At 31.7% G+C, this 144,179-nt stretch overlaps 2 protein-coding genes across 10 annotated transcripts in view; one reads left to right on the forward strand and one right to left on the reverse strand.

The window, feature by feature from the left end:
- Nucleotides 1-642: 642 nt before the first annotated feature.
- On the forward strand, nt 643-63,590 carry LOC124362338 (rho GTPase-activating protein 20). Of its 5 annotated transcripts, XM_046816757.1 has the most exons (11): nt 643-798; nt 12,858-12,992; nt 18,310-18,370; nt 21,440-21,711; nt 25,634-25,835; nt 36,436-36,595; nt 37,847-37,924; nt 42,359-42,522; nt 50,256-50,366; nt 56,641-56,788; nt 59,513-63,590. In XM_046816757.1, the coding sequence occupies exons 2-11, from the start codon at nt 12,889-12,891 to the stop codon at nt 59,734-59,736; spliced, it is 1,524 nt and encodes a 507-aa protein (XP_046672713.1). In that variant the 5' UTR covers nt 643-798; nt 12,858-12,888; the 3' UTR covers nt 59,737-63,590. The 5 variants fall into 5 exon arrangements, with proteins under 5 accessions (XP_046672713.1, XP_046672716.1, XP_046672715.1 ...); XM_046816760.1 differs by lacking the exon at nt 50,256-50,366; XM_046816759.1 differs by lacking the exon at nt 37,847-37,924.
- A 40,748-nt stretch (nt 63,591-104,338) lies between these two features.
- The window catches only part of LOC124362340 (MOB kinase activator-like 2), a 59,712-nt gene continuing 19,871 nt past the window's right edge, over nt 104,339-144,179 (reverse strand). For 3 of the 5 annotated variants that reach the window (XM_046816764.1, XM_046816763.1, XM_046816765.1), the window contains exons 2-6: nt 135,744-135,986; nt 123,028-123,191; nt 117,452-117,548; nt 113,422-113,546; nt 104,339-109,735 (exon numbers count right to left, since the gene is read on the reverse strand). In XM_046816764.1, coding sequence (XP_046672720.1) covers nt 109,374-109,735; nt 113,422-113,546; nt 117,452-117,548; nt 123,028-123,191; nt 135,744-135,850 — 855 coding nt within the window. In that variant the 5' untranslated portion in view covers nt 135,851-135,986 and the 3' untranslated portion in view covers nt 104,339-109,373. Of the gene's footprint in view, nt 109,736-113,421; nt 113,547-117,451; nt 117,549-123,027; nt 123,192-135,743; nt 135,987-139,591; nt 140,687-144,179 lie in introns of those variants that run through there. The other 2 variants (XM_046816766.1, XM_046816767.1) reach the window with 2 other exon arrangements.

Raw genomic sequence — 144,179 nt, forward strand, 5'->3', positions numbered from 1 at the left:
ATAATCTCAAGGGATGTTTTCGATCATCTCCATATCTTACGGAGGAACAGATTTGGTTCAACTAAATGTAACTGAATGGTTAACACACCTGAGAATTGTAATATAATAATTAAAAGTATAAATTCTTTTCGTTTTATGACGTTCATTCTACCTTATATTTAGGAGATGAAAATACAATAAGAAATACATTTCTTCGGAAAATACATGAGCATATGTCTTTTGAAAGTTGTCATTTGAGCTAACGCTATAATCTTAATTTACTAGTCGTGGTCTGCAATTTCAATGTTTACCGTAATAATTTGACATGGATTGTCGCAATATACTTAGCATCCGACCAAATTATTTGCTGTTCTCAGTTTAAAATTACCAAAAGTTAGGCCCCTTAGTAAGTATTCTAGTTTTTTTTATTTACCCAGTACTACTAGAGAATGGTAAAAAATTACGATATTCTCTAATTATGTTTTAAGGGATTGAAACATAGCAATAAAAGCTTTAACTAAGCTCTTTAATAATATTTTGTTTAGTATAGTTTAATAATTTATAGTTATATTACATTTATGATTATGGGAATTTAATATTATTAAAGACAACGAACTAAACTGAGGATCTAAAAGGTCTTGAATAAATGTCAAAAGTGGGAGCCATATTGATTTTTTGAAAGGATGAAAGGAAGGTGTGGTTATAATTAAAAATGATTGAAAGCAAAGTTATCACATTTCATACACAGTTACAAAATAGTGCATTTAGAAACTTGTGTTTTTTAAATTCAAACTAATTAAGGTTATGGACCAAAGAACGGTTCGTTCAATTTTTATCACTCTATTTCATGTAGGCTGTTGGATTCTAAGTTTGTTGTCATATTTGATGTATTGAGTGTAATCCTATTGGTATTATTTTAATTTTTGAACATACTTTTTTATCACAATGTAATAGTACATTGATCTGAAAATTGTGACAAAATTGCTTAATTATAGAATATGGGATAATTATTTCTGAAGGAGAAGTAATTTACATTTGTTAGTCAGATATATGTAGAGGTAGGCCTATCTTATATAAAAACAAATCAATATTAGGGTTATATTATGACCATTAACCGTTATGTATAATCCATAGTAGGCTATTAGTTTACATTAACACATCAAACATCTTTCAGTAAAATTGGCAGGAATCTAAATTGATCCATAGTTACATTGGAGAGGGTGCATAATTTGGGTAGAATTTAATAAGTGGCCTACACTCGTTATTCAGTTGTTTTAATCGAATAGTTTCATGTTTTTATCCGAAGGAATAATTTGATATTACAATGTATTTAATTTAGCTTATGATTTCAACTTATTTGTTATAGTAATGTTAATGTAAACAATAAACAGCAAGAAGTAACTAATATTTTAAGTCTTTGAAAGTGGTGATGAATATAAGGAAAATATGTGAGATATATCTCCCAAGTGATGAGATTTGTTTAAGTGGCTTCAACATGTTAGTTTGTCTCCTGATAATCCACAGGGAGAATTCTTTACTCAAAAGCTGTTTTGCTTTGCTTACTATTGATTGCTTATTGATATCAAGCTGGGCAAGTTATAAACGTTGTAAAGTTTCTTTGATATCTAAGTCTAGGCCATAGTTGGTTTTGTTGTTTTGTAATGTTAGTGTTAAATTTACGTTTTTAAAATTGTAATATACGAGTTTTTCTTGTTATGGTAATTTATTATAACTCTTATTGTGTACAATTCTTTACATATCGAATTTTTCCCTTAAAACAATCAAATAACAAGTGTAGGCCGCTTATTAAAGTCTCCCCCATAGTTGATGTATGTCAAAGTTATGAAGAATATAGTTCTTGTTTTGGAAAATTAAAGAAATTTGTAGACATTAAATAATTAAGAACTGCTTATTTTGGTCTTTTTCTGTCTCGTATTTCATATGGATTGATTTTATGGGGACATTCAGCACATATCAAATATTTCAAAGAACATTTTGTTCCATGCAATAAGGGTAGGCCTATTTCTTGATAATGAGATTAAGTGACATTTTAGCAGCTTAAATAATACTTAAATATGGGTTTCTGACAGGGTACAAATGCTTTTTCATTATTTAGTTATAAACCTTGTTTTGTATTTCAACAGACATTAGCCTGTTCAAATTTAACAAGTTGTCAATGGCAACAAAAGCTTTTGGCTCTTATATTAAGAAACCCTGTTTAATTAATGTAAATAAATTGCTTTAATCTTTATAAAATGCATGTGACCTGTATACCGAAGTATCACATGCAAGGTTGCAAGTCACACACTGATATATTTCACTAATTTAGGCCTCCATATAGGTGCAGTATTAATAAACAGCCATCACTACAATCAGATCATCATATTTGTGATTATCTAAACTAATGAAACCAAAGGGTTGAACCGAACTACTTTATAGATATTTCAAACTAGGCCTACACTAAGGTGTAGTTGAGCTGTTTTTGAATCTCAAGAAGAAATGACAGGGTTAACCCTGGAAGTGTCTATAGATAATAATTTCTGTACTTTTCATGCAATTTGCAGGCTCTCACAGTAAAATTCATAAAAAATTGTTATACATCAATGTTTTTGCTATAAAACAGAGAATAAAACAAAATAAGTTTTAATAGGAAATGTTAAAAAATTATGCCATGTATCGTGACTGTAATTTTATGTGTGAAAAAATTATGGGTACTTTGGGATTATACCGACCACACCCAGACATGAATCGTTATTTGATATTTTGCTTCTACTGATTACTAGATTAGCGTAGAACAATATTTCGTCAATATAAGTTAAAACAGGAATTGTCTTATCGCAAACCCCTCCCCATCCTCAGACAGAGGTCAAAGTCGAGCGGTCTAGTAGATAACGTGATTGCAGAGTCTCGCCGCCCGTTCAGCTGGTGCGTCGCTTTGTTGTGCTTTCTGTGTTTTACCCCTACATTTCTCCAAACACAAAAATTCAACAAAAACGAACATTACCAAACAAAAACTAAATTCTTTATTGAAAAAAAAACACTCAAAACTTGTTTTTATTCTTCACACTCCGCCACCCAAAATGCGAGTGCCTCCGGCCATCAGCGCGGGCTTCGGTGCTGCCCCGCGCTGATGTCAACGAAAGAAAAACATCCCTCGAGATAGTACCTATCAGTAAAATATCAAATTCTAGAGGGGCTGATCAGAAATATAAATTGAATTGTAATGGAAAGGCAATTATGAGGGGTGTAGATGCAAAACTCACATTCTCCAATTTTTTAAGATATTGAGTTTATGCGCATCATTTTGTTTGTAACGTAAAGGCGAAACGGATGGTAAAAATGGTTTGGGTCAAAAACTCACATTTCAAGCTTTAAATAATTAGCCGAAAACAGCGTTTTGATTCAAAACGTACATTATCCAACAGCTGTTTTGCAGCAAAGTTTACATTCTCCAATCTGACCAATCACGGAGCTTATAGTTCACCCAAAGCATCATGGGAATTGCTGAGGCCGGTGTGTCACTCTTGAACACTGTTACTCTAACCTCAAAGTTGCTACTGAGCGTTTTAACACTCTTGTTCCGTTAAATTTGATTAATACAGTAATATTATAATAGTTTTAATGGGTAAATGACAATGGATGAACTAGTGCAGCCATCAACAGGGTTAACAAGAAAGAAGTCGAAGACACCAGAGAAGTTGAAACGAAATAAAGCTAAAGAAGCAAGGTAAGTGTTCTCTAAAGTCAAAATTTTTGTTATGACAACCTGTTCAAACGTAGGATTTTAAGGTGAAACCCCTTATTAACCCATAGGCTTAGTAAAGTTAACACATTTGTTTACTTTGAACAAAACATACTACGAGTATTTCGACAAGGTTATAATGCCTACCTTGTGTTGCCCATCTTAACTTGTTGCTTGTAATAAGTTTTAAAGCATAGGTTATGTAAACAGTGAATAAAATCCTAAACAGTTAGAACAAGAGAAAAATATTATTAACATTTCAATACCAAAAAGCTAATAATATTTTTCTCTTTCAGGTATTCGTCTAAAGGTCTTCCCAGGTTTCCAACTTGTGGGCACAACACTAAAAAATTTCAGTGTTCAACAATCCCACTTCAAGATGTTAGACGATTTCACCATACTCTACAGAAAAACAACTTCTACTCTCAGAAAAACAAGGTTTATCAAGACAACTTTGTCCTTAAATTTACCTCCTCCGAGACAGTTAAAAGGAGACGTCCAACTAGTGGGGCCTACAATAGGCAGCTCTTCAGAACGAAATACTTTGTAGGTTCAAAAGACAATAACAAACCCATGATACCAGTTTGCCTCAAACACTTTCCTGCGAATTCTTGATATTTCACGATTTCGATTTAACGGAATTTTGACACGTTTCAGGAAAACGGGGGAGCTCTGTAAAGATAATAGAGGTGGTGATAAGGTTTCTATTAGAAATCAGCCAAAAAAGAAAAAGTAATGCAGTTCATAACTAAATTCAAAATGTTCTGAACCACATTATTGTGCTAAAAACACAGGAAAAAAGTATCTTCTTGCAGAATTAACAGTTAAAAAAATGTGGAAAATGTACAATAGTTCACTTACTGATGATAAAAGTAATCTAAAAGTCACACACTGGTACTTCAGAAACATTTTTAACACTAAGTATAATCTTGGTTTTTGGAACGCCTAGGGTTGATGTGTGTTCTACCTGCTTGCAATTAGATGAAAGACTAAAAAACACGCAACCTTTGGCCAGGAAAAACAACAGTTAATTACTGAAAATCGAGTTCACAAGTTGAGGGCCAATGCTTTTTATGAGGCACTGAAATGTACAGATCCTAATGTTTTAATCTTTAGTTATGATTGTCAAAAAAAACCTCCCTTTGCCTAAACTACCTGACCAGGCTACTTACTATAGCCGACAAAATTACCTCAACAATTTCACTGTTGTAAAAGGAAATTCAAAAAGTAAATTGACTTGTGAGAATGTTACAGCCTTTGTCTGGACAGAAAACTAATTCAAAAAAGGTTCAAACGAAATTGCTTCATTTGTCTTCCACAAATTATAAACAACACCAATGGAAAGACCTTTCAATAATTTACGATTAGTATGTGACGGATGTGGAGGCCAAAATAAAAAAAACTCAATTGTTCTGGCGATGGCAAGCTTTTGGCATTCAAAACAGCTCCAAAATATATTAAGAAAGTGGAGCTCTTCTTCCCAGGAACAGGCCATAGATTTCTTCCCCCGGACAGAGTGTTTGGATTCATTGAAAAAGCTATCAGAAAGAAAGAAATTATTTTCAAGCCATCGGAATACACTGACATTATTAGTGAACATGCTACAGTAGTGAGTGTTGGAAATGATTGCCAAATTTATGACTGGAAAAAGGAAAACGATAAATTTTTCAAGACACCAGCACAGTTTCACTTTCAGTTGGGAGCTTGTCGTAGATTAGTTTTGACAAGAACAGTTTCAGAAGAAGAAAATACTTGTTAGAGGAGAGTACACATATAAATCTGATTTTGGAGTGGCTAAGTCCTTAACAAAACGAGGCAAAATAATTTCATCTATGAATCCATCTGTACTATCACCATCAAACTCTTTAATACCAGCAAAGAAGGTAGACGTAAACAACTTGCTGAAGAAGCACTATGGCGGACGAATGGCGGGAGAATCAGGATTTGTTGTTTTATAAAAACATTATTGATGGGGATGACAACGATGAAGAAGATGAACAGGCCTGCGAGCCAATTCAAGATATCAATGCGACTAATGTTTTAAAATTGGTACTTTGCTATTGATTGTAAGTAGACATTGCAAGCCTATAATGTAAACAAAAAATTATCAAAGCTATAGCAGGTATTAATTATTTTTTTTGTGTAGGTTTTTCAAATAAACATACCTAAATGTGTGTATGCCTATTTTTATGACCTAACCTACCCCAAAGTATAGCCTTAAGGAACTCATAATAATTTTCTTGGTTCTTGTTGTTTAGGTATTTGATTAGCTTCAAAACTCACATTATCCACAAGGGTTTTTGATGCAAAACTCACATTTAACCAAATTTTGATGCAAAAAACTCACTTTTGTCCAAATTTTAAAATTGAAATATTTTTAGTAATTTTCTGTGGTTTAGGGTTTTATTTGTGTACAAATAACTAATAATGATAGAGAGGATATTATTAAAAAAATTTTGCAACAATATGACATGAATAATAATTATAAACAGTTCTTGGTGTTTTTCCTATAGTTTCAAAAAGTGGAGAATGTGAGTTTTGCATCTACACCCCTCTTATGTACCGTGCAAATCATGTGATGCTGCGTGGCCTGCTGTAATCGGGATTCTCGAGAAAGATAAGATAACAGCTACAACAATACCGATCACAATACCTGGAAATGCTTGTAATTTTGTAATTAAAGAGTTGTTTTTTTGTTCTATGTTTGTTTCTATAAATTTATATTTTTGTGTTCTTCATACTGGTGTGGTCGGTATAATCCCAAAGTACCAAATTATGTTACACAAAACTATCCTCATCTTACAAAAATTTAAGATGAATAGAACATGTAGGATAGCCAAATTGTAGCAAATTTAGTTGTTATAAACACAAAAATATATAGTTTTATTGGTTAAAAAATAAAAAAAGTGATAACAATTATGTTTATACAGAAAAGTGCAAATTTGCCATTTTTCAGTTGCTAGGCAACACAATGAAATAAGTACTATCAAACAAATATTCAATATGTTTCTTACCTCTTTTTATGTTTGATGATATAGAGCAATATATAAAACAATTTTTAACATTTTAAAATTGAAGAAAAAAACAAAATATATTTACACTAGGTTTTTGGTAACATTTTTGGCGACATTTTCCACTTCAGATTCATCGTAATCACTCACATCAGATTCCATGAGAATATTATATATATCACTAGATCCACATGGATCAGCCATTACTAGTTTTAAAATGAAACTAATTATATTAAAACTGGACACAAATCACGTATACGCACTCCTGAACAAACAAGAAATGATTTGTTTACAACCGGCAATCTCCGCTACACAGATACGATCGAGCACAATGACAGCTTATAAAGTTAAGCTGGTTGCCATCTAGATATAGCACAAAAGATAATCAAAGACCACTAAACATTAAAAGCAACTCATAAGCAATAGATTGATATATAATTTAAAGGTCTGTGACCGGTAATATGCATTTTATCGGTATATTACGAATCGACCCCATTAGTGTCGATTGCACTTTAGAAGTGACCTCATCGACACCAAATGGGTCGACCGACACTTCCAGAGTGTTAAATTAATTCAAAGACAAAAAGCTATATCTAGGCTGATAACTACTATATTACATTTATTTACCTCACAATATAGCATATAGTCTGTGTAATATTAAACCGTTGAAATAAATAAATAAAGCTAAATAGAAATTTAACATGCTTAAAAATACAACCAAACCTTTGTTAATAGACAAGTATACAAAACATTATTATTGCCATTAATTGTTGTATACTGCATTAGGCCATGTCATAGATAAACATTAAACTGAAATTAGGCTTATTTAGTTATATACTAAAAACATAAAACATATATAAAATTGTAAAACATACAATTGCTCAATTGCTTTACAAAAACTCCAAGTGGATTTATCTTTATTAAATTATTATTTTTTAAATATATCTTTGGCTAGTGAAGATACTTATTAATAATTTTTAAAATGAATATGTATAGATTAAGTGTTTTTGCCTAATAGATTTTACAATAGATTAAAAATAAATTAAAAGAATAGTTCGAAATAAATTATCAAATTTACAGGACATATCAATAGAGTACAAGACTTGGTTCTCCAGCTATTTGGAAAAATTAAAACTGCTGATAAAAATGGCTATTGACTGATTTTGCAAGTCTCACAGAGGTGGTATCAGATAGTTGTGTTGTCAAGACAATAGTTATGAATGGAACATTGACAGAAGAGGTCTTCACTATTTTCCTCAATATAATTTGGACTAATGCATATATTATACAAAGTGGGCACTACTATAACACCTTCACTGCAGCTCTCTATTGAGTGTACAGTACTAGTCTTGTGTCACAAGACTACTTTGTATTAGTGCGTCTGCTACAACCAACCTGTAAAACTACTGTACAATACTTGTCTTGTTTGATGAGACTATTTTGTACCAGTGCGTCTGCCACAATCAATGTGTTAAACAAGTGTACAATAGCGGTCCAGCTAAAATACATGTAGTTAACACCTTCACTGTGGCTCTATACTGAGTGTTCTTGTCTTGTGTGATGAGCAGGGGTGCCTACAAGGGGGAGGGGGAACATGACGTCAAATGATCCATAAACATTCTTAGGCAGGATTAAAAAAATTAACCTTGGACTCATGATCGTTATTAGTTGTTGCAAGTTAAACAAAAAAAACTTTATGTTTTAGTGCCTTCAGTTTTAATGAAATTACCCCACATTGCATTACACAATTGTCATGTACTTTGCATCGCCTAGCCTCAGGCACTTTGTTTTTTAGTTAAATTGTGTCTGTGATATACAAGGCAGTGGTCGCAGATAACTTGTGTTGGGTGGAGGGGAGCGAGGAAGCATTCACTAGTCCGCTTTGCCTTAGTAGATATGCCTCGAATATTAAAACAAACATGCAAGTACAAGTGCTTGGAATTTTTGTGCAACATAGTGCATAAGTGGGTTGAACACGGCAAGAAAAAACATACTTTTAAATTTAATAATCGCTTAAATATAAATTACAAAGTAACTTAGTCAAAGTAAAAGAAGGCAATGGACATGGAAGCAATTCATCGAGACTAGTGTAGTAGGTTTATTTCATAGTAAACAGTCGGGGCATTTGGAGAAGGAAATCAAGGACACAGAAGGGTAAATAATATTATTATTTATGTTTACAATCTTTCTCGTAAAATTACAGAACAAAGATTGCACATTTTTTAACCACATGCTGTAACGTGACCACGGGCAAAAGTATGTCTAGTCATGTAATTGACTCTCTGAACCACCTTAACATCAATCTACAGGATAAGATTGTCAAAGCATAGACAAAGATGCTAACATAAGTGGGAAAAACATTGGTATGAAATCAATTAATTATTCAAAGATAGTGCTCTATTGCTTTATACATGTGGTGTTATGCACATATGCTCTATATTCATCGAAAAATCTATAGATATTTTTCACAACTAAGGAATATGTTTTCAATTCTTTAAGAACCATACGTGTTCTTTTCTAGCCATTGAGGGCAATTAAAACTTACAGAAAACTTGGAGAATTTGGAAGATTGGTAAACAGAAAAGAAAGTGGATACGACTAAATGGACAAGTAATACAGATTCTCTAAAACAGTCCTGTCCTGTTTTGATGTGACAAACCCTTCATAAACTGAGCTTGGAAAATGATTGAAATAGTGATGCCGATACTGTAGCTGAATGAGTGGGTTTGATGAAACAGTTGATTGATTTTAAAGGTGTTGCTGCCATGCATATAGGCAATAAAATATTTAAAGTTCTTAACCCTGTGACAGTTTGACTTCAGAGCTCTACAGTTGATTACAGAATTGTTTATTTGGTGATGAATGAAATAAAAAAGAAGTTTACTTACAGATAGGTCATTAATAAATGACGCATAATGGAATAATGTATGTTTATAAATAATTGTATTCTTAAAAAAAATTAGCTTACCTCTCAAACATCAAAAAGATGACGGAAGAGGAAAAGATTTATGGATAAACTAGGAGTTGAAGTAACTTGCCCCTAACAAAAATTTTAAAGTTGACGTTTAAACAAGATCCTTGTTTTTTCACGGATTTCAAGATCCTTGCCACAATGATTGGACAGCTACAAGATCGATTTTAGGAACAATTATTGGCCATAATGACCCAAATGGGATTGTTTCCCATGATCAAAAAATGATCACATGACTTTTCAAAATGAATGATGATTTACAGTCAAGTATGATAGAATAATTGTATGACTTTTATAATTGTTATAGTAATGAAGCTGTAGGTGAACTGCAGCTACTATTTAGTAGTGCATCTGTCACAGCCAATCTGCTTAACCATTGTGCAATAATTGGGCAGCTATAATACAGAGTTTTGATTTAATACCTGTCTCAAAACTAGACTACAAAAAGTCTTCTAGATACATTTTCTTAAAGACCATTGCACAACGTATAAATTGGTAGCACTTAAACAAATTTTTCATTGAATTGTACAACTTATAAAACTATTTAAATATTCCAAAACAAAAAACATTAGTTGGGTTCCTATTCCAATTCATGGATCAACAATTTTTAATATGCTGTTTACTGTTCAGGCTAGTCTCCTTTGGAACGTTCTCTCTGATGATATTAGAAGTATTGAGAGTTGTGCGTGCTTCGGGCGAGGGTCGGGGACTTGATACTGGAGGGACTGTGGGGGTGACGGGCAGTGATGCTTGCAGCATGTGTGAAATCAGACATTGTGTTTGATCGGTTGAATTTGTTTTTGTTCTTTTTATCTCCTCTTTTAGATTGTTAAGCTTTTGTTTCTTTATCTTTCATTAAGAATTGTATTATTAAGTTCATGGGTTATTTTATTTAAATTTATTAAGTAATTTTGTTGACGTTTTACTATAAAGTATAATTATGTTAAAATTTTACAGTGTCTGTATTCAATTATTGTTAATTTACTATATATGATATGAGTTTGAGTGCTAGAGAGGGCTTGATAGCCCTAACTCTGTCTCTTTTTTGAACGGGATATTTCATTTAATTCCTTAGGGTAACACTATTATGGTGTGTGAGGATATAGTTTCCACACTTGTTTGTTTAAATTTTAGCTACAAAACAAAGAACTGAAAAAGAAAGTGGGTCAAGTACTTACATGCTTATGAGACGGAAATTCATGTATACTCTAAGGTTATGAAAACACTTTTGTACCGTGATTCTGATTATATAAAATACATTAATTTTTTAAAGGAAATGCTCAGACCATGTAGATGCCACCAAATCATAGATACAACACATTCGAACACTTCTAAATCTGCAAAGATTCTTTGTGAATTTGGCTATGTCCAACTGGGAGACATTGATGTAAAGGAGGCAAGTCTAAGAAAAATGTCATAAAACTCAGTCTAGATCTTTCAGAATAATGCCTATTATAAAAACATTGGTAAGGACGTGTAATATTCGTCTTGTGGGCATAGGAGTCTTTGGCCAACACATTTTTGCAATGTTCTCCTCCACAACCAATGTTCTTAGTAAAGCTGTAGTAGCTCCTAGCAGTCACCAAATTAACCCTTTGCACTCAAATTTCCTGTTTGCTGAATCAATAAAGTCACATCAATTTTTTTTAACTTTGTGTATGTACATAAGGTATTTTTTTAATTTTATGCGCATAGCACAGATATTACCATTGTAAAATACAAAGTGTTAAACTTTACGTTTTATGTATGTTTATAAAACAAATTAATAATATACTGTACCCCTCTTATTTCATAGATTTCTTGTTTATTTATAAGTCCCAAGAAAAATTACAATGTTATGTGGCTCATCCAGAAATAAAACTATTGGGCATAATTTATTTTAAAACTTCTTAAGACCCCTACAATCCTATTAAGGTATTGTGATGTCCTATTGAGTATGTAAAGCAATTTAAAGTGATAGGCTATTAATTATTCTGATGTTCGAGATTATTTATAGTAAAAAATACACAATAAATTTAATATCCTTATATACTTTCTTTAGATTAGACATGGAATAATAGTAGTAATTAATTTTTAAGTAGTACTTTTTAAACAATAATTAAAAAAAACTCAAAGTATCAAAAAGCAATAAAATATTTAACACAACAAAAAATACTGCGTAGGATTCATAATCCACAACAACAAACTAAGTCTGTGTCATCAGCTACTTACAGAGCTTATTTGCAAGAATTTCATTAAATGAACTGCTAAAATTTGTTTATACTTTGGTCTTTTTTTAATATTGAGGTTGAAATAGGTTTGACAAAGTTTGATAATGAGATCAACAATATACCAATCAAAACATCACTTTCTAATAAGTAAAATGTTAATATAATAGCCTTAGCTTTAAAATGATTAAATCTTGTTGATATTCAGTTTTCCTCCTTCTGTTTTGTTTAGTGTGTTCTACATATAAATTAGTATTATTATAATTTGGTATAAGTTTTCTTACTATTTATGATTTCGATTAATGTTTTGCAGAATTTCTGTAATTTTAGTAATAAGTATTGGTAAATAAAAATTAGAAAATATTTTTGTTATACGTTTTGTAAATTATTATATAATTTTCATTGGTGGGAAAATTAGTTTTCAACATTAGTTATAACTATTGTAAACATGTATTTCAACTCAGTACACCCATACAGATTATGGACTGATTTAGATTTTCATTGGTAAATTATATTTAAAAAGGACTTTAATTTATTTGTTATGTCCACATCTTTTTACACTTGGTTGTTTAGTATTCCATTTTGAATAATTTAGCCGGTCTTATTAGGAAATGATATAATACTACAATATAAAAGTTTAGAACAGCATTTATTTTTATATGTCAATGTTTAGTAGTGTAATTCTAACAATACAAAATTCTATATTACTTATATACATGGAACATTATTTCTATTTCCCAAAATAGTACATTGTTATTTATATTGTAAAATTGAAAAATTATTTTACAGAGCAAATAAAAATCAATAGTGTTTAGTAATTTATTTTAATTTATATTTATCAGAATACTAACTCACATAATGTCTCCAGGAAAACGTAACAGGAAAACATTGTTAGCATGTGTATTTGTGACTCATCAAATGTTACAGGAATAATAACACTGTTCCAGATGAGTTGTTAACTGTGTGGCGGAGCAGATAATGACCAGTTGGGCCGAAAGGATGCATCGAAGGGCTGCCACCTTTGGCAACGTTGTCACTTCTTGTGGCCATCCGTCCGTACCTTATCCACGACGTCTTGAAAAGTAAGCAGTCTTTGTTTGACATTTTTCGTCTTTCTTATGAGAAAACTCAAAGTTGGGTTATATTTCTAAACACCTCTATGTTATATTGTGTTAAAATTTGAATTTTAACACAATATTAATTAATACAATCACATGTGCAGTTGTGAAGTTCTCGAATTACAAGTATGATCTGTAGCTTTAAATTTAAGATTATACCCAATCTGGAGGGTATGGAATAGCTCCCAGGCAAAGAAACGTCCAAATGACATTTCCTGAAGAATTTTTGATAATTAAGATTCTAAAAATCCATTTTTAGATATCTTTTAAATAATATTTTATATAAAATCTGGTAGTCAACTAGATGTTAAGTTAAAATGGTGAAGTCCTTGTTCTTTATTTAAATTTTTATGGTGTACTAAAATTTTGCTTATTACTGTTTTGAATCCTCTATTTATATTGCAGTAAATACACTCCTGTTTTGGGTATGTTTTCGAAAAAAATAGTAGTTTGTAGCATTTTTAATGTTCTAACTCTTAATGAAATAGCTATTTTTCTTGGTCACTATTATCACCTTCACTAGAGTCATATAAATCCTAAAGATTATCTTTAGAAAGATACTCAGTTGTCTTCAACTATTACTTGCCTCCGATGTGAACGCCACAAAATATTTGTCCACAAACAACTATCAGCTTGTGTAAGCTTCAAATCATTGGATTAGTATGGAGTAGTGTTGAAGATAAAAAATACCAACTGCATTAAGAAAATGCCCATCTGTTCTCATGAAATTTTGCTATGCAAGTTAGGAAATATAGGTGTCAAGTAAAATGAATTAATGTGGTTTAAGAGCTATCGTACAAATTGAACCCAATCTGCTGACATAAAAACAACTTCGAATAACAAGACCCAAAATATCACATCTACACAAATGGTTGTGACCAGAGGTGTTACAAAAGGATCTATTCTGAGACCAATTTTTTTCAAATTACGTAAGGCATAACAGTACTGTGGTGCAAATGATCTGATTCTTAACAAAAGCAAGTCAGTATTTTCTTTAGAAGACAGATTGAGATAGCTGAAATACGTGAACTGACTAGAATGTACCAGGGAAAATATTTTGGAGACATGATAGATAACCAATTATCCTGGAACCCTCTTGTAGATCAGCTTTGTAAAAAACTAAGTTCCTCTCTCTATAAAAGCCATTCACTCTTACCAGCAATTGAGGAAGACCATCTATCTATCAATGGTTGCTGAACCAGCCCTACTACCCTCTGGATAAGTTTGTACATGGATAGTATAAATTTCAACACTTTAAATTAATTGTATGGATATGACATATTTTCAACACTGTGTTGCCTCCTGACTAGACAAAAAACATTTAGGTTAAGCTGACTCATCTCTGTTCTCAATGAATATATGAATAAAGATTTATGACTATGACTAATAAGATTACTAATAACAGAACTTTCCAGCAAAACTATATTGTGCCATTTTTCAGATGTTAAGAATACAAAATAAGCATCTGCCAATTGAAAAATACTCTGAAGAATTACAACTTATTTCAAGGGTAGTCAAATTTGTCTGCTAGGATAAACATTTATGTTAACGGTAGTTTATGTTCATTATGGACATGCACTGCACATTATCCCTAGCGTGGTTGGCAAACTCACTATACTGCTGTAGTTTCACGTAAACACCACACTACGTTATTGCATGGAAAATATTCATAGAATCTATTGATCGCAGTCTGAACTATTTCAAGCAGTTATTTGTCTCGGTAGATAATGACAAATAATTCTCTTATATTAGTATTAAAATGTTTTGTTCGTTTATTCAGCTGTTTTTAAAAACTAAACAGATGATTTATATCAGCTAATCATTTCAATTGTAGGACATGTAAACAGTTACAAAAATAGCTATGTAATAAGTGTTTACTGAGTGATTTTACTTCCAAGCCAGGTAGCGCAAGATCTACATTTCTGTGTTTTGTAGTAAAATTGTTTTTATTATTTAAAACTAAATCATTAGAGTAGCAATATTGTTTATTGATTTTTAATGTTGTATATGTGTTTCTATTGAGAAGGTCTATTAATTTATTTGCTAGAGTGAGGACTGTGTCATCTGCATACATAACCGTGTGGCAAGCATCTAGTCACCAGTTTGGTAGGTCATTGGTGAGGAACAAGAATAGTACTGGGTCCAACACTGATCCCTGTGGCACTCCCCTTTTAACGTCTGTGACCTCTGATTGGGCCTTTACCATGATGTTGTTCCTTGTGTACTAGATTTCTACAAGCAGCTTTCTATCGCTCAAGTAGCTCAGAAACCAGTTAATTCTGATTCCTCTATGCCCATGGTACTCAGCTTTTGGAGTAAGTGATTGAGACAGTCAAAAGGTTTCCTGAAATCAGGGAACAGGCTTGTTACTGGCAGCCCTCTTCTAATAATTTGTTTAGTAAGTTGTATTAAAACTGTAGGTGTTGATCTGCCTTTTAGAAATCTATGTTCTTGGCTTGTTAGAATGTTGTGTTGTTGAAGTTGATGCAGCAGATTTTCAAGCACTATCTTTTCTATAATTTTGGAGAATGTTTGTTTCTTGTTACTTGTGTTTCTGGCAGGAAAGGCTCTTGCAATTTTCCTGCGGTGTTTTTCCATTGTGTCGTCAAGGATCTTTTCACTAGTTTTTTTTTTTAGTTCTTTGTCTAGTACAAACATACAGAATCGGTGCAGGTAGGCTTAGATGGCATATTGGGCAAAGACTTGCGACAGTTTTCTAATGCTTAGCTGGCTCAAACCTATTTTTCATAGCATTTCCTTAGGTTTAATAGAAAAGAGGACAGGAAATTTCACACTGTCAATGGCTATTTCTAAGAACTGAAACAGTTTATTATTCCATTTATTTTTTGTAGAAAGAAAAAATTTGCACTTTACCTGTTATCAAAATTTTGTAAACTTCAGTCATTAAAACTATTTTGCTTTGCCTACTCATTTACATTTATATTTCAGATTAAGTATATATGGAGGAACCTTACAAACTAACATGGTAAAACTTTTAATACTGCCGAAACATGCAATCCGCATTACGTTGAAATTTAATTGCCAAGAATCATTAAAGAATCAATTTAAATGACTAGGCATAATGACTGTTATAGTAATTATATTTATAAATGTATTTTGTACACTATTCAAACTCCAAACTCTGTCTCACTGGTTGGGGATTTTCACCAATATTTCACAAGAAATAGAAATAACTATTCACTTTTGAAACTAACTTGTAACTATTCAGCACCGTCCCATAGGTTAATATTGGTTCATATAAACCAATATATATTGGTGTTAAATGTTATAATAGTGTTCTTCCAACTATTTTAAAAGATTTCAAAATATTACCAAATTCAAAAATAATTAAAATATGCTTTTTAACAACTTTAATATTTACTCCTCTTGTTAATGAAGTTGACAAACAACATGTAGGTTGTGATTTCTGACTTAGGCGTGCCACAACGCTTTGGTAAGGTTTGTTTATTTTAACCTAGTTTGTAATTATGTATTAGGTTAGTTCTTTACCTGAAGAAGAGATCAGATTGCAGATCTCGAAACGTAGTGTTACTGATTTCTTGTTTCACTGAACGATGGCAAATGTCCGGAAAAATCCTGTTTCCTTTTTAATATTTAATTGGCGAATTTTTCCACCAAGACTTTACCTAGAACAGTAACAATTTTTAATTTTAGTTGTAATTTTACGATAAGGATTACAATCTTTTAATAGAATATTTGTCCTATCAGTTGACCCCAATCATTGTAAAAATGTGTACAAATGATGAATAAAGATGATTTTTATTTTATTTCATAAAAATGGTTATACAAATGAACCAAGCAGCTACTGACCCATTTCACTATTATCTACCTGCTCTAAAATCTTAGATTGAGTCATCCTGAAAAGACTTCAAAACTATCTGAATCTGAAACTGGATGAAGGCTGCATAGCCACAATCATTCTCCTTGACTTCGGTAAGGCCTTAGACTACCTGGAACATGGCTTATTAACGCAAAAACTCAAATCACTACGAGTTGATGGTAAAGAGGAAAACTGGTTCAAGAGCTACTTGAACAACAGGCCACGAGACAGCTACAGGGAAGCCTGTACGGAGCTAAGAATTTTAACAGTAACAGCTCTTCTTATCTTCGAAACCATCCTGCGTGCTGTAACAACTGAACAGACTAGAATCGGAGACTGTTACTTCTACAACACAAGAAGCAGGCACAATTTAGCTTGTGAAACACACCACCTCAGTCTATACAAAAAGATACCATCATGCAAGGGAGTAGTCTACTTCAACACGGAATCTCTGAAGACAACATCTATAAAATACCTGAAGAATTATCTTGAAAATTTTCTCCAGCTACTCAAGAGTACATGGACAAGAAAACACATGCACCATAGCTGAGCAAACAACATATCCTTGTACCTTCTTGTAATTCACCTCTGCAATGATGACAATTCTAAATTTAGTGTTAATATATACAGAATATTGTCTAACTTGTGGTATTTGAATAAATATGAGTTTCATATTTTTGTACACTTAAGAATGAAATACAGAGTATACAGTATAGTGTATACAACTCCGGTAATTTTGTCCTATTGAAGATTTAAACAGGATAAACAAAATCAGTCAGTCAGTCTCTAAACCAGGTTTTATAGTATATTTTACAACACAGATGCTCTTAAGTTAATTTTAATTTTTCATGAAAACAGACTGAGAAACAAACAGTCTTGAAGTTGAGTTTTATGTGAAACTACCAGAGCCACTGATTACTCTTAATTAGTTCATTTATGATATAATGCTTCATTAAAACAGTCTGCCACTGTTGGCAATTATTTCCGTGGCCATTGTATGCTTATCATAGTTTTATCAGTGGGAAATGCAAATATTTCTTCGTTAAGAGATTACACAATGCAGTGAAACAATGGGAAAGTGTGTTGAACTAAACATACTGATAAACTTATGTAAAGCACAACTACTAACTAGTTATACAGGAGTTTAGACTTCAGTTGTTGATTTTAAATACAATATGTCGATTTTAATACAAATTATGTATGTGTGTGGATTTTAAATACAGTATGTCTGTACGTCTAAGGTACCAATGAACATTCAAGCTTAAAATGGTGAAGATTAAAAGATATTGCATAGCAAGGTAATTAATAGGATCTTGCTGTTTGTACTGTTCCTATGTCCTTAGAGCATTGTAATAAAATGTTTAAGTAGTAGTTATCATTTAGGAAAGTTCAATTGTGTTATTTATATTCCTCTAAAATCTCAATGGTCAATGTTTTCAGAGTAAAGTTTGGTGTTCCACTAGATGAAGTCTGCAAAAATGATATCCCCGGCCCACTATTGGTAAGCATAGACAAATTTTAAAAAATTGAATTTGCATTTTTCAAGTTCTAGTTAATAATGTTGGTAGTAAATTTAGTAAATATTCCAAGTACATTCAGCATACTTTCAATTATTACAGTTTGAAAGTTATAACAAATCAGATTTTATTCATATAATTTTCTAATGACACTTGAGTATTCACTTTAGAATTGAATGATTATCATATTATAGCTATGGAGAAAAAAATATGAATAATAATAATGAAGTACTTACATATTTTAAATTTCGTTACTTTATTCATTCTAGTACTACAATAATTATTGAATTGTATTAAAAGTCTAATTGTGAATAAGAGCTTATGAAAACTAAAAGAATTTTTATGTTTTAAAACTAAATTTTTTTGATTACATACAAAGGGTTTTTTTAGAACTACTGTAGGATATTTTAAAGTATTATTACTATGGCATTGTAAACTCATGTTTAACATTAGTTAGATATTTAAGTTTTTAGTATTCTGAAAAATCCCAACAAGGCATAAAATGCTGTATGATTTTATTTGTGACATTTTGCTATGTTATTCACACTCAAAAGTATTAAATCCCACTAATTTGTTAAGGAAGTAACATGTTCCATAATTACTGTGGGTTAATTTTATAATCCAACATTATTATTGTACAGCCTATTATGCCCTTGTATGTTTATATATGTGGACTATTCAGAAAATAGGGAATGTTTTGTAGTTAAAAAAAAAACCAAGTATAAGAAAAACATTTTATTATAAAAAAGAAAGAGGGACTAAAATACCACTGTTCTACATAATCACCACACAAATTCGGTCACTTATCATAGTGGTGGACAAGCTTTGAAATTTCTGTGTCATGAGATACCTGTGATCTCAGCCACTCAGTGACATGTATCTGGAGCTTCTCATCGTTATCAAAACGCTGTGTTACTAGCCAGGTCTTCATTTTCGGGAACAAGTGAAAATTACTTGGAGCAAGATCAGGACTGTAGGGGGTTGCGGAAAAACTTCCCAATTGAACAAGTTCAAGAGTTCTTATGTACTGTTTGCTGTGTGAGGCCATACAAAAACAAAAATTTTTAGTAGTCTAGCCTCCGTGAAACTTGTGGGAACTTAGAGAAAGCTCAGTTTGTGCGAAACAGCGGTTTTCACTAATCTTTTCATCAATTTTCACGGTCAGATCGTCAGTCATAACGCTCGGACTTCAATTCTTCTCTTGGTCGGGAACATTTGTTCTGTCATTTTAAAACTAAATGCATCACTTCCTGACAGAACTTTCAGTCATTACATTTGTTGTATACACTTCACACAGTTCCCGATGAATTTCTGTTGGCTTTAAGTTTTTTGACAACAAGAAACTAAACACAGACCGCACTTCACAACTTGTAGGATTTTCTATTGCAGCACATATTTCAAATTTGAATATAAAAATAACGGGGAGTGCGGAGATGTTCCTGCTGTCATGGCTGGATGCTGACTGAGGTGCCAATTATGAGTACACCAATATATATTGCCTAGCTGCGTCAGGTGGATAAGTTCCTTACTTTTTGAATAGCCCTTGTATTATAAAATTGAATCTGAAAGAAAAGAACATATTGTGCATTTTATCTGCAAATAAATTATGTCATATTAATATACGAGGGCCATCCGGAAAGTAGTACCCGTTTGTGAAATAAAAACACAGAAGTAAATATTAACAAATATAAACATTTTTATTGAAAAGAGCATACCTTAAACTACTTCTCCACATAATCTCCAAGCAAATTTAAGCATTTGTCATAACGTGTGACGAGTTTTTGTATTCCAGCGTCATATTCCTCCGCCGCCAGCCGATTGAAATACGTAGTCACGCCTTCTTTAAGTTCTTCATCGCTGTCAAATCTTTATCCCGCCAAAAACTCTTTAAGTTTTGTAAAGAGATGAAAATCTGAAGGGGCCAAGTCCGGGCTATACGGTGGATGGTCGAAAATTTCCCAATTGAATTGCTGCAGAAGTTGTTGTGTTATCCCCACTGCATGAGGCCTGGCATTGTCATGGAGGAGAATGACGCCATCAGACAATAGACCTGTCCGTCGATTTTGTATTGCCCGCCGTAATTTCTTTAATGTTTCACAATACGCATTAGCGTTAATAGTGTCTCCACGGGCCATAAATTCAATAAGCAGTACACCACGTCGATCCCAGAAAATGGTTGCCATGAGTTTCCTGGTGGACAGAACAGTCTTGAATTTTTTTGGTTTCTTTGGTGAATGAGTATGATGCCACTCCATTGATTGTCGTTTACTCTCAGGTGAAGCATAACGAACCCACGTTTCATCACCAGTAACTATGCGATTCAAGAACGTGTCTGCTTCATCAGAATAAAGTTCCAAAAATGTGAATGCAGCAGCCATACGCTTGGTTTTGTGCTCATCTGTAAGCATGCGAGGGACCCACCTTGCACAAATTTTTGAATAATGCAGATGGTCTTTGACAATTTCATGAACAATTGTTCGAGAAACATTAGGGAAATGTTCACAGATGTCATCAATTGTGACGCGCCGATCGTTCCTCACGAATTCGTCTACTGACCTCAACAGTTGATCTGTAATGACAGATGGTCTCCCTGAACGCTCATCGTCGTGTGTGTTCCCCCTCCCCAAGTTGAAATTACGACACCAGCGCCGAACAGATGACTCTTCCATCACATTGTCTCCATACACTTCCTTTAATTGGCGATGAATATCACAAGGTCGAACGTTTCTTGCGTTGAGAAATTTTATTACAGCCCTCACTTCACAACTGGCGGCGTTTTCAATTTTTTTAAACATTATGAACTGCCACAGAAACAACACAGGCAATGCTAGCGTCACGGAACTTGTAACAGAGAAGGCAGACAAGCCACTGAAGCGATCTGACCTTGACCGGCGGCTACTCGCGTCGTCAGCGCCTCACGCGGCGGAAACGGGTACTACTTTCCGGATGGCCCTCGTAGTTCTGAAAGTTTATCAGTTCATAAATCATAACATACACATAATTTAATATGAGACCAAAATTAGAATTCTAAAGGTTAGGACCATTTGTTTCAGGTATTAATTTTGAAATTGAACAAAGAAGCTCCCTTGAAGAAGGATGTGTTCCGAGCCCCAGGCCACCAGGGTAATATGAAGAAACTGATTCACTTCTTACAGACTGGCCGACTGGTCAATATAGACAACTTTTCAGTCTACACCATCGCTTCCGTCCTCAAGAAATTTCTGCGAAAACTTCCAGGTGGTATCTTTGGACGCACGAACGAACAGCAGCTATTCACCATCGTACAGATGAACAGCATCACGCAGCAGCGTGACGAAATTTACAAGTGAGCTTCATCACATTGTTCTAATTCTGAAAAACCATTTGTAGTATTTCAAGTAGTGCAAATCATTTAGTATAGTGACTTATTGAGTACATTTTGTGACATCAAATTATGATATTCAAATATTTGCGGGGAATTGGCAAACAGTGAAGTGAAAAAACATGTGTTGTCGGAGTTGTGCTTTATTTAATTAATTGTAGAAAAATAAATAACCTTACACAGGAACAAATTCAAATAATTAAATTGAGTCAAACACAAGTAAAGTTAATTTTTATTAAAAGTACTAAATATAATGAGGCAAACAAGCTAATTTGGGTGGTTGAGACAAATTGAGTGTTGAAGGGGCAATGACCTCATAAAGCACAAGTTGCAAAAATTTAAATAAAAAATTGTAAGATAAATAATTAGGGTAAATAGAAAAGACTCAAATTGATAAACTATAGTGAACATAATGGAGTTCCGTATTTATTAACAATGAATTAGATTAAATTAAAGCGTGAAGACACTGATTTGAACGAGAGTGGAGAGGGGCATTGTCCTAGACACTACGCCTCAATCTGGTATTCTTCCTTTTGGCGAGAAATCTCAAGTGAAGCAGACATAGGAGAGATGCTCCTGGCAGTGACGTGGACAAATTGTTTGTTTAAAGAAAAAATTTACTACAGGGTGGTAGGATATAGCGTTTATTAAATAAATTTACATAAAAAACAAAGCAAAATCAGTGAAATTAAGTTATAAATGGTTGTACCGAATGACGATAACACATGGGGGTGGTGACTTCTGAGGTCGTAGTAATAAATACTCGAATTGCAAAGTTTACTTATAAGTTCAATTTAATTAATGAAACTTATAAGTACCACTTTTAGTTGGTAAATTAAATGTATGCCTTGCCACGTTGCTGCCAATTAGAGTACAACAACTAAAAATCTATATCTGATAGGTGGGCCTAAAATATCCAACGTTCTATGGAATTATGCCTACGATATTTTACTTTATAAAACTTTAAGATTTTACGTCCCTTCGCAATATGTAGACTCACAACCCGGGCGTCGGCGTCTTGGCACGAGACATTGAAGCTGTATTCTAAGAAGGGTTATTTCTAGTCGGTAATTACTAGAAGAGGAGTAGAAGTTATGAAAGTGGTAGCCATCTACTCAAATAATACGTGAGCTCGCCTAAAACAAATTCTCGACGGTATTAGCCATTTAATGAGACAAAAAAACTTATCACGGCAACATGCTTGTCAGAAGGACGACGCCACAACTTGTATCCATTTCAATTAAGCAAATAAAAGATCTTCAAAGGGTAAGTTACTTTACTATTTACAACTTTACTTTACGTTACATTCATTTTTATATGTTTGGCATCAAAGGGCTAATTTAATAATACAAAAATATAAATTTTACTTACGGACATAGCGTGCGAGGTGAAATCGGTCACGTAGTTGGGCTGCTACGAAGGGTTACAATAAAATATTCATACGCGTGCCAATTAGGTAGTTAGTCCGTCGATAATTTTGTTCTGGAACATTGGATAAAAAATAATATTAAGTTGTACTGGCTAACTAGGTTGTGAAATGTTGCATTATATAAAATGGAACTAACTAACAGTACATGGTGTGCAAATAAATCTAAATAACGAATTGCGTTTCTTTTAGTTAATATCTATCCTATCTGCCGAGAAAATTGGTAAGTATTAATATAAGGTATAGCCAGGAAACATTAATAGACTCGCAAAATTGAAAACCTTTTAAATAAATTAGTCAATTTGGAGAAGTCTGAGATGTATTGAAAAAATTTCAGTTTAAAGACAAAGATGTACATTAAAATTCCAATTTTATACTATTTAAATTTTATTAAATCACTGACAATCCAGAAAGTACTGTGAACACTTGTAAACATACAATTAATCAATCACCTTTACCTTCAAAATTCAACACAGTAAGTTTTTGATCTACACAAGGATTTAGCCTACTATTGGACCCTGAGATTATTTCAAGTGAACCATAACATTTATTCCCACCTACATTGAATGACAGTAATTTAGATCACAAACCACGACACCAACCCTCTTACATTTGACCCACAGTGTAGTTACCAGCGTACCACACATCCTGTAATCAACGTGAGGCACTACACTTTAACCGAACCAGAGCGTATGCCACAACAAATTAAAAATCTGAGCAGCATCACATGGGGCAACTAACTACATATTATAAAAACCGAAACTGTTCAATTTTTACTTTATGCCACACAGTAAAGAAAATTATATTCTAATGTTCCAACACATAAAATCTTGGTTTTCATTAAAAGTATTTATTTTGGAAAAGTATTATTTAAAAAGTTATTTTAAAGAAAACTAATATGTTATGAGTGCATGTGTGTTTGTACATCACTACATGTATGTGCGCTTTACTTTTATGATATGTTGTTATAATATTCAAAGGAGTGATAGGCCAACCAATGTTAACACGAATAACATTTGATTTCCTAGATATTTGCTACTTTTTTAACATCACAAAAGCAGGTATTCTACATGAACATTTCTCACATACAAACACATAAAGGACTAGAACTATTTTTCCAGTGAAATACATTCATAATTTTAGGAAATAAGACACAAGTCAAAAACAGTTGATTGCTGAGTAATTTACACTGGAAATAATTTCAGTTTCAAAGTATTTTAAATTAAAAATACTACTAAAAATTCAACTGTTAATGCTTTAAATATTTCCTGTACATAGTCAACCTATACAAATAAAAAAGTACAAATTATGAGGATTTAAAGTAGTTTATTATTCAATTTGTTTAATATTAAAGACAACCATGTATTTATCATTTTATTACAATATGAACACTTTTAACAGTGTTAAAAGTACTACAAATAACAAACATTTAAAGAAGTATATAAATAATTTTAATTTATCTTCATTATTAATTCACTTTTCCCAAGAATTTAAGCCCATTCAATTTAGTGTTTTGCTATAACAGAGTCTTTATTTCTTCTGTATGATAAATGCTCCTTAATTTTTGTTGTTATTGTTTGTCCAATATAAAATTCATCACAGCATCTAATTTAATAAATTCCTGATTTATTTTCAGGTGAAATTTTATCTTTAGAGTTTTTATTGATGTAGTGTTTTCTGTATATTTGGTGTAAACAAATCTCTGGTGTGTCCTGCCCTGATGGTGTGCTGCTGTTGTTCAAATTTCATTCAGTCTTTACAAAGATGGAAGGTCAAAAGGCCACTTACCAGAGAACATTAAATGTGATAAACATGATGTCCTTTCATTACTGACAGACCCAAACCACTGGTTGATACGAGTGTTCAACTCACTTTTACAATCTCCATCTGGAGCACCCAATTTTCTAAATCTACATTACCTCAACATGTAGAAAAATTCAAATTTGAGATCTCTGGCTGGGAACTGAGTTGATTGCTCTAACAAGGTTACATAGGTGAGAGATTTCAGTTACCTCAGCTGTGGGGAGCGACAGTGCTTATCTGTTGCATCTATCGTTGAGTGTTGACATTCATCCACACATTGACTCAACAGACATGTGGCAGTACACAAACCTGACATACAATGCACAAACTTCTAGTTAAGTACTGTGTACTTCTTCAACCTTCCTCTGCCTTAACAATCGTTAGGTTTTTTTTTTTATTACATTCATTTTACAAATCTTCACACACCACTGCAAAGAGATACATCATTACTTGACCATTAATTTGGTGTAAGGAAATCATAATTTTTACTCATTCCAGATTTGTTTAACTAACATTCTTAAAAATCAAAGATGAACTTGTCTGACATTTAGTTAGCATTACTTACAAGATTATATTACTTATTTAATATAGTTAAATTATGTCAACCACTTGGTTATTGCAAGAAAATTTACTGTATTTTTTTTACAATGTTCCTAGATTGATCTCATCATTGCCCCCACACACTCAACGGCTGCTAGTCCTGTTGTTCGGAACGTTTAGAGTGATTGCGACGAACGCTGAGCGGGCCCACACCGGTATGACAGCTGAAGCACTTGGAGTGTCCGTGGCACCCAGCTTCTTCCAGAGCTGTGTCAGTGATGGAAAAACTGCCAAGATGGAGGATGTTCTGCGATATAAGGTGAGTTTAGTTTGTGTTTTAGGGAGACAGTTGATTCTCTTCACATTGTAAATTATTTGTTCATCATTCATATCTCATTTTACTAAATTATCATAATACCAGCGTAATTTTATAGATCTCAATCAGGCTTTAATTTAAAAGTAATTGTCACATCAGATGAATCAACTTTCAGTAAGTCCATTTTAAGAAAACAATTTTGGACTGAAACTTCTCTCTATTAATTTGAAAATTTTATGGACTCCTTAGTATGTAAATGTTTTAATAGTCCATTAGTGACTTTTGTTACAGTAATTTGTCATTGATTTTGTTCTGAAAAAATAATTTTGTTATGCTGATGATTTATTTTATTGTAAAGCATTGCTATTTCTTATTATATTCATTGATGAGTCTCGAATATAAATAATGGAGAAAGTTTGAGCTAAATATCAATTTATATTTCCTGGTTAATCCCTAGATGGTGTGATTTTGTTCAGCTTCTATTAAGTATTTGTGTTAATAGGAATTTAAAGTTTTTTTTGTTAAGAAAAGAACATTTTGATGACAGTTGTTTTACTTTAGCACAAGTGTGGTAATTTGTAAGCTAGGAATTGGATTTGTTTATATTTGTTTACATGGTTTTCTAAAGGAAGTAAATTTTTACATCATATTTTTTGCTTACTTATACTTTGATAATTTTGTATTTGTTGAAATTTTTTGTGATTATTATTTATTGTGATTTTTGGGTTTATCATAAACCCATAATGAATTTTGTGTTGTGATGATAACTATGTTTTTTAGTTTGTGATGATTTATTTGGCACTAACGATGATGTGCCAATGAGACAATGATGTACTGAACAGGAACTGTACTAAATTATAAAAAGCGATGGGAGGGTTACGTTTATACATTCCTAAAAATTTACTTGAAAAGTTCTATGCTATTTTTCCTCATTATACTGTATAAAGGAATAATAACATTCCATTTTATTAGAAAATGAAAGATTAGGAATTGGTGGCGGATCCTAATAGTTGGTGGGGAAGAGTCTCTGTAAGAAACATTGCCATAGTAATATCTAGTTGAATTTAAAATCCCTTACTTTGTTAACAGTTCCTTATTGATTAAGGATAATTTTAATACTTGTAGACATTTGTCATCATTATGTGTTCAGGAACAGATACATGATGTTTCGAGATCTGGTATCTATCTGAGCCCTTCTTTAGGTTTTAGATCTCATCTAATCCTTAAAAAATATGGTTAAATATGCAAAGAAATAAACAGTTTAAACAAAGGTGATGAACATAACAAAATGAAATAGACAAACAAAACTGTTCATCAAAGTTATAAACATATACCTGACATACTTGAATCATCAGCATAATATATCATAGTTGTGGCTAACTCATACAAGTATTTGGGTAGATCGATACTAAATAAAGTGAAGAGTACAGACCCAGGACTGACCCTTGAGAGACACCCTTCAGAACTGGAATTGGACTTTACTTGGTTTGTGTGATTTTATTGTTTTGAATGCCAGATTTCAACTACCTGTTCTCTCTATTGATGAAGTAACTCTTAAAACATTCAGCTTCTCTGCCGAGTAACCCCATAGTGTTCAATTTGATCAACAGTGGTTCATGGTAATGGGTGTCAAAGGCGTTGCTAAATTCCAAAAGTATTGCTGTTGTTGTAATTTTGGCTTCCACTTGGCCTATTACATATTAAATAAAACTAATTAAAACTGTTGATGTTAATTTCTTTTTGGTAAAACTGTGCTGTTGGTTAGTGAGCAGGTTATTATGTTAATTTAATTTGGATAACAAGTTAGCACAATATTTTCAACAAGTTTGGAGGATATTGAAGATTATGAGATTGGTTGGTCTCTGAATGCTTCAGATTGATCACATTGTTTTAAAATGAAGTCTACTTCAAAATAGTTTTAAGTTTTTGTGGAAATTTACCCAACTGAAAAAACTTTTTTATATGAGTAGTTGAAGGATGTGCTATTTTGTGTTTGCTGGACTTCAACAACTTTGGTGAGACTTCATTGAGTCCTACAGAGACATTAAGTGGAAGTGAGTTTGTCATTTTTGATAACTTCTTCAATTTTTGGTTGAGATATAAGTAGGGAAGGGTAAGCTAATGAAGATTACTTCAAGTATTTTTCTAGGATTGTTGCTTAAAATAATAGAGCCAGTCATGGTTGTAAAAACAGTGATGAAATACTCAACTACTTGCTGATATCTATAATGCTCAAAATGGCTTGAGTTTTATTTTCTGAGTGTGCTATGTGGTTGGCTGCTTACTGATGTCTAAATCCTTTTATCTTTGCCATAGTTCTTCTTATAACAGTAACACCTACTTGTGTTCTAATAAGTTCATTGGGAGATAACACTTATTAGCAGATGTTAATGAAATGTATAAGCACTGCATAGGCAAAAATCGAAGACCCTGCGTTCATTTTGAGGGAAGAATTATAAAAATTAGGTCAAACTACAAAAAACTGAACTAGAGGGAACATTGTGTATAAGATTTTTAATTTCATTTCATTGTGCAAATTAATATTATAAGACAATAATATTATAAGCAGCTTATTTGATTTAACTGCTTTAATATATCATTATTTATAACAAAATCACAAAATTAGTCTTATCATAATTAAATAATACAAAATATATAACATAAATTCGAAGTATATTTATGTCCATTTTTTCTTGGAATTTTATTGAAAACTTCACAAGCCTATGTATTTAGATTTTGTTGTATTTCGTTATGATTATTGTACTAATTAGTTTTCGAAGTTCCTTATTTTTTAATATCTAAAGGAGGACTCCAAACCCTGAGTATTCTAAATATTTTAATGTAGTGTTAGGTCCTCCTTCCCTAAACCTTCACTTCTGGATCCGCCACAGCAAGTAACCTGTACAATGAAAACGTTTGTTGGCAGTTTAGCAAGGGTTGCTCCTAAGTTTATATCAAATACTTTTCTACCTTTTGTGATGTAACATGTTTTAGTTTTATAAATCAGTGTAATAACCTTCCAGGTAAAGGTGTATAAATGTTTTAGTCAATAGAGAATTAGTGGGTTGGACTATGTGTCGTTTAGTTATAGTGTTGTTATAGTTGTGAATGGTTTTGTGTGTAAAATTCATTGTGTAATTGTCGATTAAAAAGAAGAAAAGGTTTAAAAATATACTTTGATCTAATAATAATAATCTTGAAAGATAAGAATTGTATACTCTTGATTTTGCTCTATAAATACTAAACTAAATATGAGGTTTTTAATGTTTTTATTGTGAATATTGGTCAAATTGCTATTGATTTGATTACTCAACTTTTTAATGTTTATTGTGGTATAAATATTAGTGTTATTTGACAGATAAAAGTGTAAATCACAGATTCGACTAGCACTTGGCTTCTTGTGGCTTGAGCTCTGTTTCATTACGATGTTGTTGCTAAGTCAATGTGGGCCTTGGGTAGGCAGCTAATTCCTATAACAACTGCATGCAAATAGGCGCAGAGGAGAGTCATATTATTTGATTGCTTAAGTTGAAACTAGATTGACATGATTTTAAATCAGTATTAACTTTTCTGATGAAACAGAACCTTCTTGCTGTCATTTGGCTGAAATCATCCAAAATCTACTAAATGGTAGGACTAGTTGGTAAATTGTCTGTACAATCTCTAAGAGGTTTCAAACATTTTTATTGATTGTAACTGAACTTAACGATTCAACACAGTGTCATATACCAAAATTACAATAAGATTTTTAGTTTTTAAATTTAATATTGCACTGCTTTATTCAATTAGACAGTGTATCAAAAAGCTTGTTAATATAAAAGTGGCTCCTATTGCATGTGATCTGGTGCTAACGGCTAGTCACCACTTGTATTGTTTTTTTTCTTTTAAAGAGGTTTAACATCAAATTGAAACTAATACTATATAGAATTACTAAATAGTGTTCCCATATCAAAAATTATGGAAATTACGCTTGTATATTTTACTTCAAAAAAGATCTGGAATATGGCCAAGTAGGAAGATTTTAAATTCATAAGGGTGGATCCGGTTTCATCTTCAAGATCGCTGGTTCATAATAATCCTGAAAATAAGCTCTAATAATGTTATTTTGTAAAATCTATGTTTCCATATAACAAATATATTCTCTTAACATTTTTCTATTTTGGTAACATATTTTTATAAGTTATTGATGTTGTGGATTTCAATTTTTGGGTCGGTCCTATTAATACTTGTTTGGTTAAAGTATTTAAATTAAAAAATTAAGTCAGATCACATTTAGCTACAACAAGAACAGTTGTAGTGACAGACATATATGCCATGCGCAACATTCAATAAATTACAGCAGAGCAAACTTAAAACCATTGATAAATAATTACTAGATAGCTAACTTGTAGATTGAGCTGGGCAGGATCTCTGTACTGTCTCATTTAGATGATGAGATAATGGTAGTACAGTGTACTGAGTTTGAGTATTTGGTAATACTACCGAACCTCTAAGGCAGCTGTTACATAGATCATATCTTCATTTTATAATGAACAGAGTATAGATACAAGTCACTTACACCACCCCTGCACACTTTACTTTGTTGCGTGTAGGCCCTGCTACTTGCTGTACTGTTTTAGCTCTGACAATCAGAGGTTGGTTAAGATCAGAGTTGCGGGCCTAGTCCACTGGCCTTATTAGAAATATGGCACTATTGTCAGTATCTTCTGAATTGTTACTGTCTATAAGCCTGTCAATTTCATTGTCACTAATATAAAATCAAAATCTTTTAACTTGTTCCAACCATAACTGTAGCACAACTTGAAATAATAATGTTTAGCGTATTTCAAATAAATGATAAACAAACGTAAGACGAATGCCTGTGTTGGCTTAACACTATTTAGTCATGGTTCTTTACTTACGTGCCCAAAACTCTGCACATCTAAATATGTAATCACCACATAATTATTATAATTGTAATACCTTGAAAGGATTTCAGAACAAACTAAAATAAATGCAAAGATTACGTAAATATGACTGACACAATTCAATAATCGGTCAGTTGACTTGTAACGGCCAATTAAATATATTAATTTTAGTCCAGTATCATTTCATTGCTAAAAATTTATTTCTTATTTATTTGATTCTGTACAACATAGGATGTCATTCAAATGATTAAAACTAAAAATTACTTAGAAAATGTACTTGTTTCAATCAATTGTCACAAATCATATCGAGTACATCTAAACGCATTCAAAGCAGAAAGCAATGGACTTGCTGGGTTTTCAAAATTCGTCAAAGGTTAAAGTGCTAATATTTTCCATGAATTATGTTGGATCATTATGTATACAGGATTAAATTTACAACCACGATACGAATTATTATGCCTTAACAAAGACAACACGATAGACAAATACATATGTTGACTGCGGCGCATTAGTACGTTCTGTTCTTTGTGATTAATCAAGATCACTTATTTATATTCCGGCAGTAAAGGACATGATTATTAAGATCTATTGAAATCTTTATTTCAAGGTATTCAAGCCTTGTAAATTTTGTAATTTTGACAGAAAATATTTTATGATTTGGCAGAAATTTGTTTTCAAGTATTATGAACCAATAAAAAGATCAAAGTTAAAAACAAGGTCCTGTAATAGAAACCTTCTAGAGAGGTAAAAACTATTTTAATTCAATTTTGAGACACTATATATATTTGTGATTACTTTACTGTAAAATGTGTTTTGCAGTTTAAGTAAACAATTTAAGTAACCTCTTCTTTCTTCAAGAGAATTAATAAACATGTAATTTTATCTGCTAATTCCATTAATTATTTAGAACTTTTCAAACATTAGAGAGATGCTCACTCATTGTGTAAATAGTTCTAGGGTGAGGAAATTAGTGTATTAGGTGTACACAACTAAAGTAATTATTGAAAAGTTAATTGAATTGTTGGTTTAGTTTGTTTTTTAAAACTTTGTAAAGTGATCCAAAACAAACAAAATAAGGGATGACTACATTACTTAATTTTCTGAAAAGATCAACATTGTACTCTTTTGCTATTTAATTGATTCTTAATTGATTCAATATATTATGCTGCAGTTTGTTTGCGGAATGAGTTGAGTACCTCTTGCTCCTTTTATATGTAATGGTATCAGAGTGTTTACTTGATTGTACATAACTTCTGTTTGTGTGCCTGCTTGGCTATTAGGCTGAAGTACATGTAAGTAAAGCACTTGTATATACTGTGTAGACTGCTTATATGTTTGCTTTGTCTTTTTATATTTTGCCTTTCATATACGCTAAACTTGTGCTTTTTTGTTGTGAATTGATGTTGGTGTTGTATTACATTGGGTAGTTTGTATTTTTCTACTCTATGTATTTGTATCATTTTCAGGATATTGTTGTACGTATCTTGTATTTTTAACTTCAAAAGTCTTTGGTTTTAGTGTTAAGAGGGTGTACATAAAAATGAATTTCTATTCATTCCTCTATATAAAAAAGACAGCGATTTCAAGTATGTGCTGTACATTACAAGTCTCTATTTTATATTTATTCGTAAAGAGAGTTTAGTCTTATTACTCCTTCCCAAAAATAATATTCTAAAATTTTACTTTTTGTGTGAAAAAAACAAAAACCTGTTTATATGGACTGCACTGCATAGCATTTTTTAACATTTTTACTTTCTAACATATAATGGGAAGTGTATGAGGTGTTCTAAGCAGCAATATTATGTGATTTCCATTATATTGCTTTCATATACAAGCAATTGAGACATTCAATTATTTAGTGTAACCATCACAAAGCTATCACAATATAAAGTATAAATACATTGCTTTTTGTTGGGTAACTGCTTTAACAGGTTCACGACAACATGTTCCACTGGTGGGTCAAGGGCCTATTTTTAAATGAATGGAGTGACCCACAGATGGTTCATGCTGTCTCTTAGAAATGTGTGTTGTGCCCAACTGGTGGGTCATGCAACAATGGTTTTCTAATACTCTCTGAATGTTATCTGGCTGCATTTTAGATGTTTAAAATTTGTTCACAGACATAAATGTTTAAAAATACACAAATGTGTTATTTTTAATATTCCATTAAGTTTTAGACTCTGATACTTTTAACTTTTCTAAAACTTCAAGCATTTTTACATCCTACAAGAAAATACCTTTGTTTTAATATGATATCCAATTTAAGTGTGTTCTAAAATGTTACAATTTAAAAATATTTTTGACCACAATATTTAATTTTAGGGTCCTGACATTTTTTAATAATAATTTTTTTTAACAATTTATATTTTAAAATTTAATTAGAAATCTTGAATATTTATTTTTTAATTTTTTGACAAATTTTTTATAATGTGGTACCCACATCAACTATAAAGGATGAATATTGTACTTTTTATTTTCTCAAATTTATCTGATTTTTTCCTAGAAAGGTATTAAAGGTTTGAATTAATATTCCAAAATTATTTTGTATGTATTTATAAAGTCATCACATTCAAGTTTAATTTGAGTGAAAACAATCTGTAAAGAACAAACTAGAAATCTTTCAACTAAAAAAATTACCTGAAAATCAAAAAGTGGACACAATTTGAGTTATCTCTTGAATTTAATTACTATGCATGTTTTAAATTCTATTTTTCAAATGGGAAATGTCCAATAATTTGTATTTTTCACTCAGATCTTTCAGCTGCATATATATAAAGGATCACACTCGAGGATAACCCTAGTCTGACAAACATTGACATATACCTGTATGTATGCTAGGGGATTAACACAAAACCTTACGTTACATTACGTGTCATTAAGACTATTCATTATTGTATTATTTATGTCATCTATGTCAGCTGGTCTCCAGGAATTTGTCATTTGTTCGACTTGCTTGATCCTTTAGTCTAGTTGTCAACCCTATTAATAATAAGGTTTCCATTCTCTGTAAGCAAAATGAAGTTAAATGTTTTTATCTGAAAGAATCTTTGAACTAAGAAATGATAATAATTTATTAAAGCAATTGAAAATGAATTTCTTTGTAAATCCCATTTGTGTAACAGTGGCGTAACTAGGAATTATGTTTGGGAGTGATGGATTTGGCGGAAGAACACCGGGGGGTTCTAAATTTTAATACATTTAAGAAGCCTAACTCATAGTAAAATATTTAACTGCTGTTTAGATTGCGGTAGAGAGGGCTTGATAGCCCTAACTCCGCCTCTTTAATAAAGGTATTTTTCATTTCATTCATAATCCAAACAAGGCAATTTGCTGTTGTATAAATTTTTATGAGGTTCTTGGGAGGAGGGTTCTATCCCATTCATACCACCGTTGTTACACCACTGGTATGACATTTTGCAGATATTTTATCTGTAGCTGAACTTCTTTGTAGGCAGATCTCATACATGTGCGATGAACAAGTAAATTTCATTTAAAAGTTCAGAATATTGATAAAGTATCAAAGCCTTTGTTTTTAGGTTTGACTCAAGCATAATAACAATGTAAAAAGAAATATTTGTTCTGTGGTTAAGGCAATTAATTACAGACTAATACGAAGTATGAGCTTAAAAGGATGTCAGTGTAGACTTACTTAAAACCCAATGAGGACATATGATATTGGAGCAATGTATGCTGCAATCCTAATTTGTTTGTTTACAGTTAACACTATTTATCACGTCCCAAATAAAAGAGAGTAATAAGTCAAATATACAAAAGTATGAGAGAATTCAATTATTAGTGACACATTGGTGATAAGTGTGGCACTTTTAGGGCTTAAAGTTGGTATCACTATAATAAGCCTTGATCACGTACCTGATTATTTAATTGCATTTATAACTTCAAAAGTAAATTTAACAATGGCTAAATCACTTCTATTTGCTAGTTTTACTTGCTGAATCTGGAAATATCTATTCTAGAATGATAAAAGTGTATTGTGAAATCTGTGTGAATCACAACCATTTCTATAAAGTGTGTATTACACAGTTGTTTCATTAAACCAGTTTGTCTCTCCAATCATTGAATGTGCCTAATAATATTTAATTTAAAGTCAGTCGCATTACTTCAAAATATTGATTACCAGTACGATAATAATTTCATGCTCTGGTTTATGGTAATATTAAGGGGTGCCCCAAATTTTCTTTTTTATACTTAAAAGTACTGTATGTGTTCTGTGGATTGGTTTGCTTAATTTTCAGAAGAAGGATGTGTTTTACATTATTTTAACTAAACAAAGTACATTAAAATCTGTGTTTGGAAGGCAATAGTTGTTATCGCTGTTACCTGTACTAGTGAAGAAACTATTCAGAGAACGTCCATTCCTTAGTTATGAACTGTAACAATACGAAAAAGATGAATTCTGTATCTTAACTGTTAGATTTTTGTAAATAAAACAACAAGCTTTAGATGATCTTCATTAGAAAAATTTATGTTTAGTTCAATCTGTTTTTAGAAAGTTTTTCTTTTACGAAATGGATGTCTGGGGAACAACTTAATTTTTTTAATAGAAAGGCCTATTTTGTAACCCTTTAAGAGGAAGAGAAATAAAAGCTTAATCTAAAGCCACTAACCAGTAGGGTTTATACTGTTTAAATAAAAATCACTGATGATTAAAACTTTTATAGGTTTTAGGAGAATGAAAACGCCTTTTAATTCAAAGAAATTAATCTACCTTTAAGGTATAGTTTAAGTTTTTATTTATAGGTATTAAAAAGGATAATAGTATTTCGGACATGTTCCATTCACACAACACATGGGTGTAAATTTTGTAACATGTAGCGATAGCAAATTTCCAAAATTCTATTATCCTTTCAAAGCTTCCATCATCAATAGCAAACTTTAAACAAAAAATTATGTCTATTGATTACAAAGTTACTAATCAAATTTCTTCAGTTATAGTTTGGAGAGGGTTGTTTATATTTCAAAGCAAATATAAAATTCAAAGTTTTGAACATTCATGGTTTTTTTCTAGGAACAAGATAAACTAACTTTCTAAATGGTTTTTAATTTAGTTTTTTGTATTCTTTTTCATATACCTGAAGGTCTTTTATCATTTTAATACTTTTTAGATTTCTCTAACACTCCTTATTACTTTCTTATTTTATAAAAAGAGGTATAATATGTAAATACTGTAGAAAACTTAAAATACTCTAATAAATATCACCTGATTTGATTTTTTTTACCATTAATAAAACAATGAAGGCAAGATACAGTCACATTTAAAAGTAATGTTGTACATATTAAATAATGTTTTATTTTAATTACTGATGCTAAAGTATGTATTTGTATGGTCCTATTATTGTTTTTTGGAATATAATACTTTTATGTTGCTGTATATAACCCTATATTCATTTATTTTTTATTTATATTAATTAAAATCTCTACTTCCGGATAAATTTAACAAAGAGATAAAAAAGTTGAAATTTTTATAGTGTTATAGATTTATCCTGTATATTTGTATATTATTATAATAATATAACTATTTACAATTTTAAACAATAGGTTTGATCTTTCTTTGTAATTTTGTTCCAAGATCATAGTAAATAAAGTGAACAGCATAGAAACTTAATGTAGTATAATTTTAAATGGTTCATTTTAAATATTGATTTATTATAATTAAATACAATTTTGTATGGTTTTAGGTTGCAACAAGGATAATGAAATTTCTCATAGATAACTTTGGCACATGTAATTTATTCGGGCGGCCAAATTATGAGTTCTACGCAAGGATCACAGGGAGAATTCTCAAGGTCGAAGATGAATGGATATTTAGCTTCAGATTCCCTCCTGATAATGTTGGGCGTAAGTAGTGAAGTATTTCAGACCTTTTTGTTGACGTTTTAAAATTTCATGTTGCTATCTAAACTTGATACAAAACTTTTATTGTTTGTGTCCGGGTGTATTTTAACAAAAGATGTTCATCAAGACACATCTCCACTAATACTGTTGGGGGACACAGTACCGTATTTTACTGGTTTTTACTAAAATATGATTTTTACTGAGTTGCATTATTTTTTCCTATAAAAATGTCCTATTTGGATATTATACTCATTGTAAATAACATTTCATGTGTAACAACTCGAGTAAATTATGAGATATGACATCCAAGTGTTCTATAAGTCTCATATTGGTCAGTATTTCATAAATGGTAGTATGAAGTGGGAGGGAATTTCAATAATTTTGTATAGGTAATCTTTGCAATGTTTTGAAATTTCAAATGATTTCATAAAAATTTGATTTTGAATGGGTTACATTCAAGTCAGAGTATGTAATATTTTATTCTAAGTTATTTAAATGATGAGTTAATATATGTAAGGTCAATAGAGCCCCCATTAGTCCAAATCCGGAAATATGGCCAATCAAAAAACCCTAATTTATAAAATTTATCTCAAAATATGTGTTAGTAGTAATAACAACAAAACTAATAATCTTTTCTTTTTTAAATATCACTTTTGATTGTTGCAGACAATTTGGTACACACATGAATTGGCCAATCCACCCATAGAATCTAACAGCTTATGTGTATAATTTATGTTAATTTGAATTCAATTCAAATGGAGTACTGTGTTTCCGTTTAGGGGAAAGATGTTATATCTTGTAGCAGTAACAAGAGACTTGTGTTGGTGTCATTACTGTTAGTTAATATCTTACATGATAAAACATGTATACTAACTGGTTAACAAAGACCATTCTATTAAATACTTATGGTTTTATACAAATTATATTAACCATTCTGGGACTTTTGGTACACTCTTATAACAGTAGACACTTTCCAGACAAGCTAACCTTAAATAGTGTAAAAAATTATTTTTACAAAATGTAAAATAAACAATTGTGTAAAATGATTTCAAAATTTTAAAGAAACTTTCTTTTTATAATAAAGACGCTTTTTCCTTTTTTTTACCAAGCCTGTGTAATATAACCTTGATGTCTGGAAACTGATACAAAAATTGTACACAATTTCATGTTTGTTAGTTGTATATCTTAACTAGGTGTGTGTTGTAACTTCCCCAATCCTATCCTAACCTAATTTGTTAACATGGTCACTTTTAGGTCAAGTGTCTCTTGAAACAGAGAAAACGTGGCTTCAGTACGAGTGCGAGAGATGGGGGTTGAAGTTCAATTTGGAGAGTGAGTTTTCTTTCATGTTATCAGTTTAAATTTTCCATCTTTCAGTATGTTAATCTTTATTTGCTTATAAATGGCATAGTGGTACAATGAAGCAGGAGAAATGAAAATACAATCGTATGCTTATAGCTAAATATATTTATTATTGTACATTAAAGTATAATGTTTACAGATTGGTGTGCTCTGAGAAAATATCAAACCTCTTTATTGTTATAACAAAATCGTGTTATAGAGGTTAAGTGGAAGAGAGGGTTTCCACTTAACCTAACTTCAGTCCTAAGTCCTAACTTCACCTTTATAATAAAAACATTTTTCATTTAAATCGTGGCTTGAAATGGGTTCCCGTGTGTTTTATTCTGATACACAGTTGGCTCAGTCCATATGTAGAGGCCGGGCTATTTGTGTACAATAATAATAGAGACTTGTCTATTTGGTTAATAATAGAGTTGAGTTTAGGTGTTATTCTCTCTGTCCCATGGAACACTGGAGTGTGTGATGATTTTATTTAAAAGGGAAGAATTACTACAGCGTGAAGGAGGTGGCACTAATAAAAATGCTTAGGTCACAGGCAGGACTGGAATCTATATTTAATTTTGCCCCGACCTTATGTAACGAATATCATTAATTAATGTCAAGTAATAACAATCATGGCTTCTCCATTGATGGGTGAATGTTGAGCAATCTTGTCCCTGCAAACATTTAATCTCCTGTCTGTTCAAAGTCACCTTTTCACTGTTGGGAGCAAAGAGTTGTTGGCTCTAATCGTAGTGATGACTGTCTCCGGTTTAATCTCAAAGTCTAATACCCTAACCAGTATTAACATTTATAGCTCTAAACGTTGATAAATAATTGTTTATCAGTGTTTAAAATCATGTAGCAGCATTAAAAACTAACTTTAGATAGTTGGGATTTGTTTACAAGGGTGGAAACTTAAAATATTTTTAAAGGCTATTGTAAATTTTTTTGCTATCACTAAAAATAGTAAAAGTATTGGGTAGCAGCAGCATGATTCAACATTGTTATAAACATATAGCTTTAGCTGTGCCCATACTTCAATGAATGCGTTATACTCAGTTCTAGTACAGTAGATACCGTGTATTCATCTCTTCATTTGGCTATCAAGTTATACTGAATAACATCTGTGATCACAAATTAGAACTGCTCAAACAACAATTATAGCATTCTGCATAATACATTAGTTTGGTTTTTACACATTTTTTCATAGAGTAAATATTGTTCTGAAACTCATACAAATTGTTTTTAAATATTTGAAAAAGTAGCTCTTAATTATTTTTTTTCTGCAGTTTTGGTGAGTTTGGAAGCGTAAAGTGAAATGTAACATTTAACATCTGAGCATTCCATACAATCAAAGTTTGAGCTTTGAAGTTTGTTACTGGTTCTAAGTTACAGGTCAGGGTCACAAACTTATTTAGATTTTGAATTTTTTCCATTCAGCTAAATTTAATTTTTGTATTGAATTAAATATTTCATTTTCATATAAAACTAGCTGTAACCCGCGGCTTCGCACGCAATCTTTAGAACTGAAGTCCTTATATTATTTAGTAAAAGCACTTATGATGTAAAATGATGGAGTTCTATGAAAATTTTAAAACGTAAGTAGGCATACATCAAGTAGATATTATTTAAGTTCACAGTAAATATTATCAGAGTTTAATTTAATTAATATATCATGTTTTTCACGTGGAAGAGCATTTCTGGTTAAAAATAATTCATTATATTTGCAATGTCACAACTGAGCCTGCATTATTATTCTGATCAATAAAATACAAATGCACAGGTCTTAGAAACCTATTTCGGTCAAAAATCGTCTTATTTCTAGCCTTTATCACATAATTCAGGTCTAAGATTTTTACAGTACCATAGTAGAGTTTGTTTTGTCCTGATAAAGAAAAAATATATACTTACGTAGGACCGAGAAGCCTACTTCGGTTAAAAAGTGCCTACTTCAGATTGTTTAAATTCACTTTCTATGTCACATTTCAGCTTGCAATATTTCCTCGATCAAATTCTAGATACATTCGATTATGCAGTTCTCGGAAATCTACTTTGGTCAAAATCAGAATCAGAATCCTCTACTATCGGCTTCTGTAATCTTTTTTCAATTTAAAATATTTCCAGGGACATGGTTGTTTGGTTGTTGCCAGATGAAGAAAATATACACATACGTAGGAACTATTACGGCCAAGGGGAAGTAATATCTACTTCCTATGTACTTTCGGTATAAGGGGAAATCCTTATTAAGGTTATGCAACATTCCAAAATAATCGTTATTAAAGTTTGTGTTACACTTGTTTTTTGGACTGTAGCCAGGGAAATGATGAATCGTAGAGGTATTTTAGTGTTCATTTCTCTGTTTTTCCAAAAGCTACTGTTAAAATGCCATATCACAATGTCAAGGAAGCCCACCAGTTTAAAGTAACTTATGTGAAAACATTCATAACTTTGTTCATTAAGGTTGGTTACATAACAGTGTTTAAATAATATTTAAAATGCATTAGATGATTTAAATTCGTCACTGGCGCGATCTGGAGTAAAATTTTGATATTAACTTTTTATTCACTATCTGCATTGCACTACTGATCAAGCACTGTTTACTTAAAATTTGATCAAATTTAGATGTAAACAGATGTTTCAGCCAGTTAGTCAACATAAAACTGAAGGTGTGATCAGCTAAGATCATATACTATACATATAAATATGTATTAACCCCAGAAAAAGAATGTGAATCAAGGTATAAAACTTTACCCTTATGCTTTTTCTTGTTTGCTTGGATTTGTGTAAGAACACAAATGTCGCATTTTACAAAAATCTACGTAAAATCTTGAAAAAGTTAAGATAAATCAATGAAATACAATTTTCCACTTAACCCTCCATCAGGCGCTTAAAATTAGAAACACCATCAGGCGCTCACGGAGGTTTCCTCCAGGTTAGCGAATAATGGATATGATAGTCGTTTAAACTGTTTTTATTTGTTTAAATATTCATACTGATTTAATTACAATGTAATATATTCATTTTTAGAAATTCTATAAAAATTACTCTCTTATGTAATGAATTTTCCAAATAAGAAATTCAAAATCTTAAAAAATGTTATTGTATAATAAATAACAACGTGATTAATTTTAAGGAATAATGCAATTAATTGTAAAAATGTTTAACGTACTGTAATAATAAATGGAAATTAACTTAGTTTTTAACTTCTTACAAAAACAACTTACTTCAATTTTTGAGATAATAACAATTGTAATGTCAATTATTACTCTGAAATCAAAATTTATTCTTTACTAAAATTTTTTTTACACACTACATAAAGTTTCAAAACATTTTCCTTCTGGTTCTTATAACGACAATGTTCACTCCATAAAGAGTACTGAAATTTTTCCTAGCACCCTGGTACTGTACTGAAGTCTCTCGTCTTCATTCTCCATTTCACAAAATTCAAATAAAATATATTGTAAAACTTAAAAAGAAACCATCACAGGTCACACAATAAGGCGTTCACGGAGATTTCGTCCAAGAACTACAAACACACCATCGGGCGCTCACTGAGGAATCGTCCAGTCTCGCACGGAAGTAAACCTCACACTGTTACCTTATGACAAAGATAAGCGGGAGGCTATTGTTTCGATTCCTCGAAAGATGCTCGTGAAGTACACTGCGGGAAACGACTGCCAACATCAGAAAAATAGTACTATTTTTAATAATAAAAAATACACGGAGGAAAACTCCGTTTAGCGCCCGATGTAGGGTTAAAGAATTAAATTTCCTATAAAATTACACCAAACATCATAGATTATAATTGTGTTTTGTACTAAAAAAATTAGTAGTTAGTGCTTATAAATTATAGTATATTATAGCCTGTTTCATTAGCTAAGAAACAATGGCTCAGTCAACCAAATAGCAATGAAAGTGAATGTTTTGTGAGAGTTTTACTGAACCCTTGTATTTTTTTAATATTTACTTGGATTTATACAAGGAGGTTGGGCGCAAGAATATTGAGTGGCTAATGGGTTAATATGAATATAACCCTGCAAAGTTAAAATTAATGCCATTTTGAACTAAGCAGAACGTTTAACTAATAACATATTGTTTTAACTTTTGTAGTATGAAAAATTATATGTTTTACTTAATATGCTTTAGATAATGCATTTTACTCATATGTTTTTAATCTTTTCTATAGCGCATTTTGGTGTACAGTATTATTATGTTCATATCATCAGCTATAAACATAAAACAGTACCGCATTAAAGATTAACGACTTTGTATTAATATAACATATTAGAAATATGATCCTAATGATCCCTGAATAACAGACCACTTTATTTCATTCGATTTAGATATGGTGGTCCTTCGACCTGTTTTTTTAAATGGTTTTTAGCAAAGGTTGTATCCTGTACCAAGTAATAAATTGTGCAGCAATGTCACACCAAGAGGAGAGTCAGTCTACACCAGCCCTGATTCATGTTCCTGAGTCATTGGACGAAGCGATGGGGACATCCCTGGGGATGATACCAGAGAACAACCTCCTGGAGAGCTGCACCCGACTGTCCATCAGTCTGGAGGAGAATGGATTGTTTAAGGTGAGGACTGAATTTCTTTCTACATGAATCATGTGCAATAATTTAAAGGTGACAATTTCACAAAAACACAACACATCTTGATTCAATTCAATTAAAATAATTTTTATTCATGAACTGTACATATATGTACAAATAAAATCACCTGTGTTCTATATTTTAAGTATTTAAACCTAATTCACAGAATTTTAAATTATTAATTAGTATTAACATCGAGTAAGAAAAAAGAAAAAAAGAACTCCAGGTTAGAAAACCATACACTGTGACACACAGTACCATAGAACAGGCAATGCCTTAACTTGTGTATTGACCAAAGTGAGGCCAGTTTCTCTGTTAGGTTGTGGGAGTAGACAAGAAATGGACCGCCGAAACAGACAAGTTTTAAAGTGTCATGTTTTATAACTTAATACTTTTAGAGTTGTGGTAAAATATTCAAATTCTGTAGAACTGTCATTAATATTCTACTCCAGGTAACAATGACTTACATACATTTTATTTTACTGTTTTGCTTGAAAAATAAAACATTACAAACCTTTTTTAGGAACCCAATTTCAAACATTAAACAAATTACACTGCGAGGGTTTGTTATATTTCTTTTAATCAGAAACATTTTGTAAGTGAAAAAGTTTCAGATGATCCAAATTAAATTTTTTATCTAAAGATTTTTTAAGGACTTGTATTTTGCGAGATGGGCCCTAAAAAGAGTCGGGTTATTTTGTCTTGCCACAGTCCTGTCTGTTGCTCTATGCCACACAATCATATCTCCTGTATAGTAGCCAGCATATAATTATTATATGCCTATTTGATACTTAAAACATGTTTTAATAAATTATGTGAATATTGTATATCAATCTCAAATATATTCAATGTTTAAACAACATATCTTTATATTTTGGCTTGATATACCTTTGGATAATCCTTTGAGTTACAATAAAATAACAAAGGTCCCAACATTCATTTTTGGTAAACTCTAAAGTTAACCAATTTCAAAGGGGAATTATTATTTTTTAAATAATATATCATTTGTTAAATGATATAGAATTCTTGTAAATTGTTTTCTATTATAGAAAAAAAGCTATAGAAGTAATGACTAAGTAGTGCTCTAGTGAGACATCCTTGATTGTTACCTTATAAGAACAATATGAAACCTCACTTTTACTTATGGCTTTATTTTGTGTCGTAGAACTATAAGAGATTCTTATGTTACACGTTTGCTGCAGGAAGTAGGACAGTGAGCGACTGTAAAATGTGTTTCTCTCTCAAATATGAAGTCGGGATGTCCAAAATGTTAATTTTGTCAAAGAAACGTCATGGCCTCGAATTGCTGATGTAATATCCAGGGCTGGAATGGAAGCCCAGCTATCAGTCCTCCTCTAGTCTGTGCTCAACACTTTGCTGATTTTCAGCCTCTACCACCCCCATTGACACCTGTGAATCAGTTTGTTTTTTTCTTTGTATTTACTAAAAAAAATTAGATTCCACAACATCCATTCCCACACAATGTTCAAAAAATGTCAACATCAGAACTGTCTGAACTTAAATCGAATTCTTCTCCATCAGAAAACAGGTGTTTATGAGTTCAGTATCCTCCTCCATTGGATATATTCGTCCACAGTTCTTACAGGGCGAAAAGTTCTGCAAGGTGGTCACCAGTACAGTCAGCTCATATAATTAAGTGATATTGTAATCATTTTAATAAGTAACAAAACAAATTTTTTGCTAGCTCAGCACATTATGTACATGACTGGGAAATGTGTAATACATTCAAAGGTTTAACTAAACAACTACATTGCTAATTAAATAAATAGTGCTAAAATTTGGTACAAATATTTTCTACTCATACATGGATATTGTATTACATGTAACTTAAACGTAATTTAAATTATCTTAAGCTATTGAATTTAAGTCACAAGCATAAGTCCCATTTGCATACAATCTTCTCATGAAAAAAGATTTAATTTCCATTTCATATGAAAATGCAACTGAAAACACATGTGAAGTTGATACTTGACTGTTTAGGGGGAAATATATACGAGGACAGAATCAATTAATTCAGAGTAAAAAGTGTGGGGTGCTTGATATATTAAATATTACAATCATTCTATCATTAATTATCTTTGAGAGGAGACTTATGAAATGTAGTAAAATGCACCCCACACTTTTTACTCTGAATTTATTTATTCTGTTAATAACTTAAATTTTATTATAATTTTATTTTGAGGTGATTGACTATGAATGATTGTTTTGCCTTCTACTGCCATAATATAAACTCTTTGTAATTAAAAATTATTTTATATTTTTTAGTTTGGTTAGCTATAAAAGCGTGTTTTTTTTAGTTTTTAAACTATTATTTATTTTTCATTTTTTAGTTCGATGTATCAATTAGTTTCTTGTGGAAATGTGGTATTTCTTACGAATCATTCCGCAATCTCATAACTTTATTTAAAGCTTCACTATTGCATGGGGTATTTCCTGTTAACTTAGAGCAATCAAGTTCTTCAATCCGAATACCGTCTAAAGATCTTACACGACTAAGTGCTACATAGGCTTGTCCAGCAGCAAACAATCGCGAGCCTAGATCAAGGATGTCGGGTCGGACAGGTTTTGCCCGCTTGGTGCGTTTCTGTCATCGGTGCCCCATTAAAGGTTCTGTCCTATTAATAGCTACCAACGGGGAAATAGCAACCTGCATCGCCTCAATATGACTCCTCGAGCTTGCACTTAAGATGTCGGCTCTGATCCCAGGAGACTGAGCTTCGCAGTTCTCTTTAGATTAATTATTGTCGTAAAAATCGAAGGCTGGCATCTAAGCTACCAAGGAAATGTGGCTGTTTGAAACACCTTTGCCGGACTTGAGGGTTAGGTATGTGAAGTATTTAATAAACGTAATGTTGGCTAGTACGAGTATATATCATTTATCATTCTTACTGAGCTGTATTAAAGCTATTACTTATTTGAGATATACTATTATAAAATGTTACACCCTTAACTAAGTTGAATTTTTCATATCGTAAATCATTTTATATTTTTATCATATAATTGCTATATTCTGAAAATACATATATACGATATATATATATATATATATATATATATATATATGTATTTTCTGATATATATATCAGAAAAAACATACACATACATAATAAAACTAAAGGTTATTGTAGTTCAGACTTGAATATTTTGGTACATTTATTATTTAATTTATTAGCTTTACATCTTCGGTAATGTGTAAAATAACTAAACTGTATTTGTTCAACTTTATTTTATAGTAAATAAAATTGAAAATGCAAGAAAAATTTGGAATATTGTTGAAATGGAATTAGTTAAAAAACACTAAAGGTTTTGTCTGATAAAAATACTATGTATGTTTCTGTAAAGCAACAACTCAAATTAGTATTATGTAATGTATACTAAACAAAGAACATGCATGAATCGTGTACTTAGAGATCTGTTTGTCAAGGAAACCACTGGAAATGGCAGAGACTGGATGACTACTATAATATTACTATATTAAGAGAGTCAAGCACATCCGAGAATACCGAGACGAATGGAGACTTGAATGCTGGGTTAGCGCAGATCGCGCGCTAGCTCTATCTTTTTTACTCCACTACAGAGGATCTATAAAAGAATTTATTAATCCTGGTGGTCCTTATAAGGATAATGGAAAACTATGATCAAATTATTGCATTGTCATCAGTCCTTGATATGTAAGCAAAGTTTCAAATTAATCAGACTTCTGGAAATTGGTGAAAATTATGCTCAAGGAATCCGTTACATACATAGATACAACCGAAGCTTATAAAAGTGTGTTAAAAATGGCTTTACTAATGGAGTCCATGCAATAGCGGCATAAGGGATCTCCATCACCGAGGAAGCTCAGAAATCAGTTAGAAAAGTGATAGCCACAGTTTTATGGGATTCTAAGGATATATTGATGATTGATTACCACCCTCTCTACAGTCCAGATCTAACACCTAGTTATTATTTCCCATTTTCCAACTTGAAAAAAAGCTTAACCCTTTCCGCTCGTATGTCGGACGTCGTCCGACATTGCTATTTTGCCGTTCCGCTCGTATGTCGGACGCCATCCGACATTGCAGTGACGTCAGCTTTTCTTTATTTTTAGGCGGCCTACGATGTTTCCGATTGGTGCTGCGATCGCACGGCATTCTCAGGAACTAATAAATGACAGCTGAACTACGATTGGTCGGCTGCTGATTTATTTTGCTTTGTCATTGTAGTCACGTTTCCTAACCAATTTTCAGACGCGTTCGCATTAGTGACTCGATATGTCGTTACCAAGTACCTCTTTTCTTTCTGATTCAGAAGTTATTGCTGAATTACTTAATTAAGGCAAGGATAATCAAATAAACATACAAAAGCCAACAGTTATCTGTCAGTATAACAAATATATGGGTGGCTTGGACCAAACAGACCACTATATTGCTTCCTAGAAATTTCCCCGTAAATCTCTGAAGTAGTGGAGAAAGCTATTTTTCTGGATGTTGGAAGTGGGAATAGTAAATAGCTTTCTCTTGTTCAACACGAATAAACAAAACCATGGAGAAAAAACAATTCAACACAGGAATTTCAGAGAAATCCTTATCACTGAACTTGTAGGCCATGTCCGTAACCCTATGAGTTTGAAGCGGGGTCGTCCTTCATCAGTAGAAAAAGAAGAAAGGCTAAACAAACAACCTCACTTTCTTGCAGCTCATCCAACAAAAAAAACTAAAGACTGTGCTGTTTGTAGCAATAGAAAGGTGCCAGGAGGAAGAAAGGAAACACTTTACTATTGTAAAACCTGTTCAAAAAAATCCTGGTCCTCATCCTGCAGAGTGTTCTGAACGATACATACCATGCTAAAAACTTATTATATCTTTTTTACTCCACTACAGAGGATCTATAAAAGAATTTATTAATCCTGGCGGTCCTTATAAGGATAATGGAAAACTATGATCAAATTATTGCATTGTCATCAGTCCTTGATATGTAAGCAAAGTTTCAAATTAATCAGACTTCTGGAAATTGGTGAAAATTATGCTCAAGGAATCCGTTACATACATAGATACAACCGAAGCTTATAAAAGTGTGTGTTAAAAATGGCTTTACTAATGGAGTCCATGCAATAGCGGCATAAGGGATCTCCATCACCGAGGAAGCTCAGAAATCAGTTAGAAAAGTGATAGCCACAGTTTTATGGGATTCTAAGGATATATTGATGATTGATTACCACCCTCTCTACAGTCCAGATCTAACACCTAGTTATTATTTCCCATTTTCCAACTTGAAAAAAAGCTTAAAGAAAGAAGATATCAGGACTTGGAGTCCATGAAAGCTGCTAAACAACAGTGGTTTGGAGACCAGGAAGAAACATTTTTTTACAAATGCATAAATAGTCTTCTGAACAGGTTGACCCAAGTGTATTCTATTAAGGGGTGATTTTATAGAAAAGTAAATTAGTTTAAAAAACTAACGCCTTTCTTTATATCTTAGTTGCAAAACAATTTTTTGGTTCTGCCTTGTGCATGCGTGTGTGTGTGTGTTTTTTTTTCTTTTTTTAATCTGTTACACTTCGTTTGTTAGCAGTTTATTCCAAATACTGTTTTATTTAATTTACAGGGTTAAGAATTTTATATTTAATTTTTATTATTTATTTATATTATTCAATCCATATAATTGTATTATATACATTTTTAATGGAATTTATATTTATTTAAAAATAAAATTAATGGAATAGGTTTCAGTTTTCTGTTAAAAGCAATAAATGGCTGCCATTTTATTTTGGGTTGTCTATATTTCAGTGTTTTATCTTTATTCATATTAATAAGGCCTTTATAATTATAAGTGACTTTGCCTATGCTTACATTGCAGATGTTTCACCAACTATGTATGGACTCTCCCTCTGAGTATGTCATGTATTATTAAGGGCATTAAAATTTTGTTTTTGGGCTATATGCTGGTATAGAAAGATTTATTTTTGGGAGTTGATGGAGTGAATAATTATATTATTTAATTATGTATATAAGACTATGCTCTAGCTTTTCCTTCCCTTGTATTTATATATTTACATTATCCTAAAACAGTACGGCTTTACGGTACTAGTCACATATATGGTTTTCAGTAGTTTAGAGTATGGCACTTTGAGTGGTTTTCCCAGAAACTCAGAACAAGTATATCTTGTCACTTTTCAGGTATTTGTCTGTGCCATAGCACACATTTTCAATCATTCTTCTTGTCTCATTTTGCACCATTTTTGGATTGAGTTGTGTTGCACTGACAGGAGTTGCTAGATGCTTTGAGTAGGCTCTCTAGTTGTTAACTTGCTCTGAAGTTGTCTAAAGATAACTTTTAGTCAATAATTTGGGTGTTGTAGAACTGTTTCTAGATGACTATAATCGCTTAAAGCACGTGAGTTAATATTTTTTGTATCAAAGCTAAGACTTGTAATCTTAGAGATTTGTGTCTTACTCATAAGTCCCATTAATGCTTTTAATTTGCACATTAAACTGCACTGTAGGAATAGGTTTCTCTTTTATTTGTGATTGTAACAATTTAACTCTCATATCCAATGCATCTACAGAACAGTGTGTGTATCACTAATAATCATACATACTGAAATGTGGTTTTGTATTTTTTAAATCAGGCCTTTTCATTAATGCCGGATTGTGTTTCCTATCCCTTTTCAAAGTTCCAAAGTAGTAGGTGTTCTTTGTTAATAGTTGATTCTGGAAAGTTTCTGTTACAGAAATCGTTCATAAATATGACAAATCCTTTCCTAAGTTTTTTGTCCAACCTTGGCTGAATAATCTTTTTCAGTAAAAATCTAAATCATGAATCTCAGTCGAGTCAGATTTAATTAGTGAGTACAGTTTTATGTCATATTTTAAAGTGTTTGCCCTTGACATACTAGTAAAACACTACTATTACTCACTACAAAACCATATGAGGTAAGAAGACGTTCCTGCACTGCCTGATATGTCAATGGAAAATCAGACCAGATTCCTTAATGACTACAATTTTATTTATCATGGAACACACCTTGACATACTATCCAAAAAGGTAAATTAATTTATATTTTAAAAAGTAATGGTGCAACATAAAAAATGGCCTATTATGCATTGTTAAAATCACACCTTAAATATGGCCTCGCAGTTTGGTGAATCATCTGCAGGAAACTTAAATATAATCCACGTCTTTGATCAGGAACAACAGTAGTACACAAAATAATTTGTATCTACTGGTGCCATCTACACCACATCAAATGGATCTCCAAAGGGTTGTTGACCCTTTACCTGACAAAATAATACCAAGCGCTCACACTGACTCTGTTAAAGCGTATAATATGAGGTGCAAGCTGCTTTGAGAATACACGCTCCTTTTATTATTATTGATACACATGTTACAAGTGTGTGTAAAAATACACTTTTAATAATCATCTTACTTGATTATTGATGATGTGAGAGTGGAGTACACATAATCTGCAACATCATACTGGGCTACCTGTAGTGCAGTTGAAGTTTTATTGTTATTTGACTCACCGCCACTCTGACTTCCACTGTTTAAAACTATAAGAGGGTCAGCTGATGTCCCAACTTTTCAAAACCTTGCACTCATGTGCAAATTTAATGTCTGCTAAGTAAAGGTAGAAAGTGACATATCAGACACTATTTATTTGGTATTGGATTGAAATCGTGTGTGTGGCAGAATAGTTGTTATGATATTGTCAGCAGGGCTCGAGTCGGTCGAGTTCTAGCAGTGCCAGCCACCACATGACCTTGGATGAGTTGCGTGCTGTCAACAGATATGCAGAATCCACCAAAAGCCTCTCTTACCTCCCCCAGGTACTTGTAACTCTCCTTAGAGCATGCGAGTTTGTGTGCTAACTGGTAGTAGTGGGCTAACATCGTTGTGTTGCTGTCAAGTTAGTATGTTGTGCTATGTATTTGATTTAACATAGCATGTGATTATTAGACAACATATTCTGATTAAAAATTTTAAGTTTTATTGCACAATCTAGTATCTTACGTTTATAGTCTTTTGTTCATTCAAATTAGTCATTTATTTTCGCTCTTATTAAAACATTTCTTGTTTATTGGCGGCTCAAAACACACTTTTCTAGTAAACTCCAAAGCATTAGATATAGATATACTGTATACAGGGTTTATCTGTAATGCGTGGAGACACTTCAGAAGGTAATTCCACGGACCAAAATAAATAAAAAATGTCTATAAAGGTATGTTCTGAAAATGCTTCTTTTCCCAGATATCTGATATTTTTCTGAATAATCTGTAGAACTGCTTTACCAATTGAGTTCAAATTTTACATATTACTCATCTATACAAATATCATGTTTGCAAAAATTAATCATTTAGTTCCTATATTCAGTTTCAATATTAATTTTTTTTAGCTTAGTAACTCAAAAACTGTATAAAATTTTTCACAAGCAATTTTTTGTACCCTATTTAATTTTATTTTCGTTTGTATAATTTTTTAAACTATCAGACTTTTTTAAACAGTGCCCATAATTGTGATGCATTTAAAAAAATGGTGTGCATATTTCACCTGTTCATTATGGACAATTTGGCAATTTCAACTGCATTGATTAAACATTTAAATTAAATTTTGAAAATGACCACTATTGGATGCAGTGTATTAACTCGCCTGACAAAAGTCTGTCACACTCTTTCAAAAATTCGTGGCTGATTTCTGATAGTTGCAGTGGCATCTTGAATATGCTGGTGAACCATTTCATGGTTTACAGTTGGTGTTGAATAGACTAGAGATTTCATATGACCACAGACATAGATATCTATGGGATTCATATCTGGATAACGTGGAGGCCATGCTAAAGGACCACCTTTACCAATCCACTTCATTTAAATGTTCCCTCACCAGCAAAGCGCAATGTGCAGGTGCACCACAGTGCATTTTGCCTTCTTGTAAGTGGTAAATCTTCTAAAATGCCTTGAAAGTCATTGATTAAAAAATTTATGTATGCATTGCCATTTAGTTGTGGAGGTAAAACATGTGGCCCCAGCAAACAATCACCAATAATACCTACTCAAATTTTTAATTTAAATTGTTGTTGGTGTCTACCTTGTTAGCAGGACTAAGAACTTGTACACACTGTAAATGATAGGGATAAAGTTGCTGTTCTTTCAATATTTTCCATAGTGTAGAATGAGAAACCTGTAATGTCCTAGCCAATAGACTTGCACTTACATTAGGTTCTTCATAAACACGTAAAACATTCTCTTATAACTCAGAGTCTGAATTTCCCTTTGCTTTCCTCTACAATCTAAGTTTGATAGTAAACTTCCATTTTCTGCGTCTTCTCAATACAGCAGCATAAGATTTAGGATTTGGTTGTTGCCTGTTCGGAAATTTTTCTTGATACTGAGCAGTTTCATAACAGTTTCCATCAGCCCCATTATAGACAAAATCATATCTGCTTGATGTGACTAAAGATAATTTGACATATTGTTCAGGTCTAGTTGTTTTAAATAGAAAATAAACAAAAAGTTTCTATTCAATTAAAATAAAAAATTAACAAAACAGTTCAATACCAAATATATAACCTTTATCTCACACTTTGAATGTTATTACAATAATGCTTCTGTTTATCAAACATTTACTAACAATGTATAACTACCACCTGATTCTTGTTCACTTTAAATAAGGTATTTTGATTAATATGATAGAGAAATAAAATATTATCTTATGCAAGGTTATCTTAGTAGTAACATTGCTTCAACAATTTTTACATCTAAGAAACAAATTGTTTCAAAAGTCATGTCACTAGATAGAAAATTAAATGGGCTACAAAAAATTGCTCTTTCAAATTTTTATAACAATTTACGTTTTTTTAGTGTAGTGTAAAAAATTAATATGGCTACCATTTTTAAACGGAATGTAGGAACTAAATGATTAATTTTTGCAAACATGATATTTGTATGGATGAGCAATATGCAAATTTTGAACTCAATCGGTTAAGCCATTCTAGAGAAATAAATTATTTGGTAAAAAAAGAAACAAATTGGTCGGATATCTGAGAAAAAAAGCATTTTAGGATATACCTTTATTGGACATTTTTTCTTTATTTTGGTCTATGAAATCACCTCCTGAAATATCCCTGCGCATTTCGGACAGACCCATATAATTATTATTTTGAACCTACACAGATTTGACATTTAAAAACTGTTATATTTCAAAAATATATGGAAACTGTTTTGAAAAGATTGTATAAGGCTCTTAGTATTAAAAAGGTGGAGTTTTTGAAAAAATAATTTAAATTTAGCATATTTGCATCTATCTATATATATATATATATATATATATATATATATATATATATATATATATATATATATATATATATATATATATATATATATATATAGTCTGCTAATTCCCACATAAAATTGCATAAACTAAAACCAAGGCATTTAATAACACCCCAGCCGACCTAGTCTCACCAGAAGTCTGGTAATGTTAAAACAGCAAAATACAATGTATAGTACATTCAAAGAAAACATTTGTACCAAATTTGGCACTAAATGTTTTATCTATACTAATGGAAAACCTTGTTATCAATCATTGTTATCAAATCAATATACAACTATTATTCTGCAATCATTATAATAATCACTGTATAGTTAAATTAATATGAAAAAAACTATTATTTAACAACTTTTTACTTATTGTTAAAACACGTTAGTAAAGCAACAGTCTCTGATTAGACTTAGTTGTTTGAATGGTTTAACAAACTACGTTATCATCTCTAAGACCTTCCTAAAACTATAATGATCATGTACTGAATTTAATTCATCTTGCAACACCTCAAAGTAAATTTTAAATATTTTATAACGTATGCAATGATATTAGTCAGTTGGTTATCTTATGTGACAGACAGAAATTGATTCATAGTTTGTTCTGTTTGCCGGAAATAATTGATATAAAAAAAATCATAAGTTAAAAAAATACTTATTTTTGTAAAATAGTATTAATTTTTTAAGCAATTTAAATTGTTTGAAATAGAGGAGTATGTTAGTGTTTCGTTTGACTAATTGTATATCTTTTGTTTTGTTTTAAGTTGTGGAAAGTTTGTTACTCACAAGGTTTTCTTTTTCAGATAGACATTAAAATTGTGCATTTGTGGTTTGGCTTATGCACTTGATTGTGGTGAAATGTTTCTATTTTGAATGAAATTTATGTTGGATGTGTATTTTATGATGATTTGTTGTCACTGATATTTTTTCTTTTATATCTAATTTCCTTAAAAGTGCGCAAGTTTGTGTATGGGTGTCATTCTACTTGATAGTTTTTAATTTTTCGTAAATTAAGGTATATTTTTAATCCATACAAGCCAAATATCTGCTACGCATTAGTCAGTAGCAAATTTGGGGGAAGAGTTTCTGTCGCATAAGTGGGTTGGTGAGCACATATGAATCAATGAAGGTGAATATGAGTAATAGAAACTGCCAAAATTATAAGTCTGAATAGAAATTGCTCTGTCTCAAGTTGAATTGAAATGCAGTGGGCACCAATAATTATGTACTTGTATAATCAGTAATTCTGTTACATAGCAAATGATTTCCTTGGTCCAGTTAATACTATGGACATCTTAATGGTTTTGCTTATTTTGGCCTAACCAAACAAAATTAGGTTATTATATTTCTTGGTGTTTTTTACTAAAAATTCATTATATAAACCACTTCCAAATAAAATAATTACAGCATTTTACATTTTTTGGATTTTTTTCCTACTATTAATATTTAAAAACATCACTTTTTTGTGATTCCAATAAAGCAAATAACAGCTTCTCAGCTCTTTGTTCTCAAGTTATTCCATTAATTATTATGTATTAACTCAAACTGCATTACACTTAAATGAGAAAGCAACAACGTTACTGTAACTACACCGCTAGCGTCTCTCCTAAAGAACTATTTGATAATAATAGCTGATAGTAAAAATAACAGTATTAAAATAAGTTCGTTATTCAGGCATTGCTGTTGTGGTCTGAAATGCAAATAATTGTTACCCAGCAGCAATAGATTGACTATGTCGACTGAAACTATAGCAAAACCAGATAAAATACATTGAGACTAGTGATAGCAAAGACAATAGCTGTGTTCTGACAATTCTCTGCTTAAGCTGTCAAAAAATAATAATTGGTAAAAGGAAAAATAACTGTATATATTAAACCCTGAAATTATTTGTAGAGAGGTATTTTTGTCCAGGAGCAAACATTCATCTTATTGGACACATTAATTTTACTGGAAAAATTATTTTTGTTCTGGAGCTTTTTGCACAAATTCTCCAAGACTCATAATTTACATTCTACAAAACCATAATTTTTACTTGACACTATTCTTAAGAGTTCTTTGATCTGATATTGTTTTTAAATATATTTCAGTGTTAAACCTTTTATTTTCTTAAAATTCAAATATTTTCTGTTAAAGTGGTTCAATTGATTTTTGGATTTTTTTTATTTTAGAGCCACATCTCCCTATAATTTCATTGATGTCTGAATAGATCAAACTTTTTATCACTTCACAAGGAGATTACAGGATTTAAAAAGAAGGGAATTTGGGCAAATTTGTTACCAGACTCAAGATAAAAACGATTGAACATAAAAATATGAATTTACAGTATGTACATGAATTATAGCTTCAGGATGTGACATGTTTTGTAAGGATTTATGACTAAATTAAATGAATTTGTTTTACTAAATGTAATTAAATAAAACCTTTCTTTAATCCTTCTAGTGCTGGAGCTATTTTGCTATGCTACCCACTTAAATTGACGGCTTAATTTTTATATATTTGCTAGCTTTTTGGAAAAAAATTGTTGTTCGATAACCACTTGACAGATTTTCATAGTTAGTTTTTTTTTAATAATAAAATGAAAAATATATATATATATATATATATATTTTTTCTGTTAAAAATAAGATAGGTTACAATATTTTTGAATGTGATAGTACAACATTTTTATAAACAGTGCAACTTGCCAAACACATATTTAGCAATTCATTGGCTGACAGACCATAACAACATCATAGTTAATAATCATTCCAAAGACCTACAGAGAATAAAACATTAAAAGACGACATTAATTGATACATCAGAACATTCGAGTGCAGCTTTGTGGTTATTTGGATATTTCAAATGAGTTCTATAATAACTATCATCTATATATGGATCGTCAAGCCGATCAACGCCACAAATTTACAAGGTTTTTACCTTGTCAGATATTATAACGCCATGGCACTCAAAGGGTTAATATAAAATTATTACTCTAAAAAATTAAACATTATTAAGTCCATATATATCTGATGTAATAAAACAATAGTTGACTTGGTGTTATTTGCAACTTGCTAACAATGTTTGCTTAGATGTTCTTGGAGCATTTTGTGGGCCGTATTTTGTTTTGAAAGTATTAAGCTTGTGAGTTTTTGTTTGTTGCTAATATAAATAAGCATTTTTGAGTTCAGTTTTAATAGTATATGTTCCTTGTTCTCTTGATTAGTTAAACATAAACAGATCGTATTAGTTGATTATTTTCACTCTGCATGAGTTTCTGTAATGATACTAATCAAAAGCAATTCTTAAACTATTTAACCTTTTAAAAGTATACAAGATCTCAGTTACATTGTAAATTTTATTTCGGGCACCTAATTATCATCATGTTGTTAGCTCATTTATTTGTAACTTTTCCAGTGAGTCATTTGCCTGAACGCTGAAGGCTTCTTCTGAAAATGTTCTCTTAAACTTTGATTTGAAAATGTTTAATTCAGTTATCAAAATAGACTCGTAATTTTTAGCAAAAAAAGACCATTTGGTAATGTTTTAGCTAAGAAAGCTTACTGAAGAGAACCGCAACATTGCTCCCCTTTGTTCCATTTGACAGTATTTATTTTTCATACTTTTTTATGTCCAAGTTTTAGTAAGTTTTCAGCACTAAGCATCATATTTTTAGTTGAAATAGTTGGCAATCAGTTGGGTGAACAGACTGGAGTTTAAAAAAAGGTTTTGGTTTCGTTCCATTAAGTAGGTAGGTAAGTTGGTATGAGAAAGAGTGGGATGGGGTAAAGTGACAGAAAAGCTGTGACAGGTCCACGAGCGACAAGCAGCACGGATGCGGACACGCTCCGAGTGGTTCCTTAACCCTCCCGGCCGCCTGTGCCATAGCATGGACAGCGACCCTACGTCCATCCACGTCTTGCGGGGTTCTAACAATCTTAGTTCCTCCTCCAACATCGGTAAGAACTCAGTGCATGCCTCTCACTCTGTCTTGTCAACCCTTTTTCTAGATTTCCCCCAAAGAGTGTTGACCTCCCTTTCTAATAGCTCTTCCGAACGAAAGAATGATAAAGCAGTGTATATCGTGTTAGTTCCCATTGAGTATATTGATCTGCCAGTTGTGTCTAGATTTTCTCATTTAGACATGTTAGATAATGTGTAGTTTACCCTTGAGTATTAATCCTCAGCTTGTTTGTTTTTTTTTTTTTTTTTTTCAGATATATATCTTCTTGTACTTTAATATGTTAAGTGTATTTTAAATATTTTTACAAAATTTGAATTTATTTTAAACTGTTGTGTAATTAGATTTGTGTGTATCAACCTAGTCACAATTTGTAAATCATTTTCAATTCGCCATTCATTACATTGATATTCAATGTTTCTAAAATAAAAATATGATATAGAACAGTTGCTAGAAATATTAGCCTGATGATTAGTTAGCTGAAGCACTGATAGCATGCTGGTATTATTAGACATTATCAGACTTATTATGGAACTGAAATTGCGTTTTTGAATCAGGTCAGTTATAACTAATACACTCTTGTTTTATGCTTTTGCTAATTTTGTTACTTTAGATGGTATTTTTGTTTGTTTGGTGCATGCTTGGTGTAGGTGAAAACATACTTTAGGGTAAGGGTTAGATTAATTCTTGAAAGTTATTGTGATACAATTCAGCAGCACTTATTTCAGTTATGGTGTACTATTTTCTGATTTTACATAGTCTAGATTTGTTTTGTTCTGTGAAAGAAATATTTATTACTTGCTTGTTTATCCAATTTCCCTGAATATTTCATTTTATTTGGTATGCTATTATTTGTATTTTTAACTTATATTGAAATTCATTAAGTAATTTTACACAGCTTCTTAGCATAAGTTTGTTTTTACTGTGCATTTGATAAAGATAGCGTTTTAGTTGAAGTGATTAGGATGAATAGATATATCCAGCATATTTCAGAGTAAAAAAAATATAAATAAAAACCATACAATACATAATTTAAGTGGTTTACCGAGTTTTAAGACAACAATTTATTATTCAGTTGACTAAATATATTGTAAAAAACTTTTGTTCTTATCTGTTTTTTAATGCTATTGGCACTAGACGCTATTTCGTCCGAGCACCACTTTGAGAACAGATAGTGTCATGGATAACTATAACTCCAGAAGGGAGCATTCCTCTTCGTTTGTTCTGAATGGCTCTCTGCACCCGTCATGATATTTCACAATAGCCTTGTGGATTAATCATGGTTCCTGGCTGTAAGATCTCTTTAACACAGTAGCCATAATGTTGAAAGTGATTTTGAATTCTTTTGGTTTATTCAGTGAATTTTAATGCACCCATTGTTGTGATTGTTGTTTTGTTCTGGGGTGTCATACAGAACTCATTGAGCTTTGTGGTCACTGGACATTTTATGTGTTTGATGAATTAGTTTCTTTGAAGTCTGTTGCGACAGACTTGTGTCCTTGGCCTCCTTTCTTATGAACATCAACTCATCCATCTTTAAATTCTCTGCACTACTAGTGCACCACAACTTTACTCATTAAACTTTTCACTGTATACTCTTGACATTCTTGAGTGAATTTCCACTGCACTAGTCCTTTAGCTTGCAAGAATCAAATAACACTTCGCACTTGCCAGGAGAATCAGTTAAAGGGGTAGAAGCTATGTTTACATGTTGTTAGATTAACTTGAAATGGCGTGGGACACTCAGCTATGTTTGAAGTGTTAGTGGAAGGCGTGCACAGTCGACTACCACGCATTGTTGCATCATACCGTTCAATTGGCCCTTTGACAGCATGATTGAAGGTTGGAAAAAAATACACTCTTGTATGTAGAGGAATAGGAGTCTACTCACGTATCATTGACATTTTCTATTAAATACTAGTGTTGAGACCTATTTAATAAATCTATCAATGTTTACGTAACATCTTTCATGTAACTACCAATGCATGTACTTATCAATATATACATTTCTACAAAAAGATTATTGTTTCTTATTTTAATCCTGTTTGACGGACTTAATCGTTTAGAAGAAAATACGATAAATTATAAGTAATGTCTGTTGAACCCGAAAGATATCCATTGATGTCAAACTACTGTGAATATAAATAGTTCAGTGGATTGTCTAGTCTTAAGTTTCACAGCGGAGGATATGGATTGGAATAGGTGGGATTCGTCAATTCCAAACTATTAGCTGGTCAGGATTTGGTAGAAATTTTCCTTACTACCTGCTTTGACAGATAAAAACTGAAACAGAACTAGATTTTTCATGTTCCAAAATGGGAAATTGAGAAGGCTGAAAATACATCCCATAGAGATTGTTCAGTGGGATTTTAGCAAGAGGTGGTCCTAGTCACTAATGATCCTTAATATCCTGACACTTAAGCTGCACAGATTTCTATAGAATAACTAATAAATGGTTTTATAATGGTCAATTTAAATTTGTTTAGAGAAAATATTTACTGGACAAATATTTTAAAATATTTTTTTTTTAATTTTTGTGAGGTTAAGTGGTAGAGAGGACTTTATAGTCCTAACTTCGCCTCTAATAAAGACATTTTTCATTTCATTTCATTTTTTTACTGTTATCAGAAATTTTAGTAATTTTGTGCTGGTGTGTATCCCATCTCTTAATACGTATTTCAATAAGGTCGATAAGTCAGCTAACATGAAGTGTCTTGTCAAGGAGGAGCCGGGGCTGGTCTGAGCGCAAGCGCCGAGTCGGTTTCCAAGCGACCGAGTGTTCGGCGCAACTCGTCCCGTTCCCGTCACAACAGAGGTTCCCGACGCAACAAAGAAAACGGAGCCAACAAGCCGCTATCCAAGTCTTCCCATGACCCCGAGACCCCCACCACAACCACCACCACCCAGACGATCCAAGTTACTCTCACGTACAAACCTCGGATATAGTGGGACTGCTGCTGCCCACTCTTCTATTTCTTCTTAAATTTGTAAATTTCTTTGTTTAGAATTCTATACTGCCTTATTATATTTCAATGACTGAGACATGACTTTGAATCGCTTTATTTTATAAATTTAACTAGTCAGGTAAACATTATGTTATAGAAATAATTTTGTAATAGTTTTGTTGTTTTACTGTCATGACAATTATCAATACAAAAAAATATCAATCATTTTATACCAATTCTAATGTTACCTAAGAGGATTAATTTAGTAATAACTTTGAGAAATATTTCCAGAGGTGTTTGTCTTCTATTTTGATAATCAATTTGTAACATCAAAGCCATCGTACTTGAATACAATACTACTACTTTAATAAACATAACTTGAATGAAAAATAAGATTAAGGGACATATTATCCCCATAATTATAGAGTATAAAAGTTTATTTTAACACATTTCAGGATGTGCCCTAAAGCTTTTCTACGAGTTTGCAATTGTAATAGAAAAGGGTCTTTGTCATAATATCCTTTTTTTATATCCATTTTATAAACAAATATGCAGTTTGGATTTAAAGAAATCTAGGTAAATTAATAATTGTGTATTTTGTAACTCTGCAAACTTTTGTATTGCTAGAACATTCAAGTAATTTAGTACTTCTAGATACTGATGCTGTGCAAAACATTCATATCATTCCAAACATGCCATTATCAATTTTGCTTCTTTCTGGGTTAAGGTTTGCCCAAGGGCTTTTTGTTTTTCTTAACAAAAGTGTGTAACCAATGTTTGCACAAACTCCTTAAGGTATCATATTTATCCTTTATTTTTGTTAATTTTTACTTTAAAGAGATTTTTTATAAACTATGGTAAAAGTTCCTCTTAAGAGCTTATTTAGCTTAAATATTACTTCATTTTAGCAATTCATAAATTGCACAAAAATGTGATTGAACTGTGTAAAACCAAAGCACAAAATATCTTAAAAGTAAAAATTTTTGAATACAGTTATTTATTTAAATTGGCTATTAACACCATTTACAATAAATGTATATAGTATTGGCTTTAATGTTAGTAATATTAAAGTATATTTACGGTCCAAATTCTGTAACAACTCTTTGTTGTTTTATTTTAAATTTGTTCACCAATAAGAGTATTTATTGATACTTTTCTTTGCTAGCTGGTTTAGTTGAAGAAAATATATGTATATTAATTAATCAGTGGAATTTAGTTGCTCCTTGCAATTTAATATTTTTGTTGTTGATCTTATTTTGTTACGAAATAAGTATTCAATCAGCAGTTTTAAAAATAAGTTCAATGCGATAAGAAATCAAACCTGCCCATTTAATAGCTTACGTTAACCTTCTAAACCCCAGGTGACAATTTACAGTGCACTAAATGATGCACGTTAAATCTTCCAGACTGTCGCCTGGGGTCCAGAAGGTGAATTATTTCTCTGGGTAATATGTAAAGTTTTGGAGTTAAATGTATAGTATCTGTTTTTGTAACTGATATTCTTTAACAAAAAAAGAAACAAAAGAAGTTATGGCACATGAAACGATAATGTTCTTATCCCAACTATATATAATGTAACATGTTTTATACAAGATTTTATATAGTAAGTAAATTGGTCCCTCTTAATACTTCATTAGATCTCTTGCATGCAAATTAAATGAAATATTTTGTATAAATAACCTAAGTATAAACTTCTAGTGGGTGTTTGAATTGAGTATCTGTCTTGTATACTGTAAAAAATGTTATTTTAACTTTGGTTTAGTCAGTTTTTTTGCTAGTTAAAAGAATTATGACTGATAATAAAGTAGACAAATCTTGAGATATATTCTCATTTGTAGCTCTAATTTAGCGTGGTTTAAATTTGTTGTGCCAAATAATTTATTCAATGTCAATTTGTATTTGCCAAAAAATTAAAAAAAGACTTGCATATTGTTTTTGACTTAAATCAGTAGTACTTACAGACAAACTATGTATAAGAAAGTAGCTTTTTTAAGTGTTCACAATACTGTATTGTGTACATTCTTTCTTGCCAGCCCTTGCAGCTATTAAACCAAACTGTTGTGGTGTTTTCATAATAATACAGAAACTACTTTTCGATGACCTTCATTTCATGACTTTTTAAGTACGGTGAGTGTTGTAATTCACGTAATGTCGTATCAGCCCATCAGTTTTAAATATGTTCAATGGAAATATGTAGTTACAAGAAAATGTTGTAATTGTTGTCACATCGACAAGTAAGAACACCAATGTTGTTTTATATGTTTATGGATGTATTAATTGTATTGTAAATGTATATAAACGCAAAGTTTGTATTTTTATATTGTGATCAACTCTAAGCAAATGGAATCAGTTTTGCTGAAGCTAGATGCAATATATATTTAATAGTGATGTTGGAAATTTAAGATTTGAATGATTTAGATTATAAACTATCACCCTCAGGAATTATTAAAACTTTTTTGTGATTCCCCAAAAACCGTGTGGAGTCAGATTTTGTTGTTATAAACTTAATGAAAAAAAAAATACATTTAACATAACTATTTATTATATAGTTTCTAATTACTAGTTCTGCATTTAATTTCTATGAAATTGTTTGAAAATATTGTTATAACTTGTTTAATGATTCTAACTTTTTAAGCGTTTTAATTTAAGGAGATTCAATGACAAATTCAGCTTGAGATTTCTCTTTCAGTACATTATTTTAACTGTGTTTATAGAAACCATCAATACGAGGAAGTTCACTTAGTAGAAAGAATCTTTATTATCTAATAAACGTCTTTCATTTGTAATAACAAATGTTCTCTCTTAATAAATTGGTCAACATTTTAACTGCCTTTTTTCCTTATATAAAGGAATGAGGCTAAATCGTCCATGATGATATCTCCAAAATGTGAAATTTAACTAACCAACACATTATGAGTCAAGAATAGCCGGTGGCCAAGTAAAAATGACCAATTTTTCCAGAATTTTCTTTAGCCTAAAACAGATTATGTTTTAAAACACTTGGTACTTGAGGTCATTGGTCTTAGGTGATTATGTTGCATAAAATCCTACCGATATCATTTTCAATTTTTATTAGTATTGTCGGCCTTGTAATGTTCTGAATCTCTCTATTTTGATCTTTCCCAATGTGGGCTGTAGCCCATGGAGATGGACAGAATAAGGTAAGAAGGTAATCGGTGATTATAAATCTTCCAGCTTACTGTTTATAGCTATAAACTTCAAGGGTTAGATACAAAGGAATCAAACTATTCAACATGTTATCAAGCATATCTACATTGATCCTTTGTTATGTACTCATTGTTCAACATTTATAAATATCCAATAGATAAATTTGTATTGTTGTCAAAAACCAAAATTTTAAGATCGTTATTTACCTATAGTCTAATGTTTTTATATTACTATTGCTGGTTTTGTTTCAAGGTAACATTGAATATTTTTAATAAATTGTTACGTGTTGAATCCCAAGACGAGAAAACTTGTGTACTGTCTAAGTTGTGCAGTTTTTATTTTGTCGTTCTCATTTGTATCGTCCTTGTCATTTTCAGTTGGTGGTTTGTTATTTTTTCAAAGCTTTGATAAGATTTCATTTATAACTTTCCTAATTGTTAAGGTTAATATTTAGCTTTTTATTCACTTTATCACTTTAATTTTATCACTATTATTATTACTGTTTTTATACCACAAGTAAGTTTTATTATATTTTTAATTTTTAATAAATACACTGATAGTTCTAAGGAAAGTTGTTTTGTTAAAGAAACTGGATTTTTCGGCGGCTTGAATCTGTTTGCTTGGATTTTTAGTTAGTACAAATTATTGTAAATACTATTTAAATATATACGTATAATTTTGTTTTAACTCTACTCCTCATTTGTATGTTAAAGTATTTATTTGTATATTACTGGTCATTTAGGCACTGTATTATGTAACAGAGACAGCTTACTATGTTCCTGTTGAGTTCAACTTGTGTTTTATTTTAGGGATAAACTATTTCCAAATATCATTGGTTCTGATGTATTTGACTTAAAAATTACTGTCTTGATTTTTTTTTAACACGGCACAATATTACATAAAATATAAATGTGGTTCTTGCTGCAGTTACCTTTTATAAATGTTCAACTTCAGAAAAAGTTTATTTATAGTTTTTTCCTTTCCTATCATGACTTGTATCAACAGTTATTAAAGGTTTATTAGAAGAGATAAAGTGCTGACAGATTAAAGTAAAAAGGAGAATTGCAGAAGGACTGAATTGCTGACCATTCAGGTACAAGAAGTCTGACCAACACGGTAAACACTGAGTAGTCCTGGCAGGGCAATAGTTTTATTTTGTCAGTGACTCCATTATTAGTGCCAATAACTTTTTTCGCATATGACTTTGGACAACATAATTTCTTTGTGACCTGCAATAAATGTCACTACAGTTACATTACCGTTGATTACTTAGATATGTGAGGGAGAGGAATTTATGATAAAGATAAAGATGATAAGTCTCTAGAAACAATTGATTAATAACAATTCTGACTAAAACTGTGAGTAATTTTGTTCTGTACCAATTCAAACCATTAGTCAATAGTCATTTATCTGCATTAAATACAAGTAAATGAACACTAGGCATTGACAAATTAATTAACATACACTGCAATATGTATAGTAATTGGAATAAACACACCAATTCCTTCTTAGTAATCAAGGTAATTTATAAATAATTAAAATGTTAACCCTCTCCCGCTCGCATTGTTTCCAGGCGCTCACGGTGCTTCTAACCTCAATTAATTCGCTCTGCCGGTCGCGCTCGGCACCCCGCACAAAGCTGGGCGCCGGTGGTGCGGGGTAGTTTGTTGCGCAGTTACTTGGTGAAGGTCATTGTCTGGCTCGCCGTCACTGCCACTGCCACTGTGATCACTCCGAACTACATCCTCAATGCCACCAACCACTTCACAAGGCTCTGGTACAACACTACACTCACTTGAATTGTCGCAATCACTACTAATAACAAGATCGATTTCACTGTCACGAAGTGTACGACTACAACCCGCCATTGCATTGTTTCCACACAACTAATACAAATAGCAAAATAATGGAATAAATCTACTGTAAAAGTAAAGTAAATGGTCTCCTGATAGCAAACAACCCGTAGTAGTACAAAATATTGCTACTCGAGAGCAGCACTTATCGGCTCTATTGGGTAAAGCAGTGCCTGCCGATCTGTGCCGTTTAAGCTGCAGTGGCTATGTGGTGGCCGTGCCGATTCATGCCTTGCAAGCGGGAGAGGGTTAAATAACTAAATAAATTAAATTACAAAAATTAGCACATGCATTAGCTTACAATTCATATACAAATAATAAAAAATACAAACCCGGATACGTATCATTAGTAACATATAGAACTCTTTACATTTTAATAGATTGGATTAAAATTCCTCAGTTGAGTGGAAGACATATATTGACTATAATATTTTGAATAAATAACCTGAATTGATTCAAACTACTAGATCTAATAGAAATAGGGAATTTATTAACAATTTTATTTCATAACACGTATGACTTAATTTTGTTCCCTTAGTATAATCTAAATCTATTTCTAGTATTATATAAAATTGAATTAAAATAAATATGCAATTCAGGCAATATTACAATAATTTTCATGATTTCTATAATATTTTGAAAGGAACCTGGCCATTATGATATACTTTGTATTTTTTTACATATAATCATATATATAATTTTAAATTTGTGAATATTATTTATGAAACATATTTAGAACAATTAAACTTAAAACAAAAATTCCAACATAAAGGAATCTTAAGTAAGTAAACTAAGTCAAATCATAAGAATCAATGATACTATTGTATTCCTAAGCCAATAATTGAAAATGGCCCATCTCTTTTTTGTATTATACATGAAGTAAATGTTATTGATCTCCATATTGCAACAGTCTGAAACATGGTGGTCTGTTTTTTGTTTTCCTTCTGGATTTAGTTATTGTGTACTATGATCTAACGAATATCAAAGATTGTAAAAGAATGGCGAAGAAAACTAACTGATCTCATTCATCTATTGTATCGTTCTGTAATAGTTTCAGTGTTAATTTACTGAAATGCGTTTCAAATATACTAATTATAGTCAGTACGTCCAGAAATCGTGTGAGTGTCACTCAGCTATACAGTAGAGTAGACTAATAGTAAGTTGTCTCGTTGCCCGAGCAAGTTTACCAAAGATCTGTGCAGTTTGCCACTCACTGCCAGTAGCCAAGTTACGTCTCGGCCGCACCATTCCAACTTACCAGCTGCACAAGCCCTCGTTAGATTTATTCTTTCAGTATTCTGTCCCGTGACGGATATATCTCACTGGATCTTTTCACGTGTACGTTATTAGTTTCTAAGTTGTATGAATTAACTGATTTGTGTTTTGTTTTGCTCATTTGGCGGCTCAATTTAACATATAATGCGATGAATAGTCTTTACTTCACTCAGAATGTTTTGGACTCATTGTAAAAATTTGGTATACATTAGTAGCTCATGGTACTAATTTTGTATGGTTTCCAGGATGATCAATTATATTTTGAAATTGAATTTTTATAGCATAAAATTTTTGTTAGTCAAGTTTTTATGATTAAATAAATTGCAATTGAACAATTGCAGTTACAGTTCAATATATTTTGTACATTTTGAAATTTCATATGCATTATTAATCTTCTTTGTAAATGGGTTTTGCCACCATGAAGTGTCACTCGCTTATTAGCACTCCATCAAGAAGGAACTGTTAATTTCAAGCTCAGTTTTATAGCTAATTACTTCAGTGTGGCAAAAAATTTGCTTATATGTGGCAATTGTTGACTTACACATTTGCAAAGCCATTTCCTATTATTAAATACTTGTGAAATAAAAAGGTGACTTCCTGTAAACCAAACTTGCAAATTTTATTATGAAGTCTTAATTAACCCTTTCCTGCACAACTTTCAGGTGTAGAAATGAAATGCCAGAGTTTACCTGCTGTTTATGCTGGAACATAAATCTAGCTAACTTGAAATAGGAGGTTTTTTATTGCACAAAGATTTGACAGGTTTACAAACAGTGTAAAATAAACTGGTGCATTGTCAAAATATAAAATAATAGTACTATAATTAAAACTAACATCAGGCAAAACTAGAATAACTAGCTTGAAGTTATAATACAACAAATTATCATTTAAACATTTCCTTACACTATAGTAACATTTTTCAATTAAAATATTTTTGAGTTTTGCACAGAATTGTATGTAATTTAGTTATTTAAAATTTAATAGAAGTTTGTTGTATAAATTTAATCCCATATATAGCGGGCTTCTTGCAAAAAGAAATTTTATGTTGATTTGTTTAATTTGCAGCTTTAATAATTCAAAGGGTTGGGTTACCTTGAAATTGAGCATTAAGTTAAACCACTGAATGTATAAAATAGACCTTTTATCCCTTGAGGATTGAGTGGCAGAAATACAGTGTTGTACAGTTGCCAGTTCTGTGTGATAATGTGTACATGAAACTACTGTGCTAAATATACACAGCACGGGATCTTCAGGCTATATATCTTTTTTTATAATTATTTTTGTTTTTAGTATTAGTTTACTCAATACAACGTGTTTTGTACAATTGTATAATTTAATTACGTACTGTTTTTCATGTTTTCCGCAAGATAGCATTCAATCAGGTTGTTTCCGAACAGTATTATATTTTACCAACATAATATAATATTGTCAAAAGTATAAAATACAATTAAACATTGTAATAGTTTTGTGTTGTAAAAAAGTTTTTTTTCTAAACTTGCTGCAATTTGAAAATAAAGTATATGTTGAAATTATTTTAAATGCTTTTTAATTTATGGGTGTATGATATGGTGTCTGACAATTTTGAATTGGATCCGTGTTAAAAAGAACATTATAAAAATTACTTCAAAACTTGAACCTTATTTATGAACAGCCTAAATTTTACATTAATTTTTATTTTAAAATGTTTGAAAGAAGGAAATTATTTTGTGTCTACCCTGAATTTCTGTTCATTAATAAGTTTTTTTTCTCTCATATAACTGGGTCCACTTGCATGTGGCGCATGCATTGTATAGTATTTATTGTGTTTGGGAAAGGGTAAATAATTTGTTTCAGTTCAGATTTCTGTTTCCTTTAGTCTTTTCTAATTTTTATTTCTGAGTGAAGTAGATTTTATTCATTTTGTGATCACAGTACAGCAGAGTTAAGGCTTTAGAAAATGTAGTAGCTTTATGATAAAAGTGATACGATTATAAATATTGTTTTTTATAAAGAATGTTGGTTTGCCACCATTTTAGGTTTGACTGTTTTTTATTTTTGAGATTGTTGTAGTTATTGTTTAGTTATTTTATTTTATAATATTAATTTATTTGATATGGTTTTGGACTGATTTACTCATTTAGTGCCACAGAGTTACTTTCTACTATGTCCCATGCGTATTCTATAAGTGCCAGTGTAATGTAGCAAGAATCTTTCCATTTATTGGCAAAATTTTGTATTTAATTCAACTGCTTGCAGCCGACTGAACATAAAATTTTCAACTGAAATGATGTTATTTTATCCTTTGTACTGCACACATATATACTGATAGTAAAACCAATACATATGTTTGTTAAGCTGCATGTATGTTTTGTCTGTTATTAGTACAAGGTAGGACTATGCCAGACCACATGTTGTTTAACAAGCTGTACTGATGTTGCATGCAAAATTTCAAATCTGCAGCTCATTTCATTCCTGAGATGTCCTGCAGACAGACAGACAGTCAAACAGAAAAAATGTAGAACACTCAAACAGACAGAACCTTTACTGATGATAAAATATACAACATTTAAATAATATAGCTCAGTTTATTTTTTAAATGTTCTCCTGAGTTTTAGTGTTTGCTTATGCTCAGCCAAATCTGTGCATAGAAGGTCATGCACTGTCATCGAACTCTGTCTTATCTATATAGAAATAAACCAATACAACAGAGTATCAAAGGATCTGACAGAATGGGAACGATATTCTTACGAACCTTTCATTCAACCAAACTAATTTTATGCCGTGTTTTACTATGTTATAATATTTTTGTTAGTTGACCACTCAACCAAATCTCATAGAGCAACATGCATCATTATCGACCTCTATATTACTTTCTTAATGCTCAACCAATTAATGAAACAGAGTGTGTATTTTATATTTAGTGACACAACTTAGTTTTATAATTGATGACAAACCATAGTGTTTAGCCTCTTCAGTGCCAACATCACAGTAACCAGATGTTTTAAGAGCACACTAATAATGCCTACATTCTACATTCCAAACTTTTCAAAAAAATATACCAAATATATAAAACAGTTGTTTTTACACATACTTTGTGACTTACAGTACATTTATTATGTACTTCAGGAACACAGCTGACTAACTAATAATAGCAGTGATTAATAATAAGTAGTTGACAATAAAAATTGGTAGTCATAAATTAAAATTCAATATGCTATTTTTTATTTTAATAACAATTTTTAGTATGATAAAAAAGTGCTTGGTTGTAAATAAAGTGTTTTTTTTTTTAATGTTCTTGATTTTATTAAGGGTTGCATCGTTGTAGTACTTATTAGAGTGTTTACTCTAAAAATTTCTTTAAAAAATGAAATTTTTTGTTGTATTTTTATTTTTCTTATATTTTAAGAAGATTTTGAGGTTATGAAATTTTTAATAACTGTATGGGAATGGCTAAACGTGTATGCAATTTTTTTAACATCTTGTAAAACGCTCTTGGCACAGACTTACATTCCAAAAACTGTCTGGTACTAAAAGGGTTGACACTTTAGCCACCAAGCGGCTGTGTCTGATATTACGGATACAGTGATGCCTTTATCACTTACCACCTTCAGAAGCAAAGTGTTTTATACCAATATTTTTGTCCTAAAAAGATTATTTATGTCTTATAGTAATCACTAATTTGCTTAGATCTGTTGAAACAGATCATAAATTCCCTCAAACAATAATTGTAGTTATATGTTTTTCCATCTGTACTAGTATATTTTGAAAAGCTTATACTGCTGAGAATACAACAACAGTTTTAAGATGGCATATTCATAAATAACGAAATATACGTTAAAAAAGTATTTTTGACCAAATATTTTCAAAATGTTGATAATTTATTATTATTGGACCACAATAACACTATTTAGGTTACAATGTACATGCTAGTGTTAAAAAATAAATGTACTGTTAAAAACACAATTTATAACAATAATTTTTTAACTGAAGTAGGTACTGTAAAAGTAATATTTTTATGTTATAGTGTACCTCGTATTGTTGCTATCCCATAATCCAAAGTGAATACATCAACTATTTTCATCCAGTTTACACAGTTACAACACTAAAACAATAAAAAAAGTTTGTAAACATTTTATAATTTTAATTACAAATAGTTTAAAGAGCCATTCAGCTAGCACAGCACGGTCTACTTGATATTTTCTTTCATTATTCTATCATTTTTAGGTATTAATTTTATAATTTTGCACAATGCTACTGTTCAGAAGATTCTTTTAGTCATATTTTGGTATGAATTTGTGTTAATCGGTAAAAATATAGTGTGTCTGTCTGAATACCTGTGTCAAGACATCGGCCCGTAATTTCAAGTAAAGTCTGATGGCTGATTCATATTGGTCTATGGCAGTGATCAGAATAAGCTGTAAAGCTGATTCAATTGGCTCTTGGCAGTAAAAAGTTAAAAACTTACTTTCCTGTTTAAAATACTCCAGCAGTGTTTAAGAATAATTATTAGTTATATACTGGCACTAAAATCGTTAAAAATCTATTACAATTTATTTTAAGTACGGTTTTTATAAGATAATTATGTAAGCTTTTAAGTTTTTTAAAAGGCTTTACTTTTATAAACCACTCACTCAATCCTCTGCTGCTGTATCACAAATAGTTTTTAAGTTGAAAGGTTATTTTTGTACTATTATATAGTTTTAAAGACATTAAACATGACTGTATTTCACCACATTTTATTTTATAAAATGTTAGTTAAATAAATGTCCTTATGTTAAAAGTTATGTTATTGTGTTTTATTTTGATTATCATTATATTTTACATTGTCACTTATTATATGTATGAGATTATTTTGCACTTTTTCAAACTGCACTTATTTTAATATATTAGAAAAGTTATACGTAATTATTTCTATTTTATAATGTTTTAAATTTCAGGTTGATTCATTGTTATGAACCAAAGCTAGATTCATGGAAAGTATTGTGTAGCTGTCAGTATGTTTTATATGTTTAATTCTGTGACTAAAGTTCTAAAAATGTCATTCTAACAATTATTTATATTGCATAAAATTAACCTTATCTGCCAGTAGTAATCAATTTTGTTTACGTGTAAGCAAATTTCATCTTTACCCATACAGGTTACTGTTTTGCCTCATAAGAATGTAAGTAAATTGTGACCATTTGTACCATTGTATTTATGAAATAAATTGTTTGTAAATTGTTATTTGAGTCTATTGAAATGTATATTTTTATTCAACTTTTGTGATTAGTCTTTTATTTTTAGGTTCCACATGTAATACCAAAACCCCTTTACAGTATTTTTTTCTGTAAGTTCTGAGACCTGTATGAATAGAAGTATTTATGTGATGAAAATTAAACTTGGCAATCTTCTTTAATGATCTTTGAATTAAGCCTACTCTTTAAAAATTGCATAGAAGACCATGGTTACCAGGGATGAGATTTAAAAAGTTTAGAAACGTTTTTTTTAACCATTAAAAATATCAATACAATTCATACAATACAGGTAACTTAAATGCTATTCAAAAAACGTAGTTGTAAGATAAGGTTGCATACAGATCTTTTAAAACAACCATATACATGGTTTATTTTTAAAACACTTTTAATTAATTAAACAAATTAAAACTACCCAAACAAATTAATCTTTAGAAAGCCATGTAAAAATGAGTTAAACTTATTCACATATCACATTTTTTAGAAATAAAAAATATTTCTAGATTTATAAACCATTGGGGAAAGAGTAAAAGGTCCGTCACAGTACCTTTACTAGCAGTTAATAAAATAATGCAATGGAGTGTCGAAGATCCAGACAGAATGTAACAAAATAACTTTTACACAGATGGACAGTCTTTTGACCTTTTTACCCCTAAACCATTAGGATTCTTCATTGGACCAAGAGGAAACTGTATACTAGTATCTGAGATCCTTCTATCATGACATCACACAAACATAAGATTGACAAATAGACTGCAATCAGACCTTTTGACATCAAAATAAATATTGTTCTTCCTTACATTAAGAGAAACCAATATGTACCAAATTTTACGTCTGGGTCATTTTCATCATGAGTATTATTGTACATACGGATGGACATGACTTCAGCAAGGCCCTGTCAGTTCCTTAATAAGTAACTGGCATTTAGTTAAACTTCTATAAAAGTAAATCGGTAATAATATATTATGAAATCGTTTACCATGACATAAATTTAATTTTAATTTGAATTATAAATTTACCCATATAAAAACATATGTAGCCTATTATTTATGGGAGTGGAAATGGCCGAACAGTCTAAGGTGTTGGACTTTGAATCCAACTCTCTTGTACTGTATCAACTCTCTCCCTTATTTTGTTTGATAAGATCTTTGTACAGGCCAGTATTAACACACACACATCCCATACATGAGGAGAAGAATTTAGGTTGTTCTTGTGTTAGTATCGCAAACTCTAACCGTTAGATCGCATAACAACATTGTGTCCTGTTTTCTGCAATAAACAGCCCGCTGGTCCATTCTACCTCCACTCCAAATACCAGAAATTAGTTATCTGTCCCATCTGCTCATCTCTCTCTCTCTCAACCCTCGATCTGGCAGTTTCTAAAGTAGCAGGGTACTATTTCATGGTTTGCATGCATTCTTTTAGAAATTCATATCAAATATTTTTATACTCAGTACATCAAATAATTGGTATTGCTCTCTTCAGAAAATTCTGAAGTTTGTTTTTGTACAAATAAATATACACTTGTCTTGTTATATATTAATTTTATGAGGTTGAACGTACAAATGTAACATTTGTAAACAAAAACTTCAGATTTGACAAAACAATGTGAGATAGCAAAGTGTTGTTAAAATTGATCTTTATATGTTAAAAATAAAACACAAATAAAAACTTTGATATAACCATTCTTTTCCCAAATTGTGAATGGCTATCAACTTCAAAGAATAAGAGTTGTCGAAAAGTTAAGTGTAATAAAACTGGTCAATTACATATTACGTAATATTAATGTGAATTAATAAACTGTAATATTGTGTTTGTATTGGTAAATAATTTAATTAAAATGGTGGTGTTGAAAAATATACAGTAATGTTGCAGAAATAATGGTTAAAAGATATCATTTCTAGCCAATTCAAACTGAAATTGGTACTAAGACAATACGCACGGATAAGTTACAATATATTACTGGGATAAGTTCTCTAGAAATTAAAGTCTCAACCAATAGAAAGTTTAAAAATGGTTACTATCCATATTGTTAAAAATCACGAACATCTCGTAAATATATGTGGGTTTGTAACACTTGCATATTCTTTAAAGAGTGATAATATCAAATTAGCTACTGAACTGATAGTCCTATGTTGGATTGTATCAACATGATAGTATATCGGATTTATGATACTGTTTAGGACAACACGAAATCATAAATTAACTTAAATTAAGCCTTTAATTAACTTACGTACAGCGTAAGAAACATTTTTTAACCATTTTCCAAATTGAGAAAGGTGAGATAATGTTTTGCATAAAGTTTAAGTTAAATTAATAATTTCAGTATTTTTACAACATACATAAACTTAAACTTTAAGTGAAGGTAACATTATACTCATAATTTCTGTATCGTCAAAGTTGCTGTTTTCATAACCTTGGGTCATTTTGATTATATCTATTCAAAAAGTCTTTAGCTCATTCCATTCTTGATATGCCTGCGAGCAGGCTGACAGTAATAAAGAAAGTGATTGAATGTAAACAAGTAATCCTAGAACAGCTGTTATGAAACTTTTCATCCCCTCGGTAGACAGTCAAATTCCATGATTGGACATACACCATCATTTGCATCATGCATCCACGAACAGTGCGGCAGGAAGCAGACTGAAAATCCAAAGGAGCACAGTCTCTTTTTAAGAATCAAGACAAATTACATTTAAATGTGTTTTTTACAATGGAAAACTCCACATTTTAGATATCATTCTCCTTGAGGGAGTAATATATTTTTAATTCCAAATTATATAAAATTAATAATTTTTCCATGATTTTTTAACTCATATTTCACGTACTTAATGTAAAAATTGGAAAACCTTATCATCAGGTGTTTGCCATTGGGCCTGAATATAAAAGACCCAAAATGACCACTTCCCATGAAGTGACCCAAAACATTGTTTGTTCTTTTTCTGTCTTCCGAAAGGGTATCTTGAAGGAATGTGACTGTTATATTTTTTTTAATGTACTCAACCCAAACTCGATTGCATCACCTTCAAAAGGGATCGACCTCTCCTAAAAAATGTGTTACTTTCGAAATAGCTTTTTTGTTTTATACAGGAACAAAGGTGTGATATTTTAGTAGAACAATATTGTGATTGCTATACAAATCAATTTTTTAACATACAAGAGTCCAATTCGTAATGGAATTAATCAAAAACCATTATATTTTGTGGTATAGTAAAGCTAAATACAACTTTCTTCCGAATGTAAAAAACATGGTTTTACAATGAAAGACTACCTGTATAATTAAATCCAAGGTCATTATAAACATCTGTATTTGTAAGTGTATACAGGGCCGTACTCAGCTTTGGTAGGCCCTGGAGAAGACATTTGACTGGGCCTCATCATGTCCTGTCACCGTGCCACCCGTCCGTCAACACAGTTCCTTCAGATAGGCCGGCCCGGGCCCCGGTAAAATTGTTGAAAAAACTGGTCTGAGTATGAGCCTGAGTGTATACTGGAATAGGAGTGAGTATCGCCAGTTGGGCTTCAGTCCTGTTGTAGCTAACAGCAATGCTCATAAGTGGAAGCTAAAATGGGTTAAGCCAAGATTTCAACTGTTAAAATGAATATACAATCACAAGTTTTACGAAGTTTTTATAAATTGGACAGCTAATCATGTTGAAAAGAAATTAGTGTAAAACACAATGCAATTAAGTTTTCAGTCATTTAAAACCTCCACCCAATATAAATTTAAATTAATGATTATATAAAATTGTATTGTAAATGTTACACAACCACATCAGATATAAAATTTAAAATGGAAATATGTTAAGGAAGCAAATGAAGAGCAGAAACTACATTAAATATATTAAGTGTACAAACATTAGAAAACTTTACTGCTAGATGTGATCATCGACAGACTGATCATGCATGAGCAGACTTTTGGGTTCTGAACAGGCAGCTATCCTTCACTTTCACAGAGGTTTTTTGACAAGAGAATTATTGTACATGGCCGTTGTCATATAATGTCAACATGTTCCAGCTCACACTGTGTTGAAACATTGCCTACTAAATGGAGATATTTCACTGATGTTATGGTTTAACATCTGTTGACTGAAGATAGCTCTCCACAGCGAAACCGAAATATCTCAAAAAGTTGTTTGTGTAAGCAATGTTCTGATGCGGTGTGAGCCCAAAACATTGCTTTAGAACCGAAATACTTTGATGTTAGGATTATTCTGTTATATTTTGAGTTTACTTACTCTTTGGCCTCCTTAGAGTTTGTGAGGAGGATATAATAATATTCTTAAGGTCTAACAACCTCGGTTGGTCTCTATTAAAGTGCACCAAAGGTTTCATATATTTTATCAAAATTCATATTTATTTGTAGGCTCAAATATCTCAAGGTTAATATTGGTGTAATTTTAATACATATTTTGAGAATAATTAAGTAAGGCATACATTGTTTTGCAATTTTATATTTGTGTTTATTAAAATTCAGCTACATATTATTTATATAAAACAGTACAAAACGTTAAAATATACAGTTAGGAGGTATCAGATTGTGAATTTGTTACAGTCACTGAAGCAATCTGTTACATGACCCACACATCTGAACTGTAACATGTTTCACTAAGAAGTTGACGAAAGTGAAATTGTTTATAATATGAAAAATACTGTTTATTAGGATGTTATTGTAAGCTATTGTCTTTATAAAACAATACATTTTCACTAGTGTTTGTGAAACTGAAAAAATGTATTCATTAAATATATTACCTCAAGTTTTTTAAAATTATAAATTAGTTACAATTTTTGGAAGACAATCATTTTTGAACATTACACTAATAAGCATAGGGAAGGACCATAAATTTTATTGCAGTAAGATTTGGAAGGTTGATTGATTATGCATTAAATTAATATTGCATTTAAATACAAAGTTGGTTTTTGTAACTATTTCTGAATGCAAATTTCACAGCTCATATTAGTAAAATGTTCAGAGAGTGTAAGCTTTTACATCTTTTTAGCAACTGCTGAACTCATTGCTTCCAACCTCAAAGTTATCCAAACTGAAATATACTACATAATGAAGAATTCCACCACCGTCATTGTTCTGACAAAACACAGTCCTTTGATTAAATTACTTTGCTTATTATTTACAATGAATGATTTAAAGGGTAGTTGGATGATGGATATTTGCTGTTTTTTTATTTGGAAACTAGTATCTGCTATGTTTTTGAAAGAGGTTTTGTTGCAAGGCATTTTTTTAGTGAATGAAAGACTTCTCTTAAAACCCAAACTGACCAAGGATGAACTCAGAGCTGTATCTTTTGGTAAGATCATGCAATCAAAATGTTATCATTGGACAGAGATATTGAAAGGATACCAGGATTACAGTGATTAGCCATCAACGTATGTTATGATGTTATAAAAAAAATTGAAACACCGTTTTGAGAATTAGTAGAAAGAGGAGAAGCTACTTCTCAAAATGTTTTTAAGTTTTTGTAATGTATAATGAAGTTTAAATAAAACATTATGCATGTGTTTTAATAGCATTGTACTAGGAATGCTTCAAATAAAGCAAGTCCATGTAACCACTTTTTTCCAATTGGCTGTGATTAAGAGTGACTTAATTAGATTGACTGATTTCTTGTTGAACCTTAGTTCATTACTTAGCAAATTATTCTGTGAATGTCTTAAGCATAGTACTCAAATGTTTTAGTTTACCTTATTCAATATTATAATTTTTTTTATAAATCAAATTTTATGGTACAACAAATTTAGGATTTGAAATGCATTTACTGAAAGCATTACAGACAAGCTTATTGAGTGCGTATTACCGAACATGGCAGTTTTTTATTTAATTACCTAGATATTCTAGTTCATAGCAAAAACATCATCAGTGATATAGTGGAACACTAAATATGATATTAACTAACATATTTCAATATTATAGTACCTTTGAGAATTGCAAAGTTATGTGTTTATTTACTAAACATAACCTCATATATTAATCCCATCTTGTAATAATCAGTTCTGTAATGACTCATTATTGCACTAGACCTGTTATATGATAAAATAATGCTCTAATAAGTTTATAATTATTTTTCTTACAGACTAGAGTGAGTAGCGTGGAATGTAGAGGTTATACAAAATTATAACCTGTCATCTGGCAAGGTTATCCTCAGAATACAAAACAATTGGTCAGACAATATCAGTTGATAGTGGCGTTGACTTTTCTGTTTGTAAATTGATTAATGAATAACACACAGGTTTGTGCTTACCTCATTAACATAACATCAGCATATTGTTCAATGGAGAAGTAAAAATGTAGCCTTTATTTTTTAGAAAAATAAAGAGTCAAGTAACACACTATACCATCTACCACATGTTAAGACGATGTATTTGATAAATAAATATGTTGAGAACTGTGTGGATCAGATAACAGTATATGCTCCAGTGACAATGTTGTTCCATACTGAGCCCCTGCAATGTTTTCTCTACCTTTTTCTGGTTCCCAAAAGAATAAGTCCATTTTGGGGATACAAAATTATTTCTGAACAAAAATTTAGGCAATTATATTGCCAGTTTATATTTTTATTAGTTAACTTACCCAATCACAAGTTTAAAAGTGTCAATAAAGAAATTTAAGAGCAGAAAGAAAATTAGCTTAAAATAACTTGTTGTTCTAGATTATGTATCAGAATTAGTGAGTGTTGATGGTCAGGCTATAACAGTATAATTGTTTATTTTATTATCTAATTGCTTGATATTTTATGTCTGTTCAGTGCATAAATAAGTGCAGTTAAGCTATTGTATTCAATCATCCTAAACGTAACATAAAGTTGTTAATAATTTCCAATCTCTTTACACTGCCTACATTTTCCTCATTCAGAAAGGATTGTGTTACCATTATTATTGTAAAGTCAAGAAACTGTTGTTTTCTGAATGCTACATATTTTATATGAATGGTTGTAAATATGTACTTTGCTGTAAAATTGTTGTACAATGTAACTTTGCTAATTTATTAAATATAAAAGAAATTGTTTTCATAGCTTGCATTATTGGTGATCCTATTTGCCTCAACTGAATACCTATACTGAATTTCTATTCAAACAAATTATATTGTACAGTGTTTAGAACTATGATAGAAAGAATTTCTTAAAACAAAACGTGGAAATAGTAAAATTAAGGTGGTGAACAAATGTAGAACGAATATTCAAGCAATTATTGTACAAAATAATCATGCAAATGAGTATTATCTTCTGATTACATGTTGCTTCCTTGTATTATGTTGATCTCAAAGTGTAAAAATCTGCAGAACAGAGGCAGAGGTATGTATAAGCAATTTGGAGAGTTGTCAGAGAAAGAGTTCCATGGCTTGTAGGCAGACATTATGGAATAGTTGAATAGCAGTACTCACCACATAAAGGGAAAAATACAGAACACACAGTGGAGAATACAGGAAATCAAGTTTAAGTTTGAAAATAATGACCAAAAATAACAAGTATTAATAATAAGTAATACTAATTAATACAACATACATGATTATAACATAATTAATATACTGAACTATACTACCTAAAATTATTTTTTAAATTAAATAAAAATACGATGAATTAATACATTTTTTTTAAAGACACACAAATTAAGGGAGTATAGAGTAACATTTTGCGAAAGAAATTGAAATGAAGACTTTATGGATTTGCCAGAAGAGCAAACCTGTTCTTGTAAAAGAAACAGTGTCAAAGTTGAATGCGCTGTAGGTATAATTGCTCTTCAAGCTCCATAATGTAGTCTCACGATAGGCACAGTCAAATAATACTCCAAGTGTTCTTAGAAAAATGAACCTGTTCCTGTGTAATATTGTAATAATCATCATTTTATGACATTTAAGACTGAGTTGTGTACCCAATAGTTATAGGACACAGAATTGTTCCGGATATTTTCCATCATTCAGTGGTACAAAAATCACCTTATCACTTAACACTAGCAAGTGTCCGGAAAAATCCTGTTTCCTACACAATTCTTCCATCATCTAAAACAAACTTCAAACAATTATAAACAAAATATTTCTAATTTAAATGTGTTTTCCACAATTAACATTACAAATAAATAACATTATGTACAACCTTGAAAATAATTTAAAAATTTAGAGAATTTTAATCAATTCTGAATTTAGTAAAGTTATGTTCCATTAATTTGTCAAGCTGATGTGGAGAAAAGATTACCAAACCATACATAAGGACCAGTTGCTGGCACAAGAGATTTGTACTGTAGCAATAGTATAGTATAATCTAGTGTCTAGTAAGCCTGCATACAAAATCAAGAATGTACAGGCTCTCTAGGATTGATACTGAGGATATGCTCCATTGAGCTAAAATTAGGTGTAAAAACAGCTCCTAGGTTTTTTTACTGGATCAGCTCTGAACAAGACTGTTTGAAACACAGTAGTCGAAGGTAAATGGAATTGACATGGGGATGGACATGTTAAGGAGAGTACCTGGCACTAGAAACATTAAGGTACCTTTGCCAAAAACTACCCACTGGTGTTATGGGGTAACTGCTGGATATTGGCCTGATCCATCAAAACATCTGTTTTGAAGATATTCAAGTCAGTATTAAGAATTTACATAATTGATAAATATGTTAAATAATATAGGGCTTAAATGGAAGCCCTGAGGAGCACTAGATAAAACTGGGAATGTTTGTGGAAAGGACCTCTTTGCATTTGACAAAAAGAACACGGTTCTGAAGGTAACTGTTAAGCCACTCCAAAAACTGACGCTTTATATTTTACGCAGAATGCTTGTTCATTAGTAAGTACAGTAAATCCACTTGGCAGGAATTGACAAATGCATACAGAACTTAAGTTCTTGAAACTACAGTAGATTAAAAATAATAGAGTGGCAGAGAAGAAATCCACATATTAATTATTATGTATAAATATTCTCTGGTAGAAGTATAAATGGTTAAGAACAAGTGCTTCGAATACCATTTGCCAGCATGGAGTAATATTGCATTCAGTTAAAATCAAATTATTTATTACACATGAAATTTGTACAGAAAGTTACAAAAGTAACTACAAACTGGTGCACTGTCATTGTATTTCATATCCTATGTAACATGATGTAAATAAATCATGATAAAGCAATATTAAAATAATTATTCCACTAAAACAGACAATAATTGCTTCAATATTTATTATAATAATTACTTAAGATTAAATGAAATGCTGAAAACATGATAAAATATTAATAAACAGAAATGGTACTACTTAGTTACTAATTAAAAGCCTTATTAACATTTCATCAATACTATAATAGACTTTTTCCAGTAATAGCTCCTTAACAGTTTCGTTATATGATTTAGGGAGATCTTTCAAAGAATTTAAATTTGTATTCCCATGTACAAAGAACTTCCAAACAAGGTTATATTATAATTAGGAAAAGAAAGTAAATTATTAAGACGAGTATTGTGCAAATGTTCAAAATTAAATCTTTGAAAGTAAAGTGGATTATTATGCACATGTTTTTTTTTCTGTAAACAAATGTCCTGTCATAACTCTAAATAAAAATGTATGAGCTTCAAAATCTTTTTTTAAATGAGGAGAGGTTCTCTGAACAGTAATGCTGTATTTCAAAACTGATTGTATGTAGCCATTATACACAACTTTCCATGTTACAATTGAGAGTGTATTAAATAAAAACTTGAAAACTAATCTAAAAGTGGATATTTTATTTATGAAATCATTTGTATGTGATTTCCAGTTTATGTTTTAATTAACAGTTACTCTCAAAAACTTTGTGTTTTTACTATATTACAATTGGTCTCAATCAGTCCATCGTATGCGTGGTTTCTTGCCTTAAAATGTATAGTTTTTGTTTTTAGTTGGTTTAAGACAAGTCCATTCAGTTTAAACCAATTTAACAGTTCCTCTAGAGTCTTATATCACAAACTCAGATATATTCAAGTGTTTTCTATTATGGGAACATTGTGTCATCTGCAAAAAGTGTGAAATCTCTTTTTATTTCAAATGATCATTAATGTTAATAAGAAAAAGGGTTGGTTCTAGAATGGAGACTGAGGAACGCTAAATAACACTGTTGCCATTTTTATTTAATTTTGTTTGAGTTTTCAGTATAACACAATTTATATAATAATAAAGGTGGTCAACACATTCAAAGGCCTTGGAAAAATCACAGAAGAAGACTTCAGCTGTCAGCTGCAATCCATCCAAAGGCAAAATGACCCTATTATTAAAATCAGTTAAAGCTGAATCAGTATTTTTATTTTTTTCCTAAATTCAAATTGCTCATTACACATAAAGTGTTACTTTCTAGGAAAATTGTCAATCTACTACCAGTAGCTCTCTCAAATACTTTTGATAGATTATTTAAAATAGCAATTGGACAATAATTAGTGATCTCTTTAGCTGAACCTTTTTTGAATATAGGTTTTATTTAGGAAAGTATTAGTTTGCTTGGCAATGTTCCAAAAGCTTGATTCAGAATGACTGTCAATATCAAACTAATCACAATCACTGATAATGTTTTTATAAAATTTTAATATCATTCCGGCCACATGAAAAGCTGATATTCAAATTTATAATTATTTGATGTTCAACTTCCTTAATTGTGACATTATTAAGTATGTTTAACCTAGCCACTTTTTTGGTTTTATTACATAAAGCGAAATTAATAGTCTGCAATTTATTATTACACTAGATCTTCCACTCTGAAGATTAGTTGACAAATCCCTGCTACAGACAAGGAGGGAAGATGCTTGCTATCAATAGAGCATTTGAAAGAATGGCTAAATGTGCAGCATAGATTTGTGCATAGAGTTTCAGTATTATTGGATTATTAGTATTATCAGACCCAGGACTCTTGTCCAGGGACTCAAATTTCTTCAGTACATATGTAGAATAATTCACATTTGGTTAAAGTGTCTTCAAATGTCATTCTTGGAGATAAAGATGTGTTAGACATAAGTTGTCCAACAGTACAACTTCATAATGTGTAATGTTCGTTTTGAACATTAGCCCAAAACTAAGTAATATTGTTGGGAATACAACTTTAAACTTTTGCAATGTGTAATTTTTATAGCAAACGGATGGCAAAACCTTGTATGCGATCTCCAGTCCCAAGAAAACCTTGCAAACCAGGAAACTTCCAATAGATTTATGTGCACATGTGCAATTATTTCCTCAATGACCATGTGTATAAGATTTCTTGAGAATATATTTAGAAATCGGGAAGGATTAATTCCTTTTATTGGTATATTACTACTAATTAGTCATGTAAGATATATTATACAATATGCTAAAGTGACTCAAAGCGTCATGTAGATCATTGATGTTGAGGAAATTAATACATTGATTCTCCTGTAAGGTTTCATCAGTATTGTAATTTCTAAAGTTGGGATTTTTGCATGTTACGGATTTATTCTAAAGTAAGCATGATGTGCAAGGCAGAATAGGTCTGGCTTCAGAAAAAACCAAATCTAGAGCCGAGTTAACTTTAGTTTTTCATATTAATGAAAAACAAGATCCAGATAGGTACACTACATGATAGTAAATCACACGCTTGAAGGTTTAGTTAAGATTGTGCTTCATAGATAAATAAGGAAAATGTTATTTAAGTTGTTACCTAAGTTTAGTTGTTTGTACAAGACACTTTATTCATAAATTTAGAATACAGAACAAATTAAATGTTCATACTGCATTAACTGAGTAAAACATCAGATTGAGATAGGTACAATTCTTTTTAGTATCAATTTTAATTTTCTCTCACTGATTTTTTCAAATTGTCTGGAAGAGGATTATAGAGTTTCCGTCTACTGGTTCTCCTACTTTGTAAAATAGTTGAATGATTGGCATTTCTAGTGTTATAGCTGTGTGTACCTTCTAGTTTTATAAAGTGATCTAGGATTAATGTAGTGCTTCTAACATATGTACAGAAATACAATATATTTTAATGTTCTTGATGGCAGTTTACTAAGAATCCAAATTATTATTATCTTATAAAATGATCTGAGATTAATGTAGTGCTTATAATACATGTACAGGCCTTGTCTTAAATGTGACTTGGAAGAATAGTAGAATGATATTGACCTGCGAGGTATTGACAACAACATATCGTCTGTTGTCAGTGATCTCATCTACTTTTTGTTCGTACGCTGTCTGCTAATCTACAACTTTGCTTATTTCAATACTTCTAATCTTATTGTATTTGCCTTATTCCTTTTAGATAATGCATGTAAATACATCCCCCATCTCAAGTTTTGTAAATAATGCACTGTAATGATTATTCATGAGTACTGTATTTACCTTTTGCCTAGTTTTGATTTGCTTTGGAGTGCAGTTCAGCTTTCATATGAAATATGGACAGCATAAACATAAATTACATAAACAAATTATAACGACTTGGATTGTAGATATTAATATTCCAGAGTATTAATATTTAAATTATCAATGAGACATCCAAGCCGATATAAAATATTTTTTGATTAGTAAGCTCCTAGTGAATATTCAGTACAATTTATTACTAAATTGTTTAACTATTAAATATTATCTGGTTTGTCTAAAATAAAAATCACAGTTCTAAATAAAAACAATGGATTTATTTTAAGCTGGCAAATTAATAAGTTCAACGTTTCAGAATTTTCATCACTCTATTCCACAAAGAATTGACAAACCGTTTCGTAAATTTAAAAGTTCCTTTGGCAAGAAATAAAAAATATTAATCAAATATGTCAAACTAAAAATCAGAGCTCTCTTCTAAAATAAAATAATAAAGTTTTAAAATAAAAATAAAATACCACTTGGAAATAACTAAAATAAAAATGTTCACTTCTAAGTACACTCACAATTTAAAAAAAAAAACAAAAATTTAAACTTCTCTTTACACTAGTTGAACCTTAACTTTCAAGTCTCTGCAATTCAGATTACAACTCTCTCAAACAATTATTAATGTTGAATTAATTTCCAATTAATAATTCACAATAAAACAGTTCCAGTTAAATATTAATAAATAACTACTTTTCCAAATCTCAATTAAAGTTATTAACAAAGTTCAATTTTAATTCACTTTTCTTGCAAGCATGAACCAAATGTAACTTGTATGATTCTATTATGCTCTATTGTTCCTCTAGAATAAGTTATGCAGATTGCTCTGTAGTTTCTATGAATTTAATTTTTTTTTTTTTTTTAATTGTGAGTGTACTTAGAAGTGAACATTTTTATTTTAGTTATTTTCAAGTGGTATTTGATTTTTATTTTAAAACTTTATTATTTTATTTTGGAAGAGAGCTCTGATTTTTAGTTTGACATATTTGATTAATATGTCAAACTAAAAATCAGAGCTCTCTTCTTAAATATTTTAATAAAGTTTATGAAGGAAAGAATGAGCAATCTTCGAGTTGGATAAAAATTAAAATGTTTTGAAAACGAACCGAGATAAGCTCTGAAATTCCGACATAAATGGTGACAAAGGGGACTTATGTCATAGTAAGAGAGATTGTTCTGTTTATATGTGGAATGCTGTGGAGGTGAGATACGGGACAACACTCGCACTAACTAACACTGGTCATACACCGCGGACGGCGCGCTGGGTTACAATAGCGAGGGGTGGTGAGCTACACGACGGACCCAAGGGACGACACATACGACCGTGAAGACGAGCACTCACTGACTGAGGGAGCATAGACGTCGACAGGAGGAGACCGGAAAGGACAAAATTCCTTGGACTGGGAAAGACTGGCCAACTGTAGATATAGCAAAATTAGAATTGTGAGGGGAATAGGCTTCGCTATCTCGAGTCATTAACCTACATTCCTTTTATAACGGTCAATCTCTATTTGTTTAACTCTGCTGTCTATTCCAAAAACATTGGTGGGTAACTAAATGATGTACGTTTTAAAAACATTTTTTAATTTATTGCTAATTGGAGTTAAATTTTTTTATAAACTGCTGGGCCGTATTTAGAAGTAAAGGAGGGGGAATACTCAAAAAACTTATCGGTGTGTTTAAAAAAACTTAAATTAAATAAAAATTTTGGGATCGAAATATTGCGATTTAATTTTAGTTTTAATTAAAAAAAATAAAACAATGTAGCTTTAAAAACGCTAAACAAATTTAACTTCGAATTAATGAGTTTTAACTCATGGTTGTTATTATCTAAATCACAGCTCAAAACATTCTCATTATAATTCTAATTTTTAAATATGTCTATAGATTTTAACTACACACCTACTTCAATTAAATTTAATGTTGTTTATACTCAATAGACTGTATTAACTATAGACCGTAACAATAGTTTTTGACACGTTGGCTGTTACAATTAAATACTGAAAAGTAATCTGTCATTTTTACTGTAATCAAGAAAGACATTCATCTGAAAAAATAAAATTACTATACTGATTATTTTATAAGAAAATAAAATTTGATTTTTTCTCTAGAACTGGCTGTATTGGTGGCCCATCCTGGTTTGAACCCTTTAAGAATAATGTTAAACCTCAGTATTCACCATTATTTTTGGCCCATGATTTATGGAGATATCTCATTAAAATAAATCTGAAAACTATCAGTTTTATTTAATTCTATTATTGCTTAGTCAGAAATAATTTTTTATTTTTTTATTTAACTTGTATTTCATCATTACAATACTTAAAAGGTATACTCATTAAATAAAAACATTAAAAAAAGTGTAAATGCATATTAAACATATATTTAAAATGAGATGCCTCCCTTAAACCTATATGATCAAAATTAAAATTTTGTTGAGGTTTAATATAACGTAGGCATATCTGTGATGGTGACTTCAGACGATCTGTGAAGCAGCATACAAGTACAATAAATGTACAATGTCCGACCCAACTTATCTGTGTATCACAGGTGCAATCTCGCTAAAATATGGGAGCCCTTAAGTGACGTCGACTTGACATCTTGCAAAACTTTGTCTCCTCTATCAGCGAGATTGTCTTCAATCATACTCCCTTAAGAGCAGTAGGCAGATCTAGCTTTGGAGCATGGTTTACCAGGACTTAAGAAAACTGCTCACATTGGGTTTATATCGTACCTGAGCCAATCCACTGTCATAAGATAGTTTTCTGAGACAAAAATGCACGAAAAGCACTTGCTATATAACTACATCTCCCACATTGAATCAGTCCTTTTCTTCTAACACCAGTGCAATTTGGAGTCATGTTAGATAACTGAAGAAATCCTATTCAGTACCATTCACTCTAAACACGATCGCTGGAGATTTAAAAGTTGCATCTAATTTCAGGCCCATAGGTATATTACCATATATCGGCAAAATCTTTGAGTGTCTTGTATTTAACCAACTGGTACCTACCTTATTACATGTACAGAACGGCTTCAGATGCGGGCGATCAACAAAAAAAACCAACCTGTTTCTACTACAAAGTATGATTCTCACCATCTTCATCAAAAGGGCCCTGGGTGGATGTTCTTTATTGGACTGTGAAGGCATTTGATAAAATTCCAATCATTGAAAAGCTAAATTATCATGATACCGTGGAATTTCTGCTGAGCTGGTTCCAGTCTTACTTGTCCAACAGGAGGTTCATCGTGTCAGTCGAGACCAGTCATTATGACATTAGCGTCTCACAGGGTTCGTTACTGGTTTCATTTTTGTTTAATCTTTTTATCAACGACCTACCAAGTACATCAGTGGTCACAGCCTCCTGTTTGCCAGTGACGCCAAGATTCCCGATGAATTTTTGCGTCTGTTAACGTCTTTTAACGCATGTTACCTCTACTCGCCGTGATCGAATGAATAAACGTAACCGAATGGCACTCAATACCAAAAAGTGCACGGTCATAACATTTCACACTTCTTCCTAAACATCAGCCACAGCAGCTTCAGGAGGTAGGTCTCTTCCATCCTCATAAACGCTGAAGAACAATTAACTGTGCACCTCTTATAAAAATATGACGTCAAACTGCAGACACCGCAGAAGCGGTCGTTTGAGTGGATGGATATTAGCACTCTGAAATAAACTTTGGCCAGAAAGTTAGGGCAGTCAACATCACCAGTTACAATTTTCTTGAGTAAGACCGCACCCGCCTGTTGTCTCTTTGAAGCCGGTGATCCAAGACTAAGAACATTAGCCAGCAGATCCACGAGGGCATTAGAATAGTCATATCCCAATCCGAATCTGAAGACAAGAAATCTCAGGAGACGCATCTGAATCTTCTCAAAATGATCGATGTTGCCAGACTGGAAATAGCTTCAATACTTATTGCATGCTTGTCGGCACGGAAAATAAACCTCAATCCTCTTAACGTTCTATTACAAATTTTGATGTGATTGTTGTTCTTAAAGCGCACGGTCATTATATTTAACCACTACACTACTTCAGAAACATCACAACACCAATCTTAACCACTTAACAGTCATAAGGTGTGTGATTAACCTATTGTTTGCATTTATTCAGTTGTATGAACCAAGTTGTTTTTATAATCCTTTTCTTTCTTTCTTTTATTATCATTGTAGCGGGTGTTAAGCTTTTATTACTTATTATATAGTTGAGTAAACCTAATAATGCTTTTTCTATTGGTTGCATTGTACAGTTTTTTGTGGCTATTATGTAATGCAGTGTTGTGTAAATAAATTAAACAGTAATGGGTAAAACATTAAAGAATCCATTTTGTACTACTGTTCCACTTGTATAATTACTCAAGCACTGTAGCAATGATTGGGATATATATTTTAACGTCATGAACGTAAAAATATAGTCAGTTCCACAAGCTGGGTGGTTTTTAAATTCTTGACAGGAGACTGGATAGCGTCAAACGATAGGAAAATATTTAACGCTTGATTAGGATACCTTCACCATCTCTTTTCCAAATTTAAACAGATCAAAGTCGCGTCAGTCACAACCCTGTTAATTATCATCAATACTGACTACAAGAAGTAAATCTTCCTGAGAAACAGGTTTATTTATTTTTAGATGTTGGTTGGTTTAGCTTTCAACTCGTTTTCAACATTCTTAGAATGTCACCTTCTGTATCCATCCTGTTGTACTTTTAATCAAACCTGAATACACCGGGAAGTCATCCATAACTTCAGCCTCTTTATAAACTTTGTAGGTGAAAGACATATTGTGATATTAGAAATAAGTACAATAGCAGATAACTAACCCAGATGGATTGAAGGCTATGTTAGGACGGTTTCTAATATTTTATTCAGGCTGCGTAGAATAAAACACACCCAAATTATTAAAATCACCATTCGTATAAAATATTTTTTGCTTTACTGAAACAGATTCTCTCGATTATGTTATATATTTTTTAAGTTAAACGTAGCCATAACTCTAAAGGTGTAAAATATTAAAATAATATGAAGTTGAAATTGTATAGTATACAACGTAAAACTGCTTAGTAAGGTAGTTTTAAAATTTATATGGCTGTGAGTATTGGATGGAAGAAAAACGAAAAACGCCATGACAGTTTTTATGTGATAGTGAAATGGTGAAAGAGTGATTAAAATTTTATTAATTTATCAGTGCGGTGGAGGTATCTAACATCTTTCAAGCTGGATAGGTTACCTGAGTATCTCCGCGAAACCGTGGATTGGTTTATGGGGTAAGTTTATTCTGTGAACATGTTTACGGTGTAAGAGTATGGTTGCTTTGACAGCTCTGTTTTGATTTGTGTATGTTTGACAGTCACCCTAGTTTCTCTCACTCTTGGCATAGGACCGTCTAATATTGACTGTTATTGTTAGATGTAATATAAACGTGGTTGCTAGATAATCTTAGAAAATTGTACTTTAATTACTTCATCCTTTAATATCCTATGTATACCTACATTATTTTAAGTACAGTATTGTGCAAGATGAGAGAGGCTAGTATGATTATAGACTGTGTATTTTATTTTTGGTGGAGAGGGGAGTTTGTCATACATGCTTACAGCGAAAAATGTTTAATTTACCATTCAGCCCTGTTATTGGTCGTTGGGTCATTTTGAGTTCCTCAAGGTTCATTTTTTAATGGCCAGTGACTCGTTTATCACGTCATCTTCATTTCTATAACATATTTCATCATCAACAAGGCGTTAACCCTGACAAGAATAATTATTATATTTATGTGTTCCCAATAAACTAAATTATCCCAAAAGGTATTTAAATTTGTAATAAACCTTGTCACTTTAGTGCCTAACTTTATAAGGCAGTTCTATAGTTAGTGCCAACTGCAAAGCTGTCAGAAAGGTACAAACTCTCTATACTTCCAGTAGGCCTACTATACCAAAGATAATTCTCATTTTATGAGATTGAACCTTGATTGAAAAGATCAGCTCTTTCTAAACATGTGGTTTTTGTTACAACTCTAAATATTTTCTTTAGACATATACATCTTTAGCCTACAGGTGTGTATATACAATTGCACGTTACTCAAATCTAATAGTTTTTCGTTTAAATAAGTAAAAACTATTAGATTTGAGTAACTTGCAATTCTATAAACATATTCAAAGTATGTAAATACAATACTACTTCGAAGCGGAAGGTTCGATTTAGTGGTCTGTGCTGCTGTTTAAGCAGCCACAGTTTAATTTAAACAAAGTAAAATCATGTTGAGGTATTTGAGTTATGGCCGGCCACAAGTACAGTAGCAATTTACATGTGTTATTTGTGTCTAAAGATGTCAGACACGTTTATCCTTCAAAATAGTAAAAAGTAACTAAATGTTATCTAAATGGTTTTGTTTGTTACATATTATAAATATATATAGCCTGGATAGTTTTTACTCATCACTAAAATATTACTATTTTAAGATATAAAAAAAGCTTAACTAGGGTAGGGTACGATAAGCGGACCCAGTTTTTTATATCGAAATTGGCAAACGATATTACTTAATCATAACTATCAATATAATCAATCGATATTAATTATTTTGAACAATTAACTTAAATAATCTATATCAACAGCTGTAAACACTTTCAAATAATACACGTAGGGTAATATTTCAATTTTACATAAGTAACATTTGATTATTGAAAATGGCAGTCAATTTTAGTAAACTACACGACATTGCTTTGAAAGATAATATAAAAAATGTTTTTCGTGGCTTCAACATGTAGGACTCGCACCGAAAAACCCATTATGTGAAATTTGTGGGAAAGAAACAAATCTAACTGTGAGAGGAGCAAATATTGTCGTCTTCAGTTTTCCTAACTTCGGTTATAATAATTTGTTTTCAAAGATCACTATTAATATTAAATTCACATTTTAATTTGAAACATATGTTTGTTATTGCGGACTATAGATACTTTTATATTGATTGATAGTCTAGGATTTGAGATGTGAATATTAGGTATCGATGATGACATTCTTCGATATAAAAAACGGGTCCGCTTATTGTACCCTACCCCTTAACTATACTGTAATACCCATAATGTAATTTGGTTTCAGTAGTTATTCGTTAATGAATATTGATAATTCGTTAATTATGAGTATCAGTGATTTGATTGTCATGGTTATACTGCAGCAGCAGTCTATGAGTTATGTTTGCCACCATTGGTCTTGGCTTCAGATTATGTTGTGTGTTGTTACTGTCATCGTCAGTTGTTGCCAAGGCTAAAAATGCTGATTGAACAGATGCATATTGTGTTGCACAGACTATATTTTTGTAAACAGTGAAAATTAATTGCTGATTATATTTTTGTACGCTTTATTTGTTCTGAATAAATTTTACACTAAAACATGACAATTATTATTAGAAAATCTTATGCATTGTATTGTGGTTTGTTACAGCCTAAATATAAACTAATATTAAGAACTTTGAGTTAGTGTACGCTTTATTTAATTAAGATTTACAACATGTATTATATATCAAAGCTTGGATCTATACTTTATTTTTTTTTTAAATTGTATTTACAAAAAAATTCGGTACTTTGGGATTATACCGACCACACCCAGACATGAATCGTTATTTCACATTTCGTTTCTACTGATTACTAGATTAGCGTAGAACAATATTTCGTCAATATAAAACAGGAATTGTCTTATCGCAAACACCTCCCCATCCTCAGACAGAGGTCAAAGTCGAGCGTCTAGTAGATAACGTGATTGCAGAGTCTCGCCGCCCGTTCAGCTGGTGCATCGCTTTGTTGTACTTCCGTGTTTTACCTCTACATTTCTCCAAACACAAAAATTCAACAAAAACAAACATTTACCAAACTAAACTTTTTATTAAAAAAAACACTCAAAACTTGTTTTTATTCTTGATCACATTCCGCCACCCAAAATGCGAGTGCCTCCGGCCATCAGCGCGGGCTTCGACAGCACCTTCGGTGCTGCCCCGCGCTGATGTCGACGAAAGAAAAACATCCCTCGAGATAGTACCTATCAGTAAAATATCAAATTCTAGAGGGGCTAATCAGAAATATAAATTGAATTGTAATGGAAAGGCAATGATGTACCGTGCAAATCACGTGATGCCGCGCGGCCTGCCGTAATCAGGATTCTCGAGAAAGATAAGATAACAGCGACAACAATACCGATCACAATACCTGGAAATGCTTGTAAGTTTGTAATTTTGTAATTGAAGAGTTGTTTTTTCGTTCTATCATGTTTGTTTCTATAAATTTCTATTTTTGTGTTCTTCATACTGGTGTGGTCGGTATAATCCCAAAGTACCAAAAATTCTTAACTAAATTATACACCATTAACGTTCACTACACTTTAAATTGTTCATTTTTGTATTTTTTCATTTTAGCTTACTACTAAGACTTATAAATTTGAATTTTCCTACTTAAATGAACATCTATTTATGATCACTATGGTATATTATTTGCCTACGTACAGTAATATTTTATATTGACCTAACAAAAAGCAATTGCAGTTTTGGTCAGTTAACTTTGGCTGCAGTATAGTAAGCAGCTACCACCACAATTGAATCATTTGACCAAATTTTCGATTAAAAATACGTAAAATGTCTAATACAAAAACTTAATTATACTTATTTATAATTATTATTGCCAGCGTTTATATAATAAGTATACATTTGCATAGCACATGTAAGAAAGCTCCAGTCTCACAGACCTCCAGGGAATAAGGTTTTTTTGGTACTTTGGGATTATACCGACCACACCAGTATGAATCACACAAAAATCTAAATTTATAGAAACAAACATGATAGAACGAAAAAACAACTGTTTAATTACAAAATTACAAACTTACAAGCATTTCCAGGTATTGTTGTCGCTGTTTCTTTTCTTTCTCGAGAATCCCGATTACGGCAGGCCGAGCGGCATCACATGATTATTTAAGTTTTTTGCCTTTCCATTACAATTCAATTTATATTTCTGATCAGCCCCTCTAGAATTTGGTATTTTACTGATAGGTACTATCCTGAGGGATGTTTTTCTTTCGTTGACATCAGCGCGGGCTTCGGCAGCATGGTGCTGCCGAAGCTCGCGCTGATGGCCGGAGGCACTCGCATTTTGGGTGGCGGAGTGTAATCAAGAATAAAAACAAGTTTTGTGTGTTTTTTTCAATAAAGAGTTTAGTTTTTGTTTGGTAATGTTTGTTTTTGTTGAATTTTTGTGTTTGGAGAAGTGTAGGGGTAAAACACGGAAGTACAACAAAGCGACACACCAGCTGAACGGGCGGCGAGACTCTGCAATCACGTTATCTACTAGACCGCTCGACTTTGACCTCTGTCTGAGGATGGGGAGGGGTTTGCGATAAGACAATTCCTGTTTTATATTGACGAAATATTGTTCTACGCTAATCTAGTAATCAGTAGAAGCAAAACGTGAAATAACGATTCATGTCTGGTTGTGGTCGGTATAATCCCAAAGTACCGTTTTTTTTTTTTCTGAAATCAATTTTTAACTTAAAATTATCCTGGAACAGGCTCTATAATTTAAGTATTTTTTTTATATTCATGGAAATATGAATATGTTTATATATATATATATATAATTTCGATAAACATTGAATCACAAAAAGTACTTGCTCCGCCGGGAGTCGAACCCGGATCTCTCACTTGCCGGGTGAATGTGCTACCATTACACCACAGAGCGCTTACTTTTTCCGATTCAATTATTTTGTATTTGGCCGTATCTGTCACATATGCGTTTAAGTAAGCAAACTAACATATGATCGGAAGACCAAATACTTGTCAAACGACTTTTATTTACATTAAACTGTATAAATGGCAATAGCCTTATTTAATTTCAGTAAACATTGAATCACAAAAAGTACTTGCTCCGCCGGGAGTCGAACCCGGATCTCTCACTTGCCGGGTGAATGTGCTACCATTACACCACAGAGCGCTTACTTTTTCCGATTCAATTATTTTGTATTTGGCCGTATCTGTCACATATGCGTTTAAGTAAGCAAACTAACATATGATCGGAAGACCAAATACCTGTCAAACGACTTTTATTTACATTAAACTGTATAAATGGCAATAGCCTTATTTAATTTCAATAAACATTGAACATTTATATATATATATATATATATATATATATATATATATATATATATATATATATATATATATATATAAACACTCAAACAGCTTGTGTAAAAAGAAGTTCTTTAAAACCAATTAATTTGAAAAACAAATTTAAAGGTAAAACTGTAGTAAGAAAATCAATAATAACTATAATTATTTAAATATTTAATAAACCAAAAATAGTTTCAATTACAGATTGTGGGGACTCTTAAACTAAAATTGGTAAATATTTACATCGAAAATACACAGATACATAGTTTATTTAAAACTTAAAAATTATAATTGAAGTTAAAAACAAAGTAATATAACAAGTTGGAAAAAGTAGGATACTGTTTGAAATAATCAAAACCATAAAAATTCTTAGTACATGAAAATGCACTAAACTATGGAGCACAATTAAAACTTAAACACATTCTTTTGAGCAGCTCACACACACTTTGTGACTACACTTAAGGCAGATTGCCTCCTTGCACTAGATGCACTAGTAAATGCTTTCCGTTTTTATCCCCAAGGGCACTTGCTGTAGGTTTTTCTTTTCTTCATTTTGTCACTTTGTGCGTCCTCATTAAAGGGCTCTTGTTCCTCTTCTTTTAATGCCTTCTTGATTATGCATTTTATGTTTTTCGGTAAGCTGAGAGCTAAGAGACATCTTCTCTTGTGTGGTTACATTTGGTCAAGTGCCAGTTTTTTATAACTGGAATTGAATCACTATTGGAGTGTTTCTGTAACTGAGTTACATGATGCTGGAGTTTATACTACAAATATTTATTCATGAAAACAGGAAGAGGCCAACTTCCTTGTTCTCTTGTTAGAGATGTAAATAGCACACTTCATATCTATAAGGTCAACACCGCATTTCTTCTCATTACAAAAACAAATTTCTGGTTTGTTTTTCTGAGGAACCATTCCTGCGCTGTGGTGCATACTAGAAATGAGTATCACAGCTCAATTTCTTTTTGGAAGGAAAGATGTACCAGGGTCGTGTTCCCATTGAATCCATGGTATGCGGAGCCTGGACAACGTTTAGTGTCAGGTAGAAATTCTTCCGGGATAATTAGTTTGTCCTTCCGCATTGTTCCAACGTACGTCAGGCCACGCTTAGCAAGCTCATCAACTCCTTCAATGGAAGAAAAGTAGTTGTCAGCTGTTATGTTCTTGTTGATGTTTTCAACAGGCTTAAACAGTTTGACCAGTCTTTGTGTTGATTTCATGACAACATTCTGTTCTTCAATGGAAAGACCCTGTCCGTCAGACCCTACACAACTGTAAATGTATGCGTTGTACAGAAATGATGATTTGGCATCACAAAGACACATTAATTTGATCCCATATTTCTTGGGTTTCTTTGGCATGTAGAACTTAAAAGAACACCTTCCTCTGAAAAGCACAAGCATCTTGTCGATTGTCAGATATTCTGACACTGACTAGGCTCTCTGTCAATTGCTTATAAAAATTGTCGCTGTACAATTCACGAGTATATACCTGTTACTGAAATTATTACTGAAAGGCAGCAAGTGCAGTGTATATGCACATGTTTTATTTGTGTTAGACTCGTTCATCCTTTAAAATAGTAAAAAAGTAAATGTTATACTGTTAATATTTTAAATATACATATCCTAGTTTGATTTTTATTCACTATAACATATTATTTTTTATACTGTAATTTGAAATACAACCTAATTAAAATGTAACGTAACGTAATTTGGTATAAATAGTTCTAGCGAGGATTCTTTACTCATGAATATTGATGATTTGATATTATCTATCGATCACTCAAGTGTTGCACGCTTATTATATTGCAGCCAAGTACTATCTCGAGAGATGTTTTTTCTTTTTTTTACTAGAAGTGTGATCCCAGATTCCGCACTGATGACCAAGGACAATTCGTTCGGTACTTTCCCGACCTCAGATCACATACCAGATCATCCAACTTGATCTGACATTGGAAATGTTAGACAATCTGGGACGTTATCTGAGGTTAAGGATGTGCCGATCGGAAATGTCTATGGCTATCAGGGCGGCTTTGGCACACCACTCTCCTTCTTCTTCTTATTCTTCTATGGGGCGGCCAACTGCCTTCAATGTTTTATTAAGCATGTTGAAAATCGGTTTGTGAGGAGTATTTTTTTATACTTTAACAGATCAGAGTGCCATCAATTAGACATTGTATAACCCAATATTTGTTGAGTTTTAATGGGTTTTGCAGTATTTGTACTAAATAGAGTGGCGTCTGGCAGATGATCTTTTCGTTAATCGAGGGATAAAAGAGAAGTAAACTTTATGGGACCCTGCGTTGGATGATTTTAAAAACAGAAATAAATTGAATGACGTTTGTGTTCAATATGATGAACATTTAAGTGTTAATGATGATGAAAGTGAGAAGGAAATGTAGAAAAGTCCTTTTAACATTTTGATTGTGGCAGACACACACCACTACTACTCTGGCTGTCCTAACGTCGGTACATGACACATGTCGCAGTGAAAGTGTTAACAACATATAATATAGCTAGAGATGTATATCATAGTTTAACACATTGAATGCAGCAGATGCACATCACTACTAATTCGGCTGTTAGTCAGTAGTCAGTACACGGTCAAGGTATTAAAGGATAAAAACAAACCAATAGCAACCATGACCATGAATATGAACATACAATGTCCTCTGACACTGTAAATGGAGGAGGAGGAAGCTACTTAGGCCTGATATTTAATCCGTAATATATTACTTTTACATCGTTAGCTTAAAACCTTAATTAACTCTGAATGATTTAATAGTAATTAAGATTTTTGTTATGTTTATCATAACACGTGTTTTCATTGTCCCTGATAGAAGTATTTGGAAAAATTGCTTCTGATACTTTTCGTTTATATATGGGATTTTCTATCTATTTTTCTTCAATCTTAGAAACTATCCTCTAGGATATCCTTCAACTCTCTATGCTCCAAGAAATTTTTAATGCAGAAATCCTCATTATCATAAGTCTTTTGTTTGTTGTACGAATCTGCGGAATCAGTTGTTCTCATTAAATTGTGGAACAAACAGTACTTATTAGCTGCTTTATCTGGTTCTAAAAGCGTACAAGGTCTGTTCAAAAAATATAGCAACAACTTTTTTTCCAAAAAATAACGAGCATGGACACCTGATATATTCAAATGATCATGCATAAGTGTATGGACACTGCCAATTGATATATCGAGCATCATAGCAAGTTTTCTAATAGCCAAATGTGGGTCAGTGTGAATCATAACACTCCTAGTGTTGATTGTTTCTTCGGTAAGGGCGGAAACAGGGGCTTCAGGCCCTCCTGCCAACTCACATGATTCCCGTCCAATTTTAAAGTCTATGCCACCTAAAACAGGTTCTTTCACTCATTGCATCAATACCAAAAGCATTTTTAAAGTCGCTGTAAGTATCCGTAGCAATATTGTTAACAGCTGATTTGGTTGTTGCTAATACTTCAATGTTTCATACCAATTTGAAAAAAAAAAGAATTATTGTTCTTTGTTTGTTTACATGTACGCTACTGTCAGACCTTTATTCAACACCGCTCATATTTATTTATTCAACAATCTCAATTTTGTCCCCTTCAAAGTAATCCCCATTAGATATTATATACTTGTGCCAAAGTTTCTTCAAACCCTCAAAGCACACTTCAAAAAGTTGTTTTTTGTGATTTTGTACGGTCCTTTCATGCCGTTTTTATCTCGTCAGTTATAGCATAGCGTCATCCTTTCATGGACCTCTTCAGTTTCGGGAACAAGAAAAGTCACAGGTGACAGATATGGGAAATATGGTGGCTGCGGCATCTAATGTGTTTGTTTCTGGCCAAAAAAATCACACACAAGTAAAACGATGTGTGACCAGGGGCATTATCGTGGTGCAAAAACCAATTTGCGCATAACTTGCAGATATTATTCCTTATTGAAAGTCGTACCATGTGACAAGAACTCATTATGCACCACTTCCTTGCAAAGTATAAAAAACTGTAAAAGCAAAACTTTCACATTCGACTGAACTTGGCGTGTTTTTTTCGGTCTTGGTTCATGCAGCAGCTTCCATTGGGATTATTGATAATAATCGAGTGGCACACAAGCCAATCGATATGTTCAGGTCCTCTGCAACTTCTCTAATGGTGTTTCGATGATTGGCAATTATAAAGTTTTCTTCCTTCTAAAGTTTTATCGATCAGAATCTGAAACAATTTTTAATATTTATAAACTTTAAAGTGAAACCCACTAAATAATATGGTTTGAGCCAACTAAATTTTAAAAAGAAAACGTCCAAATATTTATTACTTACATTAAATTAGATGTTTGAAAAATATTTTTTTACTAGAGGCTCCAAAATATCAACATGTCAAATTACAACACCAATACAGCTCATTAATAACAGTCCAGTACAAAACCTGATGTGGTGGTCAAACATGAAGAAATGAAAACTTGAGCTTTGCAGTAATTGAAGGAAATCTTTTAATTTGCACTTCATTGAGGTAAAACAAATTTGACCTAATGGTTTTCCTTATTTGGGATTTTGTTAACAAAAAAAAATTTTTTTTTGGCCGAACGGTGCGTTTTGGGGTTTAAATTTTAAAATATGTAAAAAAAAAAAAAAAAAAAAAAAAAACTTTTTTTTGCTTTAAGTTTTTTTTGGGGTTAATTTCTTTTGGGTTTTAAAAACCCTTTAAAAACCCCATTGCTATTTCAATATACAAAAAACTAAATTAAAAACCTTTATCCAATACAGATTTTTAAATTAATTCAAAAGCTTAACCCCCGGCTTTTTTTTCCCAAATCAAAAGGGGGGGGGGAAGAGGTTTCATAAATTTTTTTTTTTTTTTAAAATTTTTTTTTTTTTTTTTTCCCTTTTTTTTTTTTCCCAAAAAAATTGTTTTTTTTTTTAAAAGGGGCCTTCCCCTGGGAAAATAAGTGTTAAAAATATAAACATTCCCAAATTTTTTTTTTTTCCAAAAATCTTTCTCAAAAATTTATATCCCCTTTAAAAACTTAAATATTTTGAAAATTTGAAAATTTAAACCCCCTTAAGGAATCCCCCCTTTTCTTTTTTTCAAAAAAAGGTTTAAAACCCCCAAATTTTAAATTAACCATTTTGTTTTGGTAACTAAACCAATAGGATTTTACCCTTCGAAACTTACATGGGTTTTTGGGTGGGAAGAAAGCCGCATAAAAAAATGGGGGTTTTGCCTCTTTTAAATTTAAAAAGTTTTCCAAAAATTGGGCTTTTTAAAATTTCCTTTAAAACCCGGGGGGTTGTAAGGAGTTTTGGTTAAAAGGCTTGAGTTTATTAAAAATTTTTAAATTTTAGAAAGGGAATAAAAAAACCCCAAAGAGGTTTTACCCGTTTGAAAAAAGGGGAAAACCATTTTTTGACTTTTAATTTAGACAAAAAAAATTTTTAAAAAGTTTTAAAAATTTGGTGTTTTAAAAGAATTTTTCGTTAAATTTTACTTTAAAAAATTTTTTTTCACAAAAAACGTTTTTTTTTAACTTGCCCCAAGTTAAAAATTTTTCAGACAATTTTTTTAAAAAAAAAAATTTTTAATTCTTTAATTTTTTTGTAGGCACAAATGAAAAATAATTGAAGTTTAGTTTAGAAAACCTTTAAAAAAAAATTTTGATTTTTATGGAAAAATTTTTTCTGAGGAAATTTTAAAACTTTAAATTTTAAAGGGGGTTTTAAAAAATTTTTGTAAAAAAGTTTATTGGAAAAAATTAAAGTTTAAAAAAAAATGGAATAATAAAAAAAATTTACCCCCATTTGAAAAAAAAAATTTTTTAGAACTTTAAAAAGGGGAGGTGGGTTTTTTAATTTTTTGTTTTCCCCCTTTAAAGGCCGTTTTAAAAAAAAAATAAAAAATTTGTTTATTTTTTAAATAAAACAAATATTAATCCTAATTATAAAAAAATTTGTTTTTAGGAAATTTTTTTAAACCCCAATTTTTTTTTTTAAAGTGCAGTTTAATTTTTTTTTTTGTTTAAAAAAGAAAAGATTTTTATTTGCCCCCAAAAGGGAAAAAATACTTTTTCCCCCCTTATTTTTAAAAAACCAAAATTGCCCTTTTTCTTGATAAAGTTTTAATTTTAAAAAATTTTGAAATTTTTTAAAAAAAAATTTTTTCCTTTTTTTTTAAAAAAAAAACAAAAAAATTTTTAATTTTTAGTTTTTTGAAATTAAAACTTATTAAATTTTTTTATGTAAAAAAATTATCGTTTAAATTCCGAAAAAACCTTCCCCCCCAAAAAAAATTTAAAAATAAAGATTTGAAAATTTTTTAAAGGTGAAGAATTTTTCCCTTTTTGTTCAACAAAGGGAAAAGGGGAATTTATAAAAAAAAGTTAGTAAAATTCAACAAAAAAAATTTTAAAAAAAATTAAACAAGCTTTGCTTTTGGTTTTTTAAAATTTTTAAAAAATTTTTTTAAAAAAATTAAAAAAATTTTTTTTCCCCTAAAATAAAATTTTAAGGACATTTTTTTTTTTTCCCGAAAAAAATTACAATTTCAAAAACAATTTGGGAAATAAAGGAACCATTTGTTCTAGTATAAAAAAGAAACTTTTTTTTTTTTGTTTAAATTTTTTTTACCATTGTAAAAACCCTTTTTAAAAAAAACAAAATTTTTTTTGTTTTTTCTTTTTTTTTCAAATTTATTTTTGTATACTTGGGGGTTTCAAGAAATTTTTTAATTTTCTTTTAATGTTGTCAAAAAAATTCTTATTAAAATTTTTTTAAAAAAAAATAACAAAAATTTGCATTTTCTCAATGGAAAAATATACCCTTTTGGGGTTTTCAAAACCCATTTAATGAACAACCATCAATAAAATTTCGTTTTTTTTTTTTGTTTTTTCCTTTTTTTTTTTTGCCCATTTATTTTCTTCACTTTTCCCTTTTTTTACGTTTAAAAAAAAAAGTTTGTTTTCCCCTTTTTAAATTTAAACAAGGGTTTTGGGGAAAATTTTTTTCCATTTTTTTTAAAAAAATTTTTAAAAAATTTACTTTAATTTTTTTTTTAAATTTTTTCAGGCGGGGGACTTGCCCCCTTCCTGTTGGTGAAGTATTCTAAGAAGAAAAATCCAAATTTTTCCCTAAATTTTAAAATAATTTCTCGTCTACAAGATTTGTTACCGCTTTCCAAAATTGGAAGAAATGAAAACTTGAGCTTTAGCAGTAATTGAATGGAAATCTTTTACTTTTCATACAAAATAAATTGTTTTTTGACCCAACCCCAAAAAATTTGTTTGAAATTAATTCTTTTAGACTGCCATGATGTAAGGCTTCATTTTTAATTTTAATCTCTACGAAATTTTCACTAAATTGGGGTGAAGAAAATACACTGCCATAAATTTTTTTTATATATCAAGCCTTTAAATTTAAATTTCCCAGTTATATTCTAGAAAATTAAAGTGCTTTTCATGATACTAATATTAGAGTTAGTAAAATTCCAATTTTAATAAAATTTTAAAATAGGTGTAAAATAGTTGTAAATTAGCCGACCTAATAACTATTCACTAAAATAAAATCAGTAGCAACAAACATTGCATGGTAATGTTTTAAAACTTAATTGCTATCAAGTTTTTTTTTTAATGAAAAAAATTTCCCAAATTTGGGGTTTGGGCCCAAAACTTACATTAACCCCCTTTTAAATGTCATCTATAACTGAGGGGCCCTTTTTGCATCTCCCCCTTTTTGAGCAGGGTAATCTATTTTAGGGTGGTGGGGTGAAGCCCTAAAATGCAAAACGGAAACTCAGTAAGGGATGTAGTATAGCTTACACTCTGCCGTGCCACCTACTGATTCCCCGTTGTTTTTAGTCAGGGCTGCGTTTTGGGTTTAAAACTTTTTTTAAAAATAAATTCAAGGGGGTTTTTGTTACGCATCATGATATGAATTTATCTGTTTAGTTTGAGATATTAAATGATTTGGGAGGACCTAACATTTTTATTAAGCTATCCCTAGTTACCAAGATTCAACGAAATTTTGAAATTTGAATTTGTTTTTTTATGTGCAAAAGGTTTTTTTGCACCATTTTTGTCTTTCCTTCATATGGAACCCCAAAATTTTCTTAAAGTAGCCTAACAGGGTAAATATAGTTCACTAAAACAAAATTTTTTATCTTATTATAGTGCTTAGTTATTAACGATTAAGGGGTAATATTGTTGAATGATCTAACAACAGTTTTCACAAAAATTTATTTTAAAATATAAATCTGTCAAATTATAAAATCAATGATTTTGGGGTTCATTTTATGAATATTTTGTGCATTAAGTAAATATTTTGCAAAAATTAAAAGAATGTTTTTGTACTGGGAAAAGCTTTCAAAGTTAATAAGAATTAACATCAAAGGTATATTATATTACAAATAAAAAACTTAGGAGCTCCCCCCCCCCCACCCCCCCCCCCCCCCACCCCCCCCCCCCCCCACCCCCCCCCCCCCCCACCCCCCCCCCCCCCCACCCCCCCCCCCCCCCACCCCCCCCATGACCATTCTACACTATAAGTGAATTTCTGGACTGGCCGAATTTTACCATGTAAAGCAAGTCTGGACTGAAATTTTTATTACAATTACATTGTAGTAAGTGACAACATTTTCAATTTTGAAGATTGTAAAATAAAGATATTCTTATTCTCATGTCAAATCGTGTACACTGGCTGTTCACACTCGTCACGTAAGGATGATATATCTTTAGACGGTTTCATAATCAAGGACCAAAGCACTCCATTTACTATCTATCACCTCAATGTCAATGACTATTAGGCTCGAAGTTTATTAACAGCTTCCATTGTCTTTAAGTTGATGAAGATGTTCAAGAAACATATCAAACAAATTTTGATAAAGAAGTGTATCTACAATGTAGAAGACTTTTTAGATAGACGACTTTTAAAATTAAGCCTGATGTAGCTTAGCGATATTTTATTTTATTTTTACTGTTATTATACATTTTTATTCATGTTTTTGACAAATAAAGATTGTCTGTTGTCTATTGTCTAACTGTGATACAAGTACCTTAATTTTTTTAACTATTGTATCCGTTTTTAACTTAGTTTTTTATTTATAAATGTGTTTAAGTTATAATTTTAATTGTTTTAATATTAAGCATTAGCGCTGAAGGTCATTAGTCACACTGTTGGTACTTAATTGTTTTTCTTCCTGTGTTGTGTATTTCTATTTGATAAATTGTGTATTTTATTAGATCACTTCTTAATTTTAACACTAGAATAATGTTTATCTTCAGATCACAAATACATGAACCACTTAAAGGAAAATAATTATATTATAATATAGTTTTTATTTATAGTACATGTTTACTATGTTCATGACAATGTCTATTGTACACTTGTGTATTTAATGACAATAAAGCTTCTTGATTCTTGATGGCTTACTTGTAGGACTCAGAAAAACTTCCCTTAGAAGTCTAGATTATATTATAGCTACCAGCTCGTGATATTAGTTGGATAAATATTGATGCACGAGTGCTTTGTAAACCAACGCAAGGATTCATGCATTCTGCGACTACTGTCCACCTGGGGTTTAGTAGAGAGACCATGGCTTAATGGATGGCAGCCACGCTATTACCCTTCCTGAAGACGTTTGGTCAAGTTGACGGTATTATCAAACATCAAAAAATTAAAGTAATTGCTATTAAAATAATATGACTTATGGTTGTGAACACAATATATTTAACATAAGTATCGAAATAAAAAACCACTTGCATGAAGTTTGGGAAAGTAAACCGTACAATTCAAATGCCCCAACATGGAAAAAATAGTAGGATGGAATATTATCTGTTGAGTTTGTTCTAGGTGTCTGTGTTAACTTTTGAATTTTAATAAAATTATTTTGATTTATCATATTCACATTAGTTTTTGTTTAAGAATTTGTTTTTATTTACTATTTGGACATGCACTGCTCACCACCTAACTGTAATGTAATTGTCATTTTAAAATATTTATAAAAGTTCGGTTAAATTAGAATTGTAGAGTTAAAATTAGATCAGTAGATTGTCTATTTTACTGTATTTCTAATTTGAGTTGAGTGCTGTGTCTCTTATCGAGCAGAAAAAACTTATAAGATGTGTCACAATTCACAATACAGAATGACATGATATAGCATGAGAAACATTAGGTAACAGGTAACATAATATGGTATGACACGATAACCTAAAGTGGTTCATTTGTCTTTGCTCAAAAGAGCTTATTTCATCAGTGTCTTGCAGATGTGACAATAGAAGTGATGGTACGGTAGGAGGCATATAGAGGTGCACATGACCAGAACAGGCCAAAGTTGTACAATCATGGATAAAAACAGCCTGTGTATAATCATCAGAGCGGAGAAAACAAGCAAGGCAGTGCCTAGTCTATTTTTGCAGAAACGTCTCCACAGCATCATACCTCACCACGATCCTACCTGGCTAGGGTCGCTGGCAAAGCTACCTACTGGAGCCTTGTTTTTTTCTATAAATCAGATATAGACACTCCAAGGGCCTTTATCTATGCATTTAAAATTAAAATTCCTTACTGGACAAAATTCCGCACTAACAATATTATGATATTCCTGTAATACTTTCACAAACTAACAATGGGAATAACAGGGTTTAAAAATAAAATAGTCGATTAACAATAATTCATCATAATTTTATTTTCAATAATACTCTATCAATGAACAGGAAAATAGCTCATTTTTCTTCGCATTGAGTTCTATTTACAATCTTTAGGTGAGACAGAGCCTATCTTGTACTCTAAATTACATCTTGTGCCAAATTATTCAGGCTGTGCTAAGAATTTTTCACCATCAACAAACTAAACAAACCATAAGTTAGGTAGTTAATTTAAAAAATCATTGAAATACAACTAAATTAAAATAACTAAGTAAAAAAAAATATTAACCTTCGTTGATAATTAAACTAGCTAGGCTAATTGTTACAGGTTACAACTAAATCTACAAAAACAAAATGTGTAGACGGCGGCGGCGCTGCATGCTATCTATCGCTGGAGGCAAGACACTGAAGGCCTCCCCATTATCTAACCTACAAGCTAGTTGTTTGGTAACGACGAAACTCAGAATATCACGAACAAAACCCCTAAGTCACCAGGTAAAGATAATTATTCTTAAGCCTAAAATCACAATACAATAAAAATATGCACTACAGCTGTACATTCATGCCTCAACACTTTTGTACATATGTACACTCAGCACGCGCCAGCAGAATTCTGGCTGACCACATTTGGGCCACGCTCTACACACAGAACTGAAGGAGAAATCCATATATGTAAATTAAATTAAATGTTGTTGCTTAGTAGTTACTTATACGTTACGTTACTGAACTTGTAACATTAATGTACTAAATTTTGCCAAAAAGCGGTGTGAAATAAAGCATTCGTACCCATTTGAATTCATACTATGCAATGGAACTAGAGAAACAAAATCAATAACTGATGTGGTTATACAAGAAATTTAATGAAAGTTATAAAAGAAAATCACATCTATCCAACATGTACAACAGTCATCAAATAAGTACTACAATAACAGAATTTGAAATTTCAATCAAGAAACAGTTTCCTAACTGGAGGGATTCAAGCAAACGTGGTCAGACAGAAGAGTTCAAGTCCATATTCTACATATGTACACTATGACTACAGGTCAACATCAATACATAACAACGCCTCAGAGTGTAAGTACGCCTTTCAGAGCCCAGCGACAACTTAAGTGGGGAAAATATGTTCTTTTGAATTTATCAACTACGAACTTAACAAACTGTTCTGTTCATTCCAGCAAACTACTAACTAATAATTCCCCAAAATTATCATACCCACAATTTGTTTTATTTAAAGTTTTGTTAACTAGTTTAAATGTTATTAATTCCAATAATTAATAAATATTTATAAAATTGATATGATTCAGTAGGATATATGTATAAGAAGAGAATATTTATAAAAATCTATCATGTTTGGATGTAAATTTAAGTAGTTTTAGATTCAATAATACTTAATATGCAAATCAAGCGTCGATACAAGATTAAAACTAAAATATTTTACCATCCATCCATCAATGGACTTTATCAAAGCGTCACAGAATCTTGTTGAGATGGTTGTCGCTGTTCTAAGAAAGAATTTCAAAAAGAGGATCCAGAAACATCTGAGGAGATTAAACAAACTTTAACATAAATCACAAAGCAATTGTAAAGCAAACCACATCTTTCCAAGAAATGCTGGAATGTATGATATAATTATAAACAGCTAAAAAAAAACTCATAACTTAGTCATTAAAAATACTGCAAAACAATGTTTAATCAAAAATCATTAAAACACGATAAACGATAAAACAAAGAATGCACACAAACAATCAGTGCGAAAAATTATGTAAAACAACCGTTTCATCACATGGTGCCCAATTGGGAACTAAGATCAAAATAGCTCAATAACCTACAGGTGTTTGGAAATTGACTAAATGGGGTTTGCAGGCACCTTCCTGCACACCCGTGTTTGTTTCAAGCACTAATATCACGAGAAAATAAAAATATCAGCAAATAAAAATTTTTGGAAACAAACTAAATTTATTAATTATTCTTATTTATCAGTATTCTTATATTTGGGATAAATATCATATATACAAAAAAAGTAAGCCAAAATTCAAGTAAGCTTCAGTTTACGGACATAGTATTGTGAAAAACCAAAGTTGTTATATGGAATTTGATGACTCTTGAAACATGAATGTTCATCCATCTAACTAGAGCAAGTAAAAGAATCCAAACTATTCTGGTGGCCAAAATATTTTTTATTAACAAAAAAATTGAAGTTGCTCCAAGAGTGTTTTGTTTACTTTTTGCATACATATCATGTTATCATAAGGCTACACAAAACTATTCTTGAATCTATGTTATATCTTAAAAGAGCAGGACTACACAATTCGTAATATAGTTTTCAGGTAACTGCTGTTGTATTGACATTTTATAAAGTTTAATTGATGCATCATTAAGTTGAGAAATTTATAGTGCGTTACATTTTAGAATTAAATCTCTGATCAATTGCAAATCTTAAATACTTAATTTAAATTAGTTACTTACTTATGCATTTTAAAGAAACAAAAAATCAAGAGAGGAAGGTGATTAATTGTGCTTGAGACAATCACACGGAAGCCCCCTACAGTTACGACACCACTAATATAACAAGTATTATATTTATATTCTATCCATTATAAATAATATATCTATCTATTTATAGTTAACATTTTTAACATCAGTATTCGTGCAAAAGGCGTTCAAACGTAGGCACGCAATCCACTAACTTTAAGTACAATTTTAACTTAACCTTCACACGAGAGTTTCGCAGATGAAAATAAATAAAGTGACAAACCCGCAAATCATGACAGTGTAGAGTGGACACCAGGCTATCTTTGGTATCTTTGAGGAGTTCACAGTCAACACACTGACAAAACATGAAATGTATGGTGAGAAACATCTCCTGTAAACCCTCTTCTATTATCTTTGTTAATGTGATATTGATGATTACAGAAAAAGAAATAACTTCAACCAAGCAACCCATCAATGTTTTGTGTGAAAATGATGAGCACAGAAAACCCATGAGAAAGCAAAGACAAGCCCAATACAGAACATCAACTATTGAAAATATTTTACCTTAAATAAGCTCAAAATGATCCTTTATGATAGATATATGCAAAAATGTTAATTGTAGCAACCCATAAATGAACAAAAATATAATAATAATGTATCGTATACAAACAAGTAGCCTAAAAATTCTAAACCACATTACTTTAGGAGAAAAAATATGAAAGAAGGTAAGCTATGAAAATTAAAAAAAAGCAAAGTAAGCTACAATCAAGGCATCCACTCTAGACCCTGCAACAGTTTATATATATTGTACAATCTGAAACATAACCTGGCCAAATCACGTGTATAAAAGTGAAGCATTTATAAAGATAGTGAAAGAATTGTGAAAAATATTCTTCAAAATATTATTTGAAACAAATTTCAATTTTTATCAAGTGTATGTTAACCAAAATAGCAACTTCTTGTAAATGGCCTGAAGTGTATATTGCAGCAGAATATTTTGTAAAAAGAATAAAATAAACTCTGTCTCAATATTAATCTTTGACAAGATGAAATCAGGCTTACTAACTGTTGGTATAAAATTACTGTATTTGATATTCTGTCAGTAGAAACATAATATAACAAATTGTAACATGAGAACATAGTAGCAGGTGATCCATTTCATGATTTTACTGTAGTTTGACTTACAAACACACAGGGTACCAAGCGGTCTAATTTTAAAATATTTGTTCTAGTATAAAGATAACATAATTAAACTGTAATTAAATTAAACTAGTAATAAGGAGATAAAGTGTCAATAATGTTAAATTAGTTTTAGAACTCAAAAATTTAAAATATTTTTAAATCCTCATTATATGATTTACAAATTGCTTATTAATTTACTATTACTTGAAATAATTATAAACGTTGTTGACTAATTTAATGAAATCTGTTGATATTCATTTAACCACTCAGAGTTTTTTTTACATCACATACAAAATTTATTTTCAATAAAACAGTGCTGTGTAAAGTGAAGGGATACCCTTTAACTGTACAAATATAAAACTGTTAACAATAAACATCTTTAATCACATTAAAACACCCTTAGCAAAGTTTTTGAGGCCTTATCAACATTTTGTAACAACACGACAGACTACCTTTAATATTACATTAGAGCAGTGAAGAAGTAAGCATTTTATGTGAGTTAAAATCTTAATCATACAGCCATTTCTGAACTGAACTTGTAGTACTGATCTAATCAAATTAAACACCCGCTTACAAGAATCTATGTCAAATATTTAAAGAAGTATTTCAGGACTGCTACGATGGTGTATAGTTTATTGTAACTATTACAATAGTGAATAGTACACTTATTATAAATCCTCTTTGTTCAAGATATGGTGCTTTGACTAAATGCTTTGAATAAGCTAAACAATCTATGAAAATTGAAGCTATTACTGATTGTGGTTTGTAAAAAGACAAGAGGGGGTAGGTCCTTGCCCTATCTCAAGTAGATCTATTGATTACATGCCCATATTCATTCTCAGCAAATCGTTCTATTTGTGGATTACTTATTGTCTTGCAGATAAATCACTAATAAAACTCTGCACTGAGAGAGCACTGGTAATTAAAATCTTGAACAATTTTGGAGACTAGATTTGCTACTCTGCAGAGAAAGTTTTTGTTGTTTCTAACCAGATCTATTATGTTTCAATATTCAACAGCACACATGCTAGGCCAACTACACCTGCTTAAAATAAACAAAGTAAGTGTTCTACAGTATTCACTTTAGTACACGATTAAAATGAAGTCCGAAGATCATTTTAACTTACACTAAAGAACTTTTGCACTGCATTGTATATGAAGGCAATGTACAACCGATAATCTAACACAACCGGATTACTAAACAATGAACAACTACATCTGATGAAACAAACTATCGAGTAAGGTTCACAAGCGTTAGTTATTTATCGTACCACTACATGTATTCTCACTATAAAACCAGGAAAACTACATCAAATAAATACGGTTGATAAAACCTTAAAACTTGCTAGAGGTTTATTAAAAAAATAAAAGCCAACAAAAATAGGAAACAATATTAACTAGTGGCCGATTTGGGCGATGACTTCCTGATTGGCCAATAGGAGTGCCGTATTCTCCGGCAGTATAGGGGCAGAGCTGATGTTGGTGGTGATGACCTGCTCGGTGACTTCCGCTGGCGGTTCAGGCTCCAGTATCTTCAGGGCGATCACCAGGTCATTGAGGATCTCCGTCTCTCGGGCTTCGATCAGCTCGAATCGCGCATTGAATAGCGTCAGATGCGCAAACACGCAGTTAAGGTGTGCGTGCAGGTTCAGCAGTACCACCTCACGGAAGTGACAGTGGTACAGGTGTGCCAATACGTGAAATAAGAGACGGAGGATTTTTCGAACGATTGACTCGAATGAACTTGGGAATTCGTTAGCTGAAACAAAATATATTTTTAAAAACAAAGTTTAAAAGCCTGGTACTAATAGAACTAATCATATAATAATTTGGTGAACTATTAATAAATATTCAAATATTAAATGGTGTAACAAACCAGAATAAATTGTATAATTGTAGTAGACAACATTTTTTAGTAAAAAATAAAAGACTATAAAATATAATATAATATTAATTAACTAAATTAATAGTACCATGATTATTTTTATTGATTGCTTTGCTAAGAAAGCAAATAGAATAATAGCAAATATTTCTTTTATTATTCCTTTAGTTGGGAAACCTAAAGTTAATCTTCATTAAAAAACTGTTGGAATAATTTTTTGATAATCTACATTTGAAAAACCAACAATTATTTATTTTAGTTTGTAAATTTGTGATGTAAATATTGTTAGAAAAGAGGTAAAACAATATTAAAAAACTTATATTTTGTAAGTTTTAAGTAAGGCAAGCAATTCTATAACTGGTATTAAGCAATGTTTGAAGTATTAAAATGTTGTAATTCAACTGTTTCAGTAACTCAGTATTGTTAATACTGAATATAGTGTAAATTCAATAATGGTAATCTAAGTTTAAGACCATCATATAATACGTAGCAATTATCATAGGTTAAGGGCCTAATACGGACAGCAAACAGTTAAATGTCAAAACAGGAGGGTGAGTAACGATTTACTTCCTTTAGAGATTTATTGGCTGAGTTTCAGCAAAGCTTATTACTCATGGGATTGGAAAAATTTAATTTCTGTCTGTCTATCTTTTTGTCTATTTACACATGATTATCTTGAAAACGTACTGACCTATAAACTTGAAATTGTAGATACTTCATTATGTTTGTGCTTGTGTGTGTTTGTGCTAGAGTGAAACTTCATTTCTATATAAAGAACACTGAGTTTGATGAATTCACTCCATGGGATTTGGCTGAGCGTTAGCGAATATTTTTACATTGGTTTTATATATAGGTAATGATGATGGCAACAAGAAAATAGAAATATACTTTTGTTTCTTAAACGCTGATATGAAACCCAATTTATTGAAAAAGTTCTGAGTGTATCACGTGGAAAGATATGTCAAGAAAGATCTTAAGACTTTTTGCATGAAACTTCATTTAGAAAAGAATAAGTTATATGATGCATCATTTTCGTGTCAACTTCTTTTTTGTATGATTTTCTTTCTGTATTTGTCTCCAGGACATGTCGAGAATGAAATAATGAGCTATAGATTTGAAATTCTCCATACTACCTCACTGAAGACAACATGTGGTGCATACTTCTACCATGTTTAAATAGAATTTAGTAATATTGACATTTGATTCATATTTATATGTTTGGTGTGAGCGGCACAGATTCGTACCACACCATCGCCCACCAGGAGGAGCTGGTACGGAACCATGTCGCCATGTAACTCAACTTGCGTAGTTGAAGGTTGAATGTGAGTGCGTTCCATAATAGTATTAAACATAACCTGTGTTGGTTTCTCCGTGGCGCACAGCACGGTTTCGGTACAGTATTTGTTGCTAAGTCGGCACATCATTTGTGCGACTCCATAATATTTGCTTTTAATGATCTTTTACTATACTCTTAAAATGGCTTGTGCAAATGAGGATGATTACAATAGTGACGGTCCACTAAGTGATTCAGATGATAACTCAACCAATAACACGCACATCAACTCTTTCGACAGTGATGATTTGGACTTCGATCCAGCAGTATGAAGTGAGGTTTCAACAGCTGGAATGAGGGATATTCCTTTTGCAGGAGACAATCTATTGATGCCTATTCCAGGTAACAATGAACCAATTGATTGGTTCAATTATTTTGTTGATATTGTTATTTTGCAAGAAATCTGCTGATACACCAATGCATACACTAGTGGACTTTTCTGTGGCCCTAAAACAATTTCAAGCTCTCATATACACAGATGGAAAGAACTGAAGGTTCCTGGATTAAAAATTTGTGTTGACACATATGGAAAAAGTTAAAATACAGTGAATTCTAAATTTTTTGGAATACTGAAGAAATATAATCTGCAATTTTTCGTGAACAAGTGTACGGTGAAAGATTTAAATTCATTTTGAGATGATTGTGTTTTTGCTCCCTAAACCCACAACATAAAGCTCCCCTTGATCGGCTCTTCAAAATTTAGTCCATCATAGTTATTCAACAACAAAATGAGGAAAATTTTATTTAATAATTTTGTAGATGGGGCGACTACAGTTTAGACAGTATGTGAAAGCACCATAAATGTGGGATAAAATTGTACACCCTCTATGAACCTGAGGGTTTTATTGTTGAGGTTTACTGTGTACTTTGGAAGATTAGATGATTTGGAGGGGAAAAGGATACACAGGAAATGTTGTTTTGTACCTCATGCAAGACTTTTTGAACAAAGGCCATGCTCTCTACATTTTTAAAACAGCTTGACACTTCCAAGTAAACTCCTTCCCAACAAAACTCTTGCCTTATTGTATAGGCTCCTTACGAGTTGACTGAAAATTCAACCAACAAGCCAATTTGAAAACCCATTGTTACAGCCAATTTGAAAAAAGGCAAAACTACTTGTCAGTATGGAAATGGGATTTTAATGGGAAAATGGAGAGATAATGAGCATGTTCTATACATCTCAACTCAATTTCAAAATACCTTGGTTACAATGGAAAACAAAAGAAAGTAATAGATCATTATTTTTTTACACTATTTATAGCCCTCTGACCTCCAAAAATCATTTTTTTAATTTTTATAGAATTTGTCAAAACAACAAAATGTAGGTTGTCCTGGACACCCACTGCACAGATAGGATGTGCGCTTGTTCAGTACTTTTTTGTACAAACTTTCTATAATTTTCTTTTCCGGTTACCCTTCTTGTCTCGTTCATTATTTTGGATTAGTCGGTGAACAGGATTTCAAGAGTTCGGGCTGACTCCAATGGCTTCGGGGTAAAAGAGCATTTATCAATTTGTATTTAAAATCTAAAAATGTAAATTTTTATCTGACTGTATTCATGTTTAGGAAGAACAAACCATTCACTATAAGCATTTGAATAAAATGTAGAAATATTTTTTGTACTACCTGATGGTTTTTCTTTGTATAGGGTAATAAGTTCAGCTAATCTGCTCTGTTCACTTCCTTCATATGGATATCATAGTGTACTACAAGTTAAGATTTTTCTTCATTTTTACATTGACAAGAATGGGTTTGATGTTGGTGCATGTCTATCCATGGGATTTGGCTGAGCGTCATTGAAGCTTATCACTCAGTAGCACATTTCTTCTCTGTCTGATTTTCTGTGTCAGTCTGTCCGCAGGATGTTATGAGAATGAAATGAGTTATAAACTTGAAATTTTACATGCAAACTCAGCAAAGCTTGTTATGTGTGTTGTGTGGTGTATTCCAACATTTTTCATTCGAGCACAATGTCCTGAGTTTTAATTACATTTACAAAATCTGACTTTTCCAGATTTATGAAATTTATTGGACTTCCCTAGATATTCTGGTTTGTAGCCATCGTGTTATTCAATAGCTTCATAGTTATTAGAAGAAACCAAAATAAATTTAAGTTCACAGTGATTGCTTAGCATTTATTATGAATGTACAAGCTTAAAAACCATAAAGGCCAACCATTAATAGAACAAGAATGTACTGTCAACACTGTGTTTCCATTATTTCGACTTACCATACTTGGTAGGGAAAATAGTTTCATCACTGATAGTTTTCTGCGTGAACGTCATAACGTAATCTATGTACTGAGGTGCAGCAACCCTTGTTTTCTTCCCCTTCTCATCGAACCATAAATACGTTCTGAAAAATACCACAAAAAATTTATTAAGATATGTTTTAACAAGAAGTTCAAATTGCATAGGTCTAATTAATATTAACTGAATATCAAGAGAAACTATAATAATTATGTAAGCCACCAGTGGTCAGTAGAAGAGGAGGATATGTCTCAAGATAATAGAGGGAAGTACGAGTTATTAGTATCAATCAGTTCTCCCATGGCTGGGAGGCAGTAAACAAATACAATGGCCATTGTAGTGTCAAGTGCTATAACCATTCAACTACTTTATCTGTTATTAGTACGTCACACTTCCACAGTGAGCTATTTCAGTAGAAATTGTAAACAGCTGTATTAAATTTCTGCATGAATAAAATTAAAACTTCAAGGCTGTCATAAATTTTTAGGCACAATAAATTGTAAGGATTTGAAATATATAGAGACGTTTTGCTGTGATAGTTTCTAATAGGAGATAAAATCTTGTTTATTACAAGATGAAAGGAGTACACCGAGCTCAAGCAACAGTACCATTATTCAGGTCATCAGTTATCGGACGATGTTATTGATGGGCCAGTAGTACAGCCAGTGCTAACCAGAGTGTATATATAAATACAATAGTAAAAGTCCCTTTAGTTTAGAGATTACTGGTCTCAGAAGGGAGACCTAACCAGATTACATCCTTTACCTTGTTTTATGCTGGGTGCCTGAACAGAATCCATCTGAAGTGAAGATGCCGGCACATGAGGAAGTGCATAAGGAGATTGCTATGGCTCTAAGGAGTCAAAGATTAGAGCTTCTTATATAACCAACCCAAGATCCTTTTCCTGGAGAGGTACCACTATGAATCGAGAAGGAGCTGGAGAGGTCTCTCTGTGATTATATGATGGAGTAATGGTGTATAATAAGTATAAAATGGATGGAAACAAAACACACCAATGTCAATTTAAGTCTGGTGTTAGTGAAATTCACAAATCAGAGTATAATGAGCAAATGTGAATCTCCTGAATGGGAGGTACTCTTCGATGAGAGTGCTTGTGTTGAAGGGAAGGCATTAGTTTTCTCTACTGATATTTAAAGAGGATCACAACAAACTCTTTGAAGATTTAATGTTTGAAGAAAACAATGTCCTGTTTCAACCCAAATTTTGACTACCTACCAGACATTCAAGACGACAGTCTGGATGTTAATAGAGTTTCGGCAGAGAGTACACAGATGACTAATTCCACATGGATACTGGTTTGAAGGCCTGATGACCACTTAGAAAGTGTTGTTGATGGTAGGTGACAACTCTCCAGGGATTCAGACTTTTCGATAGTGTCTGATTATAGTGCCTGGATGTCTACTTTTAAGAGTCCATCTACTTTTCCTCCTCCATCCCTGAGCTGAATCGTATGTAGCTCACTTATTTGGTAGCTGTAGGTTTGAAACCAGAATTTGCTAGAAGCATTACATAACTTAGATCATACATACAGGATATTTATTTTAACTAGTTTTTTTATTTAAAAAGATACTATAAGATGTGTATACAAAGTTTGCAGTAAACATCTAATTCCATGGAAGGATATTGTTTACTTTAAAACACTCAAATAGCGAAGCATCCCATATGACATATGAGATTAAAGTGAATTAAAAGAGAAACCTTTTGATGAAAACGAAAATTTAATCGTACAACTTGTTTTTAAGACATTGCAAAATTTTTCATCCAAAACACTTTAACATCTTTTTTTTACTGGTGGCATTTGTTTTAAGCTCAGTTTTGAAACAAACAAACCAACATACAGTGAATAACATTCATGTGCTTATTTACAATGATTAGTTTTTATTAATGAGTAATCGAGTAGTATGGTTGTTTTAAAAATATAAAGAAGCAGTAAATTCATTGCAAACTAAGGAAAGCTAATCTTTAAGGGTGACTAAAGTAGTGGGGAGGAGGGCTCCATCATGTTTAGTAGTAAATTTAAATTTTCATATTCCATCATGCTCTCATGCTAATTCACTTGACTTTATGAAATCAATGATGATTGGCTTTATGTACTCCTCTAGCAAGTTGTGGGAAATATAACAGTTCAAGATATCTGTATAAACATTGGGTCAATAGTAGTGCATGATAATTTGTACTCCCACAACATCTTATTACAAAAGCACTCACGCCAGTTAAGCATCAATAATTATTAGAGTTTACTTCGTCTCTGTTATTAACAAGATCTCACCTCAGCTTAATACCTAAATGAACCTATCCCTAGGTCTGGTCCGTATAACACTCAAACTGAGTGAAACACGATGGTGCCCTAAAGGACAATAAAATTAAACAGTTATGACGTATTACGTCTCTTGCAAGATTTAACTGCAAAATTCGCCCCTCTTAACTGAACAAAACCGGAATTGTTAAACTGATGATGACCTAATTGGTGAAAGCACTTTTGCAATAAAAGTTTGTGAAAGTACAAAAAATGTCTTAATTTATAAAACCTAACCACTTCCATTAAGTATACAATGCAGAAAATAATAATGTCTCCAAAATTCATGCCCTATCATTTAACTTTTGTTGCCAATGAGAATTACCATTGAAAACCCCAAGAAAGAAAGTCCACTTATTGGTAAAGCATGTTTTTCAATAATTTCATTTGTTATTTGATATTATTTGACTCATGTTTTGATATTTTATACTATTATAGTTTTATTGATGCCACATTTTTTAATATCTACTATAAAAATGTAACTGTAAAAATTACAAGAGCTAGAATTGTAATAATAGTTTACAATCATGCCCTGTAGTGTATGGTTTTATTACTATTATTGACTCTACAGTATTCAATGTACAATGTGTAATATTTATGAATTAAAAAAATGTTTTATCATTCCTTCTCAAAACTCTTTTGATCATCCTGTCAAAATTGTACAACCTTCATTTTAGAGGGTATTATGCAGTTTCAATACTTATGAACTGATAACCCTGTTTCAGCTGAAACTTGGTGAAGAGGAATCGAAAAATTTAAATTAATTCACTAACTAAAAACATTTTTTAATAGCAAATTTAATTAGTGTACAGTTGTCAAATGTATGGTTATTACAATAAAACTCACTTCTGAGTGTTCTTATTAAATGGACAATAATGACAAAATATCTTGGGAATTCCAAGTATTCTGTTACTTATCATGTTAATAATTTAGAAAAAGCTTACTATTATTTTAGAAATTGTCATCCTTATAATATGCCTTTGGAATACCGGTCAAAGGACAAGATATATCTCAAATTGAGCTCATTGGCAAGTTACAGCAGTTCATTGAGTTTCTTAAACGGACTGGAATATACAGAACTTTTCTTATTACTTGATGAGAAGCACAAAAAGCTCTAGTTTTTTACACATGCTTAGGTTTTAGGACCATCCCTTTTGAATGAATGAATTCCTACGATATTATTTAACTTATTTTATTTATTATATAATTTCATTGTTTAGAATATTGAATATTCCTTCCAGCTTAGTAGGAAGACAGGTGGGTTTCACATGAGGCTGTCATCTTAAATTGTGAAACTGAAAATGCATTGTTAGTTTAGAAGTTTAATTTGCAAAACACTGATGGTAAGATGTTGGCATGTACCTTAAAAATATATAAATTTGTTTGTGAATTAATGGAATTGATTTTGTTACACTCAAATCAAAATGATGTTTGTGTAAAACATATTCACTGTTATCGTGTATTTCGAAATCATTTGAACAGCCGCCATCTTAAACCATCAGGTGACACAACTGACCCCACTCAATGTGACGATGGCCGTAATTGATCAACAGCAATCAAGACCAATTACTTCTGGATTGCTATCTGCAAGGAGCGAAGACAAAGCCCAACAATTTTCTTGCCAGTATCCTCATTACACAATGCATAATGCATAATGATATAACACACATACACAGTAAGGTAAGGAAGCATACCTGAGACCTGGACCCGTCATGTCAGGACAGCCGGACATTGTGCAGAACTCACTGATAGTACCGTACACTAGGTTTATGTGATCGAAGAATGCAATCGCTGCAAAAGAAACAAAACACATCAAAGTAAGTATTATACTGCTGTTTTTAATTATTACTATTTCTCTATCAGCACTAACTCTTTATACAAATAAGATATTGCATAGTTAATAAGCAAATAAGATATCAGCAGGGAAGAATCACACAAGCACACATAAAAATATTTATTTTTATTAAACAAGTTTATTTATTTTAGATTGACATGACGATGCAAAACAAGATGTTTTTGCTATTGCAGTAGTGAAATGAGCTGATTTCCCAAACAAATTAGAAACAGATCTCTTCCCTTAACTGGCTTTATTTGATCATTGCAGTTGCAGTAAATTAAGCTAAGGATACAAGTTGTGGGCAATTATGTGGTTATTCTTACACAGTCCAAATTGTATACAAATCTCTCCCTTGTGACCTAATACACAAGAATAATTTTTAAAATTGAAAATGTAAATAGTTCCAAGTGAAATTTTGGAAAGATGTTGATGTATTTTGGGCAGCACATTTAAATTTCCACCACTCTTACATTTTATGTTCAAGAACTTAGAGTAATTATAATTTAAATGACTTAATTACATAATTTGTGAACAAGTTAACTATATTTTTAATTAACTAATTACATAATTTGTAAATTACACGGCACAAAGAAGTAATTCAAAGTAATCTGTACACTCACAACCAACTAACTGATGGCTGACACTTACTCACAGCCCGAAATCACAGATATATTTAGGTTTTAACAATATTGTTACATTTACTTAGTGAGATATCCCATGCATATTGCATGCTTATATACATATATTTACTTTTTTAAATTGGTTTTAATGTGGCAAATCTTATAGTAATAAACAAAACTTTAAAACCCAGAAATAAAATATGCACTTATATTTTGGTGTTAAACCAGGGAATAAAATATTGTTTACATTTTTAAATGTTTGAACAGGGTTAATAATTGCAAATAACCTAAATAAAAAATTAAAGAACATTTTGCTTAAATATAGCCATACACTTTCTTCAGAAAGAAAACAAAGCTTCTTCCATTCTGAAGCGGTGTTAAAACCTACCATGTTTTATAATTTATAAGCATGTATTAACCGATGTCACATACATTTTATTGACAATAACTGTTTATAAGCAGAACAAAAATGTATCATATGTAACATCTGTTCTGTTCTGTAACATTTTCTGTTTTTTAATTAATTATAAAATGACAGAAATTCAATCCATTTATTTAAAAACTACTGTCTCTCCTATAACTGTGACTATTATGTGCAGACCTTTTACCTTGATATTTACTTTCTCTAAATATCTTGAAAATCTAATAAGTATTTAAGTTCATAATTACATACTAGAGAAATTATTTCCTTGACTCAGTCATGTGGTACACGAAGAGAGCACTGAACTGTGTAGGGAAAGCAATAGCCTGGACAAACCACAGACGATACTAAACACGGATTTTATGGCTACGGATATGTGTGGGATTGAGAACCTGCTTCATAAAATGTCCTACTGTAAAGCTTAAGCTTATTTCATTACTTGAGCATACTATGTTTGTATGTAACCAAACCAAAACTATCTGCAGAACAGTTTTATAATAAACTATCTTTTATAACATAAAAAATATTGTAAAATGTAAGCAATTACTAAAATGTGTTTTTATTGTTACTACTACACTCACCAAATATAAAATCTTTAATTGACATGTTGTTTTAAGTTTTAGAAGATTCAAACCTAATTTTTGGCCAAAAGGTTCACGGGATGTTTTATTTGCAGAGTTCAAACTTATAGAAGTTCAAAGGTTTTTGGATTTTCATAAAATTAATTGTTATGATAAAATAATTTTAAATGATTTTATTAATAAACTAAGAGGCAGTTGGATATATATATATATATATATATATATATATATATATATATATATATATATATATATATATCCATATATATGTATATATCCATATATATGTATACTATATATATGGAACAAGTACTTTTTGCAATTCAATGTTTATTGAAATTATATATAGATACACTTATTATTTCACTTTTCAACACTAAAATTGTCAAAGTTGTATATAATGAAATGTTCAAAAATAATTACACAACAAAAGTATATTACAGGTACTATGATGTGTATGAATGAACACAAATTCTCCTTTAAATGTGTCATGCCAAATTATACTAACAAAATGTATCAAGTTAAATTGTTTTTAATTCAGCATAGGCTCTTCATAACAAAACCAAAGTTGTATCAGGACAGCCAGAGCTTTAAATAAATAATAACACACCTGTTAAAATCAATTCTTTTCATTAATGAGGAGTTTTAAAACTTCAATTTATAATGAAGTTTATGAAAGTTCTTTCATAAACGTAGTTTTTAAATTATGTTTATGTTATATTTATTATAAAACCGTTTGCACTTATTACTTTAATTGTATGTGTTTCTAAACAGCTCTATCATTATACTTATTCTTTCTCTTGGCAACAATTCAGAAACACATTTTATTTGATTCCAATTTTACACTCAATATTTTGTTCTTTTACAATATTTTGACAAAAAGTATTAGTAAGTTGCTCATTAATACCTTTATAATTCTATATACTTTAAAAAAATAAGGATATTATTTTTTGCACAATAAAATCTTAAGGAAGATGAATTCAGTGGAAGTTCCAACACTTAATATAATTAGTATTATGATGAAATTTGACACAATTTGTCACAGCAAGGTCACAATGAGTCAACTAAATAATTCAGGTTGGAGTCATTCATCAGAAGAAGGCATTAAAGTGTAAGGAGCTTGGCTGGCTAGCAGCCAACTGGGCCCTGGCCTCCAACATGACAATCCTCTCTTTTTGCTACAGCAGTCCCAATCTCTCAGTTTTTATACATACAAATTTTTGTTTAGACCACTTGGAAAGAATCTTTAACAGACTGTAACTCTAGAACACTAATTGATCAAAGATTCATAGAATATTTCTAATACAATCAAAATTAGAACAACCCAGAAATTATAGGCTACTAAGGGTTCAAAATAATGTAATGAAAAACAAGATACATAAAAAATTAGTTTAATAATAAAATAAATACAAAAATGTAATATCTTTTAACTTTAGAAAAAAATAAGTCTGAATAAAAAATAACAAAAATTACTAACACATTTAAAATTTTACTTTAAACTCTTATTAAACTACTTAATTTTTCAGAAACAACTGCACAGTTGCAATGTTTTTGAAGGACTGTCCTTTTAATGAGGCTGGAAATAAATATTGAACAGAAAATGTAACTGAAGAAGGAGGGGTAAGAGGAGGGGAGGGAAATCATCATAAAAAAGATTCCTAAAACTAAATGAATTATTAATATTAAGATAATAGATTAATCATCTTCCTGGGCTACATTTGATTTTACTGGTTGAATGTGGTACATATTATATAAATAAGCAATAAATATTGATAGTATTTAGTAATTAAAGTAAATATTCTGCTTTTAGTACTACTTTACAAAGTCCTATCAGTATCAAAGGATGCAGCACAAACAATCACATATTAAAGGAGGTAGCCCACCGATGGACATATAAAGGGACGGACTGCCTTAATCTTCATGACCCTAAAATCAATAGGGTTCTTCCTTGGACCTAGAGAAACCTATGTCAGAAGTTTCATATCTCTAGGACCTTTTCATCATGAATAAGCACAGGCCTTTGCACAGATAGGCTGACAAAAAGATGACCTTACAAACTGACAAAATGATGGATTGCCCATTGACCTTAAAATCAATAAGGTTCTCCCTTGGACCACGAGGAACTTGTGTCAAGTTTCAAATATCTAGGATCTTTCTAACAAGAATTATGGCACAGACTGGTAAACAAACAGACGTACTGACTTTGACTTATAAAACTAGGATCCTCCTTGATTCAAGAGAAACCTCTCTATTAAGTTTAAAATCTCTATGACCTTAATATTAATAGTATTAGTAACTAAGTTAATAATAAAAATATTAGAAATAAAAATTCACATAAACCCTTTTGTGAATTAAAATTTTTTTTAACGAATTAAGACAGTTTTTAGAGAAATATTTATGTTGAACAAAGATATATAAATGGAGTAAAAAAAAATATTAAAAAAGAAAAATTATTTATTTATTTACTTTCTATATGAACTATGAAATATACTACTTGGTTAAAATTAAACTGTATATTTGGACACAAGAAATGTTCACAGCAAAAACAAAAGTCAAAATGCATTTTATTATTTGGAATATAGCAGAATGCTGAGTATCAACAACAAAAACAAAATATACATATATATAATTTCTTTTTAAATAACTTGGGCTATATATCTTGTATAATGACAAATGAGCCACAAAGCCCTTGCTTACTATGCATTTGCAAATTAAAACTGTTTATTTAAGACAGTTGGTGTAAGGCAAACATGTTTATCTAAACTACATAAACCTTTTATAGGAAAAAATTACTTAATATTTAAAACCCGTTTATTTTATTTAGACATTATAAGGTACTATGAAGGTATAATAATTACTTTGCAGGTACCGTGTTGTAAAATAAATTAGATTCAAAGATTGTGTTAATGACACTTGAAAAGCAACACAATCCAATCAATATTTGTTGGAAATCATAAGCACGGTAAAGTAAAATATTTTAAATGCTTTAGTTTTATACAGATATTAAATGTTATATCATAATTTATTAGTAAAATTTATTATAACTGACTAGTTTGGAGTAAGAATTTTCCAATTTTTGACTAACTGAACAAATACCCTCCAAAAATAACAGAACATTATACTGCTGCTTTGAAAACAACTAACACTGCAAGAATGTTTACCATTCATGAATAAGCATCAGAAATCAGGTGTACGAAATGTTGACAGTAGAATATGGCAGACAGAGTGCACAAGTTTAACCTGTTCTGGCAATCGACCAACAACCTGTATTACTGGCCATATTCCCCCTGTTCTCTTATATAATTGGGCTCATCCCTCATAGTAAATCTAATTTATAATTAATTTGTTAACATAATCATAGTTACATTGAATATTTTAATAAAGCAATAGAATTTCTTAAAAGATATAACAGATTTCCTTGAGCAATAGTTAACAAATGACTGAAAATATGTTTGTGGTCTTTCAAACTAATGGATTATAAAATTGAACGTGGTTTGTGAATGGGAATGGGAATCTGTTGTTAGAATTTACATAATTGTTAGTTTTTACATAATTTCATTTATTTGAGATATTATGCATTTTCAGAGATTTTAGGTTTGGCAATTACAACACATGAATATTATCAGTAGCAATCACCACAACAATTACCTTCCAAATCTAAGAATGTTTAGTGGTTTTGACAGAATGTGAACAATGTAACTCCAAGTGGTAAAGCTGGCTAGATTTTAGGTCACCCCATTATGTCAACTGAAACACATGGGATGTTCAAGCCGTTTTTATTGCCTATACAAATTCCACTAAGTTGACTTACTGTGTGAAGCGAGCCACTCGTTATAGTCGAGGCCTGCCGGCAGGTCGACCAGCACCCGCAGGTCGATGTCGGGGAGTTTCCGCTCCAACACCGTCTCCTCCAGGTAGAGTTTAGGTTCATCAGTGTTGAGCGAGGTAGCATCCTTGTCTTTCCGCCGAGCTTTCCTGCAACCAGCAAAAATACAATTTTCAGATAACTAATCACTGATTACCTATACAAAGAGCATGTGTTAAGAGAGATTGAAACCATGTCTTTCTGCAGAGCGTTTCTGCGTTAATCTTCAAAAGTTAAAATTAACTAAAGAAGCCAATTTATCATTTACACATGTGCAAGTAACCTTGCAATATCCAAATATTTAATTACTCAATGATTTCATTTTTCTTTTTTACATTTTCAATCTTTTAGAAATGTAGTTTTGTTATAACACCATTACTAAAATAAACAGTGCTATAAATATTGTTTGAATTTTATTTGATAAAGTACAACACTTAAAAAATAATGTTCATTCAAGACCAGTATTGATGACTTCAGAGGTCTTTAATAAATTCAATTAATCATCCCAAGTTTGTTTACTCTCTGGGAATCACTTTTCTTTCACCTCATTTCATTTCAAAGATTGCCTTTTTCATCTGAGGCTATAAATGAACGAGCAAGAAGATTAGAAGACTGGTATTACAATTTGGAAGAAGTACTTTAATTTTCTTTACAAATAATTCTAAAATAACAGGCCTAAAATTTGGACATTCTATATAAAATAAGGAAAAATGGCACATACAATTCAATTTATATATAGATGATGTTTAAAAATGTTCCTACTAAAGCTTTGTATAATCGTACTAAATAAAGCTATGGGTCAGTGTTCCACTGAACTGGTACTAACGCAATATGTGTGATAATGTTCTACCACACTTTGTGTAGCACCTGTGATTCTTAAAACAGCAAATATAATTGGTTTGAGTTACAACATAGTTATTTAACTTAAATATTTAAAACAAACCATACAAAATATTCGAATAAACCTTTGTGCAGTTTGAAAACAACACCATTTTAAAATTTCATTGTCAAATGATACAAATATTTACACAATAAAAATATTTTCAAGAATTCCCAAATAAATACAAATATACACACACTCAAGATATAGCTACATTATAAGCAAAGATCAGTGATAAAGGGAAAAACCTGGTATCAGTTATTATAATAGAAAGTTTTTGTTGGGGTTTTGAAATTACTTCAGCTATGCTTATGTTAGTTTATTTGTAAAACTCCTTATAGACCATCCTCCATTGGATGTTAGAGTCTCTAACTACCTTAAAAACATTTCTTAAGTCCAGTATTCATTTTTTAACATTCACAACTTGGACCAAGACAAGAATATTAAACCATCTAAAACAGGACCTTCATTGTAAATGTTTCACACTTTAAACCACTTTTAAAGACTAAACTTATTGTGGTCGGTCAGATTTGAAACATTGTACACTACTAATAGAGACCTTTAATTTGATGGACTACTTGACCTATGCTCTTATTTAAGATTTTCTTCTGACTTCTTGCGGGCCATCCCCTTGATATAACAAAAAAATAATAGTTACCTAAAAAGTAGATTTGTAGGTGCAGTAATGATGTACCAAGTTTTATTGCTTTATCTGCAATAGTTCAGGAATTATCAAACCTGTGCAGGACTTGTGTAACTATTTGTATGTATATATGTATTTGAGTACGTGTGTGTGTGTGTGTACACATACATACTATACATACATACATACATAGTGACTTAAAAACATTTAAACCGTTTTTCCAGGTGTGCCAGAACACTTTAGCAACATTGGCTGTCTTAAATAAAAGTTGTAAGTTCAAATTTCAGTTCACCTTATGAACAAAATTAAATTATTCTTTACACGTTCAGTAATAAATTACTCTAGTCACGAGTTTTGTCACACCCTTCCCAATTTTATTTTCATGCTATTGTTCTTGACTCACAGACACGTATTAAATGATACGCAATGACTTATATTTGTAACTAGCATTTTCCACCAATTCTCACGGACTGTCTCTCTTATGAATTAATAGAGTTATTTTTCATTTCTGCTCTATGATATGCATGTTACACTTGTTGCAGAACTGTCAAAGAAGTTTGTGTTACCAAATAAAACACTGAGAACTTTAGCAAGAGCATAACTCTGATTATAGTAAAGTCTAGGAGACACAATGGTCACTCCTAAGATAACTAAGTCAACTGGCTGCTCCTTGGAAAAGTGTCCACTGAAAGATTGGGTCCCTGAAAGCTGTCCATCTGCATGGCAATTGGAGGTGGTTAGAGTGTTATCTTTCAACCGTTGGTTCATACGTTAAGTGTTGAAAAGGACTTCTTAGATAACTTTGCCTAGTAAAATAGCAACTTCTTTGATAAATGCACTACTTCTCATTATTTAAAACTAAACAATCCACAATAATGTAGACTTTAATGTGGTCATTATTATTATTTCTAAACATAAGGAAAATAGTATGTCATTGCCAGGCCATCTTATGGAAATGCCCACATATCATGCAAAACAAGCTGCTAATTTTGCTCTTCCCATTCAAAACAAGACATTATTTTAGAGAAAAAAAAAACTAAACGGTAAGCAAAATGTTTTATATTCTACCACTATATTTAAACATACATTGATATGATTAAAGCGTTTAAAAACAAATTAAGTCTCATCTTCTAATAGCGACATACTATTCCCCAAAGACTTTTTACACATCTGACTAAATAATACTGTAAATCTAATCTTTTTTGTAAATAATGCTAATAGTCCATTCTCAATGCATAACATGAAAGAAATCCTAATCGTAATCTGGGCACACTAAATATGAAGTAATCCCACATCTTTTAACTTATTTGTTAAAAAAAAATCAAATAAAAATATTTAGAGATTTCTATTACACTATTTGCATTGTGTTTTTTGGTATTTTTACTTCCACCTTTTCTCCCAATATAGTGTGGGAAGTTACTGAAATATTGTTACTAAATAATACATTTATTAAAGACATTCCACAAAATTCTGTTTTATTTGTTTTAACTTAACAATAAACATACAGAACACACATTAATTTAAATTGGAAAACATAAAAATCCCCAACAATAAAATAGCCGTTGTTTTGTGTAGGGACAAGAACATCACTGGAGTAGATTAGTTATACTTGTATCACTACTACTACAAAGTAGTTGACATCAGAGCTGATGATAAGCACACAACTTACAACTTATTTATGCTGGATCAAACATTGCTGTGTGTGGTTGTGATAAAGCAGCTTATAACAAAGGAATATCTGAGCAACCTTGAGGCGCTACTAGAACAGACCTCTGGTTCTACACTACAATCCTGGCAATAATATAAGATATTGACCAGGCTTACAAAATCATTGTGACTGGAAAAAAGAAATCCAAATATGAGAGCTATTTTTAGACTTTTGAAGAAATGGTATATTTTACAAACTTGACTAAAGTAAGGAATTCAATTATTTTATTTGTTTGAAATGGCCATTATATAAACCGCTTTACCCACGAAAGCGTGATTGAATTATTCCGTCTTACTGAAAACAATCAAAATCCATAATAACAACTCATCCCTATTTTTTTACAGTAATATTAATTCAAACCAGATTCTTGTTCAATACCAGATTTATGAGCACACATTTCAGAGAATGTAATATTTAAAAAAATAAAGATACTTGTTACTGAAACTTGAAAAAAGTAATTATTCAAGGCAATATTTACATTATATCACTAAGTAGTAAAACTGCAAACTTTATGATATATGTTTCTCAAAACTAAACATTGAAGATTTTTAAAACTTGACTAACTCTTGTGGTTTACACAATTTAGTCATGTAGGGAAAACTGTTACAATGTTAGGACGTAAGATAATCAAAATAAAACTGTGTCCTAGATTAATTTGATTTGTGCCGGCTTTGTCATCAGACTATCACAATTTGCAAACATATCATCGCGAGCACTGTAGTATAAATATAAAATAATTATAAAAGATAAATGAATTCAGTTAAGTTCATTTAACTCCATTATTAGATAAACAAATTGCTTACACTGACTACAGATTGTGCATAAAAACTGACAAACAATGACAGTATGCCTTTACATACTGTACTACATTACCATAACAATTTGTCTGCTGACACATGGAAGTATGTCGGCAAGAGTAGGCCAAGCCCTACCCACCTAGAGTGAGGAGCCAAAAGGAAATCAATGTGAGCCATAGCATACGGGTGACGGACAACTAACTGTATAGTGATGAGTCAGTCATTTGTATGCTATGTCATGGTGGCAGGCAGAGGTAACCAACCTACTGACTGGCCCATGTTACTTCTGCCTGACATCACCCACCACAGCCCTAACTGTTCACATCTATTTTTAATTGGCAGCTGTTGGAATGTGAAAATCAATATCCACAACAGTACTATATAATAACATAGTCCAATATGTTTGTTTATAAATTTTTAACGTATTGATATTCTTCATATAACATATCGTCCCATAAAAGTAATAAATTCATAGAAAAATTAGTATCATCAAAATAAATTATGGCCAAAGAGGAAGTAAATTAAAAACGTTTAACAGGAAAACGTTGTTTAACTTACTGACCTTTCCAAAATTTTGTGAGACTTATATAACCAAAATAAAAATAATACAAAATATATAACATTTCTATTCCAATACTTAAATTTGACATAAAGGTAATTCTAAATATATTTATATTAATCATGTGGAATATTTCAAACCAGTTTTTACAAAATTAACTAGGAGAGAGAGCCCAAGAAGTAAGCCTGGAACTCGCTATACAATGTTCTGAAGCTGGATACAAAATTAATAACAATTTAATCATAAATATGCTACCTAAATATTTCTAAAAAATTTAGAATTATGTTTTATATTTTTTGCAATGGGTTCCTTTTCAAGAGATATCCAGACCACAACTGTTAGGTTAATCTCCCAAAATGTGTTTAGCTCCAACTATAAATAGTAGACAATTAAAATTAAGTAACTAATACGGTCAACATACAAAAATAATAATTACTCTAAGAGCTAAGTAACGACTTTACTGTGTAAAATCTAGTAACAGGTAAATTATCCATAACCAGAAGAGTGTAAAAAGTGTAGAGAGCCCATGAATCAATAAGTGGGGGTAAAAGCAGACTGACTAATGTTGGGCCATGTAGGAGTAGGAGCACACCTGGCTACAAGGCATTAGTTGTGGACGAGCACATTTAGCATTGCAATAAAAAATCTTACACAATATTTGCCAGCAATATTATTACTTTTATTAATTTCGGATGTATAACAAGTTTGTTATGTCAAATTAAGTAAATTTAAAATTACTGGATCAAATATAGTGTATTAAACAACAGTTTATTTGCCATAACCTCTCGTACTATAATAAATACAACTTTATTTACTGGGCTAACACTAATCCAGGTATAAATGAATGGCATTCCATGAATGAATCAAAAACACTATAGTCATTTTATTTTAAATTGATTAATTCAGTCAATCAAACAAAAATAATTTGATTACAAGGATTATTTTGCATTCTATGTAATTAATAAATTGATTGGAGTTCAACAATTAACGGTTTACTTAAATAAGAAAAAATAACATTTTCCTGAAAAAAGATACCAATTATTTACTGTAATTGAATAAAATGAAATACTGCTAACTTTTGGATGCCATCAAGGTTTAATTACCACTTAGATTTTTTAGGTAGAGAAGTGGAAATATATAAATATTTAAGGCTATAAAAAGCAGAATAATCGTGGCTATAATACAGCTCCTTGTAGACTACAATACAGGTATGGTAGTCTATTTGATATAATTTTCATGCAAAGAACAACACACACAATACACAAAAATAAGGTTGAATGGAGGATTAATAGATGTAGATTCCAAAACTCTTGTTTTTTTGTGTACAAAAATGGTAATTTATTGATTTAATTGTAATAAGTGGAATACAGTTAAATCATTGTACAGTACTACTGTATTTGAATAGTAAACATGTAGTTAAGGTGTCATTGTTAAAGACATTGCAGGATGAGACAGGTTGTCTTGCCTTGACTAATCCATAACTAATTGTGTCCATTGTCACTTCACAGACAAAGGAGCACCAGCTCATGGACCAAACACCAAAATAGGTATGGAAGGAAGATACTCCCAAAGAAGAATCCAACAACACTTCATCAATCATTTTCATAATCATCAGATTCATTCAACTCTGCTCAATATAAATTACATTTTGGACAATGTTCTTAAAAATTATAATTAAAATACTGAATTAGAAACTGATAACACAATAAAAGAAGAGAGATACAGAAGATTTATCTAACATATGAATGCAACATTTGTAAGCTATTATTTAAAAAATGTATCCTTGCATTTAATTAATAGTGTAACACACCGTCATTGTTAATGCCTGTATTAGGAATAGCAGTCAGTTTAGGTGCTCTTGTATCACAACTACAAGAATTTTAATAAATTGAAATTAGTTATATAAAAAATCATTTAAACAACACGTGTTTTCTTGTCTTATACAAATTTATGAAGTTAATTACGTTTCCACTTCATTTTTATGACATGGTAACCTTTATTATATATTTCGAATTCTCTTAATATTGGCAAAAAAAAACTGTCTCATGTAACACTAAGATCCTCTTCTTTTGTAACAATAAAAGGAGTTCAGCACTATTACAACATAAAACCTGAACCAAATTTTTGTGGATTAATATTTGTTATTGTTTATTTATACAAATTAAATAGTTTTTTTTAACGAATAAAAACAAATAACTTCCCACTTCTTACCCAATGTAAAACTTACATGTTATGAAGGGTATCCTTATTTCCTATGGTACTTAATAATTTAAATTTTATTAAATTAGACAATTAACATACACAATTATTTTAGTAATTAATATTCCTTGTACAATGCAAGATTATTTATACTTTGTCAATCAAAATTAGTTTTATTAACATTAAGATTTGTGTTTTTTAATTTTTTCAGAATTTATACGCCTTATCCACTCTTGAAAATGTATAATTTTGACAAAATATAGGTACAAAATACTTTTATACAAATTCTTCTATTTTATTTGAAGACATATATTTTTTTTCTTGAATGAAATAAAACTTACCACCACAATTCTTTTTTACATCCAGACAGAAAAGATATTAAACTATTATCATGGGAGACAAGAGAGAAATATTATAAGACATTAATTCATTTAGTTACAATACTGCAAAATTTGATCTAAAACAATCCACAAATAAGATAATAATTATAGATAATATTAATAATTTCTTATTTAGTCAGTAACAGAACCAACAACAGGAAACATTTTTTTCTAAAACAAGATTTAGGAAGTGAAAGGTATTTGAAATATGTAGTAAGTTAAATGATTATTTCAGTTGACTGAATTTTACTATAAGAAATGTTATGGCTGCAAAAGAATAAAAATCGCAGTAGTTTTATACTACAAAAAGATCAGTTTTGACAGTTCCTCAAATAGCATTAAAGTCCCATCCAGTCATAAAAGCCAATCTATAGGGCCTTCATTTTAATGTTTAGAAATAAGTTAGTGTAATATCTGACAAAGTTTAATACGAGTACTAATCCTGAAAATTATATTTTGATTAAAAAGATAACCAATTAAAAATTACCAAAAATGGTTTACTTATATAATTGCTATATATAATATCAGAGTTTCCTCGAAATGTCAAGTTTTTTGGACCATGCCACGCTCTTTACATACCAAATTTATAAACAAAATGTGAGTTAACCCATGAGTAAGGCTAACATCTAAATACTAACATTTGTGCAATTAATACATTACTTTATGGGATTAAAAGTTAACTAACTAAGGCTTACACAAAGAGCACCTATTGCAGCAGTATGTACAGTATACCATTACAGCTGGTTCAACAATACACTCTATTACAGCCACCAGTTACTGCAAGCAAGAATGCCATTTTATCAAAAGTTCTGGGGAGCCAACTATCTAGTACATTGTAGTAGAGGTACTGGTGTTTATACAATAGCAACTCAATGTTTCTAACAATAATAAAATATATGGAATCAAGTCATGACAGGTTTCCTTCATATTTTGGTGCAAAATTCCTACACATTGAAATCAAATGGACTCAACATGTTTTTGTAATTGGCATATTTTTATTTATTGGTATTATAGTTGAATATATTGAATTATAGTTGACGAGAATTTCTGAGATTGTGGGCAAGTGAATAATTAATTTATTATTCATCATGTAAGCAATTACGACTCTACAATAATGTCACTAGTTAAATAAAACCTTGCACACCTAGTAATTTCAGTATTTTTCTGCTGCTTGCAGAAAAAATCGTAGTAATAAAAGTTATAACTGCTTGATAAGTAAGCCAAAGGAACAACAGTCAACAAGATAACAACAAACAGTGTTAAATTTTTTATGACACTTTCTGTTTTTGTTGAGGACCAATGACATAATTGATTAGCCAAATCAATAAAGGTCACTCACTGTTGAGCAGACTTGTGGCTCAGTGATTTGTACATAATTTCATAACTCAGTTATGCCTTCTTTAAGCATTTTTATTTTATTAACCTGCACTTGTTTCACTAATCTTGTTATACTTATCTGTTAGATAAAAAATATTAATTTTGTTTCTCTTTACATTCAAGTAATACTCAACAAGAAGAACAACAGCAATTAATTGCAGTTTATAATTTATGTGGCTTGAAATTCTTTTAATCAAATATACTTTAAATACTGGGTGTAATGTAATTTTGTTGTTTAATGTGTTATAAGTAGGCTATTATATTTTGTAGCAACCTTTTCTACTGTTTACAAATGCGTTATATTTGAACAGACAAAAATTAAACTAAAATATTACAAATAATTATTTCTTTTGATTGTATCAATAGAAATTAACTTTAAGTTATATTTGTGTTCTTATATTTATCCTAGACATTTGTCTTAAAATGATTAACATACAAAAGAAAATAAGCCAACAGAGAGAGATAAATAATGACACAAACTTGAACTTATGTTTAGTAAAACAAGCAATTAGTATAATTTGAAGTGTCCTTAAACAGCATATAAATAAGCAAAGGTTGCGGCAGCTCCAGTGACCTCTGTGCTAGAAGTCATGGCTGCAGTGAGGGCCATGGACTTGCTATAATACTACAGCTTTGTTGTTCCAGGAAGAAGGTTAAGGTTAACTCTCTCTGTCCACTGCTACTATAAGTTACAACAGAATGGTCGCTCGCAGGATGTGACAGTAACCGGACATATAACACCGCTTGCCACTTAGTTTTTGGGTTATGCAACAGCTCCACTGCCTCTCTCATGGTCAACTGGATTTCAAACATGGGAAAAAACGCAACATCCTGTCTCTATGTGTGAATTTAAAAACAAAGGTGATGACATCATTTGAAATTACATGTTTAACATTCAACCAGTCGACTGAAATATTTATTTCAGACCTAAGCAGCAAGGAAAATAATTCAACTTAAAAGATAGATTACAACTTTATTCAGGAAGTATATTATGTTGATGGATAAATGGGTTTAAATTAGACATTTATTTATTGGGTATTACAGGATAAGTTACTTATGTTACATGGGTTACCTGTATATACTTTGTTGAAAAGTTTGTTTTTAACAATTGAAAGATTGTGAAGGAAACAGGATTTTACCGGACATTTGCCATCGTTCAGTGATACAAAAATTAGAAACACTACATTTCGAGATCTGCATTTTTAGCTCTTCTTTAGGTAAATAACTAACCTAACACATAATTGCAAACTAGTTTAAAATAAACAAATCATACACAGAAGGTTGTGACACACATTAGTCAGGAATCACAAATACCATGTTGTATGTAAACTTCACTAACTCGAAAACATGTACTTAATAAAAATCAAAACATAACACTAAATATTAAAACCAAACTACAGAATACAGGTCACAATAGGTCTGCATTCACCGACCAACCACCTACGACTGACCAGAGGCCAATAGTTTTCCATCACTGAATGATGGCAATGATGAAGAAAAATCCTGTTTCATTTACATACATATACTTCTATTAATACCTATAGCCTTTGTGTAGCAGGATATCTAGCAACATACATAACTCAGCCATGCTGTTGGTATTTGGTTTGAGATAACTCAGTCACAGGTCTTGAGCACACTTTCCTGGAAGACAGGAAAACCAGACAATTTGTTATCACTCCACAAGGAAGTGGTAGGAAGTATCTTATGTGATTATTTTCTATTAAACTTGGTGGATAAAAACAACAGGATTTTTAATAAATGCCTACAAAACCTTGTGAAACAATAAAATATTTTCTATTCAGCTGGTTTTCACAAAAAGTAAATTTTAAATTATTGTGATTATGAAAGTAAAAGATACCCTTTGAACCAAGAAGCGAATGAATCATCATAGTTGAATGAATCATAGTTCTATTAATTAACTCAGTGCTCTTAATCAATATATTGAAATTACAACAAACAAAAATTAAAACAAAATAAGCTCATGCTGTTCTATTAATTAACTCAGTGCTCTTAATCAATATATTGAAATTACAACAAACAAAAATTAAAACAAAATAAGCTCATGCTATCCTCTTTGAAAGGTAGGTTCCAACTTTTGGGTACCTTTAAATTAGTATTATTAAGAGGAAAATAAGATTGAATATTTGTTTCAAAGTATATTTTTACATCTGTATAATTCAAAACCTTATCTATTTTAATACATAACAATCTTCCAGGACTGATAAATAATATTAGTAACTACATGTTGAAACGTACATGTTAGCCAGTGAGGTGAACAATGTTGTGTACAACAGAAGACCTGGGAGATAATGTGTAATGTCGGAGATATTGTGCATATGCATATGTTGTAAATATAATATATATTTTAGCAGCATAAATGAAAGCAGACATGAATTTTGTTAATGTTAACCAAAACCCCAGCTATCTCCTCTGTTTTAAATCTGGCTATTATTAATTGGTTTATGCTATCACAAAATTGATAAGTGAAGATTACAGTAACCTTATCAAGAATATTCAGCACACCATGATTCCAGTGCTCAATCTGAGGCATAACAGCTTTCTGTTAATTATAACTGAAAAATTTGTGTGAAAAACTTTCCCCTGCACCTTTGAAATGCTCCAGAGCCCCAGGAGATTATAGTTCCCCATCTGTAGGTATAAATATCCAGCACTAATTATAACAATCTTAATTTTGCACCTGACCCCTCACTTAGCCCCCAACCCACATATGGTACTACTAAATTTCTTAATTGAAAAACATTAATCCAACAAAAAATTTACAAGGTAGTTTATATAAACTGAAATATACGTTTTTTTAAATTACCCCCTTCACTCTTTGGGCCTAGTTTGCTCATTAACAAACTTAATCCAGATTTTAGACTTATAATTAACACATTTAAATTCTTAGCTCTTAGGCATCGGCTAATGACATGACTAAGTTATTTAAAATAAAAATACTTAAAAATTAACATTACATTTTATTCTTATATATGCTCATACACATAATTTTGAGTCATACTTCTTTTTATGAAAAAGGTCATACTTTAGTTAAGGTATTAAATTATAAAGATATCACATTTTTGTTAGAAATTTTACAATGGTACTGACTGCAACAGGTAGTTATCCTCAAAACATACTGGAATGAAAAAAGTTCTTAGAATATTTTATGAAACCAAAATTTTTAATTGTACACTACAACATTTGATAAATGTGTTTGCCAAACATGGTGGCAAAGATCTCACACACCATAGTTACTTCTACATCTATAATAACCTAATTATGAATAAAATTAACAAGAAATAGGGAAAATCTACCATTACTTCAGTAAACTTAATTCTCTTAAATTAATGTGACTGCCCAACACTAGTGGATATTCTCAATTTTTATTCATCTGATCTTAACAAATACGATACACTAAATGTTTGGAATTCTGCTACAATGGACTAGTCTTCTGTCTTACAATGGAGTTTTTGAACTTTCACATCAACATTGTTTTAATCAACTACCATTTTGTAACTATTGAAAATATTTTTCAATTATTTACAAAAGTTAGTTAGGTTGTAATACGATAAATATTAATGTTAACTTGCAACACTATTTGGACTTATTTTACAATTTTCAATATAAAAATAAAAACAAAAAGATTGAGGTAAATTTAATCACCAGAAAATCATGTTCATACTACAAAATATCTCAATTTTGATCCAATAAACAATTTTACAAAGTGAATCCATACAGTTACAAGACACTCTCTAATATGGATTAACCCTATCTAAAATAGAGCAAAGTCAAATTATGTATTGTAACTATGGTTGTGGCTTCTTAGCTTTCTTGTTGGCAGGTAAATGACGAGAAGAAAATCTTTATTTCAATTGCATGTGAAAAAAATATTTAATTCACTTCTAATCCAAGACTGTTTACAAATTATTGACAAACAAGTACAGTTTACAGGGCCACCAACCTGATCTTGGTGGTTTGCTAATATACCAAGCCTTAATCAACAATTTTAGCCCAACTAATTTCACTTGTTACGCAAAACACTGTGTAAGAAACTCATCAAGCACGGCTGGTTAGTTAGGCAAATTAACCAATTAGAGGAGGACCAAGTGTATTGTATACCTGAGGGCAGGGCAGATGTAGCAGTAGGCAGCATGGCACTGGCGCAACAGGTAGTTGAGGACATCCCCTATCTTTTCTGGCACATAGGCTAGACTCTCTTGCCACATCACTAGCCACGATCCATCACTCAATTGTCACAACTACCACCAGTCACCACTGTCTTCTCTACTTTATAGTTTATAGAGTTACCACTTAGAGAATAAATCAGCTGTTTAATTGCGTTCCTTACTTTGGCACATTCAACTGTTAAAAAACTTGATTATGAAATAAAAAAGGCACAGGTGTTTAATGATAATGTCTTAAAAGACACAATTAAGAACTTACAGAAATACACATACAAACATACAACATTCTATCCTAACATCACTAACTTTTCATCTTTATATGCTTCAAACAAAGAAAATAAATGAATTACAAGTTAAGTAAAATAAGTAAGATAATTCATTTTGTAATGTAAATAGTTGATAAAATACAATAATATAATTTAAATAATTTGGAAACACTCCTAAAAATAACAAAAAGTCTTTAGTAGAAAAATGATAGATATTGTCAAAATTTTTATTTTTTCACTTAATTCTATTGGTTAGATTTTATAAAATAATTACATTTAAAAGCTAGTTTGTGAAAATAATGCCAAGTAACAAGTGTTTAATAATTAATGTTTTAAGTGTGTGCAAGTGACTCAAATTATTTCCTCTCCCATTGGCTAAGAACAAATTTAGTATGAAAAGCTTCAATTTATTTGCTGTGGTAACAAATACAGATACAAAAAAACGTAACCATTCATATTCACTGCAATACCGTAGTTCTTGTGCGATTTCCCTAAGTTACATAATACAATTTTACAACGGGCCTCTACGTCCTGATAACAAAAATTTCTCACTCGACCACCAAATGTACAATCCCACTGCCAACCTGTTATAAAGGGAAGCCATTAAAACCCTTTGACGCCACTACTGCCAACCCTATCATAGAGTGGGAGACAATCAACGCACAGTGATTGTCCTGTGAATGCAAAGCAATCAGAGAAAGCTTTTATGTGATCATGCATGTTTGCTGTTCCAAGGCCTGCTTACCAAATCAAATTAGAGCTCACAGTAAACGTTCAACTCTTGTTTTGTCTTTCTCGGGCTATATAAAAATACAATGGTATATACAGTTATATCTCATTTTAAATCTTCAATAGTTAAGCAATGCGTAGTTACAGAAACTTAATTCCAATTTCATATATTTACTTATAGTTTTATGCAAATAAAGCACCAAAAGAAGCATTTTTTATGCAGCGTACAAAACACAATGCTAAATAACTGATTTTTTCTCTATTTCCAAAAGTATGTGCTTTTGATAAACGCTAGAGGCTTTTTACCAATGAAGTTCATGAAAAATATTATTTTCAAAATAATACAAAACATTGTAAGAGAATTATAACATTGGAGGGATGTTACTTCTTTATTGTAGTTATTTTTTATGAAATTAATAACACTTATAATAACAGGCAGTTAAAAAAACACTAAATTCTTCATACAAACGTTCAAATCCAATTTGAGAAAAAAAATTACAAAAAAGTTCATTTTTGGTTCTAGAGTCTAAACCCATTGAAAAAGGGTTACTGCAACCAGTGATAAAAGTGTACATAAATTAATGTACCAAAGTTAAAAAGATTAAAAAAATATAAAACACATAAGAAATCCTTAATTGTGTACGTTTTGTTAATTAGTCTCGGTACAAAAACTCATCTGTTGCCCATTTATTACATTCTCTGACACAAGAAATGTAGCACATAGATCAAATCCCGAGAACAAACAATCATTATAACGTAGTGTATATCAAGAATACTTGATTTTATACAATACAGAACAAAGTATAACTCACTTCACTTATATGAACCAAGCTCAAGATAATGTTAGCCAATAGGCATCCAGTAACGGTTTATCAAGCGGGATTCTGCTATAGTCTGTAACTTTTTGGGAACTTGTATTTAAGGGAGCACTGAAGGCCCTTGGTCGCAGTGCTACATGCTACAAGGCAAAACATGGTACGTCAGTAGCCGTTAGAATAAGATACGATGTTGTAGTTTGCTAGTCAGCGTGTTTAAGGTAGATGGCATAACGTGCCTTTACGAATATAAATGTACATAACCACATCAACTCTGCACAAATCAAACTGTTGGAATGCAGAGATGAGGAGTAGTGCAGAAGCAGTCAGCAGATGAATCTACAGAACTAGTCCAAGTGGGCTGAGTTGGCAGGCACACTCCAGGCCTCAGGCTACAAGAACAAGGTCAGTCCAAGGCCTTGGAATGGAAATCTGTGATCTCAGCAGCACCACTCCAGTTGGCCCTTTCTTTGCTCTTCACTTCTGCTACATTATACTTCTTTGTCTAACTCTATACACATCTTAACGTTGTGTAAAGAGAAAAGAACCATTGAATTAGAATCTGGTAAATTGATTTTTGGCTGTTGATTCTTTCGAGTACATACAGGAGAGAGGTATCACATCAGGGTACCAATCTTCCGTGAGTATCACTAATGGAATGACTAACCCTACCGCACCGTAACAAACTTTAAACTCCTGAAAATAATTCTGTTCATGACACTGCGTTTGATGATTTGTTCTTCAATAGTAGTTTGATGTCATGTTGTTTTGAAGATATTTTAGGAACAAATGTTGTTTGATCAAGATTTAGTTTAACAAGTTTTGCGATGAGTATCGACAGTCAGTATTACACCGCATGACTCAGACTTCTGTATTACCACCCAATCCAGCTTGTTAAAGCCATAAAGTATGACATCATTTCTAGTGAATCACTTTCCTCGCACTGTGGTGAGGACATTTAAAAACTGTAAAAGTATTCTGAAAGCCATCATTAAGTTATATCTTAGTTGTTAGATTATATATATTGGTCAAGTGTTACAATCTACTTTACTAAACTGTTGTGGGCGCATCTCCCTGTCAATCACGCAAGGGCAATACAGGCTAAGTTCAAGTGAATATTGACACTGATAGCGTAACAATAAGGGATTACGCTTATCTCACAAACACTATCAGCTCAAGTGTTAAATCATGTCTGTCACTGACTTTTGATCAACAAACTTTCCCTATTAAATGTCACTTTATAGAGGTATAAATCAAACTTTCACAAGTATATACACAAAATGTTTGAACTGCGTCATCAACAAAGATTTTATGTTTGTGACTCTGATATGAACTAAAATATGAATATTTACAAGGTCTATTTCAAGAACATCTACATTTTATTCAGTGATTTTCCTGAAGAAAATATCAAAACCTATTGTATTACAGAAGTACATACCCCAAATTGCTTGCAAACAAGTTTATTTTCATGATTTTTATAGAACAAATTAAGTCTTATCACTCATGTATACATTTCCGGAAGTTGATATGTAACTTTACTGCAACAAATTGCAAGATTGCACAAAATTTTAAAATTACACTTTTGTTGTCTTTATCTCATAATGTTAATGCACCTATTGCTTTGGCTAGTGACAACATTATACATCCAACATTTAAAGTGAGAAACGGAACTTTATAATTTCGCCTATTTTAATCTAAAATAAACGCTTTTGAGGTGTTTTGAAGAATTGTTCACTAATGGTATCCCAAAATAATCAAAAAAGATAAAAACTACTCCCACATGAACATTCTAATCTCCATTTCACGTAAAAATAAAATTAATACCATAGGTACCGAGTTGTCTAAAGTGGCAGAATGGAAGTGGTGAAATAGTCCACTAGAGGAGAGCGCATGCCACAAAGACACTGTTTATTTTAACTACAAGTGAATCAAAGAACGAGTGACGAATACCAAGCTAGAGCACCTGGACTTACCTACAATCACAACAGCTCAAGAGATTCTGGTTGGCTTTCTTACTCTTTCCCGGCTTCCGGCCACTTTGGGCGAGGAGGGCGCCGCGGTCGACAAGCATGGAAGCCAACTACCGTCCAGAACCGTCGCGATAACAACCGCGAAACACGGCAGTGCTATGTAGTCGGCGACCAGGCGGAGCGGTGTCGAGTTGCGGTGTGTGTGGCGACGTTATCACTATCAGTGAGGTGATAACAGGTCACACCCAGCTATCGTGGCCGCACACGTTGCACAAGCCGCGAGCTCGCCGCATGTCGCAGGTACGAGATAAGGTACGGCACACTAATCCTAGTTCATCCTGTCTTGCCACATGAATGTGTACACACTGTACTGCATGCACACATACACACATGGCTGTGTTACGAAACTGTTTATATTCTGTCCCGACAACAGAGCCGCCACGGTCCGGTCTGTAACCCGGATATACTAGCAAGCTGATGGAGCCTGAGGGACAGGGTGAGCATACATTTTCTTCGGCAGATGTGTGATGGGTGCGAAAAAATGGATAGGTTTACAACAACATACAAACCCTCCAACTTTAGGCGATGAGAGTGAGAGAGAAGTACTCCAGAAAGGATGAGCATCATCGAGTACACGTTAGCGAAAGTTGGTACTCATTTTAAGGTACTAACAGACATTAGGTTTCGCTCACTCACAATAGCGTAAGGCCTAAATCCTGTGGTGAAGAGCATATTTACAGTTAAACCAGTTGCAAATAGTGTGGAAGAAGAACTAGAATATTGTGAAATGACTACTTGGGACAGTGCTTCGAAATTTCTTCCTTCTGGGTATATCTTGCATGAGTAGCCACGCCATCATCGATCCAACTAAATACCGGAATGTGCAGTTGTGAGGACTTGAAGGTACTAGATATTCCCATAATGCAGTATTGTTGATGAAGAACTTCTGGTCGGTTATATACGAAACTCTAATCGTTCTATACGAACTGAAAGGCGATTTTCCGTTGAGGGTAACGGGTGTCGGATCTTTCCTGGAGCTACTAAGGTCGGCTGTTCTGAATAGTAGCCCCAGTACTTCTTCGACAAATAAGGAGTTTGTCTAGCCGTGGCAAACTAGTTTCACGGGATCAGACAACAGTTCCATGCCTTCTTGTCAAGTTGGATTTATGGTGGTACAAGTTACCATCCCACTAATATTTGGAGTGTAGGAATGTTACTACCTTGGCGGTCCGCAGACTGCCTTTTTCATCTTCCTTCAAACGAATTTTGACTAAATTCAACACAATAGAATAATGGGAAAATGTGGATATCTACTCTAACCAAAGTTTTAGTTAAAAAATGTATCTCTCCCTTCAATTGTACTCTTGGTTGCAAGTCATTAGCACTAAGCTCGTTAATTCCTTTGTTGAATATTGCACCCTCTATTATAGATTCTATATTGTTAAAATGTGTGAAATATATTCCAGCATTACGTTGTAAATGTAAACAAATTTCTCAATGGAATCTTTTATAATATTTTATTTATATTTTGTTTTTAACTGCCTTGAATAAACAATTCTCTCATGTGAACTTTTTTGGATTATAGACTAGAATTAGGCGTAGCATCAATGAAGGCAATCGAGCCAATGGTTGACAAGTGAAGGTCAAGGCTAGCCGCGCGTACAAAGCGCGCACGCACGCACGTACACACATGCCGCCTGCGCCTTGTCTCTTGTCCACTTCAGGTGGTGAAGTCAGGACGAAAGTGTTGAGTCACGAAAGTGATATCTATCGAGGTCGAATAACCGATAGCCCATCCGGTAGCTCGGCCAATACCTGATACAAGCATTTATTAAAAAGAAAAACGCACGTTAGAGGTTAAACTGATATTTTTCACATGTTACAATGCTGGCCATAACAATCCCATTACAGCAGTTTGTGTGTGTGTGTGATTATTTGCATCAACAGGCAGGGACACAGTGTCTTTTGAACCCAAAATTAGCCCTTTCGTAAACAATGCTACAAATAAATTCATTTGTTTACATTACACTTCGTCACTAAGAAAAATATGTGTTGAAAGATACTTTTTCACCAATGTGTCACTAATGTCTGTGCTTAACAACAAGATGAATGTTATGATTCACACGTTCCTTTATTGGCTATGGCTGGTGTAAGTTTTGACATTTTAATAACAATATGGCCACAATTTCTAACAGACAGCACTGTAACCATGGAAATAAATGAATAAAGTATCATAAGTTATAGAAAATTAAACACGTCTTATAAATGTCATAAAAATTTATTTAAAAATACCTTTCCCAAATCAACTCCGATGTACAAAAATTGGTGAACTGTGACTAAGAAAATACTAGTAAGAACTTTACCAACACATGCTGAAGGACACAAAGAGAGCGACTAAATTATCAACGATTCAGAGATCATGAAAAACAACACACAACAATCGTGGACTGGAAGACACAGAGGTATGTCACGTAGATTAATGGCCGTCTACACTATGTTCTACTGAGGGCGCTGGTCACTCAGTACCCAAATCCAAGTCGAAGTCAACTTATACCGTCCTCAACCATTTCCAAGTTCTACCGAGGGCGCTGGTCACTTGGTACAAAAATCCGTCGAAGTACATTCACACTGCTTGTCCCATTTCCAAGTTCTACCGAGGGCGCTGGTCACTTGGTACCAAAATTCGTCGAAGGACATCCACACTGCTCGTCCCATTTCCAAGTTCTACCGAGGGCGCTGGTCACTTGGTACGAAAATTCGTCGAATACAACTACACTGTGCTCGTCCCATTTGCGAGTTTTACCGAGGACGCTGGTCACTTGGTACCAAAATTCGTCGAAGGACACCCGCACTGCTCGTCCCATTTCCAAGTTTTACCGAGGGCGCTGGTCACTTGGTACCAAAATTCGTCGAAGGACATCCACACTGCTCGTCCCATTTCCAAGTTCTACCGAGGGCGCTGGTCACTTGGTACGAAAATTCGTCGAATACAACTACACTGTGCTCGTCCCATTTGCGAGTTTTACCGAGGACGCTGGTCACTTGGTACCAAAATTCGTCGAAGGACACCCGCACTGCTCGTCCCATTTCCAAGTTTTACCGAGGGCGCTGGTCACTTGGTACCAAAATTCGTCGAAGGACATCCACACTGCTCGTCCCATTTCCAAGTTCTACCGAGGGCGCTGGTCACTTGGTACGAAAATTCGTCGAATACAACTACACTGTGCTCGTCCCATTTGCGAGTTTTACCGAGGGACGCTGGTCACTTGGTACCAAAATTCGTCGAAGGACACCCGCACTGCTCGTCCCATTTCCAAGTTCTACCGAGGGCGCTGGTCACTTGGTACGAAAATTCGTCGAATACAACTACACTGTGCTCGTCCCATTTGCGAGTTTTACCGAGGACGCTGGTCACTTGGTACCAAAATTCGTCGAAGGACACCCGCACTGCTCGTCCCATTTCCAAGTTCTACCGAGGGCGCTGGTCACTTGGTACCAAAATTCGTCGAATACAACTACACTGTGTTCGTCCCATTTGCGAGTTCTACCGAGGGCGCTGGTCACTTGGTACCAAAATTCGTCGAAGGACATCCACACTGCTCGTCCCATTTCCAAGTTCTACCGAGGGCGCTGGTCACTTGGTACGAAAATTCGTCGAATACAACTACACTGTGCTCGTCCCATTTGCGAGTTTTACCGAGGACGCTGGTCACTTGGTACCAAAATTCGTCGAAGGACACCCGCACTGCTCGTCCCATTTCCAAGTTTTACCGAGGGCGCTGGTCACTTGGTACCAAAATTCGTCGAAGGACATCCACACTGCTCGTCCCATTTCCAAGTTCTGCCGAGGGCGCTGGTCACTTGGTACCAAAATCCAAATCGAAGTCCACTTATACTGTCGGCCATTTCCAAGTTAAAAGCATACACTTAGTAATAACTGCATTTTTCGTCCGATGTTTGAGCTCTGTAATCACTTGTACATTCGTGCAAAAATAAAGACATCTAAAATCAGGCAATTACTTTTCTAACTTTATAAATAAAATTGAGTAATAGCTAAAATTATGAATAACAAATTTGGAGTGATACAACGAAAACAATTCTTCACATGCCTAAAGCCCAAAATTAGGTACCGTAATTATCAAGATTATCATTTCAATTCACAAGTGAATGAAATGTTGGATGAATTATAATTAATTCTTTAATGTATCACGCTTCATTTGAATTTGAGGCCAATCGCACCATATATTTGTTTATTCCTTTAACATTCACGCCATTTACCATTTAACCGAATGGAAACCGTTATTTTTATGTACAGAAAACGTACGTCAAGACGCAGATAAATTCGTTACAGAACGTAGAAAATGATTAGCCCTAGAGTAATATTAACTCTTGTCTACTAACATCACAGAAAGAGCTTAATGTGAAACTAATGACTCCGGTCATTTCATTATACTCGAACAGGGTCGATGACTCACGCGGCTCATTAGCGCGGATAAACTTTTCACCACAACTTTCATTCCGCAACCTCAAAAAGACCAAAATAATTCATAATCCAATGACCGCTATGATCAATATTAGTGAAGAGAATTAT

Source organism: Homalodisca vitripennis, chromosome 5, assembly GCF_021130785.1.
Source record: "Homalodisca vitripennis isolate AUS2020 chromosome 5, UT_GWSS_2.1, whole genome shotgun sequence".
Classification (NCBI taxonomy): domain Eukaryota; kingdom Metazoa; phylum Arthropoda; class Insecta; order Hemiptera; family Cicadellidae; genus Homalodisca; species Homalodisca vitripennis.

What these genes read in the sequence shown, in the direction of transcription:
- LOC124362338 (XM_046816757.1), top strand. Translation starts at nt 12,889, where the DNA reads ATGACCAGTTGGGCCGAAAGGATGCATCGAAGGGCTGCCACCTTTGGC. An exon ending in CCCTCCTGATAATGTTGGGC is followed by an intron (nt 36,596 to 37,846) that starts GTAAGTAGTGAA and finishes GGTCACTTTTAG; the next exon opens with GTCAAGTGTCTCTTGAAACA. An exon ending in TAGTTCCTCCTCCAACATCG is followed by an intron (nt 56,789 to 59,512) that starts GTAAGAACTCAG and finishes TGTCTTGTCAAG; the next exon opens with GAGGAGCCGGGGCTGGTCTG.